Source organism: Myotis daubentonii, chromosome X, assembly GCF_963259705.1.
Source record: "Myotis daubentonii chromosome X, mMyoDau2.1, whole genome shotgun sequence".
In the NCBI taxonomy this organism is placed as follows: Eukaryota; Metazoa; Chordata; class Mammalia; order Chiroptera; family Vespertilionidae; genus Myotis; species Myotis daubentonii.
The window spans coordinates 102,484,875-102,611,596 of NC_081861.1; the positions used below are offsets into that span (position 1 = coordinate 102,484,875).

The window sequence follows — 126,722 nt, forward strand, 5'->3', positions numbered from 1 at the left end:
GCATATATCTTATTTTGAAGTAAAAAAAAACAAAACGGGAACAATTCATGTGGCCCGCGGGCCGTAGTTTGAGGACCCCTGACCTATAGTGACAGTGCTTATGTGGTAAGTATGGCCAAAATTATTGAAATAGCTACTATAGGGCACACTAATTCGGAGGAACTCTTTCATTTATTTTTCAGCCTTCAACAGATTGTTTGAGAACAACAATTTCCATGTTTTATTGGCCATATTAGATCCCATTCTGGCCTTCTGGGTCCCTTGGCTGCAGGTGATGAGGATGTAGATCGCCTGATTGCCTCAGTAGAGGAGGTCACTCCATTTTCCATGGCACAGGCCTTGCATGCCCTACACCATCAAAATTCCTCTGCCTTGCACAAGGAACTCCATATTTCCCGAGAGCAGGCTCGCCAAGTTGTCAAGCAATGCCCTCAGTGTGTTATCCACCTCCCTGTGCCAGCATTAGGGGTAAATCCCCGAGGACTTAAATCTAATCAAATTTGGCAAATGGATGTCAGGCAATAGTGGAAAGAGCCAATCATACTCTTAAAATGCAATTACTAGCCGAAACCAGTTTGGCTCAGTGGATGGAGCGTCGGCCTGCGGACTGAAAGGTCCCAGGTTCAATTCCGGTCAAGGGCATGTACCTGGGTTGCAGGCACATCCCCAGTAGGAGATGTGCAGGAGGCAGCTGATCGATGTTTCTCTCTCATCGATGTTTCTAACTCTCTATCCCTCTCCCTTCCTCTCTCTAAAAAACCGATAAAATATATTTTTTAAAAAATGCAATTACTAAAACAAAAAGGGGGATATGGATGTTAGGTGTCACCTCAAAACAAACTCAGTCATGTTCTTTATACTTTAAATTTTTTGAATTGTGATGCAGAGGGTCGTACCGCAGCCGAAAAGCATCAGGCCTCCTGTACAATAGCCTCCGCTGAGTTAGCCCAGTGGGAGGAAGCACAAACCAGACAAGAGTTTTACCAGATTCAGTAATAATGTGGGGAAGAGTTGTGTTTTGTATCTTTCCAGAATGAGCAGTGCAGCCAATTTGGGTGCCAGAGCATTACATGCGTCATGACAATGGACCCAGAGAAGCTCCTTGTCCCCTCACTCAAAAGACTGAAAGTTGCCCCAATGACAGCAAAGCAGAAGAAGAAGAAAACTGAAGGCTATGCAAGAGACCGAGGTGCTAACATGGGGTCATCTGAAGAAGTTAACGACAGAAGCCCAGCAGATAGTAGAAAAGCAAGAAGTGGAAGCTACTTCCTCAACCATGTTTCTGGCTATGCTAGCATTGGTTAGCTGCCAGTCTTCTGTAAAGTCTTGCACAGCCAAGTCTGAGGACTCTGAGTAGATATACACCAGCCACAAAAGAAACTTTCATTTAGTAGCTAAAAATGTTAACATATTAGTAGTTTGATTTCTCTCTTATTGCTGTGTTGCATTGGCATTGTTTTATTATTTTAATAGCCAGAGTTTTGCTCTTGACGTTCAAGTTTTTTTTTAAATATTGTTTTTAAAAATGTCACTCTTTTCATGAATTTATTATTTGCTTTGGAATATGTGTGTTTAAAATATATTTTATTGATTTTTTACAAAGAGGAAGGGAGAGGGGTAGAGAGTTAGAAACATCAATGAGAGAGAAACATCGATCAGCTGCCTCCTGCACACCCCCTACTAGGGATGTGCCCACAACCAAGGTAAATGTCCTTGACCAGAATCGAACCTGGGACGCTTGGGTCTGCAGGCTGATGCTCTATCTACTGAGCCAACCTGGTTAGGGAGACGTTCAAGTTTTAAAATGATAACATTTCTGTAGTTTGGTTTTTGCATTGGCATTGTTTGCAATTGTAATATCAGAGTTTTGTTCTTCATGTTTAAATTTTACTTTTATTATAGTAGCTTAAAAACAAAAAAGGGTGAGATGTAGAGAGCACCTGGGAAGGCACTTGGGCATTTATTAAAATATATTTCTTTATTGGGTCCCTGTTCTCATCTCTGTCCCAGTCAGACAGTGGTCCCACTCAGCCCCAGCTTTTTTCTTCCATCTCTGTGTCTGTCCCTTTCTTTCATTTTCTCAATCCCAGCCACCCCTACTCAAGAACCAGACCGCTCTACAGCCACGCTGGACATGGAGAAGAGAGACATATTTACAGCAGAGCACATTTTAAAATATAGGGTATTCCCCCAAAATGTATACACACACTTTGAATAATTATAAAGGCAATGTTTATTAAAATACATTTCATTTTCAAAATTGAGCTATCAGCTGTTAAAGCTTGTATACATTATTTTGGGACACCCTATATATATTATTCCACACCCAAACTAGTATTACTGTTGAATTATTTGATAGCTTGAATTATCTATGACAGTTCACCTTCTTTGGTAAAAGTAACTAAATTATTTGTGTATATATTGTCCTTTATGTTTAATGATAACATGACTAATAAAGAAATGTGGTTGATGGTTCATTGTATGACCAATAACTATTTTAGTACTATATATATGTGAATGTTATCCTTCAGTTTGTAACTGTGATAGTAGAATCTGCTGGAATTTGTGGGTTTGTGTCTTTATCTTATGACTAGTGGCCGGGTGCACAAAATTTGTGCACGGGGGTGGGGGGGGGGTGGGGGCGGGTTCCCTCAGCCCAGACTGCACACTCTCTAATTGGGGACCCCTTGGGGAATGTCTGACCCCCTGTGGGGTCGGGCCTAAACCGACAGTCAGACATCCCTCTCACAATCTGGGACTGCTGGCTCCTAACTGCTCACCTGCCTGCCTGGCTGATTGCCCCTAACCCCTCTGTCTGCCTGCCTGATCACCCCTAACTGGTACCCCCTGCCAGCCTGATCTCACCCCCAACAGCCCTCTCCTGCAGGCTTGATCACCCCTAACTGCCTCTGCCTCAGCCCCCACCACCATGGCTTTGTCCAGAAGGAAGTCGGATGTCTGGAAGATGGCCAGTCGACCCGGTCTAATTAGCATATTACCCTTTTGTAAGTATACATAGATTATATAGGATAGGATTGCTTAAATGGGGGGAGCCTTTTTCAGCAGGAGGAGATTCTCTTGGCAGACAAAAACATATAATCCCTATATCTGGACTGATAGCCAGCCATATGCACTATACTGCCAAACTCAATTAAAAAATCGAACCGCTTTCTTACACCTTATACCAAACAGCTGTTGCCCTTAAAACCCCTCCTCAGCCCCCACCTTAGGTTCTGCCTTAGCAGTTCACCCAGATGAGGTTCTGATTGGTCAGTTCCTATACCAGTCAGTGTCAAAAGCTCCGCCTCCTAGGTAGCCACTGGTTCCTCACAGTTCACCCAGATTTGGTTTTGATTGGTCGGTTTATATGCCAGTCAGCGTCTCTGGGCCTATCTTTGGGCCTGATCAGAGAGGCACAGCTGATCTGCAGCTGCCCCAGGTTGCTGGTGAGCGGGCTGAACTGCTGATCTCTTGGAAAGAGAGAGAGGCTCGGCTGATGATGAGGCCCGGAGAGAGAAGCAGGTTCTTATCCCCAGGCTGCTGATCAGCCCCGCTTCTCTCTCTCTCTCTCTCTCTGAGAATTCAGCAGTTCAGCCAGCTGGTCAGTGCCTGCCCACCAGAGCCTGCTGCACGCACAGCCTGGCATTCAGTTGAGCCTTCAGTTGTTTTGGATGTTACGGACCCTGGCTCTTTATATATATAGACTAGGCCAACGTCTTTGCTCAAACTTGCCTTGATTTAAGCTTTTCTTAAAATGTTTCTCTTGCCCTTAATTTCAGTCTTTGATCATGAGCTATTTGGGTGCCCTATGTCATTGGGGCAGTAGGTATGTCCTAGGGTTGACCTCTTGTGCAATTTTCAAAAAATAAGAATAAACAGTTTAATTATTTGTTGTGAGAAATACAACTACCATCCTGGGTAGATAACAGAAAGCTGCAGTTCTCGTCTGGCTGGTGTAGCTCACTGGTTGAATGTTGACCCGTGAACCAAGAGGTCATCAGTTTGATTCCTGGTCAGGGCACATACTTGGGTTGTGGGCTTGATCCCCACTAGGGGCTGTGCAGGAGGCAGCTGATGAATTGATGAGTGTCTCTCATCATTGATGTTTCTCTTTCTCCCTCTAAAAATCAATAAAAACATATATATTTTTAAATCTTTATTTTGATTGATTCCAGAGAGGAAGCAAGAGGGAGAGAGAGATAGAAACATCAATGATGAGAGAGAATTATTGATTGGCTGCCTCCTGCATGCCCCACACTGGGGATCGAGTCCGCAACCCGAGCATGTGCCCTGACCAGGAATCAAACTCCAACCTCCTGGTTTGCCGGGAGCCGGTCCATGCTTGTTGTTTCAAGGGACCTGGCATATATAGCATACTGTTCTTAATATGTTTGCTCACCTTCTTGGCCCTGTGTTTTAACCAAGGTCACCTCTCTGAGAAAGGTTGTTTCCCCAGGTAGGGATTTTCCCCTGAAGTTAGGGAGGGGATAAAACCCCTCAACTAAGTACAAGGCGGGTAATTAATCACGTTAACTACGAACAATCATGCTTAAGCTACATAATCTTTACTCCCTGGAATGGAGATAAGAAACGCCCTAACCTTTGGAATAGAGATTGATGGGATTGAATCAACTGCTATAAATACAGATGTAACAAGACAGAAAGAGACAGAACTTAGAACAGAATCAAGAAGACAGAACCTACACGGAGCCTAGAGACAGAAGAACTTTGCTGGAGAGAGCATGCCGGAGGATCCTGGAGAGGGACTGGCCTCGGAGCCTAGAGACAGAGCCTAGCGGGAGAACATGGCAAGGGATCCTGGACTGAACCTGACTACAGAGATTGGCAGGAGAACCTGACTGGAACCTGGACACTGAACCTGACTGGAGAGCCTGGACAGAACCTGGCTGGAGAACCTAGCGAGGGAACATGGCTACAGAACCTCGCTGGAAATCCGAAGCAGAACCTCTCTGGAGATCCAGACCAGAACTTGGCTGGAGATCCGGGTAGAGATCCTGGCTAGGCTGCTGATCAACTGAACGCTGTCTCCGTGTCCTTCCTTCTTCGCCGACTCCGTCTACGCCTTTGGGAACCCCTGGACCTGCTGGGGTTGGACCACGGCACTGGTTCATAGGAGCCACATCAGCTGGGCAATAAAAACATATTTTTTAAAAAAGAAAGCTGCAGTTCTCTAAACGTATTGCACATTATTAGATTCACAATGGTTGCTTGATAAATTTTATAGCTCCTTTTTCATTTGCATTATATTTTTTGTATCATATGGAGTTTCATCTGCCATATGATTTAGTAAATGTTGGTAGGGCTCAGACATAGGTGTGGCAAGTTACATGGAACTAGACTTGGTTTTTGTCATGACCTCTCCTTCTCCTTTTCCCTGTCTACTCTGCTATTTCCCAGGCTCTAATGTTTCATCTCCTGACCCCAACCCCAATTACTCATGGTTAGGTCTGATTGTCCCCTATAATTGAATCGATACCCCTCCCCTGGGAGCTGACCTTTAGACCACTTCACAATGGACATTCCACTTGCTGAGACCACATTCCACTGGCTAAGACCATTATCTCTCCCTTCCGAAGTTTCCCAGAATACGGACCTGCACAGAGAATTCTCTGACCAGAAAAAGCCAGACAAAAGTCCTTTAAAACCTCTGACTCCCCGTCTTTGGGTGCTGGCGCCATTTTGGGACTCAACCCATCTGGGTATCCAGATGACCTAATAAATTCATAATTCTTCACCCCTTTCAGCTCCTGCATTCCTCCTTCGGCGACTCTAACACTCACCCAAGCCTGCGCTCTTCTGGTAGCGTTCATTGCACTATTCTTTTTTAAAATTTTTATTTGTTAATCCTCATCTGAGGATATTTTTCCATTGATTTTTAGAGTGGAATGGAGGGGTAGAGGCATAGAGACAGACCAGGGCCATGATCGATCCTGCAACTGAGGTACATGCTGTGGATGAAAGGGGCCACATGCTAACCTGACAAGTTCAGGGAAGGCCTGCATGGCGGTCTTGCAAACTCAGAGACCTAAAGTAACCACAAAGGATGGTCTGAAATTAAAGTTTAACTAAAAGCAGTTATGATGGGTAGTTACATTCTAGGCTGGTATTTTCACTGACAAGGTCAAACTTTACCTTAACTGAGCCTATCTGTCTTTTTGCATCTATGATAACATATCCTTGAAATGTCTGGGTAACTTGTAACTTCCCCTTTTCTGAACCCCTTGGGGCACAATCTAATGTACCTGGGTGCCAGGACAGATACTAAAATTCCTTCATTATTATCATATTAATTTTTCCTGGGACACCCTATAAAATGATGTGTCTATCATTTTACTTTTTATCCAATCCCAGGGGTTTCCCCACTTTGCTTTCTCCTGCTTCTCTAGTCTATCACCAATGGATTTCATGTAATCCACCAGCGTCCCTTACTTTAATTGCAATGTATAAATATAAATGTAACCTGCCATTCTCCGGAGCATTATCTCAATTCATTGAGGTTCTGCTTCCTGGCAATTGTCGACAGTTTGGCTCAAATAAACTCACAAAAATTCTTTACAGGTTTGAATGTTTTTATGTTAACACTAGAGGCCCAGTGCACATGTACACTGTGGGGTCCCTTGGCCTGACCTGTGGGGACTGGGCTGAAACCAGCTCTTTGATATCCCCTGAGGGGTCCCAGATTGCTAGAGGGTGCAGGCCAGGCCGAGGGACCCCACTGGTGCATGGATCTGTGCACCGGGCCTCTAGTATGCATATAAGATCTTTGGTTAATCTCTTCCCACTTTCCCCCTCTCCCCTTCCCTCTGAGATTCATCAGTCTGTTTGATGTTTCCATGCCTCTGCATTGAGCGTCTGCCCCCTGATGGTCAGTGCAGGTCATAGCTACCAGTTGAATGGTCACTTAGGCTTTTATCTACACTAATAAAAGAGAAACATGGTAATTGGCATACGACCACTACCCTTTTCATTGGCTAATCAGCGAGATACGCAAATTAACTGTCAGCCAAGATGGCGACCGGCAGCCAGGCAGCTTGAAACTAACATGAGGCTTGCTTGCTTCAGTGATGGAGGAAACCAACGTTCCCCGCCTGCGGCTGCAGGCCTCTGAGCCTGCAGTTTCAAACATTGTAACAGATACCGCGGGACTTCAGCTAGCAGATTCGCAACATTGTAAGCAAAGGCCAGAAACCTACTTTCAGGAGCGGAGGCCTAAGAGCTGGAGCCAAGCCTCAAGCTAAAGCTGGCCCAGAATAAAAAAAAAAAAAAGAAAAAAAGGAGAGGTTGGGAACTTCAGTCACCCTCAGCCTGAAAACAGCCCTCAGCCCCTCACCCAGACTGGCCAGGCACCCCAGTGGGGACCCCCACCCTTATCCAGGACACCCTTCAGGGCAAACCAGCCGGCCCCACCCATGCACCAGGCCTTTGCCCTATATAGTAAAAGGGTAATATGCCTCCCGGCACCGGGATCAGCGTGACAGGGGGCAGCGCCCAAACCCCCTGATCGCCCTGCGGCTCTGTGTGTGACAGGGTGCGGGGCCACAACCTCCGTATCCACCCTGCTCTGTTCGTGACAGGGGAAGGTGCCCCAATCCCCTGATCAGCCCTGCTCTGTGCCTGATAGGGGGGAGCTCCCCAACCCCCCCCCCCACGGGCCCTGCTCTGTGTGTGACGGGTAGAGCCATAACCTCCCCATCGGCCCTGCCTTGAGTGTGAGAGTGGCGGCGCCCCAACCCCCTGATCGGCCCTGCTCTGTGGGTGATAGAGGGCGGTGCCCCAACCCCCTGATGGGCTCTGCTCTGTGTGTGACAGGGGGCAGTGCCCCAACCCCCTGATTGGCCCTGCTCTGTGCGTGACAGGGTACAGATACCCAATCCCCCTGATGGGCCCTGCTCTTTGAGTGACAGGGGGCAGTGCCCCAACCCCCTGATTGGCCCTGCTCTGTGCATGACAGGGGGTGGTGCCGCAACCTCCCTATCGACCCTGCCTTGAGTGTGACAGGGGACGGTGCCCCAACCCCCCAATCGGCCCTACCCTGAGCTTGACTGAGGGTGGCATCACAACCTCCCAATCTCCCTGCTCTGTGCATGACGGGGCGGAGCCCCAACTCATCAATCGGCCCTGCTCTGAGCCCGACCAGGGGCTGCACCTAGGGATTGGGCCTGCTCTCTGCCACCCGGAAGCAGGCCTAAGCCAGCAGGTCGTTATCTCCCGAGGGGTCCCACACTGCAAGAGGGTACAGGCCGGGCTGAGGGACTCCCCCCTCCCCCCCCCGAGTGCACAAATTTTTGTGCACCGGGCCTCTAGTATATATAGATTCACCTTTACTGGAATTGAATCTGGGACCTTTCAGTCCCTGGGGCTAATGCTCTATCCACTGAGCCAAACAGGCTCAGGCAATTGCACTATTCTTTAGCTGCCATTTCAGAATGAAAATCTAATAATTTCTTATTTCTATTTTTCAGGATCCTAGATGACAGGCTAATCCAGTGATGGCGAACCTTTTGAGCTCGGTGTGTCAGCATTTTGAAAAACCCTAACTTAACTCTGGTGCTGTGTCACATATAGAAATTTTTTGATATTTGCAACCATAGTAAAAAAAAGATTTATATTTTTGATATTTATTTTATATATTTAAATGCAATTTAACAAAGAAAAATCAACCAAAAAAAATGAGTTCGCGTGTCACCTCTGACACACATGTAATAGGTTCACCATCATGGGGCTAATCTATACTAATAATAGAGGGATATGCAAATTGTCTGGGATGCCATCACAGTAACAGTAACGAACAAACAGCAGGCTGTGTGGGGAGACAAGGCCAGCAGGGAGGTTAGTGAGGGATGACCAAACGACTGAAGAGCAGGCTGTGTGGGGTGACCAGGCTGGCAGGGGGAGCAGTTGGGGGCTACCAGGCTAGTAGGGGGGGCAGTTGGGGGCAACAAGGCCAGCAGTTGGGGCAACAAGGCTGGCAGGGGGGCAGTTGGGGGTGACCGGGCTGGCAGGGGGGGCAGTTGGGGGTGACCAGGCCAGCAGGCGGGGCAGTTGATGATGACCAGGCCAGCGGGGGGGTTAGTGAGGGACAACCAAGCAACTGAAAAGCAGGCTGCGTGGGGTGACCAGACTGGCAGGGGGGCAGTTCAGGGCAACCAGACTGGCAGAGGGGCAGTTAGGGGCGATCAGGCAGGCAGGCAGGTGAGTAGTTAGGAGCCAGCGGTCCCAGATTGTGAGAGGGTACAGTCTGGGCTGAGGGAACTCCTTCCCCCATGCACGAATTTAGTGCATCAGGCCTCTAGTTTATAATAAGGTGTTATTGGGTGGTAATTACTTAATAAGATAACTCTCCAACTCCCTATCTAGCCAAGGCTTTCCAAACTTTTACCAAAGCATTGCCTTAAATGGTAGCTTTTACGTACTTGGTAGGTTCAATGCATGATGGAGGTGTTAGTGAAATCAAAATGTGGTGGTCAGGTCTGAGTTTGCTGTCTCACAAAATCAAGGAATGAATTCATGGACAAAAATTGTTAGTGGAAGCAAAGTTTATTGAGAGAAGCCAGTCCTGGAAAAGGTTCAGCTGCAGTTCCAAAAGCAGGCCAGTGCCCACAGCTTCCATTCCTTGTTGCAGCAGGGTGTAGGTCAGCATCCAAGCTAATTAAAGTCCATTAGTCCATGTGTGTAGTCCCACATGTCCATAAGTCACGTGGGCACAGGGGAGCATTTCTCCTCCCAGGTACCCAGTGCACCAATGAGAGAAGAGGAGGGACTGTGTTTCTTTGTATAGAGGTAGATACATGCCTGGCTAGCTCCTGATTGTTTTTTTTTTTTTCAAAGAATTCTGCCTTAGCAACATCCTTGGGATTGGTTATACACCTCACTGCCTGTGTTTGGTTATCTGCAAGCTGCCCATCTTAGTAACATCCATACATTTTAACCCATGTCTCCTACACACACCCTTCTTTCCGCCCACCTGTCAGTTTGGTTCCCCCCCCCCCCCCGTTCTATGGCTCTACTTTCTCCCCCCATAGTCCCGTCCTAGATATCTAGCCCTCCTCCTTTATCTCTTCATTAGGTCTGAGCAAATAATTGAATCAATATCCCCTCCCCTGAGAAACTGACCTTTAGATCACCATATTTAGCAACCAACACTCCCTTTTGCTTAGACCACATTTCATTTGCTAAGACCAGTAACTTGCTTAAGATCCAGACCTGCCCAGAAAATTCACCACTGAAAAAGCCAACCTAGCATCCTTTAAAACAGTGGTTCTCAACCTTCCTAATGCTGCGACCCTTTAATACAGTTCTTCATGTTGTGGTGACCCCCAACCACAAAATTATTTTCTTTGCTACTTCATAACTGTAATTTTGCTACTGTTATGAATCATAATGTAAATATCTGATATGCAGGTTGTATTTTCATTGTTAAAAATTGAACATAATTAAAGCATAGTGATTAATCACAAAAACAATATGTAATTATATATGTGTTTTCCCATGGTCTTAGGCGACCCCTAAAGGGGTCGCGACCCACAGGTTGAGAACCGCTGCTTTAAAAACTCTGACTCTCTGGTCCCTTAGGGCTGACGCCATTTGTTTTTTTTTTCTTTTTTTTTTGTGTTTTTTTTTAATTAAATCTTTATTGTTCAGATTATTACATTTGTTCCTCTTTTTTCCCCCCCCATATCTCCCCTCCTCCCAGTTCCCGCCCCACCCTCCGCCCTCACTCCCCACCCACTGTCCTCATCCATAGGTGCACGATTTTTGTCCAGTCTTTTCCCACATCTCCCACACCCCTTTCCCCCCCAAGAATAGTCAGTCCATTCCCTTTCTATGTCCCTGATTCTATTATAATCAACAGTTCATTCTGTTCATCAGATTATTAATTCACTTGATTCTTAGATTCACTTGTTGATAGATGCCTATTTGTTGTTCATAATGTGTATCTTTACCTTTTTCTTCCTCTTCCTCTTCTTAAAGGATACCTTTCAGCATTTCATATAATCCTGGTTTGGTGGTGATGAACTCCTTTAGCTTTTCCTTATCTGTGAAGCTCTTCATCTGACCTTCAGTTCTGAATGATAGCTTTGCTGGATAAAGTAATCTTGGTTGTAGGTTCTTGGTATTCATCACTTTGAATATTTCTTGCCACTCCCTTCTGGCCTGCAAAGTTTCTGTTGAGAAATCAGCTGACAGTCATATGGGTATTCCCTTGTAGGTAACTGAGTTTCTTTCTCTTGCTGTTTTTAAGATTCTCTCTTTATCTTTTGCTCTTGGCATTTTAATTATGATGTGTCTTGGTGTGGTCCTCTTTGGATTCCTTTTGTTTGGGGTTCTCCGCGCTTCTTGGACCTGTAAGTCCATTTCTTTCACCAGATGGGGGAAGTTTTCTGTCATTATTTCTTCAAATAGGTTTTCAATATCTTGCTCTCTCTCATCTTCTGGCACCCCTATAATTCTGATGTTGGTACGCTTGAAGCTGTCCCAGAGGCTCCTTACACTATCCTCGCATTTTTGGATTCTTTTTTCATTTTGCTTTTCCGGTTGGATGTTTTTTGCTTCCTCGCAGTTCAAATCATTGACTTGATTCTTGCGCTCCTCTGGTCTGCTGTCGGGTGTCTGTATAATATTCGTTATTTCAGTCCGTGTATGCTTAATTTCTCGTTGGTTCCCCAATATAAGATCGAGGGTCTTATTAGTTTTCGTGTAGATTTCATTAAGTTTATCGACAGCTTCTAAACAGTTCTTGAGAGACCTTAAAAGTGTGGTTCTGAACTCTATATCTTCCATTGACAATTTTGTCCTGTTTCTTTGTCTCCGCATTTTGTTATGCTTCCTTGGTGTACCCCCTAGTGGTCTTTGTTCGAAGTCTTATAGTTAAATCTTGTTTGTTGTAGCTAATTCCAGGGAGGGTTTGACCTCCAGGCCAAGTGGCTATGAGAATCAGCTGTGTCAGCAGTGAGAGAACTTCTGTCCTCTAGGGAGGTGCTAATCTAGCCTTTGCCTGAGGCTATCCGGCAAATGCCTCTGTGCAGGGCTTGGGCGGGGCGGGTCGCACAGGATCAACAGGGTGGGCCGGAGAGAGCAGTTATGGCGGCTCTCAGTCCTGTCCCCAGGGGCTCTGCCTCTCTGAGTCCCAGCACCCGCTGCAAAGCTCGGAGAGAAAGCTGCACTCGCTCTGACCGAAGCCAGACAGTCCCGCTTCTCCCGTTTGAGTCTGGGTCCCTAAAGACTCGCCCGGATCTGGTGCTCAGAGTCTGCGATTCCCTCCCGATTGAAAACAACAACCGCGCCCTCCGCCGCCAGCCCGCTCCGCGCACTCCGCACCTCAGAATTTGACTTCACCACTGCGCCTCCTCTGAGTGTCCGTGTGCGTTTCTCTTTCCTCCTAGTTGTAGGACTTCCACTCAGCCAGCGTTCCTGTGGTTCTGGGTGATGTCCGTTCCGTGTTTTAGTTTCACTTTTGAAGTAGTTGTTCAAAGCAGCAAACTCCGGCGTTAACCTATGCCGCCATCTTGGTTCTCTCCTCTTTCTCACTCCTGACGCCATTTGGAACTCAGCCTATCTGTCTGGCAGATGATCTAATAAATATATAATTTCTTTATTATTATCATTTTTAATTTTAAAATATATATATTTTACTTGATTGCAGAGAGAGGAGGGGAGAGAGAGAGAGAGAGAGAGAGAGAAAGAGAGAGAGAGAGAGACATCAATAATTAGAGAAAATCATTGATCAGCTGCCTCCTGCATGCCCCACACTGGGGATCAAGCCCACAACCCGGGCATGTGTCCTGACAGGGAGTCGAACGGCGACCTCCTGGTTCATAGGTTGACACTCAACCACTGAACCACATCGACTGGGCAATTTATAATTCTTTATCACTTTCACCCTCATGCGTTCCTCCTTTGGTGACTCTAGCAGGAAGTCTGAACATAAGAGGCCACTTAGCCACCTTAAAGTTATTTGAAGTTCCTTATCAATTCCCTCTTTATCAGTGGTTCTCAACCTTGGCTGCACATTAGAATCACCTGGGAATCTTTTTAAAATCCTGATTTCTGGGCTTCATCCTCCAGAAATTCTGTTTCTTTGTTACTAATGTTGTGACCCCACCCCATTAACAAAGAAACAGAATTTCCGGAGGATGAGGCCCAGAAATCAGGATTTTAAAAAGATTCCCAGGTGATTCTAATGTGCAGCCAAGGTTGAGAACCACTGCTCTGTACTATTCCAAAGAATTCAAGAGGAAGAAAGACTCCCAAGCTCATTTTACAAGGCTAGCATTATCTTAATTCCAAAACCAGATAAAGACACTACAAAGAAAGAGAATTATAGGCCAATATCCCTGATGAACATAGATACTAAAATCCTCAATGAAATATTAGCAAACCAGATCCAGCAATATATTAAAAAGGTCATACACCATGACCAAGTGGGATTTATTTCAGGGATGCAAGATTGGTACCATATCTGCAAACCAATATCACCACATAAAAAATGAAAGTTAAAAATCACATGATCATATCAATAGATGCAGAAAAAGTATTTGATAAAATTCAGCACCCATTTATGATAAAATTCACAGCAAAGTGGGAAGAAAGGGAACATACCTCAACATAATAAAGGCCACATATTACAAACTCCACAGCTAACATTTTACTCAACAGGGAAAAACTAAAAGTATTTAACTTAAGATTAGGAGCAAGCCAGGGATGTCTGCTTTCACTACTATTATTCAACATAGTACTGGATGTCCTAGCCACAGCAATTAGACAAGGAGAAGAAATTAAAAAAAATCTAACTTGGAAAAAAAGAAGTAAAACTATTTGCAGTTGAAATGATACAGTATATAGAGAACCCTAAAGACTACACCAAGAAGAACAACTAAAACTGATAAATGAATTCAGTACAGTAGCAAGATACAAAATTAATATTCAGAAATTGGTTGTATTTTTATATACTAATAATGAATTATCAGAAAGGGAAACTAAGAAAACAACCATTTACAACTGCACCAAAAGTAAAAATACCTGGGAATAAATTTAACCACAGAGGTAAAAGACCCATACTTGGAAAATTATAAGACACTAAGGAAAGAAATTGAAGAAGATACAAATTAATGGAAGCTTAGATCATGCTCATGGATAGGAAGAATTAACATCATTAAAATATTCATACTACCCAAAGCAATCTATAGATTCAATGCAATCCCTGTCAATATTCCAATAGTGTATTTTGCAGAACCAGAACAAATAATCCAAACATTTACATGGAACCACAAAACACTTCAAGTAGCCTCAGCAATATTCATGAAGAACAAAGCTGGGGGTATCACACTACCTAATATCAAACTATACTACAAGGCCATAGTAATCAAAACAGCATGGTACTGGCATAAAAACAGACATAGATCAATGGAACAGAATAGAGAGTCCAGAAATAAATCCACATCTATATGGTTAATTAATATTTGACAAAGGAGGTAAGAACATACAATTGGGGTCAAAACAGTCTATTCAATAAATGCTGTTAGGAAAATTGGACAGATAAATGCAAAAAAATGAAATTAGATCACATCCTTATACCATATACAAGAATAAGCTCAAAATGTATTATTAAAGTCTTAAATGTAAGACTTAAAACCATAAAATCCTAGAAGAAAACATAGGCAGTAATATCTCTGATTCTCTTAGTAATATTTTTCTGATATATCGTCTTGGGCAAAAGAAACAAAAGAAAAAACAAACAAATGGGATTATATAAAACTAAATTTTTTGTTTGTTAATCCTCACCCAAAGATATTTTTTCCATTGATTTTTAGAGAGAGTGGAAGGGAGGGAGGGAGAGGGAGAGAAACATCAACGTGAGAGAAACACACTGATTGGTTGCCTCCAGCAACCCAGGTAGGAGCACTTGATCAGGAATCTAACCAGTGATCCTTTGGAGCCAGGAGGTCACAGTTCAATTCTTGGTCAGGGCACATACCCAGGCTGTGGGCTCAATCCCCAGTAGGGGGTGAGCAGGAGGCAGCCAATAGATGATTCTTTTTTTTTTTAATTAAATCTTTATTGTTCAGATTATTACATTTGTTCCTCTTTTTTCCCCACATAACTCCCCTCCTCCCAGTTCCCGCCCCACCCTCCGCCCTCACTCCCCACCCACTGTCCTCATCCATAGGTGCACGATTTTTGTCCAGTCTCTTCCCGCATCTCCCACACCCCTTCCCCCCCTCCCCCCAAGAATAGTCAGTCCATTCCCTTTCTATGTCCCTGATTCTATTATGATCACCAGATTATTTATTCACTTGATTCTTAGATTCACTTGTTGATAGATGCATGTTTGTTGTTCATAATTTGTATCTTTACCTTTTTCTTCTTCTTCCTCTTCTTAAAGAATACCTTTCAGCATTTCATATAATACTGGTTTGGTGGTGATGAACTCCTTTAGCTTTTCCTTATCTGTGAAGCTCTTCATCTGACCTTCAGTTCTGAATGATAGCTTTGCTGGATAAAGTAATCTTGGTTGTAGGTTCTTGGTATTCATCACTTTGAATATTTCTTGCCACTCCCTTCTGGCCTGCAAAGTTTCTGTTGAGAAATCAGCTGACAGTCATATGGGTATTCCCTTGTAGGTAACTGAGTTTCTTTCTCTTGCTGCTTTTAAGATTCTCTCTTTGTCTTTTGCTCTTGGCATTTTAATTATGATGTGTCTTGGTGTGGTCCTCTTTGGATTCCTTTTGTTTGGGGTTCTCTGTGCTTCCTGGACTTGTAAGTCTATTTCTTTCACCAGGTGGGGGAAGTTTTCTGTCATTATTTCTTCAAATAGGTTTTCAATATCTTGCTCTCTCTCATCTTCTGGCACCCCTATAATTCTGATGTTGGTACGCTTGAAGCTGTCCCAGAGGCTCCTTACACTATCTTTATATTTTCGGATTCTTTTTTCATTTTGCTTTTCTGGTTGGGTGTTTTTTGCTTCTTTGCATTTCACATCTTTGCCTTGATTCTTGCGCTCCTCTGGTCTGCTGTTGGGAGTCTGTATAATATTCGTTATTTCAGTCCGTGTATGCTTAATTTCTAGTTGGTTCTTTATCATAACATCGAGGGTCTCATTAGATTTCTTGAGGATCTCACTACATTTATTGGCAGCTTCTAGACAGTTCTTGAGAGACCTTAAAAGTGTGGTTCTGAACTCAATATCCTCCATTGACAGTTTTGTCCTGTTTCTTTGTCTCTGCATTTTTTATGCTTTCTTGGTGCACCCCCTAGTGGTCTTTGTGCGCAGTCTTGTTGTAGTTAAGCCTTGATTGTTGTCAGCAATACTGGGGGTGATTTGACTTCCAGGCTAACTGGCTATGAGAGTTCACTGTGTCTGCAGTGGGAGAGCTTCTGTGCTGGATCTCTAGGGCGGTGCTAATCTAGCCTTTGCCTGAGGCTATCCGGCAAAAGCCTCCCTGCAGGGCTGGGGAGGGGCGGGTCCCAGGGGATCTACAGGGTGGGCCGGAGCAAGCAGTTATGGCTGCTCTCAGTTCCATCCCCAGAGGCCCTGCCTCACAGAGTCCCAGCAACCGCTGCAAACCTTGGAGAGAAAGCTGCCTTTGTGTTCCGACCGAAGCCAGACAGTCCCGCTTCTCCCGTTTGAGTCTGGGTCCCTAGAGACTTGCCGGGATCTGGAGCTCAGAGTCTGAAACTCCCTCCGGATTGAAAACAACAACCGCGCCCTCCCCCTCCAGCCCGCTCCGCGTGCACTCCGCACCTTAGTATTTCACTTCGGCACTGCGCCTCCTCTGAGTCTGGGTATGATATTCTCTTTCCTCCTAGTTGTAGAATTTCCACTCAGCCAGCCTTCTTGTGGTTCTGGATGATGTCCGTTCCGTCTTTTAGTTGTTTTTTGAAGTGGTTGTTCGAGGCAGCAATCTCCGGTGTTAACCTATGTCGCCATCTTGTTTAATAGATGATTCTCTCTCATCATTGATGTGTTTCTTTTTCTTTCTTTCTTTCTTTTTTTTTTTTGGTAATTTTTACCTAAGGTTTTTTTTTTAAATTTTGTTTTATTGCTTAAAGTATTACGAAGAATATTACATATGTCTCCTTTTTTTTCTCCCCTTGACCTTCCCCTGGCCTCCCCTACCCCCCAGTGTCTTGTGTCCATTGGTTATGCTTACATGCATGCATACAAGTCCTTCAGTTGATCTCTTATCATTGATGTTTTTATCTATCTCTCTCCCTCTCCTTTCCTCTCTGAAATCAATGGGAATATATTTAAAAATAAATAAATAAATAACAGTAAGCAAGATGTTAAAAAAAAGAGACAACCTACTAAGTGGGAGTACATATTTGCCAATGATACATCTGATAAAGGGTAATATCCAAAATTTATAAAGAACCCATTCTACTCAACACCAAAAAAACAAACAAAATAATCCAATTTTAAAAAATGGGCAGAGGTCCTGAATATATACTTCTCCAAAGAGAATATACAGAAATTCAATGAACATATGAAGAAATACTCAACATCACTAATTGTCAGAGAAATGCAAGATAAAACTACAATGAGGTATTACAACTATCAGAATGGCTATCATCAATAAATCCACACATGAAAAGTGTTGGTGAGGATTGGAGAAAAGGGAACCCTGGTGTACTATTGGTGAAAATTCAGATTGGTGCTGCCAGCATGGAAAACTATATGGCATTTTTCTCAAAAAGAAATTAAAAAAAAATGGATCTGCCTTCTGACCCAGCAATTCCAGTTCTGGGAATTTATCCTTTGAAACCCGAAACACTAATTTGAAAGAATGCACGCACCCCTATATTCATTGCAGCATTATTTACAACTAGAGGCCTGGTGCACAAAAATTTGTGCACTCAGGGCAGGGTGTCCCTCAGCCCCGCCTGTGCCCTCTCGCAGTCTGTGACCCCTCGGGGGATGTCCACCTGCTGGCTTAGGCCCGCTCCCTGGGGGATCGGGCCTAAGCTGGCAGTCAGACATCCCTCTGGCAGCCTGGGAGCCTGCAGGCTGGAAGCAGGTATCTGGGATTTATTTAACTTCTATAATTGAAACTTTCTAGCCTTGGTCCGGCTAGAAGCTTCCTGGCAACCCAGAGCTTCCTTAAGTGGAGGCCACGCCAGCTGGAAGCAGGTATCTGGGGCTTATTTATCTTCTATAATTGAAACTTTGTATCTTTGAGCCTCCTGCTCACTCCAGCTCCATGGTCGCCACCATCTTTGTGATGGAGTGAGGGTTAATTTGCATATTACTCTTTTATTATACAGGATAACCAAGCTATGGAAGAAACCCAAGTGCTCATCAAAAAATGAGTGGATTAAAGCATTTTGGTACCTTTACCGTATGAAATATTACTCAGCCATAAAAAAGAATGAAATCTTACCATTTGCAACAGAATGGGTGGACCTAGAGGGTATTATAGTCTTTGAAATAGTATAGTCAAAGAAAGACAACTACCATATGATTTTACTTATATGTTGGATTTAAAGAACAAAATAAGTGAACAAACAATATTGAAACAGACTTATAGACACAGAGAGAAAACTGGTGGCTACTAGAGGGTAGGTGGATTGGGGAATGGGGTGAAAGGTGGGAAGGAGGGTGGGGGTGGGTAAAAAGGTAAAGTGATTAAGAAGTACAAATTGATAGTTACAGAATAGCCATGGGGATGTAAAGTACAGCATAGGGAATATAGCCAATATTGTTCTAATAACTATGTATGGTGTCAGATACATACTAGATTTATCAGGTAAGTAAGTTATATAATGTCCAACCACTTGGTTATATACCTGAAACTAATATATTTTTTAAAAAAATATGTTTTTATTGATTTTTGGAGAGAGCCCACAACCTGGGCTCCATTGTTTCCTGGGTTGATACTCAACCACTGAGCCACACTGGCTGGGCTACCTGAAACTATTATATTTTATGTCAACTTTAATTGAAAAATAAAAAAATTATTTAAAAGAAAAAAGAATAGGAAGTGAAAAATAGTGGTGGAGTGAGTGGCAACTACACTGACACTCTCCCAGGACAAAACTGGAAATACAACTAAAATACAGAAACACCACCCTGAAAAATCAAATGTAGACTGGCTGGAGAGAATTCTGATAACCAAGGATGGAAAGTGGAGACTGCATATAGACTGGTAGAGAGTCTGGAGATGCGAAAAGCGTGGCTGGGTTCCCACAGACTGTAGCTGAAGGTCCAGAGAAATATTTATGCTGTGGAGTGTTCCCAATGAGAACTCTGGTGTCTAAACCCCAAGCTGGGCTCCACAGCCCAGAGCACCCGAACTGAGAAAGGTGTCCACATAAAACCTGGCTGTGAAAAGCAGCAGGGTTGCTGTCTGCCAGCTAGAGAGGGCTGGAAATGCAGGCACCCTCTTAAAGGGCCAACACACAAAATTTTGTGTGAGCCACTCAACTTGGGGTCTGACAGAGGGAGGACAGAGTGGACTGGAGCTGTGTGAGGAGAGTCCAGGTTTGAAGGCTCTGAGGTTGAAGTTCAGAAGGCAGCCACCCCAGGTTTCTGTGCTGAGTCATTCCCTCCTGCTGCTGAGGACATCTTTTTCCTATGGACCTTTGCTATCCAGATGGATTAAGCCTGGGAGGAAGGCAGTTGCCACACCCAGTTGGAAGAACTATCCCCCTAAACTGTGGTCCATAGCCAAAGGCCAATCAAGGCTGATAACAGACAGCAGGCAGAGGCGATCAGTGGAGGCTTTGAGTCTTTGCCTGATGCTGGGCCTGGGCCTAGGAAAAGCATACCCTAGTGCACATCTTGGTCCTTTCCAAAGGCATCCAGCCACAGCAGAGGGAGCCACAAGCTGTGGATTGCTGATAGTCCCAAACAAGGTACTCAGGGCCAATCAGAAACAGTGTCTGACATTGTCCTGCATTAGAGAATGTGAATTGTAGCAGATCTACCTAATACATAGACACAAACCGAAACAGGGAGCCAAAATGGGGAGATAAAAAAGTAATCCCCAATGAAAGAACAAGAGAATTCTCCAGAAGAAGAAATAAATGAAATGGAGTTAAGAAATATATGTAATATGGAGTTCAGAATAATGATGGTAAAGATGCTCAACAGCATGAGAAAAACTACAGTAACTATGAAAAAAGAACAGTGGGAAATAAAGAATGTCATAGCACAAATAAAGAACACATTGGAAGGAATAAACAGCAGATAAAGGGAAACTGAGGATTAGAAGATGGGGAAGAAAAAAACACTCAGAGAACTAAAAAAAAAAAAAAAACAATAAAAAGAACAGGAGGACATATATGAACCATATATAGGAGCACCTAAATATATAAAAAAACTACTAGAGGACTTTAGGGAGAAATTGACAACAGTACAGTCATAGTAGGGGACTTTAACATCCCACTGACTTCACTGGTTAGATCTTCCAGACAAAAAATTGACAAGGAAACAGAGCCTCTAAATGACACACTGGATCAGATGAATTCAATTGATAGTTATAGACTATTTCACCCCAAAGCTGTAGAATACTGTCCCAAGTAGATCCTGGGAAAGGATAGGGTGTTTATCTAAGGCATCCCTTGAAATAAACTTGGACTATACAGGTGTGGGACATTCAGGTAGTTGTTAGCAAAGAGGCTACTCTACGCAAGCAGGACCAAGTGGCAGGCTTAGAACCAGAAGGACAAGAAGCTTTAATTTAAATTTTAAGCATACATAAAATAATTTATTAACTGCCAGAGGAATCATACCACATGAAACATATGCAGTTGCAAATCACACAGCTTTTTTATTACGCACACAAATTCCTGAGCTGCGGGTACAAGGTTAGTTAGGGATCCTCGTGGTGCTGTCCTCTGAGGTCTGGCAGCTAGACTGGTCTGGTCCGTGTGCAGGAGGGCGGTGTTCCTCACCCAAGAGCTCGGTCATGTCTTGATCAGGGGGTGTTAGCCGTTCTTCTGTCATCTGGCAGGGAGAGGAGCATGGAACAGCGTCGCTTGTCAGACCAACAAAGGGACGGGCCTTTGTAGCTGTTTTGACAGGCGAGCATCGTTAGCTGGCTGGGGTCCATATTTAAAACTTGTTCGTACCTGTAGCAGCTCAGGTGGCTATCAGTGATTTACGTCAATGCACATATGTTAATTTTAAACAAGGTGAGGGTGCTAAGGAGAGTACATCACTCACACAAGTGTTTATCTTGACAAGTCACTCTGCATCAGTTCAAATGCATATCTATGAGGGACACACTTCAGGGCAGTGGGGAATGTGTTCTTAATATCATACTTTAAGTTTCAAGGAAAGTTAACTCAAACATTTTAAAACTTTTCTAACATTCTTTAAGCATTTTTAAACATTTTTATATTTTACTATAACAAATACACATTCTCAAGTGCACAAAGGTCATTCTCAAAGATAGACCACATGTTATGACACAAAACAAGTCTCTACAAGTTCAAGAATATTGAAATAATTTCAAGTATCTTCTCAGACCATAATGGAATGAAATTAGAAATCAACTACAGTAAAAACACTAAGAAACATTCAAACACATGGAGGCTAAATTGTTGTATTGTCAATCAGTGAGCTAGACAAATCGCCTTAATAAGCCAATTAGTTAGGAATTATTTTTATTGTGCATGGGTTCAGAACAGAATATCTCTTTCAAATTCTGAACAAAACACAGGAAGGAGTATTACCTTTTTATATCCTTCCAGGTATTTGTGTAAGTTATTTTTGTAGACAGCTTGTAATTTTGAGTATATATCATATTTAACAAACACCTGTCATATCTATACAGACAACTTGTAACCTTGAGTACATATCATATCTATATAGACACCTGTAACCTTGGATACATAATGAATAAACACTTGGCATGAGAATATGGGAATTATTATCAGTATCAGTGTATCAGCCCCTTTAGATGGCTAGCGTGCAAGGTCAGACAGTTAAGTTTATCTTTTCTATTATTCAAGCTAAAAAACAAAGTCATTTTTATAGAATAAGAGACTGTCTAAAAATAACAGAGTTGACTTATGGAACAAGGGACTAGCAAGAAATAGCAGAGAACTTCAAAACTGTAGTTTCAAACAGCAGTTTTCCCAAAGAAGGAATCATTATTATGCTTCAAATAGCTTGTTATTAAACAATAAATGAGTTACCAATGCGATAAAAAATAAAATAAAAACTTCCAGAAAAATGAAAATGAACACACAACAACCCAAAATCTGAGGCACAGCAAAAGCAATCCTGAGAGGAAAGTTCATAGCACTACAGGCCTACTTCAAAAAAACAAGAAAAATTTGTAATAAGTTATCTAACCCTACAACTTAAAGAATTAGAAAGAGAACAATAAGAAAAGCCCAGAGTAAGTAGAAGGAAGGAAATAATAAAAATTAAAGCAGAAATAAATGGCATAGAGGTTAAAAAAATAATACCAAAAAAAAAATCAATGAAACCAAGAGCTGGTTCTCTGAAAAGATAAACAAGATTGATGAACCACTAGCCAGACTCATCTAGAAACAAAGAGAGGAACCAAATAAATACAATCAGAAATGAAAGTAGCAAAGTAACAACTGACACCACAGAAATATAAAGGAGTGTAAGAAAATACTATGAACAACTTTATGCCAACAAGCTGGACAATGTGGATAAAATGGTCAAAATCCTAGAAAAATACAATCTCCCAAAACTGAATCAGGATGAATCAGAAAACATGGTCAGGTCAATGACAACTGATGAAATAGAAGCAGTAATAAACACCCCGCCCAGCAAACAAAAGCCCTGGTCCAGATGGCTTCACACAGCAGTTTTATTTAACATTCAGAAAAGAACTAACACCTATCAGACTCAAACTATTCCAAAAAATTCAGGAGGAAGGGACACTTCCAAGCTCTTTTTATGAGACCAGCATTACCCTAATTCCAAAACCAGATAAAGACACTACAAAGAAAGAGAACTACAGTCCAATATTCCTGATGAACATAGTTGCTAAAATCCTCAATAAAATATTAATAAATCAGATTCAGCAATATATTAAAAAGTTCATATACCATGACCAAGTGGGATTTATTCCAGGGTTGCAAGGCTGGTACAATATTCACAAATCAATAAACATGATGCATCACATCCACAAACTGAAAGACAAAAATCACATGATCATATCAATAGATGTAGAAAAAGCATTTGATAAAATCCAGCACCCATTTATGATAAAAAACTCTCAGCAAAGTGGGAACAAAGGGATCGGGATCATATCTCAACATAATAAAGGCCATATATGACAAACCTACAGCCAACATCATACTCAATGGGCAAAAACTAAAATTTCCCCTAAGAACAGGGACAAGACAAGTATGTATGTTTTCACCACTCTTATTCAAAACTAGAGGCCTGATGCATGAAATTCATGCAAGAGTGGCCTTCCTTCCCCCGGCTGCTGGCTCTGGCTTCCCGCTGGCATCAGGGACCCGGGCTTCCCTCCCGGCCACCAGCAGACACCTGGGACCTGGGCTTCCCTTGCAGTCCTGGCTTCCAGAAGGTCGTCCAGTAGGATGTCCAGTCTAATTAGCATGGTACACTTTTATTATTATAGTCTAGAGGTCTGGTGCACGAAATTCGTGCACTCGGGCGCGGGGGGGGGGGGCAGGCGGGCGGTGTCCTTCAGCCCGGCCTACGCCCTCATGCAGTCCGGGAGCTCTTGGGAGATGTCTGACTGATAGCTTAGGCCCATGGGGAGCGGGCCTAAGCTGGCAGTCGGACATTCTTAGTTCTGCTGCGGAGGTGGGAGAGGGTCCCGCCACCACCACTGTGCTCACCAGCCATGAGCCTGGCTTCTGGCTGAGCGGCCCTCCCCCTGTGGGAGTGCACGGACCACCAGGAGGCAGCTCCAGCATTGAGCGTCTGTCCCCTGGTGGTCAGTGTGCATCATAGCGACCTGTCGTTCCACCGTTTGGTTGATTTGCATATTTGCCTTTTATTATATAGGATAGTATTGAAAATCCTAGCCACAGCATTAGACAAGAAGAAGGAATAAAAGGCATCCAAATTGGAAAGGAGGAAGTAAAACTCTCATTATTTGCAGATGAAATGATATTGTACATAGAAAACCCTAAAGACTCCACCAAAAAACTACTAGATTTAATAAATGAATTTGGCAGTGTAGCAGGATACAAAACTAACACCCAAAAATCTATGGCATTCTTATACACCAATAATGAATTCTCAGAAAGAGAAACAGAACAAATAATCCCATTTACCATTGCAAAAATTAAGATACTTAGATATAAACTCATCAAGGAGGTAAAAGACTTGTACTGAGAAAACTATAGGACTTTGAAAAAAGAGATAAAGATATAAAAAAGTGTAAGAGTATACTGTGTTCATGGAATGGTAGAATTATCTTCATTAAAATGTCCATATTACCCAAAGCAATCTACAGAATCAATGTAATTCCTATTAAAATACCAACAGCATATTTCACAGAGCTAGAACAAATGCTACAAAAATTTATATAGAATAAAAAAAAAAACAACCCTGAATATCTGCAGCAATCTTGAGAAAGAAAAAAGTTGGAGGGATCACAATACCAGATATCAAGTTATACTACATAGCCACCAGAATGAAAACAGCCTGGTACTGGCAGAAGAACAGGCATATAGACCAATGGAACAGAAAAGAGAACTCAGAAATCAACTCAAGCCATTATGCTCAATAAATATTTGGTAAAGGAGGCAAAAGCATACAATGGAGTAAAGAGAGTCTCTTCAATAAATGGTGTTGGGAAAATTGGAGAGATACATGCAAAATAAAATGAAATTAGACCATACACAAAAATAAACTAAAAATGGATAAAATACTTAAATGTAAGATGAGAAATCATAAAAATGTTAGAAGAAACCATAGGCAGCAAAATCTGACATCTCTCATAGCAAAATGTTTACAGATATATCTCCTAGAGCAAGGGAAACTAAGGTGAAAATAAACAAATGGGACTACATCAAAATAAAAAGATTCTGCACAGCAAAGGAAACCATAAACAAAATAATAAGAGAGCCCACTGCATGGGAGAACATATTTGCCAATGATACATCCAATAAGGGGTTAATCTCCAAAATATTTATGGAAGACATAAAACTTACAAACAGAAGACAAACAATCCAATTAAAAAATGAGCAAAAGGAGACAATCAAGATGGCGGCATGGGTAAACACCTGAACTTGCTGCTGTGCACAACCACATTAAAACTACAACTAAAAGACAAAACGAATATCATCCAGAAACATGGGAAGGCTGGCTGAGTGGAAATGATACAACTAGAAGGAAAGAGAAAAGGGCATTAACTCTGGTAGGAGGTGCAGAGGTGTGGAAGTGTGGAGGTACAGAGGCACGCACGAAAGGGACTGGCAGCTGGGTGCGCTATTGTTTTTTTCAATTGGGAGGGAGATACAAGCTCCTGACTGCTCTGAACTCTAGTTCTGGGCGAAAATTTGGGGACCTAGACTCATATGGAGAGAAACTGTACTGTCTGGCATCCAGCCAGAACGTGAGAGCGGCTTTCTCCTAGAGGTGCTTGCAGTGGTCATTGTTCCTGCATGGGGCCACAGGACAAAGACCCCAGGATCTCTCTGAGGCAGAGCAGACTGGCAGCCATTGCAGTTTTCTCTGCCCTGGTGATTCCCTGAGACTCCCTACCACCCAATTTACAACCCCACCTAAGCTGTGCGCAGGGGCTTTTGCATATGAATGGCCTGGCCTTTCTCCGCCTAAAAACCTGTCAAACTGTAGCTGTGTCAGAGAACTCCAGAGCTTCCAAAAGAAGGCCTAAGGCTCATCAGTAGCCTGCATTGATTCACAGCTGCACCTCATCTGGGCACTTCCAAACCCCATACAAAGAGGAGGAATCTGCAGATCTCTCCATAGCTCCTGCTGGGTGGCCTCAAGCAGTGGCTGACTTTGCACCTCCTTGGAGATCCAAGAGCCAATCTACCCAATGGTCAGAGTGAGACCATCCAGATTACAACTCTTCACATCCATAAGAGACACACTCAGGGGGCAGACTCTGTGAGCGCCAAAGCCACACTGAAGCAAGTCCTACCTGCTAAAGGTGTCTCCAGCACAGCAGTTCTCCTATAGTAGACACAACTGGTCCTCACAGCCAATTGGCCTGGAGGTCAATTCCTCCCAGTGATACCAACAGCAATTAAGGCTTAACTACAACAAGACTGTGCACACAGCCCACAAAGGGGTGCACCAAGAGTGTCCACCTCAGGTAACTGGGGAGGCTGAGCCACGGGGCCCTATAGGACACCTACCACACAAAATCACTCTATCAACACAGGGAAGCAGCCAAAATGCGGAGACAAAGAACCAGGTCACAAATGAAAGAAATGGAGGACAGCAAACTATGGAAATAGAGTTCAAAACCACACTTATAAGGTTACTCAAGAATCTTCTAGAAACCTCCGAGAAATATAGTGAGACCCTCAAGGATAAGAAAAAGGACCAATTACAAATTAAGCATACACTGACCAAAATAAAGAATAACATACAGAGATCGAACAATAGACTAGAGGATCCCAAGAATCAAGTCAAAGATTTAAAATATGAAGAAGCAAAAAACACCCAACCAGAAAAGCAAAAGGAAAAAAGAATATAAAAGTATGAAGATATTATAAAGAGTCTCTGGGACAACTTCAAACATATCAACATCTGAATTATGGGGGTGCCAGAAGAAGAGAGAGAGCAAGATATTGAAAACCTATTTGAAGAAATAATGACAGAAAACTTCCCCTACCTGGTGAAAGAAATAGACTTACAAGTCCAGGAAGCGCAGAGATCCCCAAACAAAAGGAGTCCAAGAGGGCCACATCAAGACACATCACAATTAAAATGCCAAGGGCAAAAGCCAAAGAGAGAATCTTAAAAGCAGCAAGAGAAAAACAGTCAGTTATCTACAAGGGAGTACCCATACAACTGTCAGCGGATTTCTCAACAGAAACTATGCAGACCAGAAGGGAGTGGCAAGAAATATTGAACGTGATGAATAGCAAGAACCTACAACCAAGATTACTCTACCCAGATTAACCCCATTCAGAATTGAAGGTCAGATAAAGAGCTTCACAGATAAGGAAAAGCTAAAGGAGTTCATCACCACCAAACCGTATTATATGAAATGTTGAAAGGTATCCTGTAAGAAGAGGAAGAAGAAGAAAAAGGTAAAGATAAAAATTATTAACAACAAAGTGACAACAAATACATATATATCAACAAGTGAATCTAAATATCAAATGAATAAAAAATTTGACAAACAGGACAACCAAGATGGCGACACAGGTAAACACCGGAGTTAGCTGCCTCGAACAACCACTTCAAAAATACAACTAAAAGACGGAACGGACATCACCCAGAACAACAGGAAGACTGGCTGAGGGGAAATTCTTCAACTAGAAGGAAAGAGAAAAGCATACCGAGACTCAGAGGAGGCGCAGTGCAGAAGTGAAATCTTTAGGTGCGGAGGTGCGCGCGGAGCGGGCTGGTAGCTGAGGGCGTGGTTGTCGTTATCAATCAGGAGGGAGTCTCAGAATCTGAGCTCCAGTTCTGGGCGAGTTTCTAGGGACCCAGACTCAAACGGGAGAAGCAGGACTGTCTGGCATTGGTCAGAACTCGAGGGCAGCTTTCTCTCCGAGGTTTGCAGCGGTTGCTGGGACTCTGAGAGGCAGGGCCTCTAGGGACGGGATGAGAGCAGCCATAACTGCTCCCTCCACCCACTCTGTTGATCCCGTGTGACCCGCCCCACCCAAGCCCTGCACAGAGCCATTTGCCAGATAGCCTCAGGCAAAGGCTAGATTAGCACCTCCCTAGAGGACAGAAGTTTTCCCAGTGCAGACACAGCTGATTCTCACAGCCACTTAGCCTGGAGGTCAAATCCCCCTAGTAATAACTACAACAATAAAGGCTTAACTACAACAAGACTACGCACAAAGACCACTAGGGGGTGCACCAAGAAAGCATAAAAAATGCGGAAACAAAGAAACAGGACAAAACTGTCAATGGAGGATATTGAGTTCAGAACCACACTTTTAAGGTCTCTCAAGAACTGTCTAGAAGCCGCCGATAAAGTTATTGAGATCTACAAGAAATCTAATGAGACCCTCGATGTTATGATAAAGAACCAACTAGAAATTAAGCATACATGGACTGAAATAACGAATATTATACAGACTCCCAACAGCAGACCAGAGGAGCGCAAGAATCAAGGCAAAGATGTGAAATGCGAAGAAGCAAAAAACACCCAACCAGAAAAGCAAAATGAAAAAAGAATCCGAAAATATGAAGATAGTGTAAGGAGCCTCTGGGACAGCTTCAAGCGCACCAACATCAGAATTATAGGGGTGCCAGAAGATGAGAGAGAGCAAGATATTGAAAACCTATTTGAAGAAATAATGACAGAAAACTTCCCCTACCTAGTGAAAGAAATAGACTTACAAGTCCAGGAAGCGCAGAGAACCCCAAACAAAAGGAATCCAAAGAGGACCACACCATGACACATCATAATTAAAATGCCAAGAGCAAAAGACAAAGAGAGAATCTTAAAAGCAGCAAGAGAAAGAAACTCAGTTACCTACAAGGGAATACCCATACGACTGTCAGCTGATTTCTCAACAGAAACTTTGCAGGCCAGAAGGGAGTGGCAAGAAATATTCAAAGTGATAAATGCCAAGAACCTATAACCAAGATTACTTTATCCAGCAAAGCTATCATTCAGAATTGAAGGTCAGATAAAGAGCTTCAAAGATAAGGAAAAGCTAAAGAAGTTCATCACCACCAAACCAGTATTATATGAAATGCTGAAAGGTATCCTTTAAGAAGAGGAAGAAGAAGAAAAAGGTAAAGTTACAAATTATGAACAACAAATATGCATCTATCAACAAGTGAATCTACGAATCAAGTGAATAAATAATCTGATGAACAGAATGAACTGTTGATTATAATAGAATCAGGGGCATAGAAAGGGAATGGACTCACTATTCTTGGTGGGGAAAGGGGTGTGGGAGATGCGGGAAGAGACTTGACAAAAATTGTGCACCTATGGATGAGGACAGTGGGTGGGTAAGGGCAGAGGGTGGGGTGGGAACTGGGTGGAGGGGAGCTATGGGGGAAAAAAAGAGGAAAAAATGTAATAATCTGAACAATAAAGATTTATTAAAATAAAAAAATTGACAAACAGAATAAACTGGTGAATAGAATAGAATCAGGGGCATAGAAAGACAGTGGACTGACAATTCTTGGGGGTAAGGTGGTGTGGGGGGTGTGGGAAGAGACTGGACAAAAATCGTACACCTATGGACGAGGACAGTGGCGAGGGGTAAGGGCAGAGGGTGGGATGGGAACTGGGTGGAGGGGAGCTATGGGGGGAAAAAAGAGAAACAACTGTAATAATCTGAACAATAAAGATTTATTTTAAAAAAAATGGGCAGAAGATCTAAATAGACACTTCTCCAAATTGGACATACATAAGGTCAAGACAGTATGAAAAAATACTCAGTCAGTCATCATTGGAGAGATGCAAATCAAAACAACAATGAGGTACCACCTCAGAGCTGTAAGAATGGCTATCATCAACCAATAAACAAATGACATGTTGGTGAGGATGTGGATAAAAGGGAACCCTTGTATACAGTGTTGGTGGCTATGTAGACTGGTGCAGCCTCTGTGGAAAACAGTATAAAGTTTCCTCAAAAAATTAAACATGGGAGAAATCAAGATGGCGGCATAGGTAAACACCGGAGTTTGCTGCCTTGAACAACCACTTCAAAAATACAACTAAAAGATGGAATGGACATCATCCAGAACCACAGGAAGGCTGGCTGAGTGGAAATTCTACAACTAGAAGGAAAGAGAAAAGCATACCGTGACTCAGAGGAGGCGCAGTGCGGAAGTAAAATACTAAGTTACAGAGGCGCACACGGAGCGGGCTGGAGGCTGAGGGCGCGGTTGTCGTTTTCAATCGGGAGGGAGTCTCAGGCTCTGAGCTCCAGTTCTGGGTGAGTCTTTGGGGACCCAGACCCATATGGGAGAAGCGGGACTGTCTGGCATCAGTCAGAACTCGAGGACAGCTTTCTCTCGGAGGTGCTTGCAGCGATTACCGGGACACTGAGAAGCAGAGCCTCTGAGGGCAGGACTGAGAGCAGCCATAACTGCTCGCTCCACCCTGTTGATCACGTGGGACCCGCCCTGTCCAAGCCCTGCAGGGAGGCTTTTGCTGGGTAGCCTCAGGCAAAGGCTAGATTAGCACCTCACTAGAGATCCTGGAGCGAGTGTGCCCAGTGGTCCGAATGGGACCATCCAGTTTGCAGCTTCTCGGACCCTAAAGGACACACTCAGGGGGCAGACTCAGTGAGCACCAAAGCCCCAATGAAGCAAGTCTTGCCCCGGAGGGGTGTCTCCAGCACAGAAGTTCTTCCACTGCAGACACAGCTGATTCTCACAGCCAAGTGGCCTGGAGGTCATTCCCTCCCAGTGTTACCTACAACAATTAAGGCTTAACTACAACAAGGCTGTGCACAAAGATCACAAAGGGGTGCACCAAGAGTGTCCACCTCAGGTAATTGGGGCTGAACCACTGGGCCCTAGAGGACACTCAGCACAGAAAACCACTTTCAACACAGGGAAGCATAAAAAATGCGGAGACAAAGAAACAGGTCACAAATGACAGAAATGGAGGAAAGCAAACTACTGGATATAGAGTTCAAAACCACACTTTTAAGGTTTTTCAAGAACTTTCTAGAAGCCGCCAATAAATTTAGTAAGACCCTCGAAAAGGCTGGTGAGACCGCTGATAAATGTGAGATCCTCAAGAAATCTAGTCAGACCCTCGATATTATGATAAATTACCAACTGGAAATTAAGCATACACTGACTGAAATAAAGAATATAATACAGACTCCCAACAGCAGACTAGAAGATCGCAAGAATCAAGTCAAAGATTTGAAATACGAAGAAGCATAAAACACCCAACCAGAAAAGCAAAATGAAAAAAGAATCCAAAAATACGAAGATAGTGTAAAGAGCCTCTGGGACAGCTTCAAGCGTACCAACATCAGAATTATAGGGGTGCCAGAAGATGAGAGAGAGCAAGATATTGAAAACCTATTTGAAGAAATAATGACAGAAAACTTCCCCCACCTGGTGAAAGAAATAGACTTACAGGTCCAGGAAGCACAGAGAACCCTAAACAAAAGGAATCCAAAAAGGACCACACCAAGACACATCATAATTAAAATGCCAAGAGCAAAAGACAAATAGAGAATCTTAAAAGAAGCAAGAGAAAGAAACTCAGTTACCTACAAGGGAATACCCATACGACTGTCAGCTGATTTCTCAACAGAAACTTTGCAGGCCAGAAGGGAGTGGCAAGAAATATTCAAAGTGATGAATGCCAAGAACCTACAACCAAGACTACTTTACCCAGCAAAGCTATCATTCAGAATTGAAGGTCAGATAAAGAGCTTCACAGATAAGGAAAAGCTAAAGGAGTTCATCATCACCAAACCAGTATTATATGAAATGCTGAAAGGTATCCTTTAAGAAGAGGAAGAAGAAGAAAAAGGTAAAGATACTAATTATGAACAACAAATACACATCTATCAACAAGTGAATCTAAAAATCAAGTGAATAAATAATCTGATGAACAGAATGAACTGTTGATTATAATAGAATCAGGGGCATAGAAAGGGAATGGACTGACTGTTCTTGGGGGGGAAAGGGGTGTGGGAGATGCGGGAAGAGACTGGACAAAAATCGTGCACCTATGGATGAGGACAGTGGGTGGGGAGTGAGGGCAGAGGGTGAGGTTGGAACTGGGTGGAGGGGAGTTATGGGGGAAAAAAGAGGAAGAAATGTAATAATCTGAACAATAAAGATTTAATTAAAAAAATTAAACATGGAGCTTCCATTTGACCCAGTGATCCCACTTCTAGAAATATATCCTAAGAAACCCGAAACACCAATCAGAAAGGGTATATGCACCCCTATGTTCATAGCAGTGCAATTTACAATAGCTAAGATTTGGAAACAGCCTAAGTGCTCATCAATAGATCACTGAGTGGATAAAAATGCTGTGGTACATTTACACAATGGAGACTACACAGCTATAAAAAAGAAAGAACTCTTACCATTTGCAACAGCATGGATGGATCTGGAAAGAATTATGCTAAGAGAAATAAGCCAGTCAAAGAAAGGTATCACATGATCTCACTCATATGTGGAATCTAATGAACAAAATAAACTGATGAACAAAAATAGAGCCGGAGACATAGAAAGATTTGACAAACTGTTGAACCTCAGAGGGATGGCATGGGAGGGTGGGTGGTTGGGAACAGATCAAACAAAGAACTTGTAGATAATAGGGTGGTGATGGCCTGGGGTGGGGGGCAGGGGCAGTCTGGAAGAGGACAATGGGGGGAAAAGGGGACATATGTAATACTTTTGACAATAAAGATAAAAAAATGATTTCTTTGCAAATTGTTGGTTGTAGCAATTATTCATTACTTTGTATTTCTGAACAGTATTTCATCGTAAGGATGTACCTCAGTTTGCCTACCCATTCAAGGACATCTGGATTGTTTTCAGTTTTCACCAATTATGAGTAGAGCTGCCATGAACATGTTTTTTTTTTAAAAAAAAAAATTTTTATTGATTTCAGAGGGGAAGGGAGAAGGAGAGAGAGATGGAAACATCAATGATGAGAGAGAATCATTGATTGGCTGCCTGGGAATCGAGCCTGCAACCTGGGCATGTGCCCTTGACAGGAATAGAAACCTGGACCCTTCAATTTATAGGCCGACACTCTATCCACTGAGCTAAACCAGCTAGGGCTGTGTACATGTTTTTGTATGAACATAAGTTTTCATTTCTCTAGGGTAAATACTTAGGACTGGGATTGGTGAGTCATATTGTCAATGTAGGTTTAATTTTATAAGAAACTGCAACGCTGCTTTCCAGATTGACTGTACCATTTTGCATTTCCACCAGCAATGCAGGAGAGTGTTAGTGACCCTGCATCCTTGCCGGCACTTGGTATTATTATTTTTATATTTATTTTAGCCATTTTAATAGGTATCTCATTGTGGTTTCAATTTGCATGATCCTAATGGCAAATTATGTTGAACATTTTATCATGTGCTTATTTGTCACCTATATATCCTCTTTATAGAAATGTCTTAGTCCTTTGACCATTTAAAAAAAATGAGTTTGTTTTCTTGCCATTGAGTTATGAGATGTCTTTATATATTCTGGATACAAGTCCTTTGTTAGATATATAGTGTGTAACTATTTTCTCCCAATGTGTAGCCTGTCTTTTCATTCTATCAACAGTGATTTTCATAGAGAAAAAGTTTTAAATTTTGATCAAGTCTATTTATCTTTTTTTTTCACATACTCGCCAACATGTCATTTGTATCACGGTTTTGGCGTCATATCTAAGAATTCTTCCCTAACCTCTGTCACAAGAATTTTGTCCTATGTTTTCTTCTAAAAGTTTTATAGTTTTACATAGATAGAGATCTATGTGTAGATCTATGATCCATTTTCAGTTAGCTCTTTATCAGAAATTGATGCCTGTAGGAGAAAGGTAAAAATGAGGACTTAGAGGAAAAAGTCAAAATGTTATGCAGGTACAGCAAAGCTTCACTAAGGACTCTGGAGCCAGTACTACCTTTGAGTATCCTGCATTATGCCAAAATGGCCAGGCCTTTATATCCCATCCTTGTTCAGTCACCATGTGCAGGCTGACCTAGGGAATGTGTGGCTTCAGGTGAGGCAGATCCTTGCAGTTGAGGTCCATCTTGAAGGAGCTGACAGCTGGAGGCTAATCCATTCCCCACAGCTAGATAGCAAGTCATTCCTTAAAAGGGGATCTGGGAGGAACATTTCTGTTTCTACCAGAGACACAGAAAGAGTGCATGTGTTCTGTGTGACCCAAGAGGGCAGAACTAAAATCAATGGCAGGCCTGGACGGTGTGGTTCAGTGGTTGAGCATCAACTTATGAACTAGGAGATCATGGTTCGATTCCCGATAAGGGCACATGCCCAGGTTGTGGGCTTGATCCCCAGTAGGGGTGTGCAGGAGGCAGCTAATCAGTGATTCTCGCTTGTCATTAATGTTTCTATCTCCCTCTCCCTCTCCCTTCCTCTCTGAAATCAATAAAAAAATATTTTAAATATGAAAAAAATTAATGACAGGTATAATTTTATTAACCAATGTCACTCCAATAAATTCAATGAAAAATAAAATCAATGGCAGGAGTAGTGGGTTACAAGAGGTAGATCTTAGTAGACCTGTTGGGGAGCACAAGAGACTTGGCTGGAAAGTTGTAAGGAGGACATTCTGAGAAAAGGGAAGAGTGTGGAAGGCTACCTGTCCTGTTTATCGGAATGCCAACTTAGGGGAGACTTAGGGAAGTGTTGAAGGTGGCACCCCTAATTGCTGGGGTCCAACCCCAGCAGGTCCAGGGGTCCCCAAAGGTGTGGATGGAGTCGGCGAAGAAGGAAAGACTCGGAGGCAGCGTTCAGTTCATCAGCAGCCTAGCCAGGATCTCCAGTGAAGTTCTGGTCAGGATCTCCAGTGAAGTTCTGGTTAGGATCTCCAGCCAGGTTCTGTGTCCATGTTCTCTTGCTAGGTTCTCCAGCCAGGTTCTGTCCATGTTCTCCAGCCAGGTTCAATCACCAGGTTCTAGTCAGGTTCTCTTGCCATGTTCTATCCAGGTTCTTTTTTTTTTTTTTGAAGTTTGATCCCCCTCCCCCCCCCCGTCTCATTAACCTTTATTTATATATCCTCTCTTCATTAAAAGAAATGATGCCATTATTACATACATTTTAAATTTAAACAAAACTAACATTTTAGATACAAGAAAACAATTAAAGGAACACTTGAATTCACAGCTTTTAAAAAATGGAAATGACTTTTTACCTATGTTACTTCACCAAAGACTTAAGGTGATGTGATCATTTTTCTACTTTGTGTTATTTATGAGCATATTATTGTAAGTAGCAGGTGAAATTCTTTTTTTTTTTAAATTAAATCTTTATTGTTCAGATTATTACATTTGTTCCTTTTTTTTCCGCCCCATAACTCCCCTCCTCTCAGTTCCCGCCCCACCCTCCGCCCTCACTCCCCACCCACTGTCCTCATCCATAGGTGCACGATTTTTGTCCAGTCTCTTCCCACATCTCCCACACCCCTTTCCCCCCCAAGAATAGTCAGTCCATTCCCTTTCTGTCCCTGATTCTATTATAATCAACAGTTCATTCTGTTTATCAGATTATTTATTCACTTGATTCTTAGATTCACTTGTTGATAGATGCATATTTGTTGTTCATAATTTGTATCTTTACCTTTTTCTTCCTCTTCCTCTTCTTAAAGGATACCTTTCAGCATTTCATATAATCCTGGTTTGGTGGTGATGAACTCCTTTAGCTTTTCCTTATCTGTGAAGCTCTTTATCTGACCTTCAATTCTGAATGATAGCTTTGCTGGATAAAGTAATCTTGGTTGTAGTTTCTTGGTATTCATCACTTTGAATATTTCTTGCCACTCCCTTCTGGCCTGCAAAGTTTCTGTTGAGAAATCAGCTGACAGTCGTATGGGTATTCCCTTGTAGGTAACTGAGTTACTTTCTCTTGCTGCTTTTAAGATTCTCTCTTTATCTTTTGCTCTTGGCATTTTAATTATGATGTGTCTTGGTGTGGTCCTCTTTGGATTCCTTTTGTTTGGGGTTCTCCGTGCTTCTTGGACCTGTAAGTCCATTTCTTTCACCAGGTGGGGGAAGTTTTCTGTCATTATTTCTTCAAATAGGTTTTCAATATCTTGCTGTCTCTCATCTTCTGGCACCCCTATAATTCTGATGTTGGTGCGCTTGAAGCTGTCCCAGAGGCTCCTTACACTATCCTCGAATTTTTGGATTCTTTTTTCATTTTGCTTTTCACGTTGGATGTTTTTTGCTTCCTCGCAATTCAAATCATTGACTTGATTCTTGCGCTCCTCTGGTCTGCTGTCGGGCGTCTGTTTAATATTCGTTATTTCAGACCGTGTGTGCTTAATTTCTAGTTGGTTCCCCAATATAAGATGGAGGGTCTTATTAGTTTTTGTGTAGATCTCATTAAGTCTATCGGCAGCTTCTAAACAGTTCTTGAGAGACCTTAAAAGTGTGGTTCTGAACTCTATTTCTTCCATTGACAATTTTGTCCTGTTTCTTTGTCTCCGCATTTTGTTATGCTTCTTTGGTGCACCCCCTAGTGGTCTTTGTTCGCAGTCTTATAGATAAATCTTGATTGTTGTAGCTAATTCCAGGGAGGGTTTGACCTCCAGGCCAAGTGGCTATGAGAATCAGCTGTGTCAGCAGTGAGAGAACTTCTGTCCTCTAGGGAGGTGCTAATCTAGCCTTTGCCTGAGGTTATCCGGTAAATGCCTCTGTGCAGGGCTTGGGCGGGGCGGGTCGCACAGGATCAACAGGGTGGGCCGGAGAGAGCAGTTATGGCGGCTCTCAGTCCTGTCCCCAGGGGCTCTGCCTCTCTGAGTCCCAGCACCCGCTGCAAGGCTCGGAGAGAAAGCTGCACTCGCTCTGACCGAAGCCAGACAGTCCGCTTCTCCCGTTTGAGCCTGGGTCCCTAAAGACTCGCCTGTATCTGGAGCTCAGAGTCTGTGACTCCCTCCCGATTGAAAACAACAACCGCGCCCTCCGCCGCCAGCCTGCTTCGCGCACTCCGCACCTCAGAATTTGACTTCAGCACTGCGTCTCCTCTGAGTGTCGGTATGCGTTTCTCTTTCCTCCTAGTTGTAGGACTTCCACTCAGCCAGCGTTCCTGTGGTTCTGGGTGATGTCCGTTCCGTGTTTTAGTTTCACTTTTGAAGTAGTTGTTCAAAGCAGCAAACTCCAGCGTTAACCTATGCCGCCATCTTGGTTCTCTCTCTCTATCCAGGTTCTGTAGCCAGGTTCTGTCTCTAGGTTCTTCAGCCAGGTTCTCTCGCTAGGTTCTGTCTCTAGGTTCTGTGGCCAGTTTCTGTCCAGGATCTTTTGCCATGTTCTGTCTCTAGGTTCTGTGTAGGTTCTGTGTCTAGGTTCTGTGTCTAGGTTCTGTGTAGGTTCTGTGTCTAGGTTCTGTGTCTAGGTTCTGTGTCCTGTTGTCTTGTTACATCTGTATTTATACCAGTTGATTCCAATCCTATCAATCTCTATTCCAAAGGTTAGGGCGTTTCTTATCTCCATTCCAGGGAGTAAAGATTATGTAGCTTAAACATGATTGTTCGTAGTTAAAGTGCTTAATTACCCGCCTGGCACTTAGTTAAGGGGTTTTATTCCTTCCCTAACTTCAGGGGAAAATCCCTACCTGGGGAAACAACCTTTCTCAGAGAGGTGACCTTGGTTAAAACACATAGTGCCAAGAAGGTGAGCAAACATATTAAGAACAGTATGCCATATATGCCAGGTCCCTTGAAACAGCAAGGATGGACCGGCTCCGGCACCTAATTATTCCTTGACCTTTCCAAACAAGTCTGTGCAAGTGCAGACCCCCGAATGTTTACTGGAATCCTTACGCTCAATCCCTGGATGCCCTTGTCTAGAGAACAATGGAAACACAGGTGTCCTCCCAAGATTACTCACCCTACTAATTGTATTTAAAGATAAAAGTTCCAATAAAGGCCTAATGAGGCAGGCAATCCAGGCGGACTGGCTTCTTCAGCTGGGCAAGCCCCTTAGTCCTCTCACAGTCAAACTGTGTTGAGTGTTTCCTTCCACGACTTGCGTGGAGTAGGGTTCAGTATCTGAAAGAGGAGCCACACAACAAATGAGAGAAAAAGACACAAGATAATTTTGCAATATTGGGGGACCAGGCGACAAGTCTCGAAGGACTTCCTCTGTGCTCAGGCCTCACCAAGCTTTTATTGATCTGGGATGCACCCATAGCATAGCCCTAGGCAGGTGACCCCCTAGTAACAAGCAGACTAGCCCATCAGCAAGGATTTACATAATAATAAATGGGGGAGTAGTTTCAGCTACCACTGTCTGGACAAACAGAGGTGGCGCCTAGCTCTGACCTTTGGGAGGGCTTCAAAGGCACCCAGCCTTCGGGGGGTTCTCTGTCTATGCTTATCAGATAGTGAAGGCAATAAACAGTTTCCCACAAAACTGTGTTGGAGTAATCTGTTCATCTGTCATTCAGGGGCTGCTGGTCAGCCCCGGCATAGACCTTAATACACTGCAGTGGTTCTCAACCTTCTGGCCCTTTAAAACAGTTCCTCATGTTCTGACCCAACCATAAAATTAATTTTGTTGCTACTTCATAACTGTAATGTTGCTACTGTTATGAATTGTAATGTAGATATCTGATATGTAGGATGGTCTTAGGCTGTCAGGGCCAGCCTGACAGGTTGAGCCGGGCTGAGGCAGGGAGGTGGGAAATGAGAAAAGAAAGAAAGATGGGAAAGCGGGATCGGGAGGACTCCAGTTCTTGAGGAACTGAAGCAACTTTATTAGCCACACAATCCTATTTATACACAACACACTGTATAGGAGGTCTGTCAAGAGGAATGTATTCTTCGTTCCTCTTAATCTCTAAGGGAGGGACATAACAGAAGGACAAGTTCTCAGTACAGCATATCTCAGTAAATAGTTACAGACTTCTTGGTAAGCCATGAAAGGCTGTTCTCTTTCTACAAAGGTTGCTCTTATTCTACTGATAACCGCCATCCAAACAAGTCTGGGAAAATTGTGTGGGTAAGGGTCCCAGCCTTGCTAGCCCTTTCAGGTGCAAGGACCTTGCCAGCTTACATCTGGCCCCCAACATTAGGCGACCCCTGTGAAAGGGTCATTCGACTGCCAAAGGGGTTGCTACCCACAGGTTGAGAACCGCTGCTTTAAGGCTTTTTCACTCATATACAACAGTAGATATAATAGAATAGTAAACCCACATACCTATCACCATGCTTCAGCAATGATAGATGCATGACCAATACTGCTCCATGTATACCTCCACCAACTCCCTCTTATCCTTATTACAATATTCAAAAATCCCAGACATCATATAATATCTCTCTAAATACTTTAGTATCTGTTTTCTGGAAAGGCCTAGAGGTGGTGATGTGTTGAGTGGCAATGAGCACACTAAGCACCCATATCTTCATTAAAAAAAAAATATATATATATAATATATATATTAATAATATATATAATATATAATATATATAATATATATATTATATATATATACTGATTTCAGAGAGTGGAAGAGAGAGAAAGAGAGAGAGATCAATGATGGGAATCTTTTTTTAAAAATTAAATCTTTATTGTTCAGATTATTACAGTTGTTCCTCTTCACCCCCCTCAGCTCCCCTCCACCCGGTTCCCACCCCACCCTCTGCCCTTACCCCCCAAGAATAGTCAGTCCATTCCCTTTCTATGCCCCTGATTCTATTATATTCACCAGTTTATTCTGTTCATCAGACTATTTATTCACTTGATTCTTAGATTCACTTGTTGATAGATGTGTATTTGTTCATAATTGGTATCTTTACCTTTTTCTTCTTCTTCCTCTTCTTAAAGGATACCTTTCAGCATTTCATATAATACTGGTTTGGTGGTGATGAACTCCTTTAGCTTTTCCTTATCTGTGAAGCTCTTTATCTGACCTTCAATTCTGAATGATAGCTTTGCTGGTAAAGTAATCTTGGTTGTAGGTTCTTGCTATTCATCACTTTGAATATTTCTTGCCACTCCCTCTGGCCTGCATGGTTTCTGTTGAGAAATCAGCTGACAGTCCTATGGGTACTCCCTTGTAGGTAACTGACTGTTTTTCTCTTGTTGCTTTTAAGATTCTCTCTTTGTCTTTTGCCCTTGGCATTTTAATTATCATGTGTCATGGTGTGGTCCTCTTTGGATTCCTTTTGTTTGGGGTTCTCTGCACTTCCTTGACTTGTAAGTCTATTTCTTTCACCAGGTAGGGGAAGTTTTCTGTCATTATTTCTTCAAATAGGTTTTCAATATCTTGCTCTCTCTCATCTTCTGGCACCCCTATAATTCTGATGTTGGTAAGCTTGAAGCTGTCCCAGAGGCTCCTTACACTATCTTCATGTTTTTGGATTCTTTTTTCTTTTTGCTTTTCTAGTTGGGTGTTTTTTGCTTCTTCATATTTCAAATCGTTGACTTGATTCTTGTGATCCTCTAGTCTGCTGTTGGAACTCTGTATAATATTCTTTATTTCAGTCAATGTATGCTTAATTTCTAGTTGGTCCTTTTTCTTTTTTTAAATATATTTTATTGATTTTTTACAGAGAGGAAGGGAGAGGGATAGAGAGTTAGAAACATCGATGAGAGAGAAACATCGATCAGCTGCCTCCTGCACATCCCCTACTGGGGATGTGCCTGCAACCAAGGTACATGCCCTTGACAGGAATCGAACCTGGGACCCTTGAGTCCGCAGGCCGACGCTCTATCTACTGAGCCAAACCGGTTAGGGCAAAGTTGGTCCTTTTTCATAACCTCGAGGGTCTCACTAGATTTCTTGAGGGTCTCACTAAATTTATCTGTGGCTTCTAGAAAATTCTTGAGTAACCTTATAAGTGTGGTTTTGAACTCTATATCCAGTAGTTTGCTTTCCTCCATTTCTGTCATTTGTGACCTGTTTCTTTGTCTCTGCATTTTTTATGCTTCCCTGTGTTGTTAGAGTGCTTTCTGTGCTAGGTGTCCTATAGGGCCCAGTGGCTCAGCCTTCCCAATTACCTGAGGTGGAAACTCTTGGTGCACCCCCTTGTGGGCTTTGTGCACAGTCTTGTTGAGTTAAGCCTTGATTGTTGTAGGTATCACTGGAAGGAATTGACCTCCAGGCCAATTGGCTGTGAGAATCAGCTGTGCCTGCAGTGGGAGAACTTCTGTGCTGGAGACACCCCTCTGGGGCAAGACTTGCTTCAATGGGTCTTTGGTGCTCACTGAGTCTGCCCCCTGAGTGTGTCCTTCATGGTTCCACGGAGCTGCAAACTGGATGGTCCCACTCTGACCTCTGGGTACATTGGCTCCTGGATCTCTAGGGAGGTGCTAATCTAGCCTCTGCCTTTGGCTATCCAGCAAAAGCCTCCCTGCAGGGCTGGGGCGGGGCGGGTCCCATGGGGTCAACAGGGCGGGGCTAGCAGTTATGGCTGCTCTCAGAGACCCCGCTTCTCAGTGTCCCAGCAATTGCTGTAAGCCCCTCGGAGAGAAAGCTGCCCTCGAGTTCTGACTGATGCCAGACAGTCCTGCTTCTCCCATATGAGTCTGGGTCCCCAGAAACTCGCCCAGAACTTGAGCTCAGAGCCTGAGACTCCTCCCGATTGAAAATGACAACCGTGACCTCAGTCGCCAGCCCGCTCCGTGTGCGCCTCTGTACCTTAGTATTTTACTTCCTCACTGCGCCTCTTCTGAGTCTCGGTATGCTTTTCTCTTTCCTTCTAGTTGTAGAATTTCCACTCAGCCAGCCTTCCTGTCGTTCTGGATGATGTTCGTTCCATCTTTTAGTTGTACTTTTGAAGTGGTTGTGCGAGGCAGCAAACTCTGGTGTTTACCTACTCCGCCATCTTGGTTTCTCCTCCATATCTTGATTTTAAAATATCATTCCATAGTTAAAGAAACTATGATTTTTGGGGGGTGAAAATTGGGTGATTCAGTACTAGGGAAGATAAAGTACAAGATGTGCCAGAAGTACTTAAGGAAGTACTTAAAAAATGATAGAGACATGTCAAAAGGCCCTGTGAGGGTCAAATTTAGAGTACTTTGAGCATCAAAGTAATAATAGTAGTGGTTTGTATATAATGGAATAAAATAAAGATTCATAGGTATTTACTAATAATAATAAATAAATAAGGACATAAAGGAAGTAAGGAACTCTTTCTCACTGTAGTATGCCAACTCATAAATGTAGAAAGATTGATAGAGTCAAAATTCATTTTCCAGTTATCATAGCAACATTAAATTCAGGTAAGAATCATCATGGATGCTAAATCTAGTGAGAAACAAGATGTATAATACATAGACTCAACATATCTTCTCATAAAATACTTATTGAGTACACTAAAGGAAAAGTATAACCTTACAGTAGTGAAGCCTGTCAAACATCACTAACAATAATACCAGCCAATATCATGTGTCTCCTAATATTATTGCACTGAGGACACAATATTACTTACATAGTATTCCCACCCAAAACACATATTCCTGAGTTGATCAAATCATGAGAAAGTATCAGACAAACTCAAATTGAGGGCAAGTCAGCAAATAAATGGTCTGTACATGGAAGACAAAGAAGGCTAAGGAACCGTTTCAGGTTAAAGAAGATTAAAACAAAACAACTAAATATATGATCTTAGGTTGGATCTGAGACCAAAATATTTGCCATAAAGGACATTATTAAGACAAATGTGAAATATTTCAATAAGTTTTATATATTACACTATAGCATTTTATTGAATTTAAATTTTTTAATTTTCATAATTGTACTGTGGTTATGTAAGTGAATAGCTTGGTTCTTTAGAAATATTCACTAAAGTATTTATGGGTAAAGGAGTATGGTATTAAAATATTGTGTGTGTGTGTGTGTCTGTGGAGAGAGAGAGGGAGAAAGAGAGAGAGAATGAGAACATAAAATTTAATTTATCAAAATCTGGACAAAGGGTGTATGGGAGTTCTTTTTGCAACTTTTCTTTAAATTTGTTGAAAACATTTCAGTATTTGTGATAAGTTTTCTTTAGGGAAAGGGGGATGTAGTCAACAATATTGTGATAAGTTTACATGGTGACAGATGATCACTAGCATTAGTGGGTGATCACAGTGTAAGGTATAAAAATGTTGAATCATTATATTGTTCACCTGAAACTAATGTAACCAGTATAAAATTGTATACCAGCTATACTTAAATACAAATAAATTAAAAATTATAACTATGATATCATTCTTAATATTTCTTATCAAATACCTTAAGACCATCATATGTCCAGTCAGCAGTCTAATTTTCTAGGTTGTCCTATACGTGTGTGTTTGTGTGTTTGTGTGTATTTACAGTTGGATTGTTTGAATTAGGATCTTAACAGGCACCACATATTATACTTGTTTTATATGCCTCATGTTTCTTTTAACCTGTAGATTTTCCCACACTCTTTATTTTCTTTTTTAAAAATATGTTTTTATTGACTTTTTAGAGAGAGAGGAAGGAAGAGGGAAAAGGAGATAGAAACATAGATGAGAGAAACAACATCAATATGTTGCCTTCTGCATGCCCACTACTGGAGATTGAGCTCATAATCTAGGAATATGCTGTGACTAGGGAATTGAACTCCTGGTACATGGGACAATGCTCAACCAACTGAGCTACACTGTCTGGGCACCCTCTTTATTTCTTGCAAATTATTTTGCTGATTGTATCCCAGATTGTAGTTCAATATAAAGATGTTATAATAATTATACCTATCCCATAATGTACCTGTGTCCTTTAATGTAGTGAGTGATCCATTGTTGAATATTAAAATAGAAGCTAGATGCCTTAAAAGGCATTTTTATAGTATAGAAGGTAGGATTTTGGACCTGTGGGACCTTCAGAGTTGCTACCAACTGCAAAATGTTTATTACATGAAAATATCAGCACAAGTGAGACATGCATAGAAATCTCGGCAGTGGCCACATGGCTGAAATATACTGTCTTTAATATTCCTCATAGTAGGTATGTTCATCTCTTCATGGGCCAAGGAATGTGTGTTGCAGGATATTATCAGATCAATGCATCGGAAAAATTAGGACCCAGGCAAAGTGTGTATGGTAGTTTTAATATATTTCTCTCTTCAAGAGGTGAAACTCAATTTCCTTTCTCCTAAGTGTGGACTAGAATTAGTGGTTGTTTCTAACAAATAGAATATGGCTAAAATGATGGTGTGTGACTTCTGAGACTAGGTCATAAAAGGCATTGTGGCTTCCTCTTTGTCCTCTCTCTTGAATCATTTATTCTGGGGGAAGCTAGCTGCCATGTCATCTGGATATTCAAACAGCCTTATGGAGAGGCTCAGGTGGTGAGAAATTGAGGCCTCCTGACAACAACCGTGTGAGTGCATCGTCTTGAAAGGGGATCCTCCAGTCCCAGTCAAGCCTTCAGATAAATGCAATGTCCTGAATGACCCTGAGCCACAACCACACAGGCTTCATGTTCTTGAATTCATGACCCACAGAAACTGATATACTGTACATACTAGTATATATTTGTTTTGTTTTAAGGTTCTGAGTTTTGGGCTAAACAGCAATAGATAATATGCTTTGTTATTTTTGATTGAACACTAGACATTGTGTATGAAAAATAATTTGAGGCTCTTATTAATGTTGTCTTCCTCCAGAAAGGCTTCACATTTGTTTCTTGCCAGTGGACTATCAGGCTAGAGGTATTAGAAATCCCAGGTCAATTATGGGTTGAGATGATAAGAAGCTGGGTTTCATTCCTTGTGAGGGCTGGACTATTTCCTATTCACCCCTATTCCTAAGGTGTTGTCCTTAAGGGTTGCAAGTCAAAGCCTGTGGGGTTTAGCATAGCCTTTTCTTCCTCATGGGCCCTGAAGTCCAATTTTCCCCCTCTTATCTCCACGAGTCTAACCAAAGCTATGCACAATCTCTCTGCTGCATCTTCTGGAATAGGCAGCTGTCCTTGGGGGAGAGGGGGGCAGATAGTCCCAAATATAGGTTTCTTTTTTCTTCTTGAATCTTGGCTTCATAATATTTCATAGCCTTTGATAGTTCTCCAAAACCTCAAACATGTTTTTAAAATTTTGTCTAGCTTTTCTACTATTTCTCAATGGGATGATTAGTTTCAATTACATAGTTCAAGAGTACCCCATTGGTTCTCCCAAGAATTTAAAAAATGTAAACTCGATCATACTACTCTTGCTTAAATCCCTTCAATAGTGTAGGAAGATGTTTTCAGCTGCAAGCGACAGTATACAGCAGTCCCCCCCTTTCCTTACCTGTGGTTTCACTTTCTGCAGTTTCAGTTACCCACAGCCAACCAAGGCCCCAAAATATTAAATGGAAAATTCAAAAGAAACAAACAATTCATAAGTTTTAAATTGTGCGCCATTCTGAGTATCATGATGAAATCTCATGCTGTCCTTATCTGTCCCACCCAAGACATGAATCATCCCTTTGCCCAGCACATACACACTGCTCCCCACAGATTAGTTACTCCCCACTGACTAGTTAGCTGTCTCAGTTATTGGATTGATTGTCATAGTATGTATCACAGTGCTTGTGTTCAAGTAACCCTTATTTTATTTAAGAATGGCCCCAAAGTGCAAGAGTAGAGATGCTGACAATTTGCATAAGCCTAAGAGAAGCTGTAAAGTACTTCCTTTAAGTGCAAAGGTAAAAATTCTGGACTTAATAAGATAAAAAGAGATTGTATGCTGAGGTTGTAAGATCTATGGTAATAACAAATCTTCTATTCCTGGGGGTCTTGGGACATATCTCCTGTGAAAAAGGGGGCACTACTGTACTCAATGCAATGTTTAAATTACAGGGATTGTTAATCTTAATGACAAGAAATTGAGTAGTAGGGTAGTGCCATAGTTGGTTAATTCAGTAGGCTTGTTCTATAGATCTGCTTCGCCATCCTCAACATGTTGGTGATTATTTACCTTTACCCTTATGGTAGCAAAATAATTGCTGGAACTCCGTATTAGTTATCTATTGCTGAAGAACAAAAACCCTCAAAGTTTAGCCCCTTAAAACAACAAACATGTATTATTTCACAATTTCTGTGGGTCAGGAATTTGAGAATAGCAAAGCTGGGTAGTTCTGGTTCAAGTTCTCTCATGAGATTGCAATCAAGATGTTAACCAGGCTGCAAGCATCTGAAGGCTTGAGTGGGCCTGGAGGATCCATTTCCAAGATGGCTCATTTTTTTTTAAACATATTTTATTGATTTTTTACAGAAAGGAAGGGAGAGAGATAGTTAGAAACATCGATGAGAGAGAAACATCGATCAGCTGCCTCCTGCACACTCCCTACTGGGTATGTGCCCGCAACCAAGGTATATGCCCTTGACCGGAATCGAACCTGGGACCCTTGCGTCCTCAGGCCAACGCTCTATCCATTGAGCCAAACAGGTTAGGGCCCAAGATGGCTCATTTACATGCCTACTGGCAGGAGGCCTCAGTTCTTCCTTTGCTGGCTGTTGACAGAAGGCCTCCGTTCTTCACCACCTGGGCCTCTGCATTAGGCTGGTTGAGTGTCCCTCATGACATAGCAGCTGACTTCCACAGAGTGGATGATCCAGGAGAAAGAGCAAGGAAGAATCCACAATGTCTTTTATGCTCTAGTTTTGGAAGTCATACATAGTTATTTTTACCACATTTTATTCATCAAAAGTGAGTCAGGCCGAAACCGGTTTGGCTCAGTGGATAGAGCTTCGGCCTGCGGACTGAAGGGTCCCAGGTTCGATTCCGGTCAAGGGCATGTACCTGGGTTGCAGGCATATCCCCAGTGGGAGATGTGCAGGAGGCAGCTGATCGATGTTTCTCTCTCATCGATGTTTCTAACTCTCTATCTCTCTCCCTTCCTCTCTGTAAAAAATCAATAAAATATATTAAAAAAAAAGTGAGTCAGTAAGTACAGCCCACACTCAAGGGGAGGGAATTAGCCTCCACCTTTTGAAAGCACGAGTATCAAACAATTTGTGGACATACTTTAAACCCACCATAAATCGCAAACATAATGTTCTCATAGGACAGTATCCCAAGGAAGAATGTCTGGAGTAGGGGCAAAAATTAAAAAATAAAAGACCTTGGTTTTCTAGCTGCTTTATCTTTTATGAGAGAGTAAATTCCTTCCCAGAAAGGGTCAGTGGACTTCTCTTTATATATCATTGGCCAAAATGAGTCAATACCCATTCCCAGAGCAATTCATGACAAAGAGAAATAAGATAACTATGCTTAATTTAGGTAAATTATGACTCTTCCCTTGTGGCTGTGAAATACTATCTTCTCTGAGTATTTGTCACTGGCCCGATAATCAAATCAAGTTTCTGTTAGCAAGGAAGGTGGTGACTGGGGAATGGATGTCGGGTAGGCAACAGGGACTGCAACAAATGGCATCTCATTGCTCTTAGGATAAAAAATCACCTCTTCATCATGCTTATTATGTTCAAAGGATCTGGTCCCTGCTTATGTTGCTTTCTCAGTATAGTTTTAGACCTTTCTTCCTCCCACTCTATTTCCCAGCAACATTGAACTTTTTGTGTTGTTTCAAACTCTTTCCCATCCACCAGGATCTTTGCATCTGTGATGTGGATTCAAATCTATAGGGGATAATATTCCGGATTTTTATGGGCTTCAATGTTCTCATTGTGAGGAGCCAGTCATGTATATTCAGCCCTTAGCAGAGTCTGGCATACAGTAAGTGTTCAATAATTGGGAAGTATTGTTAAGTTCAGATTGTCAGATTGTATGCTTGTTTTGCTTTCCCTGCTGACGCCTTTGGTTGCTAGTCTATCTTATCCAAAAGGAATTGTTTCCCACTACCACAATATCCTGGGTGGAATGAAATAAGTGCCATATGTATGCAGAACTGATCATGGGGAGGCCTCAAATGTAAACTCATTTGGAAGTAACTCTGTGGAGGTTTCCCAATGACAGGATTGAAAGAAACAAATGTTTAGCATATAACTTTAAACTTGTGTCTCATTATCAGACAGACACACTTGTCTCAATACCAATGCACTATGAATTAATATTGCCTACACCTTACCTGGACTTTGAGCATCATATGTGGGAAATTTTTGTATTTCTGACTTCATTCCAGCTAACTGTGTAAGCATGTTGGACACTCACCTACCTAGTTCCTAGCAATGGTGACTGTATTATAGTATAGGCAGGTGTATGGACTCTACATGTTGACTGTCTAAGTTTGAATCCACCACTTACAAGATCTGAAACCCTAAGCAAGCCAGTAAACTTCTTTGTGCATCAGTTACTTGATTTGTACAATAAGGATAACAGTACCTACTTCAGAGTTTTGTGAGCATCAATACACGAAATAGTAGTATGCTATGTGTTTGCCATTAGCATTGTGTTGTAACCAGAACAATTTTTTACATTGCACTTTTTCTTTTAAAAACACACACATATTTTTATTGATTTCAGAGAGGAAGGGAGAGGGCGAGAGAAATACCAATGATGAGAGAGAATCATTGATCGGCTGCCTCCTGCACGCCCCTACTTGGGATCGAGCCCGCAACCCGGGCATGTGTTCTGACCGGGAATCAAATCATGGCAACCACTGAGGCACACCAGCCGGGCTGCACTTTTTCCTATAAAAAAGGTAGGGAGGAAGAGGGACCTGGACTTCTAAGGAAGTCTGGATTATTAAAACCAGTCAGCAACCTTATGTGGAATTTCATATGCATGAACTTAGTAGAGCTGCCGGGAACTCTAAGGGGCGGGGGTTGGGGGTTGTGCTTTTCCCCAGAATGTCATAGGTTTGGGTGGCGTTGCAGCTGCTCTGGGTGAGGCGGCAGAGAGCCTAGCGGCGACCTTGGGCCTTTCTGTTCACGTGACTTTGCGAGGCCACCCGCCTCCTTCTCCTCCACCGGCGGGCGCCGCCTCCCACTCCCGCCCATAGGAAAGTTCCCAGCCGGTCGCTGCGTGTAGTACGTGACAAGTGTGAGCCGCACGTCCCATCAGCGCCCTCACAGACTGACAGCGATTCTGAGCAACTGAAGCGCGCCGGTGCCTTTGGCTGCGTCCAATAGTGGCTGCTGTTAGCGACGCGGGACCCGGCGGCGGCCGGGCAGGGGCGGGGCTGGGAGCGGGGCGGGGCGGGGGCGGGGCCGCGCGCAACTCAGAGATCTGCACGCGGTCTGAGTCCGACATTTGCTGCTGTCTCTGTCGTTGACTGGTCTGCGGGCTCTCTGAGCTGCTGTATTGCCAAGATGTCCCTTTCTAACAAGCTGACTCTGGACAAGCTGGACGTGAAGGGCAAGCGGGTCGTCATGAGGTAATTCTGCCCATCTGCCCGCGCTTCCTCGGGGCCCTGCCGCAGCCTCTCTGGCCAGCGCCAACTTGCTTTCCCGCCTGCCCAAAGTCGCGTTTAGTCCTGGGCTCGGCCCTATGGGCTCTAGCCATACTAGGCGATGCTGCCGACCGTTGTGGCTGAGGCTTTTCCGGGTGTGACGGTTCCTAACCTCCTTTCTCCCAGCCCAGGAAATGAGCTGTAGGTGCCCTTTTGGGGTGGATCCACCGAGGAACAGCTCAGATTGCCGAGAACCATTTTGCCCTCTTTACCATTCCTGCCATGCAGTTCCGTCTCCTTCAGTTCCCAGTTGGCGAGGTGGGACCTAAGGCGTAGCCTGCAAATCTCTAGGCCCCAAGGCAGGGACCTTGAAAGGTCATTTGGTTAGTTTCCCTTCCCCGCCCTAGGCCATCCCAGGCAAAGAGAAAGGGCCCACATTTCAAAGGTGCTTGCAAAAAAGAGAAATCTTTCCCAGAGGGTGTTGATATAGATGTTCAGGAGTAAAACCCCCTAATGCATCGGGGGTAAGAGGGTGAAGTCGGGTGGGGCTCACCGAAGGCAGTCCTGCAGAGCTTATGTAACAGGCCTCTGCCGCCCAACCTGGTCTTTGGACTCGGGGCGTTGGGGTTTGCATCAGGATTGTGACACATGCTGGGTAATGGTAGAGCAGGGTGTGACTACTCATTCTTGCTGTTCTCCAACCTCATCCTCACAGGTGGCTAGAGAAGCAGGATATTAGAAATGGGGAGGGCTCCCCATATACTCGGGGGTCTCTGACTCTGCACATGTGGGTCCCTGGTCACTTAACAATATGGCTTCTCACTTATTTGCCCCAGTTACTAGAATGGTGTATGGAGCTTGTACATTCTTTTTGTAAGGTGTGGTACATTTGTGTGTGCCAGAGGCAAAGTGCATGAGGACAGATAGGTATATAACTGACATATTTGACTGTTACATATCTTTTTTTAAAATATAATTTTTATTGATTTCAGAGAGGATGGGAGAGGGAGAGATAGAAACATCATTGTTTCGAATCATTGATCAGCTGCCTCCTGCACGCCCCCTACTGGGGATGGAGCCTGCAACAAGGGCATGTGCCCTGACTGGGAATCCAACCATGACCTCATATTTCATAGGTTAACGCTCAACCACTGAGCCACACCCGCCAGGCATCTGTTACATATCTTGAGAGGATGCAAGGGTGGTGCTTTGTGGGGGGGGGGGGGTCATAAGGACTTGCTTTGATAGCATTTTGCAGGCTTGTCCTTTTTGGGAAATGATTGATGGGCAGGCATGTGAATGGTGTGATTCAGCTCCTTTCCCAATTTGAGTTGGTTCAAGTGAGGGCATCTTTTGGATATTAGCAGACACATAGGATAGTAGGGGACTCTTCCTTTACCCTAAGCTTAAACATATGAAGGTACTATGAATTAGGGAACTCTATGGATACCCCAAAATTCATGTAGTCTCTCCCTTCCGTCTAATTTCACTATGGCTTACTGTTTGCAAGTGGCCTTCTGTGCCTTGCTATGGAAATAGTCAGAAGAACTTAATAGCTTATGGCCATGAAAAACACCTGGTATCCACATTTTCCCCAATAATCTAGGCCATTTCAGTCTGGACAAAGTAGGAATTACTTGCAGTCACCTTGGTATTAGACAAGGGCCCTTTCTACTCCTTAGATGATGTTAAGGAAAGGGGATGGATCCTCTGAAAAACAGGACAGGTGGACTTTGGCAGCTAGATCTGAGGTTTAATTATTTCCTCCGATCTCTTCTATGCTCAAGCCTGACCTTTTTCAGATTCACGTACCAGCTGAAAGACAAGAAATGAGGCATCATATAGGTCCCTTTCCTGCAATTTCCATTTTGGGCTTTATCTCCTCTCTCCCCTGGGAAATTGGCTTGAGGAATTAACTGGGATGGCTAGGAGTGGGACTAGAGAAGGTACTTATCTTTTCTCACTCTGGATCTAATATGAAATATCTTTCTGCCTAAGGGCTCAAAGTTTCATTCAGATTGACCCTGAGTCTTGAAACGATTGGCTAGTCTTGTTTTGCTGATGGAAAATGACCTGTTCAAGGTCACTGAACTAGCAAGTTGGTGGCAGAGCCAGAACTAGAATTGGGTCTCTTTGGCTACGGAGCAGATCCTCTGAATACTGGGGCATAGTGAAGACAGGTTAAAAAGACTTTTTGTTGCTGACAGTTGCAATCTATAATTCCCCCCTGTAATCTGGATAAATTCTTTGTGGCGAGGAGAGGAAGTAAGTTACTTTGTTTCCTGATTAACACATCTCTTTTGAACAGAGAGTCTCACTGTAGCCCTACTTCTTGGGAGAGCCTAGGCAGCCATGCTTTGTCAAATTTCTTTTTGTTTCAATGTCCTTATGTGGTCTTTGCTGGCAGTGTTTTGGAAATGGGCCTCCTGAGTAATGGCTGCTTCACTTAACCTCCTCTCTTTGTCCCAAAAAAGAGAACTTTGATGTTTGTTGAGACTTCTGGCCCCTGCTTTGATTACTAAGGGAAATTTTTTTGTCGAGGGAACTTTAGATAGCCAGAAACCTGAATAATTACCAGGTTCCCCCCTGTTTTTTAGGACACCAATTGACTTTACCTTTGTATAAGCTTCCTGTATATTTTTGCAATGTCATTTTCTTCCTCTCATAGGATGCCAGTCATACTCCATTGCTGACTGTGAAACACTTCCCTTTTTCTTGCCTGCCCGCCCCCCTTTTTCTTAAACCTCACTGATTCTCTTTATCCTGTTGTAACTTGTTAAGCAAGCCTTGATGTAGTGGAAAAAGAAACGGAGAGGAAAAACAGAGCAGATAAAAAAACCTCTAAGACAGCCATGATATCCTAATTTTTCAGTTAGGGGCAGTGAATCAAGGGTGGACATGGTTCCTTTGAGAGCTTTTAATGGAACTGGGCTTAGAACTCCTGAGATTTCAGGCGATTGATTGAGACTTGATATTTCTATTAACTCAATATGTTTAACATTTTATTTTGAAATAATTATAGGTTCTCAGGAGGTTGCAAAGATAGTAGAGAAGTCCTGTGTTCACCCAATTTCCCCTATTGGATAACCCTTACATTATTATAGTACAATATCAAAAGTAGAAAGTTGAATTTAGAATAAAATATATAGTTCTATGCTATTTTATCACATGTGTAGATTTGTGTAACTCCTGCCACAGTCAAGATACAAAGCTAGTTTTGTTTGTTTACTACTAAGATCTCCCTCATGCTATACTCCCTTAGAGTCATGGCCCCTCTCCCTCATTTCTAACCTCTGGTAACTACTAATCTGTCCTCTCTTTCTAAAATGTTGTCAGTTCAAAAATGTTACATAAGCGGAATCACATAGTATGTTACCTTTTGGCATTGGCTTTTAAAAATATATATTGTTATTGATTTCAGAGAGGAAGGGAGAGAAAGATAAAAACATCAGTGATGAGAGAATCATTGATCAGCTGCCTCCTGCATGCCCCCCACTGGGTATTGAGCCTGCAACCCGGGCATGTGCCCGTGACCGGAATCGAACACGGGACCCTTCAGTTTGCAGGCCAATGCTCTATCTACTGAGCAAAACCAGCTTAGGGCTGGCATTGGCATTTTTTTAAAATTTTCTTTATTGATTAAGGTATTACATATGCGTCATTATCCCCCCTTCCCCCCACATCCCGCTCATGCCCTCACCCCCCCTACCCCCCGTTTCTGTGTCCATTGGTTATGCTTAATATGCATGCATATAAGTCCTTTGGTTGATCTTTCCCCCTTACTCCCACGCTCCCCTACCTTCCCTCTGAAGTTTGATGGTCTGATTGATGCTTCTCTGTCTCTGGATCAGTTTTGTTCATCAGTTTATGTTGTTCACTATATTCCACAAATGAGTGAGATCATGTGATATTTATATTTCTCTGACTGACTTATTTCGCTTAGCATAATGAACTCTAGGTCCATCCATGCTGTTGCAAATGGTAGGAGTTCCTTCCTTTTTACAGTAGTGTAGTATTCCATTGTGTAGATGTACCACAGGTTTTGAATCCACTCATCTGCTGATGGGCTGGCTTTTTTTTATTTACCATAATGCCCTTGAGATTTCTCCAAGTTCTTGCATGTATCAGTAGTTCAGTTCTTGTATTACTGAAGAGTATTCTATGGTATGGTTGTTCTACCATTTGTTTAGCCCATTAAAGGATATCTGGGTTATTTCCAGTGTTGGGCTATCTACACTAATAAAAGAGAAAAATGGTAATTGGCGTACGACGATACCCTTTTCATTGGCTAATCAGAGCTATATGCAAATTAACTGCCAACTAAGATTGGCAGGTAACTGTCAACAAGATGGCGGTTAATTTGCATATGTAGGCACAATGCAGGGAGGCGAAAGGGAAAGCAGGAAGAAGCCCCCTGCCACTGACAGTGATCGGAAACCCAGTGGGGAGCTAAGAGCTGGGGGGCAGGGCAAAGGCAGAGAATCAGGTGCCTTTTCCGCCCTGGCCAGTGATAGCAGGAAGTAGGGGTGGAGCCCACGGGATCGCGGCCCCCTCGCCCCCGCTGCCACTGCAGGTCCCCACTGCCCGGGCCAGACGCCTAGGCCAGAGGCGTTAGGCCTGGGCAAGGGGCCGATCCTGTGATTGGAGGGTGATGGGGGTCAACGCCTGAGGGCTCCCAGTATGTGAGAGGGGGCAGGCTGGGCTGAGGGACACCCCCCCCCCCCACACACACACCCAGTGCACGAATTTCGTGCACCAGGCCCCTAGTTTCAAATAAAGCTGTTGTGAACATTGAACATTCATTCGTACACAAGTCTTGGTATGGACATATGTTGCTATTTCTGTTGGGTAAACACCTAGGAATGGAATTGCTAGGTCATATGCTTAACCTTTGAGGAATTCCCATACTGTTTTCCAAAGCAACCACACCATTTTACATTCCCACCAACAGTGTATGTGATCAGTTTCTGCATCCTGATCAGCATTTGGTGTTGTCATTATTTTTTATTTCAGCCATTCTGATAGTTCTGTAGTGAAATCTGATTTCATTCCTGAGTGTTTCAGGGAAGTGGAAATGAAAGGAGTGCAGATTTTACATGGAATGGAAGAAGTGGAATGTGTAGGCAAGAGCAGTTTCTTTGGTGGAGTCCACCGAGAGAAGGAGCTAAAAGGAGAGCTGTTGCCTGGCCGGCCAGTGTGGCTTAGAGGTTGAGTGTTGACCTAGGAACCAAGAGGTCACTGGGTTCGATTCTCAGTTGGGGCACATTCCCAGATTGTGGGCTCGATTCCCAGTAGGGGGCATGTAGCAGGGAGCTGATCAATGTTTCTCTCTCATAGATGTTTCTATTTCTCTATCCTTCTCCCTTCCTCTCTCTCTAAAAATCAATAAAGAAAAATAAAGGAAAAATTTTGTAGTTGCATCAGTATTGAGTAAATTTGTTGGTATGTCAAATTTTAGTTTCTCAGTTTTACTGGGATGTGAATTCAGCAAATGCTGAGTTAGTTTAAGAACCTAAAGTGAGGCTTAAATAGTATTGAGCACTGTCTTGCTGCAGTTAATTGTATCCAAATTCTAGGAAAAATAAATGATGCTAGAAGTTGAAAAAAAAAAGAAAAGAAAAATAAAGGAGAGCTATTGTTGAGAGTCGAGGAGATGATAGTGGAGGTAATCCACAGGTAATGAGAAGAGAGTGCAAGTCCAATTCTCATCAGTAAGCTATGTAAGCTTGGATAGATGTGACAGATCAGATTCTTGAGTGTTTCTGCGCAAAGAATTTCCTCCTTGTAAGGGCTTGAGAGTAGGGAGTAGCACTGTAAGGGGTGGCTTGTGCTCTGCCTCTTGCCCTTAGCCCTTTTGACTACAGACCTTCTGGGATGCTGCAGAGGGAGAAAGTGACCCGTGGTAATGGAATACTCTATCCTTTTTGGAATGCACTTTATAACCTTGTTCAGCATATTTAAAGAAGATGCTTTTGAATCAGAATCAGGTAGACTGAAACTAAGGAGAGTGTATTTATTTCTTCAAAGGCATATGTACTGACTATTTTTTTCAGACTTTCTTTAATTAAAATGTTTGAATAATAGAATTATTATCTTCACCTACCTTTGGAAAGGCTGCTCTTCAGAGAGGTAGATTGGAGTACAGACATGCCTCTTTTTATTGCATTTTGCCTTATTGCACTGAACAGATACTGTGTTTCTGTTACAAATTGAAGGTTTGTGCAATTCTGCATTGAGCAAGTCTACAGATACTGTGTTCGAACAATATATGCTCACTTTGTGTCTCTGTCACAGTTTGGTAATTCTTGTAATATTTCAAAATTTTTTATTATATTTGGTTTGGTGATCTGTGATTAATGGTCTGTGATGTTACTACTATAATTGTTTTGGGGTGCCATGAGTTCCCCATATTAAGGCAGCAAACTTAATAAGTATTGTGTGTGTTCTGACTGCTCTCTCCCTCTCCTTGGGCCTCCCTATTCCTTGAGACACAACAAAATTAAAATTAGGCCAGTTAATAACCATACAGTGACCTCTAAGTATTCAAGTGAAAGGGAGAGCAGCACATCGCACTTTAAATGAAAAGCTAGAAATGATTAAGCTTAGTGAGGAAGGCATGTTGAAAGGTGAGATAGGCCAAAAGTGAGGTTTCTTGTGCTAACAGTTAGCCAAGTTGTAAATGCAAAGGAATATTTCTTTAAAAAATTTATATATGTATATGTATATATAAAGCCTAATATGCAAATTGTTCCCATGAGCATTCAACTGGGAGACTGATTGCTTGGTATAATGTGTGCTGACCACGAGGGGGTGGCGCAGAATGAAGGAAGCCGGCAGCCAGGGAAGGGAGGCCCTGGCCAACAGCCAGAAAGCTGGAAAGCCCCGATAGGCCCTGATCACCGGCCAGGCCTAGGGACCCTACCCATGTATGAATTTCGGGGTCCTTAGAGAGAAATGTTGATTGGCTGCCTCCTGCATGCCCACCTACTGGGAATTGAGGCCGCAACCCAGGCATGTGCCCTTGACTGGAATTGAACCCAGGACCCTTCAGTCCACAGGCTGATGCTCTGTCCACTGAGCCAAACCAGCTATGGCACAAAGGAATAGTTCTTTTTAAAAAAATACTTTTATTTTTTAAATATATTTTTATCAATTTAAGAGAGGAAGGGAGAGGGAGAGAGAGATAGAAACATCAATGATGAGAGAGAATCATTGATTGGCTGCCTCCTGCACACACCCCAGTGGGGATCGAGCTCACAACCCGGGCATGTGCCCTTGACTGGAATCGAACCTTGGACCCTTCAGTTTTCAAGCTGATGCTCTATCCACTGAGCAAACCAGCTAGGGCAGGAATAGTTCTTGAAGAAAGTTATAACTGCCATTCCAGTGAACACATAAATGATATGGAGAAAGTTGTAGTGGTCTGGATAGATTAAATCAGTCACAACACAACATTTACTTAAGCCAAAGCCTAATCCATAGCAAGGCCCTAATTCTCCTCAGTTTTTTGAAGGCTTAGTGAGGTGAAGAAGCTGCAGCAGAAAAGTTTGAGACTAGCAGAGGTTGGTTCATGAGGTTTAAGGAAAGCAGCCATATCCCTAACATACAAGCACAAAGTGAAGCAGCAAGTGCTGATATAGAAGCTGCAGCAAATTATTCAGAAGATCTAGCTAAGATCATTAATTAAGGGGCTACACTAAACAACAGATTTGCAATGTAGTTGAAATAACCTTCCTTATATTGGAAAAAGATGCCATCTAGGACTTTCATAGCCAGAGAGGAGAAGTCAATGCCTGGCTTCAAAGCATTAAAGAACAGGCTGACTCTGTTGTTAGGGGCTAATGCAGCTGTGACTTTAAGTTGAAGGCAGTATTCACTTACCACTTAGAAAATTCTAGGGCTCTTAAGAATTATGCTACATCTATTTTGCCTGTGCTATATAAATGGAACAGCAAAGTCTGGATGACAGCACATCTGTTTACAGCATGGTTTACTAAATATTTTGGGCCCACTGTTGAGAGCTTGCTTCTCAAAAAAAAAAAAAAAGACTTCTTTCAAAATATTACTGCTCATTGACAATGCACCTGGTCACCCAGGAGCTCCAATTGAGATATACAGTGAGATTAGTATTATTTTCATGCCTGCTGACACAACATCCATTCTGCATCTCATGGATCAAGGAATAATTTCAACTTTCAAGTCTCATTATTACATAAATATATTTTGTAAGGCTATAGCTGCCATAGATAGCGATTCACTCTGGATCTGGGCAAAGTCAATTGAAAATCTGGAAAGGATTCGCTATCCTAAATGCCATTAAGAACATTCAGGATTCACAGTATGAGATAAAAAATATCAGCATTATCAGAAGTTTGAAAGAAATTGATTCCAGCCCTCATGGATGATTTTGAGAGGGGTTCAAGACTTTAGTGGAGGCCGAAACCGGTTTGGCTCAGTGGATAGAGCGTTGGCCTGCGGACTGAGGGGTCCCAGGTTCGATTCCGGTCAAGGGCATGTACCTGGGTTGCGGGCATATCCCCAGTGGGGGATGTGCAGGAGGCAGCTGATCGATGTTTCTCTCTCATCGATGTTTCTAACTCTCTATCTCTCTCCCTTCCTCTCTGTAAAAAATCAATAAAATATATTAAAAAAAAAAAAAAAAAAAAAAAAAAAAAAAAAAAAAAAAAAAAAAAAAAAAAAGACTTTAGTGGAGGAAGTAACTATAGATAGAAAAGGTGATGAAAATATCAAGGGAACTAGAATTAGAAGGGGAGCCTGAAGATGTGACTGAATTGCTGCAATCTAATGAGAGAACTGTAATGGATGAGGAGTTGCTTCTTATGGATGAACAAAGAAAGTGGTTTCTTGAGATGGAATCTCCCCCTGGTGAAGATGTGGGAAGATTATTGAAATGACAGCAAACGATTTAGAATAGTACATAAACTTAATTGATAAAGCAGGGCAGGGTTTGAGAGGATTGACTCCAACTTGGAAAGAAGTTATACTGTGGGTAAAATGCTGTTAAATAGCATCACGTGCTATGGAGAAATTGTTCCTGAAAGGAAGAGTCAATCAGTGTGGCAAACTTCACTGTTGCTTTATTTTAAGAAATTGCCACAACCATCCAGCCTTCAGCAACCAACATTCTGATCAGTCGGCAGCTATCGGCATCAAGGCAAGGCAAGGATTATGACTTGCTGAAGGTTAGATGATGTTTAGTATTCTTTTTAGCAGTAAAGTATTTCTTTTTTAAAAAATATATTCTATTGATTTTTTACAGAGAGGAAGGGAGAAGGATAGAAAGCTAGAAACATAGATGAGAGAGAAACATCAATCAGCTGCCTCCTGCACACTCCCTGCTGGAGATGTGCCCGCAACCAAGGTACATGCCCTTGACCGGAATCGAACCTGGGACCCTTGAGTCTGCAGGCCGACGCTCTATCCACTGAGCCAAACCAGCTAGGGCAGTAAAGTATTTCTTTTATGCAAGAATGTCTTAAGGTAATTTTAATGTAAGTTATGAAAACAGATTAATAGCCAACGGTAGCCTCATTTTAATGACAAAAATCAAAGGATACACAGAAATGGCATTGTCCCTTAAATAAGTTGAATGAGGTGTTGATAACCCTGTAATCAAAGTAATCATTCTCTTTTATGTACCACATGTCAATTTTATATATTATCAATTACACTAAATTTAAAAAAAACTTCAATTTTGATAATTCAGGCAGAAAACTGAATACACAGGAACTAGAGCTTTGATTTCAGAGAGGAAGGGAGAGGGAGAGGGAGAGAGAGAGAAACATCAATGATGAGAGAGAATCATTGATTGGCTGCCTCCTGCACGCCCCCGACTGGGGATTGAGACCGCAACCCCAGGCATGTGCCCTTTACCGGAATCGAACCTGGGACCCTTTGGTCCGCAGGTCGACGCTCTATCCACTGAGCCAAACCATTTGCTGTGTCTGGAGGTCCAGCGTCTTAAATTGGTGCTCGAATTTGTCCATCAAGGCAGAGATCTTCTCTAGATTCATGGTTTTTAATGTCGCATCCATCAACTTAACCACCCTGGCCATTGACTTGGTCACCTTGCCCATCGTCACCACCGTCTGGACTCTGGCAGCCACCACATCGACCCGCACTCATTCTCAAGAAATTCACTGCCTGATTCTTCTGGTGAATGCATTTTTGGCGTGTATCTTCACAACTTCCACGTTGCCCTTCTGAATGGCCTTTTTAATTTTGGCCTTTTCCTCCTTGTTGCATTTTTTGGTACTTCTGCTCAGTTCTTTGGCCTCGAACTTCAGGTTGAACAGATGTTTATCCCTGTTAGACATAGTCCCATGGCTCCTCTGGGTGGGCGGCCAGGTAGACGTGCTCTGAAGGGAGGCAGAAAGGCTAAAGTATTTTTTATATATATTTTTATTAATTTCAGAGGGAGAGAGGAAAAAAGAGGGAGAGACAGAAACATCAATGATGAGAGAGAATCATTGATTGGCTGCCTCCTGCACGCCCCCCACTTGGGATTGAGCCTGCAACCCGAGCATGACTGGAATTGAACCTCGGACCCTTCAGTCCGCAGGCTTAAATCAGGTAGGGCTGGGTTCATTTTTTTTAAAAAAAATATATTTTATTGATTTCTTACAGAGAGGAAGGGAGTGGGATAGAGAATTAGAAACATCGATGAGAGAGAAACATTGATCAGCTGCCTCCTGCACACCCCCTACTGGGTATGTGCCTGCAACCAAGGTACATGCCCTTGACTGGAATCGAACCTGGGACACTTGAGTCTGCAGGCCGACGCTGTATCCATTGAGCCAAACCAGTTAGGGCAGGCTGGGCTCATTTTTTAATTGGATTGTTTGTCTTCCTTTTGTTAAGTATGAGTTCCTTATATATTTTGGATATTAACCCTTTATCAGATGTATCATTGACAGATCTGTTCTTCCATGTAGTGGGCTCTCTTGTTATATTGTTCATGGTTTCTTTTGCTGTGCAGAAGCTTTTTATTTTGATGTAGTCCCATTTGTTTATTTTCTCCTTAGTTTCCTTTGCTTGGGAGATGTCTGAGATTTTGCTGCCTATGGTTTCTTTTAAGATTTTTATGGTTTCGCGACTTACATGTAAGCCTTTTTTCCATTTTGAATTTATTTTTGTGTATGCTGTAAGTTGGTGATCTAGTTTCATTTTTTTCATGTGTCTGTCCAATTTCCCCAGCACCACTTATTGAAATGACTGTCTTGACTCCACTGTATGTTCTTGCCTCCTTTGTCAAATATTAATTGAACATAATGGCTTAAGTTGATTTCTGGGTTTTTTGTTCTGTTCCATTGAACTATATTCCTGTTCTTAATGACAGTACCAGGCTATTTTGATATTGGTGGCTTTGTAGTATAACTTGAAATCTGGTATTGTGATCCCTTTAACTTTGTTCTTTCTCAAGATTGCTGCAGCTATTCGGGGTCTTTTTGGTTCCATATAAATTTTTGGAGTATTTTTTTCTAGATTTGTGAAATATGCTGTTGATATATATTTTTTAAATATATTTTATTGATTTTTTTACAGAGAGGAAGGGAGAGGGATAGAGAGAAACATCGATGAGAGAGAAACATCTATCAGCTGCCTCCTGCACACTCCCCACTGTGGATGTGCCAGCAACCAAGGTACATGCCCTTGACTGGAATCGAACCTGGGACCCTTGAGTCTGCCAGCCAGTGCTCTATCCACTGAGCCAAACCGGTTAGGGCTGCTGTTGATATTTTAATAGGGATTGCATTGAACCTATAGATTGCTTTGGGTAGTATAGACATTTTCAATGATGATGATTCTACCAACCCATGAACACAGTATATTCTTCCACTTTTTTATATCTTCTCTTTCTCTTTTTCAATGTCCTTTAGTTTTCTGAGTACAAGTGTTTTACTTCCTTGGTTAAGTTTATTCATAATTATCTTAATTTTTTTGTTGCAATGGTAAATGGTATTGTTTGTTTAGTTTCTCTTTCTGAGAATTCGTTATGATATATATAAAGGATAATATGCGAATTGTCCCCAGGGGAGTTCGATTGCTTGCTATGATGTGTGCTGACCACCAGTGGGTGGCACAGAACGAAGGAAGGCCCTGGCAGGGAGCTGGCAGCCAGGGAAGGAAGGCTCTGGCTGGCAGCTGGAAGTTCCCGATTGGCCCTTATCACTGGCCAGGCCTAGAGTCCCTACCCATGTATGAATTTCATGCATTGGGCCTCTAGTTGGTGAATAAAAATGCCAAAGAAATTTGGGTGTTAATTTTGTATCCCGCTACATTGCCAAATTCCTTTATTAAATCTAGTAGTTTTTGGTAGAGTCTTTAGGGTTTTCTTTGCATAATATCACGTCATCTGCGAATAATGAGAGTTTTACTTCCTTCTTTTCAATTTGAATGCCTTTTATTTCTTCTAGTCTGATTGCTATGGCTAGGACTTCCAATACTATGTTGAATAAGAGTGGTAAAAGCAGACATCCTTGTCTTGTTCCTGTTCTTAGGTGAAATGATTTTAGTTTTTTCCCATTGGTCATGATGTTGTCTGTAGTGTGTGTGTGTTAATCCACATCTGAGGATATTTTTCCATTGAATTTTAGGGAGAGTGGGAGACGGAAAGACAGAGAGAAACATTGATGTGAGAGAAACACATCGATTGGTTGCCTCCTGCATGAGCCTTGACCAGTGCCTGGGCTGGGGAGGAGTCTGCAGCCAGTTTATGTGCCCTTTACCAGAATTGAACCTGGGACCCTTTGGTCCACAGGCCAGTGCTCTGTACACTGAGCCAAACCAGGTAGGGCTGCTGAGAGTTTCTATCAAAAATGGGTGTTGGATTTTGTTGGATGCTTTTTCTGCGTCTACTGATATGATCATGTGATTTTTGTCTTTCAGTTTTTTATGTGATGTATCACTTTGTTGATTTGCAAATATTGTATCAGCCTTGCATCCCTGGAATAAATCCCAGTTGGTCATGGTGTATGATTTTTTTTTATGTAATGCTGGATCTGATTTTCTAAAATTTTGTTGAAGATTTTAGCATCTATGTTCATCAGGAATATTGGCCTGTAGTTCTCTTTCTTTTGTAGTGCCTTTATCTGGTTTTAGAATTAAGATAAAATCCTATATAATAAATAACTAACATGCAAATTGGACTAGATGGCGGAACAACCTTCCAGAATGACCTTCCAGAACGACCAGTGGGTGGGGGGCAGTTCTGCAAGAGCTGTGAAGGCCTACTCTTACATGAATTTCATGCATTGGGCCTCTAGTTGGTCTAATAAAAAGAGCTTGGAAGTGTTCCTTCCTCTTGGATTTTTTGGAATAGTTTGAGGAAATAGGTGTTAGTTGTTATTTGAAGGTTTGATAAAACTCCTCTGTGAAGCCATCCAGGCCAGGGCTTTTGTTTGCTGGGAGTTGTTTGATTACTGCTTTTATTTCATCAGTTGTTAGTGGCCTATTCAGGTTTTCTGGTTCCTCCTGATTTAGTTTTGGGAGATTGCATTTTTCTAGGAATTAGTCCATTTCATCTACATTGTTCAGCTTGTTGGCATAAAGTTGTTCATAGTATTTTTTTACACTCTTTTATATTTCTGTGGTGTCAGTTGTTATTTTGCTACTTTCATTTCTGATTTTATTTATTTGGGTCCTCTCTTTGTTTCTGGATGAGTCTGGTTAGCGGTTCATCAATCTTGTTTATCTTTTCAAAGAACCAGCTCTTGGTTTCATTGATTTTTTAAATTTTATATTTTATTGATTTTTTACAGAGAGAAAAGGAGAGGGATAGAGAGTTAGAAACATTGATGAGAGAGAAACATCAATCAGCTGCCTCCTGCATACCCCCGAGTGGGGATGTGCCCACAACCAAGGTACATGCCCTTAACTGGAATCAAACCTGGGACCTTTTAGTCTGCAGGCTGACGCTCTATCCGCTGAGCCAAACCGGTTAGGGCATAGTTGTATGTTCATTTTCATTTGTTTCTAGGAAGTTTTTTTTTATTTCTTTCTTGATCTCATTGGCTATAAAATAAAAGACTAATATGCAAATTGTCCCCTCTACCAGGAGTTCAACCAGGGGGTGGGGCCGGCCAGCCAACTGTGCTCAGCCCCTCCTACTGGCTGGTCCTGCCAAGGCCAGCCAGACCCCACCCTTGCACGAATCCGTGTACCAGGCCTCTAGTTGCTTAATAACATGATATTTAGCTTCCATGTGTTTGAATGTTTTTGAATGTTGATTTCATTCCAGTGTGGTCTGAGAAGATACTTGGAATTATTTAACAGGTTAAGCGCCAAGCCTGTTCTGTCTTCCTTTCTGTTTAGCCCATGATATCCGATTTCACCAACATGCTGGAGGCCGGAGACTGATGAGGTCCAAATGGAAAGTATAGTGTCAGTCACTGGTGACTGACATGGCACTTAGTGTGTTAAATACTAGGAGCCCAGTGTACAAATTAGTGCACCTTGAAAAGAACTGTGGACCATGAGGCTGCGGTGGGCATATGGGTGGGTCTTGGCCCATCCTCTGCGCCCCCGCCAACACCTCCCATTGTGGCCCCTGGTCTCCTCTCTGCTGGCAGCCCCCTTCCCGCCACTGCTACTCCCATGCGTTGAAGGCGCTGTCCCTGCTCGCACCTGCTAATGGTGTGGAGTGATTGGCACGGCGCCAGCATCGGGTGCAAATGGGGCCAGTGCCGTCAGCAGGTGCGCACAGTGGATGCTGCCCCGATCGCCCCTCAGGAGCAGGGGTAGGTGGAGAAGCCCTCAGAGGGGATCGAGGTCGGCAGCTGCCACGTGCACCAGCTGATAGCACTGAGCGATCGGGACTGGCACTGGGTGCCAGCAGTGGGTGCAAGCGGGGCCGGCGCCAGCAGCAGGTGCGAGTGCTGGGTGGGACTGCAGCATGCGGGAGCAAAGAATTTTCAGTAACCACCGGAGACTTGCCCCGATGACAGCAACTGGTGCCCCACCTTGGTCTGGCGCCCCCACTCACCTGCTCCACCATCCGGCTGCGGCCAATGCCCGCCATGTTCCGCGCTCTGACGCCTGCTGCTGACACCTGCCATGTTCTGCGCCTGTCCCCTGGTGGTCAGTGCATGTCATAGCGACTGGTTGTTCGGTAGTTTGGTTGTTCTGCCGTTTGGGCTATTTGCATATTAGGGTTTGATATATATAGATTCTTGAACTTGTAGAGATTTATTTTGTGTCCTAACATGTTTTCTATCTTTTACAATGACTCGTTCACTTGGGGAGAATGTATATTCTGCAGGTTTGGGGTGAATTGTTCTATAAATGTCAATTAAATCCATATGATCCAGTGTGTCTTTTAGAGTCTCTGTTTCCTTTTCAATTTTTTGTCTGGAAGATCTAACCAGTGAAGTCAGTGGTGTGTTAAAGTCCCCTACTCTGACACTCTTGCTGTCGATTTCTTCCTTAAAGTCTTCTAGCAGGTTTTTGTTTGTTTCTATTTACATGGAATAATTTTTTTCAATTTCTTCAATCATCCTATATGAGTCTTTTGTTCTGAGGTGGGTCTCTTGTAAGCAGCAAATAATTGGGTCATGTTTTTGTATCTATTCAGCTACCCTATGTATTTTGTTTGAAGCATTTAATTCATTTACATTTAAGGTTATTGATGGTTACTTATTTATTGCTATTTTAATTCTATATGCCTGTTTCTCTCTTTGTCTATTTCTTCTCATTACAACAGTCCCTTTAGCATTTCTTGCAGTGCTGGTTTGGTGGTGATAAGCTCCTTTACCTTTTTCTGGTCTGGGAAGCTCTTTATTTCACCATTTATTTTGAATGGTAGTCTTGCTGGACATATTAATCTTGGTATCCAATTCTTACTTTTCATTACTTTGAATACTTCATGCCAATCCCTCTGGCCTGTGGAGTTTCTGATGAGAAATCAGTTGTCAGCCTTATTGGAGCTCCTTTGTAGGTAACAAATTGCTTTTCTCTTGCTACCTATCAGATTCTCTCTTTGTCTTTAATTTTTGGCATTTTAATTATGATGTGTCTGGGCATAGGCCTGTTTGGGTTCTTCTTGCTTGAGATTCTCTGTGCCTCCTGAACTTGTGACTTTTTCCTTCACTAGGTTAGGGAAGTTTTCTGCCATTATTTCTTCAAGCACATTTTCTATCCCTTGCTCACTTTCTTCCCCTTCTGGTATACCTATTATATGAATGTTGTTACGTTTCATGGTGTCCCTTTCCCGTAAGTTGTCCTGTTTTTAATTTTTTTTTCTTTTTGGGTTCTCTGATTGAATAATTTTTCTACCCTGTCTTCTAATTCACTTATCTAATCATTGTCTTGTCCTAATCTACTTAGTAGTCCTTCCACTGTGTTATTATATCATTTTTCATAGTTACTATATCTTTTCTCATGTTGTTGAGCATCCTTTGCCATCATTCTGAACCCTCTATATGATAAATTTCTTTTCTCCCTTTCATTTAGCTCCTCTTCTGGAAAATTCACTTGTTCTTTCATTTCTGGATTTTTTTTTTGTATCCCCATTTTTGCTGTTTGTTTGGTTTGTGTCTATTTGGTAGGTTTGCTACGACTTCCAATCTCTAGTGCAGGACAATGCCAGCCACTATTTGTGACTGCTAGATAGAACAGGTTTAGCTACTCAGGTCTTCAGGGCTAGTTCCTATTATTTCAGTTAGTTTTATTTTTACAAATGTCTCTTTTAAAGTATGAGATACATACTGTAAAGCACACAAATCATAAGCTTGAGGAATCACAAAACGAGCATATTTATACAATCATCCCAGTCAAGAAATAGATCATTACCAGAACCCCAGAAGACCCCTCTCAGTCACTACCATCATCCTCCTCTGCATGGCTAACCATTATCTTGACTCCTTATACTGCTTTTTAATTTTAAGGTGATTTTTGAACTTCCAATTTATTTAACTGGTTCACTAAAAGTACTTTTCTAATCTTTGAGGGAATAATGCATTGATCATGACTCTGAACCTGAAACTTTGTTTCCTTTTTAGAGTGGACTTCAATGTTCCTATGAAGAACAACCAGATAACAAACAATCAAAGGTAAGGTTGCTGCTAAGCATTGTGCTAGGTTATGATGTGTGTTGGTATAACTATGAAGGATGAAATGGTTTTCCTTTCTTATCATACAACTATGATAATTTAAGTGATCTGAGCAAGGATTTTCACCAAACTACCCTTGGTCTGCTCTGGGTTTTTTTGGAGAATTTTTATGAGAGTTTATTTGTGTCAAATTGATGACATATGCCAGGGAGCAAGATTTCAAGATCTCCCTGGTCAGCTTTCTTAATGAGAATGTAGACATTGAAAAAAATCATCTTAAAGTGATTTATTTTCTGCCCTCGATTTTTGAAAATTTGAAGAATTTGGGGTTATGTATTTTTAATGAATGTCAGAGTTTAAGGTTTCTTGTCTTCCCTTGCAAAATGAACTATGCAAGAGAAGGATTTTTTAATTACCAATAATTATTGAGATTATATGTAGTATTATAACCTCCTACTCCAGATGGCCCAGATAAAATCAGTTTTTGAGAATTTTGACTTAAGGGAAAAAACTTTAGAAGTAATATTTTCAACCTGTGTAGATTGAGAAGCAGAAATTTTAAGTGATAGTACTGCCCTTGCTTTTGACTGGATTGTGATACAACGTTTTTTGTGTTTTTAAAAAATATATATTTTCTTGATTTTTTTTTATAGAGAGGAAGGGAGAGGGATAGAGAGTTAGAAATATCAATGAGAGAGAAACATCAGTCAGCTGTTTCCTGCACACTACCTACTGGGGATGTGCCTGCAACCAAGGTACATACCCTTGACCAGAATCGAACCTGCGACCCTTGAGTCCACAGGCCGACGCTCTATCCACTGAGCCAAACTGGTTAGGACACAAGGCTTTTTTAAAAAAAATATTTTTATTGATTTCAGGGAGGAAAGGAGAGGTAGAGAGAGTTAGAAACATCAATGATGAGAGAGAATCATTGATTGGCTGCCTCCTGCACACCCCTACTGGGGATTGAGCCTGCAACCCTGGCCTGTTCCCTTGATCGGAATCAAACCCAGGACCCTTCTGTCTGCAGGCTGATGCTCTGTCTACTGCGCCAAACCAGTGAGGGTCAAGGTTTTTAAGTTTTATTTATTTATTTATTTATTTACTTATTATTGAATTTATTGCGGTTACACTGGTTAATGAAATTATATAGTTTTCAGGGTCACAATTCTACAACATATCTGTACACTGTATTGTATGTTCACCATCCCAAGTCAAATCTCCTTCTATCACCATTTATCTCTCCTTTACCTTCTTCTACCTCCTCCCATCTCCTCCCCTGGCAATTACCACACTGTTGTCCATGTCCATGAATTCTTTCTCTTTTTTTTTCAATTTCTCCTCCACCTCCCAGCCCCCTCCCCAAATATTTTAAATTTTAAATGAAAGTTTTGAGCTTGAAAGGTGCTTTTCAATTATTAGACTAGTGTTGTCTAATGTAAATATAATATGAGCCACATGTAATTGAAAATTTCCTAGTTGTCACATTAAAAAAGTAAAAAGAAATGGGTGAACTTGGTTTTAATAATATATTTTATTTAATCCAGTAAGTCTAAAATAATCATTGCAATATGTAACCTGTAAAATAATCAAAGGCACATTTAACTTTTTTGGTATTAAGTCTTTGAGATTTGGCATGTATTTTACACTATAGCACATCTCAATCTGGGCTAGTCACATTTCTAGCATCTAAGAGGCACATGTGTCCAATGGCTATCATATTAGACCCAGAACTGTCTTAGATATTGGCCCCAGAATAGAACCTGGCTGTCTGTCAAGACATTTCTGCTGTACCATAGTGGAAGGTCTTGTACAAGGCAGCTCTGACCCTTCTTGAGTTACATTATTTTCTGCAGCACACAGAAAAGATTGGAAACATGCCTGCCTATGAAGGTATTTTATGAATAAAAAGTAGAAAAACACGTCAGAGTAGATCTTTTCATGTTTGGAAATCCATGGGGTTTAAAAATAATAGAACTTACTTACAAAGGATAGCCCTGAAGGTTAATTTATTTCCATTGGGCAAACTTTATACCTGATAAAGGTTTACTTTTTATTTGTATAAATGATTTTTTATATATGCCAAATAGCATAGGTTATTTTAGAAACATAACTTGGTTTTTGTTATTCCATACTCTGCTGAAATGTCACCTTTTCAGAGACTGTCCCTGGCCACCTTTCTAAAATCCCCTCCCACTGTTCCCCATTCAATCTTGTTCCCTTACCTTGCTTTATTTTCTCAATAGTTCTTATCACCATCTGAGATAGATATATTTTGTTAATTGTTTTGCTAGAGGTCCGGTGCATGAAATTCGTTCACTTGGGGGGGGGTGGTCCCCTCAGCCCAGCCTGTGCCTTCTCCGGGACCCCTAGGAGGATGTCCGCCTGCCAGCTTATGCCTGCTGCCTGGGGAGAGTGGACCTAAGCCAGCAGGCAGACATCCCTCTCGCAGTCTGAGACCCCTCGCTCCTTACCACCCACCTGCTCACTGCTCCTTAGCGCTGCCACGGAGGTGGGAGAGGCTCCCGCCATCGCCTCTGCGCTCACCAGCTATGAGCCCAATTTCTGGCTGAGCAGCGCTCCCCCTGTGGGAGTGTGCACTGACCACCAGGGGGCAGATCCTGCATTGAGCATCTGCCCCCTGATGGTCAGTGCACATCATAGCAACTGGTTGTTCTGCCATAATGGTCACTTAGGCTTTTATTATATAGATTACCTCTCTTATGATTAGAATTTCACTTCCATGAGAGCAGAGACTGTTTTATTTACTGTTGTATTGCCAGAATGTGTAACAGTACCTGGCTTAAAAGAAGTATTCAATAAGTATTTATTGAATAAATAAATCATTTTCTTAATTATAAATTTTAATTTTTTAAAGACTGGCAAAAACGAAAAGCTAGTATCAGGTTTGTAACAAAAATTTGAAATGTTTCAAGTTTAATAATTTTTTGGTTAAACTCAAATGTAGTATAGTATATAAATCACATTCTGTATAATGCATATATTTTTTCTTAAATAGAAAAGTGTCTTAGGATCTGTAATGGGTGCAAAAAAGTTACTACAATTCTTCCCAAATTTTCTTTAATGGTTTCAAGATTTCTTCCAGTTATATAAAAGCTGTGTTTTGGTGTCCCTAAGACCATGCACAATTTGTGATTTGCTAGGACTCATAAAACACAGTCTCACTAGTAAAGTTCATTACATTGAAAGGATGCATGGAAGAGTCAGCACTGGGAAAAGACAGGGAGAGTCTGGAGAAATCCATGAATGGGCTTCTGATGCTCTCTCCCTCCCATGAGGGGACATACCGAGTGTGTTCCTTTCTCCAGCAGTGAAAAATGCAGTAAATTGTGTGCAATGATTATGCCCAGAAAAGCCTGTTAGAGACTTGGCCCTCAAGATTTTTATTGGGAGCTGGTAACATAGGTACGCTCTGCCTAGCAACTATTGAAATTCCAGACTTCCTGGAGGGAAGCAGGTACCCAGCATAAATGGCCTTTTTTTTGTAGACAGTCTAGGAATGGTGAATGCCTTTTGTCTGTTGAAGGACTGAGGGACCACTTTGAAAGCCAAGTTCTGGACACCAGCCAAGGGTCTACCTTGCAAGCAGGTTTTTCAAAGATAGCAGCTTCAGGCCTGCTAGCTGAGTTTTGCTTTCTGCATAAGGGGCAAACAATGATGAGAATGTATAATCCTAGGTGGGGGGTGTAATTAACTTTGTAATTAACTTCTTCCCTTGAACATGTATCTGAGGACCATCAGTGAATTGTTGAAAGTACATTTGAAGGAATTTGGAAAAGAAAAGGGGCTTTATGTTTTATGAGGCCATGAAGGATATATTTTCCCACTAATTTCTAAGTGTAACCTTGTTCTACCTGCTGTCTCTTTCTGGTTGCAGAATCAAGGCTGCCATCCCAAGTATAAAATTCTGCTTGGACAATGGAGCCAAGTCAGTTGTTCTTATGAGCCACCTGGGTCGGCCCGATGGTGTCCCCATGCCTGACAAGTACTCTTTGGAGCCAGTTGCTGTAGAACTCAAATCTCTGCTGGGCAAGTAAGTGCCAGTTCTGGCGCTGGTAGATGTGACAGGAGATGTCAAGCATATTGTTACTGGTTCTTAGCTTTCAGACTGCTTAAGTCTCTCCATCTCATGCTCTCCCCAGGGATGTTTTGTTCTTGAAGGATTGCGTGGGCCCCGAAGTGGAGAAAGCTTGTGCTGCCCCAGCTGCTGGGTCTGTCATCCTGTTGGAGAACCTTCGCTTTCATGTGGAAGAAGAAGGGAAGGGAAAAGATGCTTCTGGGAACAAGGTAGGACCTGTGATTTTTAAAATTTATTTGTATATTTTTATTTATTTTAGAGAGGAAGGGAGAGGGAGAGATTGAAACATTAATGATGAGAGAGAATCATTGATCGGCTGTCTCCTGCACGCCCCCTACTGGGGAGCGAGCCCCTAACCCAGGTATGTGCCCTTGACTGGAATTGAACCTGGGACCCTTCAGTCCACGGGCCAATGCTCTATCCACTGAGCCAAACCAGCTAGGGCCTGACATTTCTTAAGGTCACTTGAGTGCCTTCTTTCAAGCAGTTTCTTTTCTTAGCACCACAGGCCTTGGTCATATTGCCTTATCGTGCCTTTAGCATGATCTTGCTAGTAGAAGTAAAATGCTGACCTAAAATTTGGTGCCCTTTTAGACAGAAACTCGAGCTGCACAGACTCTAGGACTTAGACAGGGCAGGAGGCAACTGGGAAATTGAGGCAAAACCTTTTATTAAGGAAGTGAGGAACAAAAAAAAAAAGAAGTGAGGAACTAACTACTCTAGTCAATGACTTTTTTCTTTAGTTGACTTTACATTTAGTGTCCAATAGCTCTCAGTGCTTGAAATTTCAGGAGCCAGTCATGACTTTAAAATGGGTAAAAAACAAAGTGAGGCCATAAAATGTTTCCTTTATCCAGTGTCTCTGCATTGTTCTTGCAGGGGCATTCTCTTTCTTCTAGTTATTGGCAGAAGAAAAATGAGAAGTGGGTTCTGATTATTATTGTTAATTTCTAAAGCACTTTTTCATGAAGAGCTTTCAATTTGCCATTTTGCCTCAAATAATTCTTGATAGAAGGGTTATTATGCCTTTTTAATATGGGAAGATTTCAGGGATAGAGAGCAACTTGCCAAAAGTTACACTGTGAATTCGTGTCAGAACTGGGCTTAGAACTCAGGTCTCCTGCCATCGAGGCATTGTTTTCATTACTATATAAATCATCTTCCAGTCACCAGTAGCTGATGATATTCCATTTTAGAGAGATTATGGGGCTTTTTAGTCTTTAGTTTTAGCATTAGTGTACCTGTATTCTTTTTTAAAAAATATATTTTATTGATTTTTCACAGAGAGGATGGGAGAGGGATAGAGAGTTAGAAACATTGATGAGAGAGAAACATCGATCAGCTGCCTCCTGCACACCTCCTGGGGATGTGCCCGCAACCAAGGTACATGCCCTTAGCCGGAATCGAACCCAGGACCTTTCAGTCTGCAGGCCGATGCTCTATCCACTGAGCCAAACCGGTCAGGGCAACCTGTATTCTTTGGGTCATTAGAAGAATGCTCATGTGGCAGCTGCATTCATCTTGATATGTAGGAAGATGGGAGTGGGCAGTGACTAAAATGAACATCTGCTTTGTGCTGTGCTCTCTCTCCCTTCATCTGGCTTCCTGTGCATCTTCGCTTAGTCTCCTCCCAAAGACTTTTTGTTCATCCTGCCATTCTGCTTTCCATCCCCTTTGGGGGATGGTATCCCTGGATAGTGAGCTGATATTTCAGAGCTCTATATTTTACTTATACTTTTTGTTCCTCTCTTCTTTTTTGTAGAAGTATATTTCTTATTTTCTCAAATGCCTAACTTCAGGAAAGGCCATATAAAATACCTCCTTTTGGTCAGGATAAAGTGTTTCTGAGGTCCTTTTCTCTTGTCATGTTTCTGTCTGCCTGCTCTGTCCCAGCCTGCCATTGTTGCTTTCATGAGGAATATGTGTGAGGACCTCTCCCTTTGCAGAAAGGCTTTTTCCTCTCTTTTATAAGGAGAATATGTTAAAAATGAGGAAATGAGTCAAGGAGATAGAAGAATAGTCAGAATCTTGTCCTAGAAGTAGGGGAGAGGCCAGTGAAAAATGAGATGTGGTTATTAGCCTTTGTGATTAAGCAGTTAAGCCACGGGTCAGGAATCTTAGGTTTGCAATTTGAGGGAAGGCAAAGGAGAGCAAAAACACATAGAGTTGACCAAAAGACCTGGAATATTTGCAAGAAAGAGCAGACCCTGTTGCTAATTGTAAATATTGATGTCTCACCAACTCAAGGGTCTTTAGAGAATGTTCAAGAAGACTCTTTGTAGGAAATGCTTTTATAGTTGCCTTTGCAGCCATCAACATTTACTGTTGTTGGTTTTTCCTTTTGTTTTTCCTATGCAGGTTAAAGCGGAGCCAGCTAAAGTAGAAGCTTTCCGAGCTTCACTTTCCAAGCTAGGGGATGTCTATGTCAATGATGCTTTTGGCACTGCTCACCGAGCCCACAGGTAGTATGAGTCTTATTTGATGTTGAACTGGGAACAGTATTATTCTGTTTACTCAAGCAGTCCAATCTCTGGGTTGCTTTTAGAGACATCTGTATTATACTGTGATTCTGTTGGCTTCTATCTCTAATTGGAGCTACCACTTAGATTGTAGCTCTTGTTGAGTGCCTCTGATCCAAAGAGGAAATAAAAGTAAAAGTTGAGAATTGTGGAGCTTTTTTTGATCTTCTGTAAGCAGTTGCTCTTTCTCAATGTGGATATTTCATGTAAAGTTCACCCTCTGTGAACATTGTGGGATCAGAATCTTATGCTGTCAGTAGGAAGAAAATTTAGGAATCTTCTCTTGTCGTCAACTGGCTGATTACTTATTGGAATTAAACCCTTGGCCTGAAGACTACTAATAATTGGGTATCTTAAATTCTGCTTAAGGTAATTGCTTTTCATTTGCCCTTTGACACTGCACTATTAGTAAAAAATTTATTCCTAAGTGTTTTTGTTGCAGTTTAGGGATGAAAATCATGGTCTCCTGAAATCTTCAAAGTATTTCAGTGATAAGGAGATGGCCTCTAGAATTGGGAGAATTGGGAGGGACTGACTACAATTTGAATGTCTCTTGTCTTTTCTAGCTCTATGGTGGGAGTCAATCTGCCACAGAAAGCTGGAGGTTTTTTGATGAAGAAGGAGCTGAACTACTTTGCCAAGGCGTTGGAAAGCCCAGAGCGACCCTTCCTGGCCATCCTGGGCGGGTATGAAGAACTCTTCAAGATTATGCTTTCAGTAGTGTGTTTGCCTGGTAGGAGGCCATAACTTGGGTGTTTATTGTCAGAATAGGGTGTTTATTGTCTTTCAGCTCAGCCTGTACCCTCTCCAATCTGGGACCCCTTGGGGGATATCCGACTGCCGGTTTAGGCCTGATCCCACAAACCGGCAGTCAGACATCCCTCTCACATCCCAGGACCGCTGGCTCCCAACCGCTTGCCTGCCTGCCTGCCGGATTGCACCTAACCACTTTTGCCTGCCAGCCTGATCACCCCCTAACCACTCCCCTGCCAGCCTGATCAATGCCTCACTGCTCTCCCCTGCCAGCCTGATTGCCCCTAACTGCCCTCCCCTGCCGGCCCAGTTGCCCCCAACTGCCCTCCCCTGCAGGTCTGGTCACCCCCAACTGCCCTCCCCTGCCGGCCCAGTCGCCCCCAACTGCCCTCCCCTGCCGTCCCGGTCATCCCTGACTGCCCTCCCCTGTCGGCCCAGTCGCCTCTAACTACCCACCCCTGCAGTCCTGGGATGTGAGAGGGATGTCCGACTACCCATATCTACAAAAGTATGGGTAGCTTTCAGAGAAACTTAAAGGGGATAGTACAGTAATCTGGGCCTAGCAATAGCTATTACCATCCCTAGGCCTAAAGGGACAAAGAGGGAATGGTTACCAAAATCCAGAGAGGGTAGTTGTATTTAGAGGGCTCTCTGATAGGACAGGGGACATAGGGATAGATATCTGTCAGGGAAGGAGCAAGGGAAATAATATTCTGATGTCCCTTCAACCTCCTACTGATGTACTCCTCTCACCCTCAGTTGGCTGCAACCCAACTAGAAGCCAGAGAGCAAGGGAGTCCTTTGAGGAAGACCATGCAGGTCAGCCTCTTGGGACAGAGAATAGGGCTGAGAAGGAATAAAAAATGGTTCTGGCCCTGACCGGTTTGGCTCAGTGGATAGAGCGTCGGCCTGCGGACTGAAAGGTCCCAGGTTAGATTCCGGTCAAGGGCATGTACCTTTGTTGCGGGCACATCCCCAGGAGGGGTGTGTAGGAGGCAGCTGATCGATGTTTCTCTCTCATCGATGTTTCTAACTCTCTATTCCTCTCCCTTCCTCTCTGTAAAAAATCAATAAAATATATTTAAAAAAATGGTTCTGGAGGAAAGAATTGGAAAGGTCCACCACATGTGCTCATCTAACAATTTTAATTTTTGATGCATTTAAGCCTTTCATATCCATATAATCTGGCAAGGAATAACTAGGAGAATCTTCTCATTTGTGTTTAATATATCATTTAGAACTCATTTCTCCAGATCACATACCATTTTGTATTTTCTCCTATGGGTAAAGATACCATGTGAATAATTATATTGTGATAGCTTAGTTAAAAATAGAAATTTCAGAATTGTGGGTCAAAAGCCTAGCTGAGTAAATTTTAGGCGATAGAGTAGGGACAGGGACCTGGTACTGCTTAGAAAAGATAACTTACTATCACTTGGCATGGCTAACTAGGTACCAGCCTCTTTATGACTGGAAGCCTCTGACCCTTCTATGAGCAGGGCTTTAGTCCTCATGGGAATGAACACACTCAGCATTTCCCTATGAAAGCTGACTCTGGAGTTGAGTGTCAGTTTCACATAGCATAATTGCTCTTTCTTTTGTGAGCCCAGTTTCAGGGTCCTAAAAATTATTCATGTGGATACGGGTTATCTGTGTCTTGTGACCTTATAAAGTTCAGACTGATTGTTGCTTCCTGGGAGATTAGGATTTGAGCTGTCTGATTTTGCTTTCCAACCTTCTGTAGACATGGACTTTGGGAGTGAGTGCCACCTTGTGGTTATGATTAGGTTTTAAACTCAGCTTGAAATAGTTGTTTTGAGGAGGCTGATATGGAGATTGTTTTTTTGTTGTTTTTTTTTTTTTGCTACCTTTCTTGCAGTGTAGTCTCCTTAGACCATAAATGATTTTGAGAAAATTTTTACATTTTTATTAAAAGACATTATTGTGGAAGCACTCAAACAGGCACAGACGTTAAGAGAATAGTATAATAAACCCCCAGGTGCCTGTCACCCTGCTTCAAAAATTTTTGACATTTTTGCCAATCTTGTTTCATCTACTGTCTAATACTTTTATTAATCAAGAGTATTTTAAAGCAAGCCTTAGCCCTGGCCGGGTGGCTCATCACTCGGCACACCAAAAAATTGTGGGTTCAATTCCGGGTCGGGGCACAAACCTAGATTGTGGGTTTGATTTCTGGTCGGTGCATGTGAGAGGCAACCAATCGATGCTTCTCTCACATTATTTCTCTCTCTCTCTCTCTTTTCCTTAATCTCTCTCAAATCAATAAACATATCCTTGGGTGAGGATAAAAAAATAAAGTAAGCCTTAGATATCATATAATTTCACTTATAATACTTCTGCATGCATCTTATAACTGATAAGGATACTTCTTTTAAATAACTACCTAACAAAATTTAAGTTTCATCTATAGTACCTCATCTGTATTTAGAAGTTACCTATCATCTCAGAAATGTCTTTTTACAGTTTGTTTGAATAAGGATCCAAATGAAGTCCATGTATTATATTTGGTTGTTAGGTATCTTTTATTCTGTGATAATCCTGTTTTCTTCTTTTTTTAAAAAAAATATACTTTTATTGATTATGAGAGAGGAAGGGAGAGGGAGAGAGAGAAACGTCAATGATGAGAGAGAATCATTGATTGGCTGCCTCCTGCAAGCCCCCTACTGGGGATTGAGCCCGCAACTCAGGCATGTGCCCTTGACTGGACTCAAAACCAGGACCCTTCAGTCCTTTGGCTCTATCCACTGAGACAAACCGTCTAGGGCAGTTCCCTCTTCTTTAGTATTTTTCATTCCATTGATTTATTGAAGTAGGGAATTTGAATTATATCCCACATTCTTTAGAAGAGTTTGAGTCTCTTTACTTTTATTTTCTCCCCACCTCCCTTCTTCCCTCCTTTTCTCTCTCTCTCTCTCTCTCTCTCTCTCTCTCTCTCTCTCTCTCTCTCTCTCTCCCCCTTTCTGCATTAACAGTTAACTCCATTCTGACCCTTCATGATGACCAATCCTGAGAAGAGAGATAAACAGTCTCTTGTCATCCATTTCCCCACATCACTATTGTTCTGAAACCCTATTTTACAAGTCCTAGCATAGTGCCTCTCACAGGGTAGCCATCATCTTTTTTATTGAATGAAGAGGAAACAGGCTCAGGTGATTTGTTCATTTAAGTGGGATTTAGATATATAGGAATGTGAACGGAAGGCAAGCTATTACTTATGTGAGGGACATTAAAGGTTGTGCTTCAAGTGAACTCGTTTTTCTTTAGAGCTTTTTCCTTTCATAGGGAGGTGAAAGGACATCTGTATTTATTGTCTTATTTCCCTCTACTAGAATATAAGCACCAAAGGGGTAGGGGTCTTTGTTTTTGTCAAGTGATTTTTCTTGAGACCTAGAATAGTGCTTGGCACATAATAGGTACTCTATAAATATGTTGAATCAGGTGGTCCAAAAGAATAATGAATGCCATAAAGCAAATGTCCCAGTCATTGAGAATAGACTTACGAGTGTGAATATCTTTCTATTTTTGCTCAGTATGTATTAGTTTAGTATATAATCTCATCCTTGCTCTAGGGTTAAGACAGTTTTGAGTAGGCTTAGGGAAACCCACAATTAGCAGTCTTGCTCAGGCATAATTAGTAATCTTGACCTTCTGATTTTTTTGGGGAAAAGAGACAAAATAGACTTATTTGGAACTCATGGTTCCTTTAGTAGGTCTTCTTAGCCATTTTTAGTCTAGAGCCACACCGTAAAAGGATTTCTTAGAAATGAATTGGCCTTTTGGGTTAAAGAAACATAGGCAAAGTTAGCCAATACTTTTGTCACTTTGTGGGACATTTCTCTGTTTCTCTGCCTTGATATAAAAACTCATTATGCTAAGTGAAATAAGCCAGTCAATAAAGGAAAAATACCACATGATCTCACTCATTCATGGACAATAGAGACCATTATAAACTTTTGAACAATAATAGATACAGAGGCAGAGCTGCCTCAAACAGATTGTCAAACTGCAGCGGGAAGGCCGGGGAGGGTTGGGGGGCAGGAGGTAGGGGGGTAAGAGATCAACTAAAGGACTTGTATGCATGCATATAAGCATAACCAATGGACATAAGACACTGGGTGATAGGGGAGGCTAGGGGACTGTCTAGGGCGGGGGGATAAAATGGATACATATGTAATACCCTTTGTAATACTTTAAGCAATAAAAAAAAGAAAAAAGAAAAAAAGAAAATACAAAAATAAAAAAAATAAAAACTGAGGCTCTACGTATTATCACTTCTTTTGTTTGTCCATTATTCTTTTGGTGATGATTTTTGCTTTCCCTTCTAGAGCTAAAGTTGCAGACAAGATCCAACTGATTAATAATATGCTGGACAAAGTCAATGAGATGATTATTGGTGGTGGAATGGCTTTTACCTTCCTTAAGGTGCTCAACAACATGGAGGTAGGAAACCAATGACAAGTGGATATGAAATAGCTCTTGATGAGAAATAGAAAGAAAACCAGCTTTTGACAAGAGCCCTAAAAACTCCCATTTTTATTTATTTTGGCAAGTTGTTTTTCTTTTGTCTTGGAATTGTTCTTTTATATTGTATTGTATCTTCTTCCTGTCTACTTTGTGAGGCAATCACATTCTTAGTATAGAGGTTGATCTTCATCATTTTGGTCCCTTGTGTAGATTGGCACTTCTCTGTTTGATGAAGAGGGAGCCAAGATTGTCAAAGACCTGATGTCCAAAGCTGAGAAGAATGGTGTGAAGATTACCTTGCCCGTTGACTTTGTCACTGCTGACAAGTTTGATGAGAATGCCAAGACTGGCCAAGCCACTGTGGCTTCTGGCATACCTGTTGGCTGGATGGTGAGTCACTTGGGTGGTTGATAGTGTGAGTGAACAAAAATATTTTGGTATCATTTATTCAACCAACCTACAAGCATTTTATTATTATTTTTTAAATATATATTTTATTGATTTTTTACAGAGAGGAAGGGAGAGGGATAGAGAGTTAGAAACATCGATGAGAGAGAAACATCGATCAGCTGCCTCCTGCACACCCTCTACCGGGGATGTGCCCGCAGCCAAGGTACATGCCCTTAACCGGAATCGAACCTGGGACCCTTCGGTCCACAGGCCAACGCTCTATCCACTGAGCCAAACCGGTTAGGGCAAGCATTTTATTTTATTTATCTTTTATTTAAAAAATATATATTTATTGATTTCAGACAGGAAGGGAGAGGGAGAGAGAGAGATAGAAACATCAGTGGTGAGAGAGAATCATTGAGTGGCCTGCCTTCTGCATGCCCCACACTAGGGATTGAGCCTGCAACCTGGGCATGTGCCCTGACCAGGAATTGAACCGTGACCTCCCAGCTCATAGGTCAATGCTCAACCACTGAGCCAAGCTGGCTGGGCCAATCAACAAGCATTTTAAAAGAATCTCCACAGGAGGTCTCTGTCAGAGAAGGCTCCAAATGTTGCATTGAGATCCTCCTTAGAGGAGAATCCATGGGGGAAAAGCAATGGTATCAGATTGCTGTTGTCTTCATAAATAATGTGGGGACAAAACCATTTTTTGTTTTCTTCATCTATTGATTTCTTAAGTATTTAACTATGTGCTAGGGATGGGGCCATTTTGAAGTATGTTTTGCTATGTAGAAACCGGTATAAGAAATCTTCTATAAAAACAAAGATAGTAAAAGTATACTGATTATAAGCAGGGAAAAATGTATGTATATACTCAAGACTAATTTAGTTGATTGTAGTGTTCTCAATTTTAATAGCTGTATAAAATTGTATCATGTTGACATACTAGTTTGCTTAGTCATTTGCTTTTGTTAGTCATATAGATTTTATTTAGTTCAGTGTTTCTCAAAGTGTGGTCCCAAGAACCATTAGTATCGTTTTGGAATTTGTTAAAAAACAACTAGATCTTGGGGCCCACCCCACACCTACTGAATCAGAAACTCTGGTTGCGGGGGGTGGTAGAGCCCAGCAATTATACTCAGACAAGCCCTCCTGGTGATTCTTATGTTTGCCAAAGTTTGAGAATCACTGATTTGTTCAGTGTTTTTCAACCTGGCACTACTGACATCTCAGGTAGTTTTTGTTTTGTTACAGAGGGCTGTTGTGGCATTAGAGGGTGTTTACGGCATCTTTGACTATAGGTGTCAGTAGCACCCCCCACTCCCCAGTTGTGACAACCAGAAATGTCTCCAGACATTGCCACGCATCTCCTGGGAAGGGGCAGAACTGACCCTGGTTGAAAACCACCAACCTAGTTCTTCACAATAATACACAATGATAATAGCATGGCTAAGAAAGTTATTTTATCAAATAACCTTTGAGGTTTTTCCTTAGATTTGATCTTCCATAAAGGGCATGAACAGGTTTATAATTTTAAAAGACTGAAGAGTATCTTGGTTCTAGAAGAAACTCTGATGTTCAGCCTTAAGTTCTGGTCTTGGTAAAGGTGGTATTTGTTTCTCTAAGTAGATTTTCTTAACTATTAACTCTACCCCATAGGGCTTGGACTGCGGTCCCGAGAGCAGCAAGAAGTATGCTGAGGCTGTCGCTAGGGCTAAGCAGATTGTGTGGAATGGACCTGTGGGCGTATTTGAATGGGAAGCTTTTGCCCGAGGGACCAAAGCCCTCATGGACGAGGTGGTGAAAGCCACGTCCAGGGGCTGCATCACCATCATAGGTAAGGGGTCATCTATGAAGCTACTACCAATGTGAGCTGGCAGAATTCTGATCAGAGGAAAGTAGACGGGAAATGGGTAAGTTTTCCTGGGTTTCTTGGCACAGTGATTCTTGAGAGGTAAACAGTTATATAATTTATGGAGGAACCTCTTAATGAGATGGAGTTAGGGTTTCATTAGTTTCTGGTTTGGGCTTGCAAGTACATCACTCTGAAGTTTTGGTGCCAATTCTTTTTTTTCCCCTCCTTTCCCATTTTTACTTGGCTTCCATTCAACAGGTGGTGGAGACACTGCTACTTGCTGTGCCAAATGGAACACAGAGGATAAAGTCAGCCATGTGAGCACTGGGGGTGGTGCCAGTTTAGAGCTCCTGGAAGGTGAGGTTCTTCCTTGATTTTTTGGCTTCTTTGAGGGAAGGATGAGGGTTATGCAGTGAGAGGTGGGTAGAATGGAGTGGTGATAGTAGGTAGTGTTGTCATTAGCAGTCATTTTTAGCTGGGCAGTACAAATGGAGGAGCTTGAAATTAATCTCCTGCCATCTATTTGAGGTGGGGAGGGGCCTATAGGAAAACTTATTCTCAAAGAGGTTATGGTCTAGTAGACCTGGGACCCAAAATGTAAAAGATAGCCAACTTCTGGCTATCTATCGTAAAGAAGAGCTGACATATTATTGGGAAGATAGAAAGTGACAGATCTGGCTTAGTGAATCCTATCGTAATACTGTCTCTTTGTGTATGCTCTCTCAATAACAGGTAAAGTCCTTCCTGGGGTGGATGCTCTCAGCAATGTTTAATACTTTTCCTGCTTTTTGGTTCCTGTGCACGTCCCCTTAGTGAACGTAGTGCTTTCCGCATCTCTACTTGATATTAGCTAAAATCTTCCCCCATGTCAAGATTCAGCTAATGGTCAAGAGATGCAGCCCAGGAACACTTAAACGGTTGCACAGCATCTCAGCTCATCTTTACTGCACCCTGGACTTGCTTCCATTCTTCAGGATCCCATTTGAATTTCTTAGTGACTAAACCATTATACATCCTACAGTGCATATATTTATATTTTGTCTGTTAAAAAAGTAAGCTGTTAGCTTAATTCTCTTCTTGGAGTAGCTTATTCTGATTAGCTTTGTCATTGTTTCACTACTCGAATGAAAACCAGATGAAATTCCAGTTGTAGGGAGGGAGGGAGACAAAGTTGGTGATCTGTTAAATAAATAAAAAAATATTCATTGAAACTGGGATTCTTTTCCTGTCATATTTTGTTAGTTAGAGTGAGAACAGACTTTTCAAAGGATCAAATCTACATTTCTGAATGGAAGAAATGGGGCATCAGTGATGGGGAGGTGGGATTAGGTAAATGTCTACTCTTTTATGCCACACATTGTGGTACTTTATTTTAAATTTTATTTTTATCTGTTACACATGAATGTAATTTTTTTAATATATAGATTTTTTTTATTTCAGAGAGGAAGGAAGAGAGATAGAAACATCAGTGATAAGAGAGAATCATTGATTGGCTGCCTCCTGTACGCCCCCCACCACAATTGAGCCCACAACCCCGGCATGTGCCCTTGACCGTAATCAAACCTGGGACCCTGCAGTCCACAGGCCGGCGCTCTATCCACTGAGCCAAACTGGCTAGGGCTAATTTTTTTTGAATATATGTTTTTATTGATTTTAGAGAAAAGAAGAGAGAGAGAGAGACAGAGAGAGAGACAGAGAGAGAAAGAGAAACATCAGTGTGAGAGAGAAAATATCTATTGGTTGCCACCCACATGCACCCTGACCAGGGATTGAAACTGTAACTTGGTTATGTGCCCTGGGGTGCACAAGACAATGCTCAACCAATTGAGCCACACTGACCAGAGCCACATGAATATAATTTAAAGTCAAGGCTTATAACAAAAAAATAGGCCTCATTTCATTCCTCCCACTTGTGATTCCCACTCCCCAGAGGTGATTGCTTTCAACTCTTAGCTTTTTTATGGTATTTGCCTCCATATTTTAAGTAATATGCTTATTCTGTTAACTTCTAATTTTTTTAAGAAAGGTATCTATTGCCGAAACCGGTTTGGCTCAGTGGATAGAGCGTCGACCTGCGGACTGAAGGGTCCCAGGTTCGATTCTGGTCAAGGGCATGTACCTGGGTTGCGGGCACATTCCCAGTAGGAGATGTGCAGAAGGCAGCTGATCGATGTTTCTCTCTCATCGATGTTTCTAACTTTCTATCTCTCTCCCTTCCTCTCTGTAAAAAATCAATAAAATATATTTTAAAAAAAAAAGATGTAAAATCGGGGAAATTTAAAAAAAAAAAAGGTATCTATTAATTTTATACATGGGACAATTTAGCTCACTTATAGACTCTACCACAATACTTCCTATTCTTCATTCTCCCAATATAGTTTTATCATAATTCTAGGTTATATAATTGTAAGTATTCACAGCTGAGCTATGTCATGCTATGATTGCATTTACTTATGTAACTTTTATTATTTTTTTACAGGAAATATCTTTATTCATGAGTTCTGTTTTTCTTTTTATTAAATTTATTGGGGTGAGATTGGCTAATAAGATTATATAGGTTTCAAGTGTACATTTCTCTAATACATGATCTGTATATTACATTGTATACCCACCAAACAAAATCAAATAATCTTCTGTCACAATATATATGGTCCCCTTTACCCTTTACCACCCCCTTCCCTCTGGTAACCACCATATGTTGTCTGTGTCTATGAGTTTCAGTTTTATATCCCACATGAGTAAAATCATATGGTTCTTAGTTTAGCTTCTTCTGACTGACTTATTTCACTTCCATAATATCCTCAAGGTCCATCCATGTTGTTGCAAATGGCACTATTTTATCTTTTCTTAAGGCTGAGTAGTATTCCATTATATATAGGTACCACATCTTCTTTATCCAATCCTCTATTGAGACATTTTGGCTGTTTTCATGTGTTGGCCACCAGGAATAATGGTTGCAGTGAACATAGTGGTACATATATCTTTGCAAATAAATGGTTTCAAAATTTGCATGTAGATACCCAGAAGAGGTAACTCTTAATTTTTTTTCAGGAACTACCATACCAGTCTTAATGTGGCTACTTCTTCTTTTTTTTATAACAGTTTTTATTTATCTTACTAGTGTCCCAGTGTACGAATTCATGCACATTGAAAGGAAATTAATTAGAAGAAATATTTTAATATTGCTATTTGCTTCTTGCTAATGAAAAGAAAATAGGATCCTACCGAGTTTCCTATCTACCTACTCCAGGACTAATGTGAGGATCAAATGAGATGAGGCACAGGAAAATGCTTCACAAACATTTGGTTAAACTGCAAAATGTTTGCACCTGGCTGTAAAGCAAGTCAGGTTCCTGGGCTGAAGAAACTCCAAGTCACTAGGGAGAGGAAGCTAGGCGTTGCTATGTGATTACCTGCTGCCCACAGCCACTGTTTCAGGCCAGGGCTGGGCTTTGGGCTGCATTTTGCGCTGTGGGGTCTTGGTGGCATTGGCTGCGATTTGTTGGGGTGTTGCTCTGAGGTGGTGGCGGGGCCTGTGTCCCACTTGAGGGAAGCCGAGTGTTGGTTTGTCGGCAGCATCCGAGGTGCCATTTCTCTGTAAATGGCTAGTGTGTGTCATAGCAGCTCCTGTGTTGAGTGTCTGCCCCCTGGTGGTCAGTGCACATCATAGCTACAGTTGGACAGATGGACACTTAGCCTTTTATATGTATAGATCAGCAGTTCTCAACCTTTGGGGGTCAAACGACCCTTTCACAGGGGTTGCCTAAGACCATCAAAAAACACATATAATTACATATTGTTTTTGTGATTAATTACTATGCTTTAATTATGTTCAATTTGTAACAAAGAAAATACAACCTGCATATCAGATATTTACATTACTGTTCATAACAGCAAAATTACAGTTATGAAGTAGCAACGAAAATAATTTTATGGTTGGGGGTCACCACAACATGAGGAACTGTATTAAAGGGTCGCAGCATTAGGAAGGTTGAGAACCACTGGTATAGATAGAGGGGAAGGGAGAGGGAGAAGGAGAGGTAGAAACATTGATGAGAATCATCGATTGGCTGCCTCCTGCATGTCCCCAACCTGGGGAATCTAGCGTGCAACCCAGGCGTAAGCTCTGACCAGGAATTGAACCAGTGACCTTTGTTGCACAGGACGATGCTCAACCAACTGAGCACACTGGCTGGGCAGTGTGGCTTCTTTAATTCTCTAGGTTTGGGACTTCTGTTCAGCCAGATTTCAGGCAGTTCTGAATGATGTATGTTCTATGGTTTAGTTGTAAATTTGATGTGGTTGTTGGAGGATGCGAGTGCCACATTTCCCTATGCCTCCATATTTTTTTTTGATTAAGGTATTACATATGTGTCCTTATCCCCCCAATAACCCCCCCCCCACACACACACATACTCATTCCCTCACCCCCCTGGTGTCTGTGTCCACTGGTTAGGCTTATATGCATGCATACAAGTCCTTTGGTTGATCTCTCCCCCTTACCCCCACCCTCCCCTACTTTCCCTCTGAGGTTTGACAGTCTGATTGATGCTTCTCTGTCTCTGGATTTGTTTTTGTTCATCAGTTTGTTGTTCATTATATGCCACAAATAAGTGAGATCATGTGATATTTATCTTTCTCTGACTGGCTTATTTCGCTTAGCACAATTTACCATAGCTAAGATTTGGAAACAGCCTAAGTGCTCATCAGCAGGTGAGTGGATTGAAAAACTGGTACATCTACACAATGGAATACTATGCTGCGGTAAAAAAGAAGGAATCCTTACCTATGCCTCCATCTTGACTGGAAGTCTCTTTGATCCATTTTGAATTAAGTTGTATATGTGGGGACAAACCGTAATCTAGTTCTTTTGCATGTGGCTTTCCCATTTCCCCAGCACCATTTATTGAAAAGGCTTTCTTTCCTACATAGTGTGCTTTTGTCTCCTTTGTCAAGAATTATTTGCCCATATACGTGTGGTTTTATTTCTGGGTTCTCAGTTCTGTTCTATTGGTCTGTGTGTCCATTTTACTGCCAATACCATGCTATTTTGATAATCTCAGCTCTGTAGTATAATTTGAAGTTAGGTAGTGTGATACCCTGGCTTCGTTCTTTTTTCTCAGGATTGCTTTGGCTGTTTGACATCTTTTTTGTTTCAATACAAATCTGATGATTGCATTAAATTTGCATATTGTTTTGAGTAATATGGCCATGTTAATTATGTTGGTTTTTTTCAGTCCATGAACACAGAATATTTTCCGTTTTGTTGTGTTTTTTAATCTCTTTTAATAATGCTTTGTAGTTTTCATTATATAGGTACTTCATATCTTTTGTTAAGTTTATCCCTAAGTATTTTATTCTTTTTGTTGCAATTGTAGAAGGAATTTTTTCGATTTTTTTCTGAATTTTCATTGTTAATATATAGGAAAGCAGGGGATTTTTGCACATTGATTATGTATCTGTAACTTTAATGTATTTGTTTATTTTTTCTAATATTGCTGTTTTTAGGGTTTTCTATATACACAGTCATGTCATCTGCAAAAGTGACACTTTTTACTTCTTCATTCCCAATTTGGGTGCCTTTTATTTCTTTCTCTTGCCTGATTGCTCTGGCTAGGACTTCCAGAACTATGTTGAATAGGAGTGGTAGGAGTGGCATTCTTTTCTTTTTCCTGATTTTAGAGGAAAACCTTTCAGTTTTTCACCATTGAGTATGATATTGGCTGAGGGTTTGTCATACATGGCTTTTATTATGTTGAGGTACTTTCCTTCTATTCCTATTTTATTGAGATTTTTAATCATACATGGATGTTATATCTTATCAAATGCTTTTTTTGCATCTATAAAGATCATGATTTTTATCCTTTGTTTAATGTGGTGTATTAATGTGGTGTTTATGTATGTTGAAACATTCTTGTGCCCTTGGAATAAAGCCACTTGATTATGATGTATTATTTTTAAAATGTACTATTGTATTTGATTTGCTTGTATTTTGTTTAGGATTTTTGCATCTGTATTCATCAGAGATATTATTGCCAGGTTTGGGTACCAGAGTTATAATGGCCTCAAAAAATGTGTTAGGAAGTATTGACTCTTCTTTAACTTCTTGGAAAGAGTTTGAGAAGAATAGATTTCAAATCTTCTTTGAATGTTTGGTAGGATTCACTCATGAAGCCATCTATCTGGTCTTAGACTTTTATTTTTGGGAGGTTTTTGATGGTTGTTTCACTTTCCTCACTTTATGATTCAGTCTAGGGAGCTTATATTTTTCTAGGAACTTGCCTATTTCTTCTAGGTCAGTGGTTGGCAAACCACAGCTCGCGAACCACATGCGGCTCTTTGGCCCCTTGAGTGTGGCTCTTCCACAAAAAACCACGTGCGGGCGTGCACGTACAGTGCAATTGAAACTCTGTGGCCCATGTGCAGAAGTCAGTTTTCAGCCTGGGGGAGCCTATTTTGAAGAAGTGGCATTAGAAGAAGTGGGGGTACGTTCGCTGAGGTCGACCCCTCAGATTGAGGACGTTTTTAGCAAAGGGAAGCTTAGGAGTACCCTAATTAAGTTAATAACAATGCACTTACCTATACAGTTTAAGCTTAAAAAATTTGGCTCTCAAAAGAAATTTCAATCGTTGTACTGTTGATATTTGGCTCTGTTGACTAATGAGTTTGCCGACCACTGTTCTAGATTATTGAATTTGGTGGCCTATAGTCTTTCATAGTATTCTAGTATGATCCTTTGTATATCTGTGATGTCTGTGGTCACTTCTTTCATTTCTGATTTTGTTTATTTGAGTCATGTTTCTTTTATCCTTAATCTAGGCAGGATTTTGTCAATTTAATTTTTTTAAATTTCTTTATTGATTAAGGTATTACATATGTGTCCTTATCCCCCTATTGCCCCCCCACCCCCACTCATGCCCTCACCCCCCTGTTGTCTGTGTTCATTGGTTAGGCTTATATGCATACGTACAAGTCCTTTGGTTGATCTGTCCCCCTAATTTTATTAATCTTTTCAAAGAACCAGCTCTTTGTTGTATTAATTTTTTGTATAGTCTTTTTGTTCTCCATTTCATTCAATTCTTCTCTAATTTTTATTATTTCCTTTCTTTTGCTGACTTTGGATTGCTTGTATTCTTCTTTTTGTAGTTCTTTAAGATGTAATGCTAGGTTGTTTACTTGCAATTTCTCTTGTTTCTTGAGATAGTCCTGTAAAGATATAAACTTTCCTCTTTATTATTGCTTTCGCTGCATCTCAGGATTTTTAAAATATATTTTATTGATTTTTTTACAGAGAGGAAGGGAGAGGGATAGAGAGTTAGAAACATCGATGAGAGAGAAATATCGATCAGCTGCCTCCTTCACACCCTCTACTGTGGATCTGCCTGCAACCAAGGTACATGCCCTTGACCAGAATCAAACCTGAGGCCCTTCAGTCTGTAGGCTGATGCTCTATCTACTGAGCCAAACCGGTTAGGGCAATTTCAGAAGTTTTGATATGCCATATTGTCATTCTCATATCTTTTGATCTCACCTTTTATGTATTTGTGTTTATTGAACAAAGTCTTATGTTAAGATTTGTTTACATGTTTAAAAAAGCAACCTAGATCCAGTTGCTTTAGTTTTCATGTATTTTCTATTTACTTTTTAAAATTAAAATAAATGTTCCCCTGAAACAAACCATAACATAACACCTTATTAGAGATGGCCTTGTTGGAGGAGTTCTCTGTGCTCCCATTCTAGTTTGTCCTGGCTGCCCTTTCGGTAACGCTCTTGGGGATTCTTTTCACCTGCGTTGGAGCTCCCCTTTCCTGTATTCCCTTTCTCCCCTCTTTCTTGGTTTACTCTTATGAAACACAAGACTCCAACTAGCTTCCTGAGAAAGAGTGCCTGGGAGGCAACATTTTGAAGACATTATGTATCAGAAAGTATCTTTATTCAGCTTGCCTGTTTGACTATAGAATTTCAGCTTATATATCAGTTTCTCGGATTTGAAGACTTTGTTTCATTGTCATTGCTGAAAATCATTCTTCACTTGATCTTAGCCAAAAGATCAAGAGGCAATTCTAGTGACATTCTGATTATTGTTTAAGTAATTTTACCTTCCTTTTCCTTTCCTGTCATTTTAATGGGGTTTCTGGAGTGAGCAGAGGTAAATATGAAATTTCAAAAGTCCATGTTTAACCAGAATTTCTCTGCTGGGTATTTTGCATACTAAATATCTATTTCACCTTTATGGATAGAGAAATACTTGACCTCTTGGACAGGATCACAGAGCTAGTAAATAACAGCAGGTAGTCAGGTCCAGATTTGTCTAATGGCTGGTGCTTATTGTGCCTCCCTGAAATAATGCTCCTAGACTAGCACTTTTTTCTTTAACTTTTGGGAGAAAACAGCAAAAGAAAATTTTGGTGATTTTTTTTTAAACAAAATAAAAATTTTATGGCTCAATTTTTTTCTTAAAAATACATTTGTATTTTAATTAATATTATCCCTATAGTTGTAATTAATTTTAAAATGCACCATGTTTCTGCATAACTCTAATGGTATGCTGTACCTTGGTTTAAAAAGCAGAAATTCTAGCCTGATCTTTTTGAAGAGACCCAGACATGCTACCCACAGATCCAGCAAATTAGTGTCACAGATGGGCCAGAATTTAGCATACTGATGACTCTGTGCCCCCCCCCACTCTGATTGCTTTCCCCCTAATATTTTATTATTTCAAATGTACATAGGAATTGAAAAAATTGTAAAAACCCATAAACCTAGCACTTAGGCTCTATAACTGCCAATTTACCCATCCATCAATCTGACTGTACCTTTTAAGTACTTTCTAATAAACTCTGCTTCCAGGATTTCCCCCCATTTATTTGGGTCATTAACCCAGAGTGAACGAGGAAATGCAAATATTTGAGTACCTGCTTTATGCTTAGGACATAATGGAGGGAACGTAAGATAACATTTGTCCTGAAGGAGTTTACAACTCTTTGAGGACAATTTATGAGCATATAAACTAGAATAGTGCAAGGATGTGCTTCCTGATTTAATATAGAATTAGGTATTACTGATAAAACATGGCAAGTGTTTAGGCTCAAGTGTAGCATATTCACTTTCAAAGCCTAGACAATATATGCATGCCTGTATACAGATGAGATTATACTCTTCACGTCATAAACTAATTCAATCCCTTTGGCTCAGTGTTTTCTGCGTCCCTTCTTTTCCTTTTTTATGACTATACCTTCCCTATAGGACATAAGAAAAATCAAAAAGAGGTACAGAATTAGACTCATTTCTACCCAAGTTCCCTAGCTGTCAGTTTCCCTCCTTAGAAATAAGCACTCTAAGACTGGTTTCCTTCAATGTGGAGCTATTTAATGCATATAAAAAGCATATCTATGTGTGCATATACATATAAGTCTATTAAAATATATATGGTGGCATATTATACACATGACTTTGTACTTGCTCTTCTGATTAGTGTTATCTTCCTTACCTTTTGAGTACTTACTTCCCTGCACTCTGGACTTCTTAGACCACAGTGTGCATTTTATCTTCCATTCTCCCACATGCTGGCTGTATTCCAATATTCATACTCTGATAAGACACTTGTTTCCTATTTGTGAAAGAACGAACTTGGGACATCAATGTCCTCACCCCAATTACCATCAGTACCTCTTAAAAAATCCACCTAGAAGCTGGAGGACAAGAGCTGCCTTAAGTCATTCTTGAAGCTAGATTTGGTGGAGGTAGTTAGGGAAGGATGATCTGCAAGATAAAGTAAGTGGTCGTCACCTCAAAGAGCAATCCACCCACTGGCTGACCTAGTAAGTGAATGAACATTCAATTACATGTATGAATTCCCACCAAAGACAGAGCATGTAATGTTTTTTAACAGATTTAAACCTCTATTCTTTCATTTTTATTTTGCTTCACTAGAGTCATATGCTGATTCTAAATAAAAGCAAACAGTTCCCTGATTTAGAATTAACTCATCCATTAAATCTTAATTGCTTTTTGAGCCTCAGAATTACTGGGCCTTGTTCATCTTCCTTGAATCTTTTTTAAAAAATCCTCACCCAAGGATATGCATTTATCGATTTTAGAGAGAAAGAGAAACGTTGATGTGAGAGAAACATCAACTGGTTATCCCCTGACTTGCCCTGACCAGGGATAGAACCTGCAACCGCGGTATGTGCCCTGACTTGGAATCAAAACCTGCAATCTTTTGGTGTACAGGATGATGCTCTTAAATCAAACAAGAAAGATAAATGATACAATTTTTTTATTAATAATCTTGGAACAAATACATTAACAATTCGTTATATAACATTTTAAAATTTTGAAAGAACTTGCACATATATCAATTAACCCTCACAACATCCCTGTTAGGTAGGCAGGGTTGGTGTTATTTTCTTGTTACTAGTGAAGAGAACATGGCTCAAAGGTAAAGTAAGGTCACACAGTTGGTAAAGGATGGAGCCAGAACTACAACTTAGGCCTTTTGACATGCTGCCTCCCTGAGAACATTCAAGTAATGATTTCCTATGCTATATATAATGAACATTTCTCTCCTATGATGTTCATCAGATCTGTTTTTATAAGTTTGATACCACCTTTTCCTAACATCCAAAAACACTCAAAATAAGACATTTCTTTCCTGTTACTGGAGTAATTCTTTATCAAGGGGCATCCTAAGATAAAACTTTGTGTTTTAAATTTTGAAAATCCTCAAATATGAAAATTCATTACAGGAAATTCTGTAAAAATAATCATATGTTGAATATGTCAAACTTACTTAAACAGAAACTACAAACCTGTTTATATTTTTGAAAACTTAGCAATCTTACCCAATAAGGTATTTCGATGTGTATAAAAAGGGAAAGGTATTTAGTAACATTACTGGGAAAATCTAAGCAGAGTGTATCTAAGTGCAGTTCACATCACACTAATTTGTTATTGGCCTTCTACAGGAAGGAAAACCATTAGAAAACTTTCAGGTGTGATCCCATTGTAAGTGTGACATCCTCAGCAACAAACTAGAAAAATGATCTGAATTATACCAATAGGAGGAAGGTTCAAGCAGTAGTGATCAAAGCATGTATGCATGTGGTAAAATACTTGCTCTTCAGTGGTTTTGCCTAGGTCCAGTGTAAATATACTTATCAACGCAGATTTTAAGCTATAGCGTCATCTATGTTAAATTTAGAAATGTGAAATATGGTGGAGTTATCAACTTGGAATATAAGACTCAAACTGAATGTAAACTACCTATCAAAAAGAGAGTAAAGCTCAATGGGCATAAAATGCAAGGGATAACAAATTGCTCTGGTATAGAGAGAAAAAGCAAGTGGAAACACCCAGGTTAAAGTGAACTGTAGAACAGCAGGCATATAAAATAGGTTTTAAATATATGAAAATAATACTATGGTGTATTATTAGTAATGATATTTTTAAAATTCCAGTTTTGGGCTTTTAAATTTAAGAGCAATAGGGAAAAACTTAAGCCTATGGGGAGAAGATGGTACAGAAAACAAATGGGATCTAGAAACGGGGTTGAGGAGGTAGGAGGTTAAGGAAAACCAAGAAACAAATACATTCAAAACTGGATTTAGAATTTTAAATACATCCTCTCCAAAGTATTTACTAAGTTGAGGGAATTCTTTATAAAAGTTGGTGACAATAAAAGTGACTATTTTAACTTACAAAAGAAAGTAGTACTTGAATGTAGATTAGAAATTATGCTGTAAAGATTAGTTCACTGATCAGGCCGCAGAAACTGAAACTTAAGTGCTACTGTCAGTGATAGATGGCAGAAAACTGCTTCCAAAAACAGAATTGTAGGACTCAACATTAATGAAACTATTAAATAATCGCTTAACTTTTTCTACTTGAAGCCTAATGAAAAAACATTGGCAGCCTTACTTAAATCTAACAGTTTACACAAATATGAAAAATACTGCAGCTGTCCTTGTTTTCCAAGATAAAACTTGAGAAGATCTAGAATGTTCTAATTCAGTATATTGGGCTCAAAACCAACTATGCATCTGAAATGCATCTAGATTATTTCCTTACAGAGTATCACTGTCATCATCATCTTCATGTTTTCTCTTCAATGGGTTTGATTCATTGGCCGTGTTCTGTGATGAAACCATGTTGGCAGTAATAAGAATATTTTTTGGTCCAATCATTGAAGGATTAATCAGAACATTCTGAACTGCAGTTGTTGTAGGAACTGTAAACAGAGGAGAAAACATCCCCAAACTATGAATTACCCAGGATCAGAAACAAATGGTAAAAAGTGTTCAACAGAGTTGGGTGTAATTCTAATAATTTCCATAGCATTAAGTGCAACTACATCATAGAAGAAACTCAGGTAATTATAATTATGCTGCATTAAAAGTTGAATTAAATTTTATTTATTTTAAATATATTTTTATTGATTTCAGAGAGGAAGGGAGAGAGAAACATTAATGATGAGAATCACTGATTGGCTGCCTTCTGCATGCCCCCTACTGGGGATCGAGCCCACAACCTGGGCATGTGCGATGCTCAACCACTGAGCCATACCGGCCAGGCTGAATTAAATTTTAAATACTTTAATTAGTATCTAATATAAGGTTAAAGGTTTTATGTTAGTTTTTTTTTGAACTTTTAACTACCTAAAACTTTACCTAGTACTTAGTCATGGGAAGCAGTGCACTGGATTCATCATACTACACACTCTATATGTTCAACGTAAGAATCTTGCTTCCCTCATAGGCTAATATTTTATATACATAGTTTATTGCGTGTGATTAAGTTTAAGATGTGAATCTAAACATGTGCATTAACAAACTATACTGTAACAGAATTCTACTTATATTATTCCAATTTTATATATCTCCTTCCATGAAGTGAGTAAAGGTACACTTTTCTTTTGATGTACATTCAGTTGTACAATTTTCTTGAGCTTGAACCCCAAGTGCTTTCTCCTGAAGCTGCCTTAGATTTGTGGGCCCTAACTTATTTTAGTTCACATTGTTTTTTGAGAATCTGATGGTCACAGTGAATACTCTCCCTAACCCCAAAATGTTATATATACTTAAAATTTCATATATTGTAATTTTAGTGGGCTCATAGACCCCCTCTGAAGATTTGCAGCATTACTGCCACCTTCTTATGTTAAACAATTTAACTCTTGCTATAGGAACACAAACTGTTCTATAGTCACAAATTATTCAGAAATTTTAAAATTCAGAAAAAAATATTTTAAAAGAACCACTTACACCACCACCCCCCTTCCCCACCCATGACGTTACCTGGTTTGACAGGTGTGGACTGAGAAGGTGGAATCTGCACTGTAAACCTTTGGCTTGTCACTGATACTGGAGGTGCAACTTTATTTGTAACAGACACTGTTTGTGGGGTTGCTGTAGTTTTAATTAACAGACTATGTTAGTTAGATGACTTATAAAGGTTCATATTCTGCCCTCCTTACCTTACCAGAAACTACCTTCAAAGCATATAGGGAAGTAATAAAAGGTGAGAAAAAAATCATTAGGAATAAGAGTGAAGTAACTTCAAAAGTGTTTACAAGCTCAACAGTTTGTTTACTAGTAGATGCTAAAACTTCAGGATAGTGCAGTGGTAAAAAATGTAGGTTCTGGACCTACCTGCTTGTGTTTGAATCCAGGCTTTTATCACCTACTAGCTGAGTATGCTTGGGCAAGTTATTTAATCTTTTTGTACCTCTCTTTTCTCATCTATCAAATGGGGACAACAGTACCTATTTAATAGGATTCTGTGAGAATTAAAACAAAATAAACCACATAAAGCTCTTCAAACAGCAACTGGCATGGAATTTTAGTGACAGGAAGTCATAAAATTGAGTGTTTAAATAAGCTAGCTGAATAATGACCCATCTTTTCTATTAATTACCCTACATGGCACTTTTAATTTTTGTCACTTGCTGAGAACTAGAAGATGTCTATTATGCCCATGAAGTTAAATCACACACATCTAACAAAAAGCCTATCAGCCCTAACCGGTTTGGCTCAGTGGATAGAGCGTCAGCCTGCAGACTGAAGGGTCCCAGGTTCGATTCCGATCAAGGGCGTGTACCCTGGTTGCGGGCATATCCCCAATAGGGGGTGTGCAGGAAGCAGCTGATAGATGTTTCTCTCTCATCGATGTTTCTAACTCTCTTTCCCTCTCCCTTCCTCTGTGTAAAAAATCAATAAAATATATATATATTTTAAAAAGCCTATCAAATATACCCTTTGGGGTCCTCAGGTTGGCAAAAAATATTTCTTTTTTATATTCAGATTTTTTTTAAGTAGAAAGAGATCTTGGATATAACCATGTTCAACACCCCTCATTTTAATTCAACCCTTTAATCCAAGGTAAAATTCAAATACCACCCCATTTTGTAAATTTTTTTATTCAGTAGTCATTGCCTGCCTCTGAAATTCCCTTAATATGTTATAGGAGCCTTATTATTAGTGTCTTATGTTGTTCCCTCAATTACAAGCCTCTAACCTTATACATCCTTGTGAGCACATGGCGTTTGTGCCTTGCTCCTAATAGGCACTCAACAAATATTTGCTTAATGGATGAATTTCCCAAGACTCAAAGACTCAGCGTGTAAACTGATGTCACAGCTCTCTCAAAAAAATGCATTTTTGGAAATATGTATGTTCCTAGTTTTTCCCTTGGGGATGTAAGGTTTTCCATATATCCCTTTCTCCTAGAACCAACCTGCCCAGGGATAGTTATTTGAAAAACTACAACTATCAAGAGAACCAAGATGGTGGCATAGGTAAACACCTATACATGCTGCCTCTCACAACCACATCAAAATTACAACTAAAAGGCAGAACTACTACCACCCAGAACCATGGAGAGGTGAGGAAAGTGGATTGAGACTGGTAAGAGTTGCAGAGGCGCAGAAAGTGCTGGCACCTGGACGTGCTGCTCTTTTAATCAGGAGGGCGATACAAGCTCCCACTTGCTCTGAACTCCAGTTCTGGGTGAGACTCTGGGGGATCCAGACACATACGGGGAGAAATGGGACTGTCTGGCATCGGGACAAGAACATGAGGGAGGCTTTTTCTCAGAGGTGCTTGCAGCGATCATTGTTCCTGCATGGGGGTGCGGGATGCAGAGACCTGGGGACCTCTCCGGTGCAGGGCTGACTGGCAGCCATTGCTGTTTGCTCCACCCTAGTGATTCCCAGAGACCCCACACCACCCAATTTACAACCCTATCCAAGCTGTGTGCAGAAGCTTTTGCATATGAATGACCTGTCCTTTCTCCGCCTAAAACCTGTCAAACTGCAGCTGGGTCAGAGAGCCCCAGAGCTTCCAAAAGAAGGCCCAAGGTCTGGCAGCAGTAGCCTGCCTTGCTTCACAGCTGGGCCTCATCTGGGCACTTCCAAACCCCATACAAAGAGGAGGAATCTGCAGATGTCTCTGTAGCTCCTGCTGGGCGGCCCCAGACAATGGCTGACCTTGCACCTCCTTGGAGATCCAAGAGCCAGTGTACCCAGTGGTCAGAGTGAGACCATACCAGATTACAACTCTTCACAACCAGAAGATACATACTCAAGGGGAAAACTCAGTGAGCACCAAAGCCTCATTGAAGCAAGTCCTGCCCCATAAGGGTGTCTCCTGCACAACAGATCTTCCAGTGTAGACACAGATGGTCATCACAGCCAACTGGCCTGGAGGTCAATTCCTCCCAGTGATACCAATAGCAATTAAGGGTTAACTACAACAAGACTGTGCACACAGCCCACAAAGGGGTGCACCAAGAGCATCCACCTCAGGTGACTGGGGAGGTTGAGCCACTGGGCCCTATAGGACAACTACCACACAAGGCCACTCTATCAACTCAAGGAGACTTAGCAGCTACCCAGTACATAGAAACAAACAGGGAAGAAGCCAAAATGCAGAGACAAAGAAACAAGTCACAAATGAAAGAAATCGATGAAAGCAAAGTACTGGATATACAGTAAAAAACCACGGTTATAAGGTTACTCAACAATCTTCTAGAAACCTCTGAGAAATTTGGTGAAACCCTCGAAGATATGAAAAAGGACCAATCAGAAATGAAGCATACACTGACTGAAATAAAGAATAATATACAAAGATCCAACAGCAGACTAGAGGATCCCAAGAATCAAGTCAAAGATTTGAAATATGAAGAAGCAAAAAACACCCTACCAGAAAAACAAAAAGAATCCAAAAATATGAAGATAGTGTAAGGAGCCTCTGGGACAACTTCAAGCGTACCAACATCTGAATTATGGGGGTGCCAGAAGAAGAGAGAGAGCAAGATATTGAAAGCCTATTTGAAGAAATAATGACAGAAAACTCCCTCTACCTGGTGAAAGAAATAGACTTACAAGTTCAGGAAGCACAGAGAACCCCAAACAAGAGGAATCCAAAGAGGACCACACCAAGACACATCATAATTAAAATGCCAAGGGCAAAAGACAAAGAGTCTTAAAAGCAGCAAGAGAAAAACAGTTAGTTACCTACAAGGGAGTATCCATACAACTGTCAGCTGATTTCTCAACAGAAACCATGCAGGCCAGAAGGGAGTGGCAAGAAATATTTAAAGTGATGAATAGCTAGAACCTACAACCAAGATTACTCTACCCAGCAAAGCTATCATTCAGAATTGAAGGTCAGATAAAGAGCTTCACAGATAAGAAAAAGCTAAAGGAGTTCATCACCACCAAACCAGTATTATATGAAATGCTCTAAGAAGAGGAAGAAGAAAAGAGTAAATATAAAAAATTATGAACAACAAAGTGACAATATATATCTATCAACAAATGAACCTAAAAATCAAATGAATAAAAAACCTGATGAACAGAACGGACTGGTGAATGTAAGAGAATCGGGGGCATGGAAAGGGAGCAGACTGACAATTCTCAGGGTGAAGGGGCTGTGGGGGTACGGGAAGAGATTGGACAAAGAGCTTACACCTATGGATGAGGACAGTGGGGGGGGGGGGGAAGGCCTGGAGTGGGGTGGGAACCGGGTGGAGGGCAGCTATGGGGGGGAAAAAAGAGGAATATCTGTAACAATCTGAACAATAAAGATTAAAAAAGAAAAAAGGAAAACTACAACTATCATTGAAAAAAACCTACAACTGTCATCATCTCTAGGAACAAAGTATAAGAAAGCCTTAATGGAAGAAAGCCTAAAAGTACACAGAAATCTGGGTTCTATTGCTTTTTTTTTACAAACTCAGGAAGTGAGAACTTTATATCTTCATCCCTAGGCAAGTTTTCTTATGTATTAAAGAGTGGTTCAAAGAATTTGATGACGTTTAATGAAGCAGTCATGTTTTATTTGGTCAAGAAATTTCACAGTAGGTAGGTGTTTTCTTGGCCATTACTGTAAGGAATTATTAACATTTAAGTAAGTATGGAGTTTAGGCTTTAAAATTCAACAGAGTAGTTGCTTAGGTCTTATGCATTATAAAACCCATTGGAAAAAAATTTAAAGTTAAAAACTTGCACCTTTTATTTTAAAATATGTTTTTTAGTGATTTCAGAGAGAGGAATGAAGAGGGGGAGATAGAAACATTGATGAGAGAAAACCATCAATCAGCTGCCTGCTGCCTGCCCCCTACTAGGGATCCAGCCTGCAACCTGGGAATGTGCACTGACCACATGAACCCACAGCCCCTTGATTCTTGGGTCAACACTCAACCTCTGAGCCACACTGGCTGGGCAAAACGACAGTATTGATCGTAGCAAAAAGGCCAAGAAGTGATCTAACTAGGAATAAAAATCACAACTGAAAACAAATTGGTTAACTTACGAAAAACATGTGTAACTGATTACCATAGTTACCTTAGACTTAGAAAAAAAAAGGGTAGCCCTGGCCAATTTGGCTCAGTGGATAGAGTGGCAGACTGAAGGGTCCTGGGTTCGATTTCAGTCAAGGGCACATGCCCAGGTTGTGGGTTTGATCCCTGGTGGGAGATGTGCAGCAGGCAGCCGATTGATGATTCTTTCTCATCATTGATGCTTCTCTCTCTCTCCCTCTCCCGTCCTCTCTGAAATCAATATAAAAAAAGCATATTCACTTAATATGAATCTACAGATGAGCAGTATATGACCAAAACCTTACACAAACTTATATGCAAATTTCTATTCACAGAGGTCACATGCAGTTAGAAGTGTACAAGTAATGCTATACTAGGCTGGTTTGAAAATGCTGAAATGTAAATTCATATCTTAAGAATATGAAGAGATTATCTACACACCTCAAAAATCAAATGGTGCTTATACCAGAGTTATATGACATCTACAGGACTCAAGTTATAAGCAATAAGAGCCAGAAAACAATACTGATCAAAGAGAAGGGATTTTTTTTTCTGAAAATACTTTGTGAAAGAAATCCAGCAAGAATTTAGGACAAAAAATCAGGAAATCTAAATCAATTATTTATATACTAGAGGCCTGATGCATGACATTCATGTACTGGGGAGAGGAGGTCCCCTCAGCCCGGCCTGTACCCACTCGCAGTCCAGGATCCCTCGGGGGATGTCCACTAAGGGGTCCTTAGTGCTACTGCTGAGGCAGGAAAGGCTCCCGCCACCGCCACTGTGCTCCCCAGCTGTGAACCCGGCTCCTGCGTTGAGCGTTTACCCCTGGTGGTCAGTGTGTGTGATAGTGACTGGTCGTTCTGCCATTTGGTCAATTTGCATATTAGCCTTTTATTATATAGGATTTCCTTATTATCTAATCAATGACATTAAAAAGATGCAAATAGCCCTAACTGGTTTGGCTCAATGAATAGAGTGTCGGCCTGTGGACTGAAAGGTCCCAGGTTCGATTCCAGTCAAGGGCATGTACCTTGGTTGTGGGCACATCCCAGCAGGATTTGTGCAGGAGGCAGCTGATCGATGTTTCTCTCATCGATGTTTCTAACTCTCTATCCCTCTCCCTTCCTCTCTGTAAAAAATCAATAAAATATATTTAAAAAAAAGATTCAAATAATGGTTTCTCTTTTTTTATTGTTTAAAGTTTTACATATGTCTCCGTTTTCCCTGACTGACCCCCCACCACAACTCCTAAATATCATTCTCATCTTGAGAACATTATACTAAGTGAAATAAGTCAGTCATAAAAAGCTAAGAACCAGCCGAAACTGGTTTGGCTCAGTGGATAGAGCATTGGCCTGCGGACTGAAGGGTCCCAGGTTCGATTCAGGTCAAGGGCATGTACCTGGGTTGCGGGCACATCCCCAATAGGAGATGTGCAGGAGGCAGCTGATCGATGTTTCTCTCTCATGGATGTTTCTAACTCTCTATCCCTCTCCCTTCCTCTCTGTAAAAAAATCAATAAAATATATTAAAAAAAAAAAAGATTACACATTTAAAAAAAAAAAGCTAAGAACCATATGATTTTACTCATATGTGGGATATAAAACAAACTCGTGAACACAACAGTGCGGTGGTTACCAGAGGGAAGTGGGTGGGGGGGAGAAGGGGGTTCTAATATATGGTGACAAGAGAAGATTTGACTTTGGGTGGTGAGCACTTGGCACAATATACAGATCCTGTAACACTGAAACCCCCACCTGAAACCTATATGTTCATGTTGACCAATGTCACCCCAATAAATTTAATAATAAAAAAATACCATTCTCCACTAAAAGGAACCAGTGCTCTTTGGAGAAATAGCTGATTCTAGGACTGGGGTAGAAATATAAGCTGAGCTTGGAACATCTTTTGCCAGAAAGCAAGAAATGCTCAAAGAATGATGGATGGGCATAGATGAAGGCACTGATGAAGGGGTCAGGATACAGGGGTGGGGAACCTTAATTCTGCCAAGAGACATTTGGATATTTATAACATCATTCACGGGCCATACAAAATGATCAACTTAAAAATCAGCCTGTTGCCCTAACCGGTTTGGCTCAGTGGATAGAGCATCAGCCCATGGACTAAAGGGTCCCAAGTTAATTTCTGGTCAAGTGCATATACCTCACCATCCTGCAGGAGGCAACCAGTCGATGTGTGTCTCTCACATCCATGTTTTTTCCTCTCTCTGTCCCCTTCCACTCTTTCTAAAAATCAATGAAAAAATATCCTTGGGCGAGGATTAACAAACAAACAAATCAGCCTGCTATATTTGGACAAACATTTAATTAACTCACCCCTAATGCCTTGGCAGGGCCAGACCAAATGATATCTTGGGCCTTATACGGCCCATGGGCTGGACATTCCCCACCCCTGGTATAGGACAATCAGTGCTACTTTTGAAGTGGTTAGTATTAAAACAGAATTTTTTCCCTTTGATATCCTTAAACTTTTTGTACATTTTAAAACTTTTTTTTGACTGCATTCTGTTATCAATTTATTCAGAAATTTCTTTAATTTCTGATAATGAATTGGCTACTGCCATGAGTGTATTTGGCAACTTCATTTGTATAGGAGGCAGAAAGAACACAGCTTAAACTATTGGTATTATAGTTTATACTAACCACAAGGTTGGGTAATGTCCACATTTATACTCATTTGGGATCAGATATTCTTTATGGCTTTCTCATTTTGAAATCTCATAAAATATATGTCTATAGCTTTACTAGAGGATGAGTAAATGTAATGATGGCAACACACATATGGGAATTTCTGACTCACCTTTTGATTTGGATTATAGTTCAAAATCAAGTGCTGAGGCACTTCTTTACCACCCAGAAAAGGCATTTCCCTTCTCACTTACCTATAGTAGGAGTGGTAGGTCTGCTACTAACAGCACCAACACTTAACCGTGGAAGTAGTCTTCCTTGGTTAGGTCCCTAAGGGTTTAACAAATTAGTTTTAATGTTGTTCACATTTGACACTTAAACTTACCAGGAATGAAATTAGTATTGTTGATGTGAATTATTAATGGATAATCCATGGCAAGAATGTCTTGTTTTTGTTCTATTAGTGTTCTAAATTTAACATTAAAACTAGGGTTTTTATAAATGGATGTGAGTATGTATAAGTAAATATATAATTATATAGTATTTGGTTTAAGGTAGAGTCTTATTTGGGGATAACAGCTAACTTCCTTATAATTTTTAATCTTATCTTAACTAGTCAACATCTAAACCTCCCAAAATAAACTCTTACTAGTATAGTGGAATTTCAGACATCAAAAGCAGCCCAGCCCTAACAGGTTTGGCTCAGCCGATAGAGCGTCGGCCTGCAGACTCAAGGGTCCCAGGTTCGATTCAGGTCAAGGGCATGTACCTTGGTTGCGGGCACATCCCCAGTAGGGGGTGTGCAAGAGGCAGCTGATCAATGTTTCTCTCTCATCGATGTTTCTAACTCTCTATCCCTCTCCCCTCCTCTCTGTAAAAAAATCAATAAAATATATTTAAAAAAAAAAAAAAGCAGCCCAATGTGAGGAGAACTTTTTCAGTGGTGGGAGAGCCTTAGGTCATATTTCAGAAAGCAAGTTCAATTCCTGATGGTGTATTATCAGGCTTCAATGAAAAACTATGGTAAAGTGGAAAGATTGGGAATTATGAGATCTGAATATCAGTCCTAGCTTTGCTACTATCTACATAGGTAAGTTTAGGATCACTTTCCTGGTGTGAAATATGAGTGTTGGGTTAGATGAACACTGAAGCTCCTTTTAGCTCTAAAAATCTTAGATATTATATTTTGTTTTTTTAACATAGCAGGTAACTGCAGACATGGTATTTTCAAAGCAGCGAATTAAAAAACAATCCTAGTAAATTAAATTATCTTAGCTTTTAATCTACTGTACTAACTACTTGCTTTTTACAAATTCCCCTAATATATCTCAACTTTTTAAAAAGCTAAATTGACCAAAAGTTTTTACCTTTTTCATTAAGGACTTCAGCCTATAGTTTGGAGATATTAAGCAGTATCTGTCAGGTGGCAGTCTGGGTCCTGCATATGGCTTAATCAGAGGTAAAGGGGTTTGATTTTTCTGCCTTGCGATATCCAGTAAAAACTAAAAAAACAAAAACAAAAACAAAAAACCTTATTATAACTACAACGAAAAAATTGTAAGTCGAATTAACTTTAAATAAACGTTTGCTCACATCTCTTGGGGGAGGAGAGGTAAAAGATTGATCAGCACGACACTGGATTGCCAGTCTCACATCATCTGCATCAACATTAGGTTTCTTAGCATGGCTCGAATAAATTTTTGCATCGTCCAGAATTGTAGTTACATACCCTTTAAGAACAAAACATTATTTTCTTAAACATGAGACTAGCTTAATATTTATGGCCACTTTTCTTAATCAAAGATTCCATTGATTTCTGAATTAGTTTATGCATTTTGTTTTTAATATCTAATTGTTCTATCTCTATGATCAATTAAAAATATCTCAGTATAAATACCATTTCCCCTTATCTTGAGCTCTCTTTACTGCTTTAAGCTGAATTCTATGATGTTAAATGTTAAAAGTAATTTAGTTGAAAATGTTCTTACAATAAAACAATCTTTTCAAATTCACAAAGTAGGCAAATTTTTGGTGTTTTATTAACTTACGGAAAGCAAATTCCAACATTTGGTTTATAACTCTTGGTTCGTACTCCGTAATTCCCATATCCTTCAGGATCTGTGCCATCACCTGTGGAATCAAATAAGAAACACCGGATGCATAATCTAGGTATTAGAAATCAAGACTGGACCCAAGGTAATATCTGTACTTATGATACAAGGTCCCCGTTCTCTGGGCTCCAAACTTGTACTCCTCCTTTTCTTCACAAGTGAGTGTCAGGAACACACCAAATGCTGTAGCACCCTCTTTGCAGAAAACTTTCATTTGGGCGGGGAGTGGGGGTGTAAAGAGAGAAGAAGGCCGGGTTTGGTTTTCCCAGCGGAGGCAGGGGTGGCTACAGCTGGTTGTCATTTTCGGATGTGGCGATGGGGGAGGCTAGCTAACACCAGAACTCTGGACGCCAGAGTACGAGCACATTACACTTGCAGCTGAGACGAAGAGGTCGCTAGGACCGAGGTCCGGAGACAAAGCCCGGCTGCTGGCCTGGGCGCTCCGGCGGGGCCCCGGATGGCAGGAGGACGCCCCGGAGCCAGAACCCCCATCCCACTCCTTCCGGGCCGCCCAGGTTGGGCTGAAGCCAGCACGCAAGACCATTCTCAGGCCTACGCCTGCGCCTGCCTCCCAGGTTCCTGGCTGTGCCGAGCTTTGCGCCCCGCCTCTCATCTTTCGCACTCACCAAGGCGTCTCTCGGAGCGTTCTTGCCAGGCGCCATCTTGCCCGACTCCATGTTTTCCCGCCGTTCGTCATCCGGGGAGAGAAGGCTGCTTGGGAGCTCCTCGCTCAGGCTCCACCCGCGGGGGGTGCGGAAGGCGGGGTTACCGCGACGCCCTGCAGGCCGCCTCCTCCCAGCAGCTCCCCATCCCCGAGGAGGAGGATGGGGAGCCTATTGGCTCGGAAGGTGCGGGCAAAACTTCCTTGAGGACGGACCCCCCCCCCTCCCCCCCCCCGCCCCAGCCAACACTTGGAAGAGCTGAGAAGCTCCTCTTCCCAGTGTTGTTCTCCGCAGAAGTGCACCCAAAGGGCCGCTCTTGTCTTTTCTGGGGCTTCTCCTCACACCTCCCCTGCTGCCACTTTGGCCCCTTCAGTTTCCTCCACTGGCCCCTGTGGTAGAGTTGTCAGGTCAAAAGCAAAACACGGGTTAAATTTGAATAGCAGATCAACAACTACATTTTTAGCATAAGTATATCCCAAATATCACCCGGGCCATACTTCTACAAAATTACGTGTGACTGATGTGACATTCACGTTAGGTCTGATCAAAGAATTGAATCAATACCCCTTCCCCTGGGAGCTGACCTCTAGGCCACTTCACAATGGACATTCCACTTGCTGAGACCACATTCCACTGGCTAAGGCCATTATCTCTCCCCTCAGGAGTTTCCCAGAATCCAGACCTGCACAGAGCATTCTCTGGCCAGAAAAAGCCCTCCTAGAGTCCTTTAAAAACCTGACTCCCCGTCTTTTGGGGCTGGCACCATTTTGGGGCTCAGCCCATCTGCTATCCAGATGACCCAATAAATTCAAGGTGACCTCGCAAAGTCTATCAGTGTCTCCATCCAGCCTTACCATGCTAACAGTCTGAGCCAACAGCCTCCTCACCAAGACTACAGAAATATGTCCCCAAAATTGTGCCCCCCCCCATTCTCCACACAACCAGAGGGATCTTAGTCATAAATCAAATAATTCTGTTCCTTTCCTTAAAACCCTCCAATGGCTTTCCTCACACAAAAATTCATACTGATTTTTGGGGATTAATGGGCCCTTCAGTTTTAAGCAGGAGTTTACCTCATCAGACTTGTCTGAATTGGTCATCCCCAGGCATCCATCTTGAACTTTGCACAGGTTTCCCAAGAACTTTATATTCTTAGCACATTGTTTCCAGTGGGAACCTCGATACCTATGCTCTGCTAAAACCTTTCCCAACTCACCGCAGGCAACCTCTATGTAAGAGTAATACTTTTCTCCCTTTGAATAGGTAGTATATGTACAGGCTACACAATTTTAAAAATACATATTAAAAGACAAGAAAAAGAAAATCTCTCTGGCTTGTTCTAGCACTCATTTCTCTTTTCATAAAAGGCACCACTGTTAGCCAGCTTCTTTTTTTTTATTGATTAAGGTATTACATATGTGTCCTTATTATTTACCAGCTTCTCGTCTACATAAATAACAAATATTATCTTTATATCGTGTTCTCCCGCCCAAATGGTACTAAACCATTGGGATGACCAACCTCTAGAGCAGGGGTTGTCAACCTTGGCTGCACATTAGAATCACCCGGGAATCTTTTTTTTTTAAAATTAAATCTTTATTGTTCAGATTATTACAGTTGTTCCTCTTTTTTCCCCCATAGCTCCCCTCCACCCAGTTCCCACCCCACCCTCTGCCCTTAACCCCGCCACCCACTGTCCTCATCCATAGGTGTACAATTTTTGTCCAGGCTCTTCCCACACCCCTACACCCCTTTCCCCTCCGAGAATAGTCAGTCCACTCCCTTTCTATGCCCCTGATTCTATTATATTCACCAGTTTATTCTGTTCATCAGATTATTTATTCACTTGATTTTTAGATTCACTTGTTGATAGATGTGTATTTGTTGTTCATAGTTTGTATCTTTACCTTTTTCTTCTTCTTCCTCTTCTTAAAGGATACCTTTCAGCATTTCATATACTGCTGATTTGGTGGTGATGAACTCCTTTAGCTTTTCCTTATCTTTGAAGCTCTTTATCTGACCTTCAATTCTGAATGATAGCTTTGCTGGATAAAGTAATCTTGGTTGTAGGTTCTTGGTATTCATCACTTTGAATATTTCTTGCCACTCCCTTCTGGCCTGCATGGTTTCTGTTGAGAAATCAGCTGACAGTCCTATGGGTACTCCCTTGTAGGTAACTGACTTTCTTTCTCTTGCTGCTTTGAAGTTTCTCTCTTTGTCTTTTGCTCTTGGCATTTTAATTATGATGTGTCTTGGTGTGGTCCTCTTTGGATTCCTTTTGTTTGGGGTTCTCTGCGCTTCCTGGACTTGTAAGTCTATTTCTTTCACCAGGTAAGGGAAGTTTTCTGTCATTATTTCTTCAAATAGGTTTCAATATCTTGCTCCCTCTCTTTTTCTGGCACCCCCATAATTCGGATGTTGGTACATTTGAAGTTGTCCCAGAGGCTCCTTACACTATCTTCATATTTTTGGATTTTTTCTTTTTGTTTTTCCGGTAGGGTGTTTTTTGCTTCTTCATATTTCAAATCTTTGACTTGATTCTTGGGATCCTCTAGTCTGCTGTTGGAACTCTGTATAATATTCTTTATTTCAATCACTGTATGCTTAATTTCTAGTTGCTCCTTTTTTATAACCTCAAGGGTCTCACTAAATTTATCGGCGGTTTCTAGAAGAAAATTCTTGAAAAACCCTATAACCGTGGTTTTGAACTCTATATCCAGTAGTTTGCTTTCCTCCATTTCTGTCACTTGTGACCTGATTCTTTGTCCCCACATTTTTTATGCTTCCCTGTGTTTATAGAGTGGCTTTCTGTGCTAGGTGTCCTATAGGGCCCAGTGGCTCAGCCTTCCCAATTACCTGAGGTGGACACTCTTGGTGCACCCCTTTGTGGGCTGTGTGCACAGTCTTGTAGTCTTGTTGTAGTTAAGCCTTGATTGTTGTAGGTATCACTGGGAGGAATTGACCTCCAGGCCAATTGGCTGTGAGAATCAGTTGTGTCTGCAGTGGGAGAACTTCTGTGCTGGAGACACCCTTCTGGGGCAAGACTTGCTTCAGTGGGGCTTTGGTGCTCACTGAGTCTGCCCCCTGAGTGTGTCCCTTATGGATCTGAGGAGTTGTAATCTGGATGGTCCCACTTTGACCACTGGGTACACTGGCTCTTGTGTCTCTAAGGAGGTGCTAATTTAGCCTCTGACTGAGGCTACCCAGCAGGAGCTATGGAGAGATCAGCAGATTCCTCTTTTTCGTTTGGGGTTTGGAGGTGCCCAGATGAGGCCCAGCTGTGAAGCAATGCAAGCTGCTGTGGGGCCTTGGGCCTTCTTTTGGAAGTTCTGGGTCTTTCTGACCCAGCTAAGTTTGTTAGGTAATTTTCAGATTGTAAAGGGTCAAGCCATTCATATGCAAAAGCCTCTGCACACAGCTTGGGTGGGGCGGGGTCTCAGGGGATCAACAGGGCGGAGCAAGCAGCTATGGCTGCTCCTCAATCTTAACCTAAGAGGCCCTGGGGTCTCAGTGTTCGCTGCAAGCACCTCTGAGAGAAAGCCGCCCTAGAGTTCCGCCTGATGCCAGACAGTCCAGTTTCTCCCTGTATGAGTCTGGGTCCCCAGAGACTCGCCCGGAACTGGAGTTCAAAGCTGTTGGGAGCTTGAGCCTCCCTCCAGATTGAAAAAGACAACCGTATCCTCAGTTGCCAGCCCTTTCTGTGTGCGCCTCCGTAGCTCTGCACTTTACTTCCACACCTCCTCTGAGTCTCAGTGTGCTTTTCTCTTTCCTTCTAGTTGTAGAATTTCCACTCAGCCAGCCCTCCTGTGGTTCTGGATGATGTCTGTTTTGTCTTTTAGTTGTATTTTTGAAGTGGCTGTGGGAGGCAGCAATTTCAGGTGTTTACTTATGCCGTCATCTTGGTTTCTCCTGGGAATCTTTTTAACATCCTAATTTCTGGGCCTCATCATCTGGAAATTCTGTTTCTTTGTTATGGGGAGGGGCCACAACATTAGTAACAAAGAAACAGAATTTCCGGAGGATGAGGCCCAGAAATCAGGATTTTAAAACGATTCCCAGGTGATTCTAATGTGCAGCCAAGGTTGAGAACCACTGCTCTAGAGCAGGGGTCCTCAAACTACGGCCCGCGGGCCACATGCAAATACAAATATTGTATTTGTTCCTGTTTTGTTTTTTTACTTCAAAATAAGATATGTGCAGTGTGCATAGGAATTTGTTCATAGTTTTTTTTTAACTATAGCCCAGCCCTCCAACGGTCTGAGGGCCCCCTTTTTAAAAAGTTTGAGGACTCCTGCTCTAGAGAGTAACCCAGGATACAGCTGTACTAGATGAAAGACCCATAATATATAATAAATAATTGTGAACAGGTGTGTTATTGCTTTAATATAAAAATAGATATTAATTTAAAATTATTTTTCTGTTTTATTGAGTTTTATGTTACATACATGCTATTATTTAGGACTACTTAACAGTGGCAATTAGTTTATATTTAATTTTAATATATTTAATATTTAATTTTAGTACTAATTAAATAATATGTGTAAGAAAATATTTTTTCATGTTTCTGTTCTGTGTCATAAGAATTTATTTTAACTCTTGGATATTTAAATTTTATAGCTCATGTGGTACATTAATATACATAAATGTAAGACTTTTAAAAAGTAGAATGTAAATACAATAAGATAAACATCTATAACCTATTGTACATATTTAATAAGAAAATCACAATGAAATGTTTCTTTTGGCCCCATGATAGAGTAGGATATTTTTATTCTTTCTGTTGTGTTTCCCATAATACTTCTCTGAACTGCCTGCAGCCTTTAAGACATCTAGTATATCAATACCTATAGAAATCCTCATTGCTATTTTAAAATAACTTTATATATAACTCATATGCCATACAATTTGCCAACTTAACAGTGTACAGTTAAGAGGTGTCTTTAGTCTATTCACAGAGTTGTGCAACCAATATACCATGCTTTTAGAACATTTTCATCCCCCCCAAAGAAACCCTACTTGGACAAAAAAAAATTGACTCACTTATACTCTCTATGTAATCTGTGCTTCCCTAAGATACTACTTCTTATGTAGCTATCAGACTAATCTGTCTACTGCACACTAACGTATTCTGAGTATTTGGAGTAATAGAGATTTTCAGATATTCACAACTACCATCCTGATTTACAGTAATAATAATTTAAAAAAATAGTATAATTCATCATCTAGGTTTGTCATCGACAGTCATATAGCCCTTGGTTTCTTCTTGGCTAGCTAATGGAAAATTTGAACTATAGTAAAAAGTTCTTGTTATACCTATATAATTACTACAGGATGGGTAAAACTGTCTGTCACTAGCATAAAAGAAGCTAGGTCTAAAACAGACCCAGATGAATTATGGGACATGATTTAATTGCCTGGGTTTTAGAATTTTGGTTCATGGCTTTGAGATTTGTTTCAAGGACCAATAGTCATTTTGTTTCTAATAATTGCCTATTAGACTTTGTCTGGTGTATTCTACCCAGAGTCTTAAATGCTGCTGCACAACCATTATCATATTAGATGGTTCAATAACTCACCTACAACTAAAGGAGGAGAAAGGATTAACTCTTTTTTCAACTATAGACTATGTTTAATTGATACTCTTCTGATCTTGATCTGCAAAATCTTGGTGAAAATCCAGTTATCATGGATTACCGTAAAGTTCTGTGGTCTGATGTCATCTGTCCTTGGTCAAAAGGAACCAACAGCAACAACAATAACAGCAATTCTCTGACATCCAGTAACCGTTTTAATACAATTAGGCCTCAGTATTGTTAGAAGCTTGCATGGTGCTCACAGCTAGGTGATTTTATTCTCCTGTTGGACATAACCTCAAGGAACACCAATATCAGACAGTCACTCTGGGACCATGATAAAGTGAGACAAAGCAAGGCCAATTCATAACTTTGTCTAAGCACAGACAAAAACAGGTCACTGTGACCCATGAAATACCAAATATCCCCCTTACTCAAGTACCATAAGTAACTACTACTTCTTTACCAATTACAGCTTTATCTTTGTTGTAAATCTGCCTTCCCTGTAGATGAGATTTATTGTTATATCCAATCACAGAGTTGCCCCTACTTTCTGACAGCAGTCAATCTAAACATCTTCCTACTTAGATCTGATAATATTCTCTTTTTCTAAAATATATTTTTATTGATTTCAGAGAGAGGAAGGGAGAATATATAGATAGAAACATCAATGATGAGAGAGAATCACTGATTGGTTGCCCCCTGCATGCCCCCCACTGGGGATCAAGCCCACAACTGGGTCATGTGCCCCTGACTGGAATCGAACCCAGGACCCTTCAGTCCACAGATCGACGATCTATCCATTGAGCCAAATAAGCTAGGGCTAATATTCTCTTACTATGAACACAGCTTGTTCAACTACAGGTGCATACCCGGTGCTCTTTAGTTGGAAGGCATTGGCATTTGCTATCCATATATCCTCCTTGGTGAAGTATCTCTTCTTCATCCCTTAACACTAGATTGCCCAAGGAAGTCATTTTGACTGCTTTTTAATTTCAATTAGAAAAACAATTATGTATATAAGGACACAATGTCTTAGAATTTTGTGACTTTTTGTACAACATATAAATGTGTTTATTAATAATTGTAGTTACCTCCCCCTCCTTCATTTCCAGTATATATATATGTGTTATACCTATATTGCCCCAAAGCAGTCATTTTGACTGCTTGGGAAATTATGACTCTTATTATTGAATTGAGTAAATTTCTTATATGACCACTTCGGCTCTGTATTGAAATAACAGTTTTCATTTTTTTTTTGATTACCGTCACATGATAACATACAAGTACATGATAAATTGTCGATACTTGATAAGTTGCAGTTGCTCAATAAGCTAAACTAGTACTTGTTATTCAAATCTTTATGCAGTGATACTTGTTCTAATAAGTTGTTTATTTTATTTCTTTTGCACCCTAAATTCATGAAAGAAATGTCGAATAGAAGTGAGTTATTGGAAAAGCTAAGGAACATAAGTTAAGAGTGCTCCGATATTATTCTTTCACAATGCAGTCATTTTAACTGCTTTTGGGCAGTATAGGTATATACTAAATTTCAGTCTTTCTAGTGTTAACTCATTATTGAATTGGATAATTTGCTTTTTTTAATTGTATAATTTTAAGAGTTCTTTATGTATTCTGGATATAAATCCTTTAACAGATTTACAAATTTTATCTCTTGGTTCTATAGCTCATATTTTCATTTTTCTTATGTTGTTTATTAAATTTCATTTAAATTTTTTTTGAGGAAGTCTAATTTATCAATTTTTAAATAAACTGTGCATTTGGTCCCTTGATATCTTCCAGGAGTTTTTTTTTTATGTATTTGGGTGCACCTGCATTCTGTGCATATATGTTCACCAGGGTTATATCCTCTTGTTGTATTGATCCCTTTAGTATTATTAAGTGGCCTTCCTTATCTCTTACTATGGCCTTCACTTTGAAGTCTATTTTGTCAGGTTTAAGTATTGATACCCCAGCTTTTTTTTCATTTCCAACTGCCTGGAAGATGTTTTTCCATCCCTTCACTTTCAATATGTGTGAGTCCTTGTTCTGAGTAGGTCTCTTGTAGACTGCATATATATGGGTCATGTTTTCTTATCCATTCAGCCATTTGATGTCTTTTGATTGGAGCATTTAGTCTGTTTATGTTTAAAGTTATTATTGATAGGTACTTGTGTGTAGCCATTTTTATTTTTTTGTGCCTGTGTTCCTTCTTTCCTTTTTATCTTCTTTTTACAGCAGTCTCTTTAGCATTTCTTTCATTGCTGGCTTGGGGGTGATATATTCCCTTAGCCTTCTTTTGTCTGTGAAGCTCCTTCTTTCCCCTTCAATTTTGTATAATAGCTACACTGGATAGGGTATTCTTGGATTTAGTCCCTTTCTTTGCATCACCTTGTAAACTTCCTTCCAATCCTTTCTGGCCTGATGTGTTTCTGTGTAGAAATCATTTGATAATCTAGTGGGAGATTCCTTGTATATAACTTTCTGTCTCTTGCAGCCTTTAAGATTCTCTATTTTTCCTGAATGCTTGCCATTGTAATTAAGATGTGTCTTGCTGTGGGTCTTCTCAGGTTCATCTTGTTCGGGACAAGTTTTCTGACATTTCTTCAAATAGGTTTTCTAACCCTTGTTCCTTTTCCTGTCATTCTGGCACCCCTATTATTTGTATGTTCTTTGTTTCATGTTGTCCCAAAGCTGCCTTAGGCTTTCCTCCTATATTTTAATTTTTTTCCCTCCAATTGCAGTTTAGTTTGGGTGTGTTTTGCTTCCCTGTCTTCTAATTTGCTAATTTGGTCCTCCACTTCTCCTAATCTACTGTTGAAACTTTCCATAGGGTTTTTTTTTTATTGCAGCTATATCACTATTTTTTCTTGATTCTTACATCAGTTGTTGATTTTTTCCCCATACATCTGGTTTATGAATTGTATGACCCTTATTCTGAATTCTTTTTCTGGCATAATGCATGCCTCTGTTTCACTTAACTCCTTTTCTCACAATTCTTCCTTTTCTTTCCTTCCTCCCCCCACCCCCATTTTTGCTCTCACAGAAGGATCTAGGTGTGGAGTCATGTGGGGGCTCCTCCTTAGGCAGCAGTGGATCCTTGGGTGGTGGCTGCTCCTCGGGTAGTCATGATAACGGTTGTTCCCAGTTGGTGTGGCTCCTCTGGTGGGTGCTTCTCATGCTGCTGCTCACAGCAGTGGTGGCTCCTCTGGCTGGCAGGAGTAGGCTGCTTGTGCAGCCACTGCTTCTCAGATAGGGGTGGGTTGCGCTCGAGGTTGCTGCTCCTTGGATGGGGGCAGGCTGTGTGCAGCTGCTGCTCCTTGGACAGGGGAAGGCAGCTTGTGTGGCTGATGCTACTTGGATGGGGGAGGGCTGCACACAGCTGCTGATCCTTGGATGGGGGCAGGCTGCTTGTGTGGCTGCTGCTTCTCAGATGGGGGCAGGCTGCTCACGTGGCCAGTGTTCCTGGGACAAGGGAAGGTTGTTTGTGGGGCTTCTGTTCCTTGTAGGGGGGCAGGCTGCTCATGCAACTGGTGCTTTTTGGATGGGGGCGAGTTGTGCGTGGCTGCTGCTCCTTGGACGAGGTTAGACTACTCACTCTGCTGCTGCTTCTTGAATGGGGGTGGGCTGTGGGGCTGCTGCTCCTCATATGGGGGCAGGCTTCTCGTGAGGCTGCTGCTCCTCGGACGGGGGTGCCTGCTTGTGTGGCTGCTGCTCCTCGGATGAGGATGGGCTGCTCCTGCATCTGCTGTTCCTCAGATAGGGGTGGGCTGCCTGGGGCTCCTGCTCCTCAGATGGGGCGGGCTGCTTGCAGGGCTGTTGCTCCTTGATGGGGGTGGACTGCTCGCACAGCTGCTGCTCTTCGAACCAGGGCAGGCTGCTCGTGTGTCTGCTGGTCACGTGGTTGCAACACCCTGGGCTCAAGTGTTAGGCCAGCCAGAAGGGAGTGTGCTTCAGAACTTACAGGAGCCCATGGCTAGGGTGGCTGGAGTCTTGGTGACTGTGGGGCTGCAGCTGAGACAGCAGGTCCCTAGCAGGGGTGGCTATAGAGTTCCAGGTATTGTCTGAGGGCACCCTGGATGGAGGTGAGGCTGGGCTCCCAGTCACAGCAGCAATGCCCTTCAAGAAGGTGTGGCCTATGTGGTAGAGCCAGTCACCCTGGAACTGTTTGCCTCGGTAGTAGAGGCTGCCTGGCTAGGCTAGCCCGGTCTGCCTGCCCCTTATGGTCCTATGGGATCTAACTGTCCCTCACGTACACACACACACACACCCCACACATCCACACACTCCCCTTTTGCTCCCTCACTCACTCAAGCTCTCTCCTTCACTGCTGCCATCTTCCTGCCTCTGTAGGTGGGCCTGGAGTGTCACTGACCTGTTTGTGGTGGAGTCTCCTCTCCAGGTGTCTGGTTACGTGGCTTGCTCTCTACCACATTGACCAAACAGGACAAAATGCAACTCAACAAGACATGCCACAAAGGGAACAAAACATGAATGTTCTCATGACACTGATATACCCAATATAAATGACCACCAGAGAAAAGAGAATTAGGGGAGAGAAAAGAGAGCACAAATGATATCAAGGAGAGAAAAAATGGTAAGAGAGAAAAGAAAAAGGAAAAAATATATATATAGGGAGAAAACACCACAGAACAAACAGATAAACCAAAAAATGCAGACCCCAAACACCCAGAAAAGAGGGTGGGGGCAGAATCTGTAGAGGCTGAGCTTAAAAACAGAAAGTAAGGTTAAGGAATTGGATGAATATGGGGAGGACCTCAGTTCAGTATAGAGGAAATAGAAAGAGGATGAGTGGATAAGAAGAAAGAGAAAGTGAAAGAAGAAAAAATAATTAAAAATAGGATAAAATTTAAAAAAAATGATGAAAAAATAGTGTGAAAAGAAATAAAAAATAAAAAACAAATGAAAAAGTAAAATAAAGAAAAAAAGAGAAAAAGATAAATTAATAATAAAATAAAATAAAAATGAAAAAGTGAAGTATCGTCCATTTACACTGAGTTTTAATACCCCATGGGGACTGGTTTAAGATCCCACTCTTCTGTACTGTCTGCCAATTCTCAGTTTCCTTTTATATTGTTAAAGTTCCAAGTGGTCCACTGCTCCTCTGTTTGTGTCTATCTCCACAGCTTTGACTGCCAGCTGGTGGGACCAATCTTTCCAATTATTGTTTAATTGCATGCTATTTAGCCTCCAAGTGCTTGCTTTTCCCCCCATTGTTTTTATTATAGTTGATTTCTAATTCTATGCCATTGTGATCTGAGAAGATGCTTGATATTATTTCTATCTTCCTGAATTTTAAGAGACTTTGCTTGTGTTCTAATATGTGGTCTGTCTTTGAAAAAGTCCCATGTGCACTTAAGAAAAATGTATATTCTGTAGCTTTGGGGTGAAATGTCCTGAAGATGTCAATTAGTCCCATCTGATCTAGTGAGTCATTTAGGATTGCTGTCTCTTTGCTGATTTTTTTTTCAATGTCTGTGGACTTAATAAGTCATTTCACACCACAAAGAATATTTAATAAATCCAAAAAAGGAAAGAAGAATATAAGGACAGAAGAGCTTCTGTCTCAGTTCTCTGAAACTGAGGCCCCCATTGGAAACTGATCTCAAAGTTCTAGCCAGTTCACCGAAGAAATGTCACTTTGCTAATGTTTTTCATCCTTTTAGTGCTCAAAAGGTACAGAATGACTCCATGCTGTTGTCAGTTTTAAACAGTCACACCTCCATCTCCCACGGTAACAGTCTACTGCAGGTCCATAAAGGGGAGGAAGGAGTGCTGGTGAGGGCCTGTCATTTTAGAGGGGACTCCACCTCCACCTTGGAGGGAAGGGAGGATCCACGCAGGGCCCCAGCACCTCCCTCCTGCAAACAAGCTCCCTGCACACACAAAATTCAGTCCCACCTCAGTTCCTTAAACAGGTACATCTCTGAGTAACAGGTCAACTCCCAGAGGAAATGTGTCCACAGAAAAGACTAGGATGGCCATCTGGTCACTCTGTGATCCATCATAATTTCAGGAATCAGGAGCTGCTGGACTTGGAGTAGAATGGCTCAGACCACATCCGCCGCAGGTCACCCTGTAAGTAGGCCATCATGAGGAGTGGCAATAAGTAAATGGCACCAAATAGAGAGGAGGGCAGGCTGTGCTGCTTGGTGAATGCGAGATGCCACAGTAGCAGTGAGCAGACCTACAAAGTATCCGATGAGGGTGCAGTGAAAGTAGGGTGCATGCATCCAGAGATGTTGGTGGGTCCAGAGGCGCAGCAGGAGTCACTGTTGGCTTGTTTTTTGTAGTTGTCATAACGAAGGACAAAGCACAACAGGAGTCCAGGCATCACAATGTCTCCAATGCCCAACATAGAGAAGTGACTGCCAGTGGAGCTCGGGAAAACCAGTTTCCCAGGCAGGGACAGGTGAGGAACATCACGCCCAACATGGGCCCCAAGTGCAGCTTCCCGAAAAGCAATTGAGGGGATTGTCAGCCAGCTAGGTGGACGCCTTCACCATGACGTTGCTATTGAAGATGTAGGCAGAGGAAAACACCCAAAAGACACCATAGATTAGGAGCCCTGAGGGAAGCAGGTAGGAGACCTTGAGGCTGGGCAGGCGGACGAAGGCGATCATGGTGACACAGAGACCCATGGCCAGGGCATCCATGAGAAGCCAATGGCCAGTGAGAACCCCGATGAAGACAAGCATGACAGACAGAGAGAATGATAGTAGCTCAGCAGCAGTGAAATGTCCACAGCAACTAAAGGAAATCTTGTTCTGAGGTGAACAGGGTCTTGTTAAATACTGGCACATCGGGAGAAGAAGAAAAACAAAAGCTATCATTGCAAGAACTACTGTACATATTGTAAAAACTACTTAAACTGAGTAAAGAAAAAGAACATAGCTAGGAGAGAGATAGATACTTCAATTGGAAGGAACAGGGCCTGGGTAGAGTCAATAGTTTGGATACTATTATGGCTGCTGTTGCCACTGAAAGACACCAAAGAAATGTTACTGTCTTTCTCTTTCTCTTGATTTTCAAAGTCCATATTAAGGGACCTGAAACTACCTTAGACTATCAGGAGAATGGAAATAAGAAATGTAGACACTTGACTGGAATCCACCAGGGAAGAGGCCCACCAGTAGGTCTGCTCCGTCATGGCGCTGACTCTCAGGGGCTCCACTGCAGGCTCCGCTAAGGGCCTGGTGGCCGGGGTGAGGAGGGGCGGGGGTGGGGCGACAGGCTGGCTGGAGCAGAGCGGAAGGCGCCACCAACGCCTAGGCGGAGGCCGGACGCTGGCTCCCTGGCTTGCTAGGCAGGCGGGCTGGGAAGGCGGCTGGGGCAGAGGCGGGACTCCGAGGCGCCTGCTCCCTGAGCCCGGGGCGGGGCGGGCTGCGCTCTGGGTGGGCCGCGTTCTGGGTGGGCCTCCCTCACGGCAGCTCCCCTGCGGCTCTAAACTCAACATGGTCCTGGCGGCGCTGAGAACAAGGTGCCCTGGGCGGGCGAACATGTGGGCCCTGCGCTCACTGCGCACAGGGCCAAGGGAGCACCGTGTTTGGGCAGCGGTGGCAGCGGCTGGGGGACATGGCAGGGGAGGAGGTGGCGGCAGCTGAGGGGGGCGCTAGGTGGTGAGGGGAGGCAAATGGGCTCATACCCGCAGAGGAGAGGAGAGGAGGGCGGGGGCCACTCTTTGCTGATTTTTTGTTTAGAGGATTTATCCAGTGATGTCAATGTGGTATTAAAGTCCCCTACTATGATTGTATTGCTTTTGATCTCTCTCTTGCTATCTTCCAGGAGTTTTTTTTTTATGTATTTGGGTGCTCCTGCATTGGGTGCATATATGTTTACCAGGGTTATATCATCTTGTTGTATCAGTCCCTTTAGTATTATGAAATGGCCTTCCTTATCTCTTGTTATGGCCTTCACTTTTAGGACTATTTTGTCAGATATAAGTATTGCTACCCTAGCTTCTTTTTCATTTCCATTTGCCTGAAAGATATTTTTCCATCCCTTCACTATCAGTCTGTGTGAGTTCCTTATTCTGAGGGGGGTCTCTTGTAGACAGCAAATATATGGGTCAGGTTTTCTAATCCATTCAGCTACCCTATGTCTTTTTATTGGAGCATTTAGTCCATTTATGTTCAAGGTTGTTATTGATAGGTACTTGTTTTGTTGCCATTTTCATTCTTTATGCCTGTGTTCCTTATTCACTTTCTATTTCTTCCTTTTTACAACATTCCCTTTAGCATTTCTTGCATTGCTGGCTTAATGGTTATAAATTCCCTTAGCCTTTTTTTCTGTGAAGCTCCTGATTTCCCTTTCAATTTTAAATATTAGTCTTGCTGGGTATAGTTTTCTTGGATTCAACCCCTTGCTTTTCATCACTTTATAAATTTCATTCCATTCCCTTCTGGTCTGATGTGTTTCTATTGAGAAAATAGTTGATAATCTAATGCAAGGGTCCTCAAACTACGGCCCGCGGGCCACATGCAAATACAAATATTGTGTTTTTTCCTGTTTTGTTTTTTTACTTCAAAATAAGATATATGCAGTGTGCATAGGAATTTGTTCATAGTTTTTTTAATTTTTTTATTTTTATTTTTTTATGTTTGTAGTAATATTTTAATGCACAAAATAGAAAAAATACAATGTGTGAGTTTTCCCTCTTAGGTTTATAAGATATCAAACCTGTTTTAATACATTTACTTTTAAAAGCCTTCTGTTTAGCAGCACATGCTATACAAGTACATACACGCTAGTCTTTTACTATAATTAGTTTTCATTTCAAACTAGTGACTTGCCTTTTTACCCATAGCTTTATACATTTCATTTCCCTTATAAAACACTTGATATTTCTAGTGGTAAATTTTAGTCAACATATTACATAGACAAAATCTGGATTTTTAAAATGAATATTGTTAGTACTGTAGCATGATGGGTTTAATTGAACATGAAGCATAATAATAATTACATTGTACTGCTTAAACTAAGTCACAGCTGTAGGATTTTAGAGAACAATGAATGAATAAGTAAGATGATTTTTCATCAGTGACCATTCATTATTTTGCTTTTTGGAACCTGGAAGAAATTGTCTTCTTTGAGCTTCAAATGCTCTGGTAAATCTAGTCGTTTCTTAGCTTCCTCAATATCACCTTGAATTGCTGAAATAAGTGACTCTAAAGAATCAAAGTTCTTTTCTGGTCCGAGGTAGCCAGCAATGGCCACATTGAGGATTTCCCCATAGAAGTCCTCTTTGAAGGTATGCATGATATGAGTTTCCATGGACTTCTTCGTGTTCTTGTAGTATGGGTTCCATCCTATGCTCACCACCACCTTATGGACTTCTCCGGTTCCCACACTGGCCCATCCGTAATAAATGCCAGCGGACACATCAGCAGGAAAGTTGGCGGTGGGGATGCCCAGCTGCTTGGAGCCGTGGCCAAAGCCCCGCACGACCTCGCCCCGGCAGAAGTACGGCAGAGGCTTCATGACGCCGTCCGCTCGGGTCTCAGGCTGCAGCCCAGTCCTCAAGTCTGGAGGAACCACCGTGGAGGTGGTGTCCAACGGGCTGCGAGGCGCCGAGAACACTCCGGGCAAGTCCCTCCCGCTGCTGATCCAACAGAAGCTGCCAGGCGACTGGGACGCTGTGTGTCCGCCTCCCATAGTTTTTTTTTAAACTATAGTCCGGCCCTCCAACAGTCTGAGGGACAGTGAACTGGCTCCCTATTTAAAAAGTTTGAGGACCCCTGATCTAATGGGTGATCCCTTATGTAATTCTCTCTCTCTCTCTCTCTCTCTCTCTCTCAGCCTTTAATATTCTTTCTTCGTCCTTGATGTTTGCTAAATTAATTATGATGTGTTTTGGTGTCAGTCTTTTTGGGTTAATCTCTTTTGGACTCTGTGTGCTTCTTGGACTTGTGTGACTTTTTTCTTCCCCAAATCAGGGGAGTTTTCTGTAATTATTTCCTCTAATAGGTTTTCTATTCCTTGCTCAGCTTCCTCTCCTTCTGGCACCCTTATTATGTAGATGTTGTATCGTTTCATGTTGTCCCAGAGCTCCCTTAGGCTTTCCTTCTGCTTTTTTTTTTTTTTTTGGTGTCTTTCCACATTAGCACATTCAGACCTACTTAGTTCTTTAAGACTAGATGATTGACTCCTTCTGCTTTTTAAGTCCCCCCTCCCCCCAGTTGCTGCACTGCTTGGGTGTTTTTTCTGCCTTGTCTTCTAACTCACTGATTAGGTCCTCAACTTTTTCTATTCTACTGTTGAAACTTTCCTTTGCATTCTTTATTGCAGCTATGTCATTCTTCATTTCCTCTAGATACTTACATGTTTTTAAATTTGGCTTCCATCCTTTTCAGCAGCCTTATAACCATTGCTCTGAACTCTTCCTCTGACAAATTGCTTGCCTCCATTTCATTTATTTCCTTTTCTGGTGATTCCTCCTTTCTTTCATATGGGGGTTGTTTCTTTGTCTCCCCATTTTTGCTCTTCCTTTGTGATTGTTTCTATGTATTAGATCAAACTGCTATGCCACCCAGATTCTTTGAGTTTGGCTTATATAGTAGATGTTTTGTCAGACCCAGTGGCGTAATCTCTCATGTCTTCTGGGCTGAGTATTCTAGGGATACCCCCTACTTGGGATATTTGGGTTCTCTTAGTGTAGTTGGATCTTGAGTGTTATTGTCCCATTCATAGATGGAGTCTCCTCTCAGGGTGTCTGGTTATGTGGCTAGCTCTCTACCATGATGAATGAACAGCACAAAATACAACTCCACACAACTCAACACAAAGAGAACAAAACACAAATGTACTCATGACACTTATAACCCCAATGAAAATGACCACCAAAGAAAATAGGATTAGGAGATAGAAAAGAGAGCAAAAATGATATAGAGGAAAGAAAAAAGGTAAGAGAGAATAAAAAAAAGGGGGGGGGGGAAGTATGGGAAAAATATATAGGGAAAAAAACCCCCAAAACAAATAAAGCAAAAAAAGCAAACAACAACCACCCAGAAAAAGGGGGTGACAGAACCTGTAGAGGCAGAGCTTATATACAGAGGCAAAGTTAATAAATTAAATGAAAAGTGGAAGGACCATGGATCAGAATAGAGAAGTTAGGAAGAGAATGAGTGGATAGGAAGAAAAGAAAAATCCTATATAATAAAGAGGGAATATGCAGATTAACCATCACTCCACCATAAAGATGGCAGCACCCACAGCAGAGGCTGGGGTTTATGTAACACAAGATGGTTACACCCACAGAGGAGGCCGAGTTCCTGTAACAAGCCTTAATGAGAAATCAGCAGGGACCTGAGGCTGTGCCCCCCAGTCCCCATGGTGCTTGCTTGACAGAGGACCTCAGGCCATGACCCCCACCTGGTGGGGCTTGATGGGGGACCTCAGGTCACACCCCTTGCCCAGCAGGGCTTGACAGGGGACCTGAGGCTGCACACCCCCCACCCAGTGCGGTTTGACGGGGGACCTCAGGCCACACTGCCTGCCCGGCAGGGCTTGACAGGGGATCTCAGGCTGTGTCTGCCACCCGTGGGGGCTTGATTGGGGACCTTAAGGTGCGCTCTCCTCACCAGCCCTAGCTGGGGGACCTCAGGCTATGCCCCCCACCGTGACACTGGGCCAGGGGACCTAAGTCTGCGACCCCGCCCCCAGCAGAGCTTGACAAGGGTGGGACCGGCTAGGTCTGGATCTAGTCCAGTTGGGGGTGGGGGGCGGCCCAATCTGGGTCTTTTTTTAAAATTAATTAAATTTTTATTGTTCAGATTATTACATTTGTTCCTCTTTTTCCCCCCCCATAACTCCCCTCCACCCAGTTCCCACCCCACCCTCCTCCCTCACAACCCACCCACTGTCCTCATCCATACATGCACGATTTTTGTCCAATCTTTTCCCGCATCCCCTTCACCCCTTTCCCCCACAAGAATAGCCAGTCCACTCCCTTTCTGTGCCCCTGGTTCTATTATAATCACCAGTTCATTCTGTTCATCAGATGATTCACTTGATTTTCAGGTTTACTTGTTGATAGATGTGTATTTGTTGTTCATAATTTGTATCTTTACCTTTTTCTTCTTCTTCCTCTTCTTACAGGATACCTTTCAGCATTTCATATAATACTGGTTTGGTGGTGATGAACTCCTTTAGCTTTTTCTTATCTGTGAAACTTTTAGCTGACCTTCAATTCTGAATGATAGCTTTGCTGGATAAAGTAATCTTGGTTGTAGGTTCTTGGCATTTATCACTTTGAATATTTCTTGCCACTCCCTTCTGGCCTGCAAAGTTTCTGTTGAGAAATCAGCTGAGGAGAAACTAAGATGGCGGCATAGGGAAACACCGAAATTGCTGCCTACTACAACAACTTCAAAACACAATAAAAAGACAAAACAGACATCATCCAAAACTTACAGGAAGGCTGGCGGAGTGGAAATTCTACAACTAGAAGGAAAGAGAAAAGCACATTGAGGGTCAGGAGCTGCGGAAGTAAAGTGCAAAGGTACGGAGGCTCGAGAGTGCGTGGAAAGGGGCTGGTACCTGAGGACACGGCTGTCTTTTTGAATCCGGAGGGAGTCACAAGCTCCCGACTGCTCTGAACTCTGGTTCCGGGAAGTCTCTGGGGACCCAGGACTCATACAGGGAGAAACTGGACTGTCTGGCAGCGGGCAGAACTGGGAACTCGAGGACGGCTTTCCCTCAGAGGTGCTTGCAGCAATTACCAGGACACTGAGACACGTGGCCCCTTAGGGCAGGGCTGAGAATCCACCATAGCTGCTTGCTCCGCCCTGTTGATTCCCTGAGACCCCGCCCCACCCAGGCTGCGCAGAGGCTTTTGCATATGAATGCCCTGGCCCTTTGCAACCTGAAAATTACCTAACAAACTGCAGCTGGGCCACAGACCAAGAACTTCCAAGAGAAGGTCCAAGGCCCCACAGCAGCTTGCATTGCTTCACAGCTGGGCCTCATCAGGGCACCTCCAAACTCCAAAAAAGGAAGGGGAATCTGCAGTTCTCTTCATAGCTCCTGCTGGGTAACCTTCAAGAGCCAGTGTACCCAGTGGTCAGAGGGGGACCATCCAGATTACAACTCCTCAGATCCATAAGGGACACACCCAAGGGGAAGACTCAGTGAGCACCAAAGCCCCACTGAAGCAAGTCTTGCCCCAGAAGGGTGTCTTCAGCACAGAAGTTCTCCCACTGCAGACACAGCCTATTCTCACTGCCAATTGGCCTGGAGGTCAATTCCTCCCAGTGATCATACAACAATCAAGGCTTAACTACAACAAGACTGTGCACAAAGCCCACAGGGGGTGCACCAAGAGTGTCCACCTCAGGTAACGGGGGAGGCTGAGCCACTGGGCCCTACAGGACACCTAGCACACAAAACCACTCTACTAACACAGGGAAGCACAAACAATGCAGAGACAAAGAAACAGGTCACAAATGACAGAAATGGAGGAAAGCAAACGACTGGATATAGAGTTCAAAACCACGTTTATAAGGTTTTTTAAGAATTTTATGGAAACCTCTGATAAATTTAGTGAGACCCTCAAGAAATCTAGTGAGACCCTTGAGGATATGAAAAAGGACCAACTAGAAATTAAGCATACACTGACTGAAATAAAGAATAATATACAGAGATCTGGAGGAAAACCAAGATGGCAGCATAGGTAAACACCGGACTTAGCTGCCTCGAACAACCACTTCACAAATACAACTAAAGGATTGAACGGACATCGCCCAGAACCACAGGAAGACTGGCTGAGGGGAAATACTTCAACTAGAAGGAAAGAGAACAGCATACGAGACTCAGAGGAGGCGCAGTGCGGAAAAAACAAAGGTGCGGAGGTATGCGTGGAGCGGGCTGGTAGCTGAGGTCGTGGTCGTTTTCAATAGGGAGGGAGTCTCAGATTCTGAGCTCCAGTTCTGGGCGAGTCTCTAGGGACCCAGACTCAAATGGGAGAAGCGGGACTGTCTGGCATTGGTCGGAACACGAGGGCAGCTTTCTCTCCGAGGTTTGCAGCGGTTGCTGGGACTCTGAGAGGCAGAGCCTCTGGGGACGGGACTGAGAGCAGCCATAACTGCTCCCTCCGCCCGCTCTGTTGATCCCGTGCAACCGACCCCGCCCAAGCCCTGCGCAGAGCCATTTGCCAGATAGCCTCAGGCAAAGGCTAGATTAGCACCTCCCTAGAGGACAGAAGTTTCCACACTGCAGACACAGCTGATTCTCACAGCCAGTTGGCCTGGAGGTCAAATCCCCCTAGTATTAACTACAACAATCAAGGCTTAACTACAACAAGACTGGACACAAAGACCACTAGGGGGTGTAACAAGAAAGCATAAAAAATGTGGAGACAAAGAAACAGGACAAAACTGTCAATGGAGGATATTGAGTTCAGAACCACACTTTTAAGGTCTCTCAAGAACTGTCTAGAAGCCTCCGATAAAGTTATTGAGATCCTCAAGAAATCTAATGAGACCCTCGATGTTATAATAAAGAACCAACTAGAAATTAAGCATACATGGACTGAAATAATGAATATTATACAGACTCCCAACAGCAGACCAGAGGAGCACAAGAATCAAGGCAAAGATTTGAAATGCGAAGAAGCAAAAAACACCCAACCAGAAAAGCAAAATGAAAAAAGAATCTGAAAATACGAAGATAGTGTAAGGAGCCTCTGGGATAGCTTCAAGCGTACCAACATCAGAATTATAGGGGTGCCAGAAGATGAGAGAGAGCAAGATATTGAAAACCTATTTGAAGAAATAATGACAGAAAACTTCCCCCACCTGGTGAAAGAAATAGACCTACAGGTCCAGGAAGCGCAGAGAACCCCAAACAAAAGGAATCCAAAGAGGACCACACCAAGACACATCATAATTAAAATGCCAAGAGCAAAAGACAAAGAGAGAATCTTAAAAGCAGCAAGAGAAAGAAACCCAGTTACCTACAAGGGAATACCTATACGACTGTCAGCTGATTTCTCAACAGAAACTTTGCAGGCCAGAAGGGAATGGCAAGAAATATTCAAAGTGATGAATACCAAGAACCTACAACCAAGATTACTTTATCCAGCAAAGCTATCATTCAGAACGGAAGGTCAGATAAAGAGCTTCACAGATAAGGAAAAGCTAAAGGAGTTCATCACCACCAAACCAGTATTATATGAAATGCTGAAAGGTATCCTTTAAGAAGAGGAAGAAGAAAAAGGTAAAGATACAAATTATGAACAACAAATATGCATCTATCAACAAGTGAATCTAAGAATCAAGTGAATAAATAATCTGGTGATCAAAATAGAATCAGGGACATAGAAAGGGAATGGACTGACTATTCTGGGGGGAGGGGGGGGAAAGGGGTGTGGGAGATGCGGAAAGAGACTGGACAATAATCGTGCACCTATGGATGAGGACAGTGGGTGGGGAGTGAGGGCGGAGGGTGGGGTGGGAGCTGGGAGGATGGGGGTGAAAAAAAGAGGAACAAATGTAATAATCTGAACAATAAAGATTCAATTAAAAAAATTTTTTTTTTGAGGAACTTCATACTGTTTTCCATAGTGGCTGTATCAAGTTACATCCCCACCATCAGTGAATGAGGATTCCTTTTTCTCCAACACTTTTTATTATTTGTCTTGTTGATAATAGCCATTCTAACAAGTGTGAGAGGTAGTATCTAATTGTAGTTTTGATTTGCATTTCCCTAATAGCTAGCGAATGTGATGTGGCCAAGACATGGAAACAACCAAAGTAGCCTTTGATAGATGATTGGATAAAGTTGTGAGATATATATATAAAAGGCCTGTTGCATGAAAATATTTGTGCAATAGACCTTCCCTTCCCCTGGCTGCTGGCACCGGTTTTTCTCCAGCACCCGGGACCCAGGCCTTCGCTCCAGCCAGAGCCGCCTTCAAAGCCTTCGCTGCTCTGGCTGGGGCCACCTTCAGTCTTCGCTCTGCTGCTTTGTGCCGTATGCAAATTGACCGCCATCTTTGTTGGTGGTTAATTTGCATATCACACCAATTAGCCAATGGGAGGAGTAGCAAAGGTATGGTCAATTACCCTGTTTGTCCATTATTAGATAGGATATATAGATCTAATAAAAGAGAAAGATGCAAATTGACCATAACCCCAAAACCCTTCCCATTGGCTAATCAGCAGGTATGCAAATTAACTGCCAACCAAGATGGCGGCCGGCAGCCAGGCAGCTGAAGCGAACAGGAGGCTTGCTTGCTCCAGTGAAGGAGGAAGCCAAGGTTCCCCGCTTGCCGCTGCTGGCCTCTGAGCTGAAGTCTAAGCAACTATGTTGCAATTATAGAACCTAAACAAACTCCAGAAACCTGCTTTCAGCCAGCCGGGCTTCAGCTAGCAGGATCGCAACAGTGTTTCAATTATAGAGCCCAAACAAACCCAGTACCTGCTTTCAGCAGCTGAGGTCTCAGAGCTGCAGCCGAGCCTCAGAGCTAAAGCTGGCTCTCAGTTCCAGTGACAGCCATAGAAGGTAAATAAATCCCAGAATAAAAAAAGAAAAAAGAAAAAAAGGAGAGGTTGGGGGCTTCACTCACCCGCCAGCCTGAAAACGGCCCTCAGCCCCTCACCCAGACTAGCCAGGCACCCCAGTGGGGAAGCCCACCCTGAAGGGGGTGTGACCAGCTGCAAACAGCCATCATCCGCTCATCCAGGCTGGCCAGGCACCCCAGTGGGGACCCCCACCCTGAAGCAACAAGATGGTGGCTAGTTTGCATACTGAAGCCGGGCGGCAGTGGGCAAGGCTGTCCGCGGTCCGGGACCCAGATCTGTGACCCTGTCAGGCAGGCAGCAGTGCTTGAGGCTGTCCGTGGCCTGGGACCCGGATCTGTGACCCTGCTGGGCGGGGGGCAGCACTTGAGGGTGTCCACAGTCCCAGGACCTGGATCCGTGACCCTTCCCGGCGGGGTGGCAGCTCGCACAGGGGCGGATCAGCTGGGGTTGGGCAGGGCAGGATGCCTGGCTTCCGCCCAGCCCCCGTCACTCTGGGCAGGTGAGCAGCGCAGAGAGCCTCTGGACAGGGGAGGCAGGCTGGCGGAGGGCAGCCTGTACTCCCCACATGGTGGTGGTGACAGCTGTGAGTGCGCCAAACGCAGCCTGCAGGCTGAGCTGAAGTAGTGCCTGCAGGCCATCAGCGCCCAGGAGTGGCTACCAAGATTCACCTCCTGTCCCAGAAAGTGCAGGATCACAGGGACAGCCACCGTGGCGGGCCAGACTGACATCCTCCTGGCCGCACCACGGGGGTTTGCGGATCTGCAAAGCCAGAGGCCTCCGGTGTGCACATCCACCCCTGGCATGTGAACATCCCCCAGCACACTGTCACCCTCCCGTGCCTGCAACAGTTGCAAACCAAGGCGTGCACAAGTTCCCCCCACCTCTCCACTGCATTTCCATCAATCCAGCATGCCTAACACCCCCACAGGATGTGCACACATCCCCTCTGATGTGCTCACGTCCTTTGGAGAGTGTCTGGGTGTTCTGGGTGCTGAGGGTGGGTGCCTGTGAGATGACAGTGAGAGGGCAGAGTGGTGATGCCCTGTTCCCACGGAGGCCAGTGCAGCTATGAGATCACCTCTGGGGGGTTATTGCAGGTGCTAAGGCAGGAGCAGGTGCAGATAGACAC

At 42.0% G+C, this 126,722-nt stretch overlaps 3 protein-coding genes and 2 pseudogenes across 4 annotated transcripts; 1 reads left to right on the forward strand and 4 right to left on the reverse strand.

The window, feature by feature from the left end:
• The first annotated feature begins 48,887 nt into the window (after positions 1 to 48,887).
• Positions 48,888 to 81,450, forward strand: PGK1 (phosphoglycerate kinase 1). Its single transcript, XM_059678597.1, has 11 exons — positions 48,888 to 49,047; positions 66,081 to 66,131; positions 70,030 to 70,185; positions 70,295 to 70,439; positions 72,589 to 72,692; positions 73,316 to 73,435; positions 77,849 to 77,963; positions 78,198 to 78,377; positions 80,040 to 80,217; positions 80,494 to 80,592; positions 80,968 to 81,450. The coding sequence occupies exons 1-11, from the start codon at positions 48,983 to 48,985 to the stop codon at positions 81,006 to 81,008; spliced, it is 1,254 nt and encodes a 417-aa protein (XP_059534580.1). The 5' UTR covers positions 48,888 to 48,982; the 3' UTR covers positions 81,009 to 81,450.
• Positions 58,998 to 59,399, reverse strand: LOC132224639 (charged multivesicular body protein 1b-like; annotated as a pseudogene).
• Positions 81,451 to 90,499: 9,049 nt separating the features above from the next.
• On the reverse strand, positions 90,500 to 103,593 carry TAF9B (TATA-box binding protein associated factor 9b). Of its 2 annotated transcripts, XM_059678598.1 has the most exons (7): positions 103,444 to 103,593; positions 102,755 to 102,836; positions 102,300 to 102,436; positions 102,074 to 102,208; positions 100,961 to 101,036; positions 93,531 to 93,641; positions 90,500 to 92,464 (listed from the first exon to the last, which is right to left on the reverse strand). In XM_059678598.1, the coding sequence occupies exons 1-7, from the start codon at positions 103,492 to 103,494 to the stop codon at positions 92,301 to 92,303; spliced, it is 756 nt and encodes a 251-aa protein (XP_059534581.1). In that variant the 5' UTR covers positions 103,495 to 103,593; the 3' UTR covers positions 90,500 to 92,300. The 2 variants fall into 2 exon arrangements, with proteins under 2 accessions (XP_059534581.1, XP_059534582.1); XM_059678599.1 differs by lacking the exon at positions 93,531 to 93,641.
• An 11,484-nt stretch (positions 103,594 to 115,077) lies between these two features.
• Positions 115,078 to 116,223, reverse strand: LOC132225146 (signal peptide peptidase-like 3; annotated as a pseudogene).
• A 1,449-nt stretch (positions 116,224 to 117,672) lies between these two features.
• LOC132224924 (riboflavin kinase-like) lies at positions 117,673 to 118,598 on the reverse strand. Its single transcript, XM_059680091.1, has one exon. The coding sequence runs from the start codon at positions 118,551 to 118,553 to the stop codon at positions 118,110 to 118,112; it is 444 nt and encodes a 147-aa protein (XP_059536074.1). The 5' UTR covers positions 118,554 to 118,598; the 3' UTR covers positions 117,673 to 118,109.
• Between the last annotated feature and the right edge of the window lie 8,124 nt (positions 118,599 to 126,722).

What these genes read in the sequence shown, in the direction of transcription:
- PGK1 (XM_059678597.1), top strand. Translation starts at nt 48,983, where the DNA reads ATGTCCCTTTCTAACAAGCTGACTCTGGACAAGCTGGACGTGAAGGGC. An exon ending in AGGTGCTCAACAACATGGAG is followed by an intron (nt 77,964 to 78,197) that starts GTAGGAAACCAA and finishes TCCCTTGTGTAG; the next exon opens with ATTGGCACTTCTCTGTTTGA. An exon ending in GCATACCTGTTGGCTGGATG is followed by an intron (nt 78,378 to 80,039) that starts GTGAGTCACTTG and finishes TCTACCCCATAG; the next exon opens with GGCTTGGACTGCGGTCCCGA.
- TAF9B (XM_059678598.1), bottom strand. Translation starts at nt 103,494, where the DNA reads ATGGAGTCGGGCAAGATGGCGCCTGGCAAGAACGCTCCGAGAGACGCC. An exon ending in ACGCTCCGAGAGACGCCTTG is followed by an intron (nt 102,837 to 103,443) that starts GTGAGTGCGAAA and finishes TTGATTCCACAG; the next exon opens with GTGATGGCACAGATCCTGAA. An exon ending in GTCCACACCTGTCAAACCAG is followed by an intron (nt 92,465 to 93,530) that starts GTAACGTCATGG and finishes CTCTGTTTACAG; the next exon opens with TTCCTACAACAACTGCAGTT.
- LOC132224924 (XM_059680091.1), bottom strand. Translation starts at nt 118,553, where the DNA reads ATGAAGCCTCTGCCGTACTTCTGCCGGGGCGAGGTCGTGCGGGGCTTT.